Below are 126,783 nucleotides of genomic sequence, written 5' to 3' on the forward strand. Positions count from 1 at the left end.
CTAAATTACTTTACACATCCACATATTTTTCTTAATGTGTTATAACTTTCTTCTACTCATTGGGTTTGCCAAGTGCGCGATACCACACCACTAGTACTATACATGTTCATTAGTCATTAGGGATCGATCTAATTAATTTATTCAGCCGAAAGTTTAGGTCCACGATATCTTATGTTTAGAGATCAAAAGTGGACCTTTTCTAAGAAACCTAAGCTATGAAACTATTTTTATTCATGGCAAATCTTATGGACTATTTCCACCTAACGAACTTAAAATTAAGAAGAGCATGTTATTAGTATTACATAATAATTTCGCCGGCAGAGAAGTTTGAAAGCGTCGTACGATTTCAGGTAGTGATGCAGCAACCAGCAGATATATATACATACATATATGTGTGTATGCATGCATGTCAAAGGGTACTAATTAATACACTGGTAATTAATCAACGCAAGGGAAGTAATCTAATTCATATATATAGCTCCTTCCTGCAGGGCTACAGATGTTCATACCTGGGACACTGCCTGCTAGCTGCCTTCGTTTAACATATGCGAGTTCAAAGTTAGATATGCTTAATTAACCAGTGATTAATTATTAGCTAGAGGACTAGCTAGTACCAGGTTTACGTACCGGATGGTGCACGAAAGGAACAAGAAGCAGCTCAGAGAAATATTTATATATGTACCGCTCAATTTAGTACTAACTAGCTAGGCTGCATGCAGGTCAAACATTGCACACGTGAACGAGGAAGAGACGAAGTAGCGAGCCAGATATGTCCTGATTAAGAAAATCCTTTTGCTTATCGTGGTTGTTTAATGTTTAGTTGGTAGAGTAGCTCGGTTTTAATTAATACAGCCAGGGGGTTTTGCAGCCTTGCAGGGACAACGACCAACATGCGAACGACAAAGAGAGCTGGAGAGATGACGATTATTAATTTTTTGTACACGAAGAAATGACGATTTTGGAAGACATGGTCTATATAACTTTAGTGTCTTCGAGAATAGATAAATTCATTGTTTATTTCTACTTATAGATAACATCATATTTATTTTAAAATCACTTATTTATTTCTATTTATAGATAAAACATTTTATTTTATTCTTTTATAGATATAGCAGTTAGTTGGAAGCAACGTTTTGAAGGTCTAACAGAAAAAAAAAATCAAACTTGAACTACTTCCTCCGACCCATATTATTTGTCTCAAATTTGCCCAATATGGATGTGTCTATGTTTAAAAAGCGTCTAGATCATGTAATATTTCGACAAGTAATTCCGGCCGTAGGGAGTATTACATATTCCTCTAAATGACTACTCCCTCCGATCCATATTAATTGTCGAAATATTACATATATTTAAAGGCTTTTTAAGCATAAATACATTCATATTTGAGGAAATTTGAGACAATTAATATGGATCGGAAGGAGCAGATTCCATGGTTCTACCAACAATCGCAGCAAAAAAAAAAACTCAGAACAAGGTAGTGCTATTGAGCAAACGACAATGTCAATTGCACCCTGTAACAAAATGGAGCGTTTCTGATTGAATTTTTACTACTCCCTCCGTCTCATATTAAGTGACGATTTTTTTTTATCCGAACTACGACGGACGAAAGTCAGCCTGCACAATTTTATTTGAAACAACCGAGACTTTACAAGGAGAGTGAAGGGAGGAGAATGTTACATGTATGTAGACACTTTTTGGGTATGACACATTCATATTTGATCAAATTTTAACTCACTTAATATGAGATGGAGGGGGTACTTCTTAAAATCCAAATTAGTTATCGCAGTATATATTGTGTAGATACATGTGTACAAGTTTATTCAGCACAGATATGTGTACAGCAACGAGGAAATTAACCGTCCCAAGCACATGCCCATGTCAGGGCCGTCGCCGGCGGCACCATCAGCATCAGCGCCCTGATCGTCGTCACAGCAATCTACTGGTCCCTCCGATTCATTAATTGTCTCAAATTTGTCTAAATATGACTGCATCTATGCATAAAAACGTAGATACATGTAATATTTCGACAACTAATTATATGAATCGGAGTGAGTGTCAGAAATCACTCATCGTTTTGGTAACGAGCTATCCCCTGCCTCTGCCTGCAATGCAAAACAATCGCCAGAGTCACATTAAAAGCAACACCTACGGAGCAAATAACATTTGTTGATCGATACCTTGTTGTATGTAATGATATCCACCACAGCATCGGACAGTTCTTTACGATGCGCCGTGTAGCAGTGATCTGCTCCCTCGATGACACGGAGCTCGTGGGTCGGTATATGCTTGCCAAACTCGTATGCATCTTCCAGCGGAATGTCGACATCAGCTGAGCCGTGGACTGTGAAGAAGCTGAAGAAGGACAGTAAAAATTGCCTGAAAGTTTGATACTCGTAGAAAACATTCGCCCAGATGCACAAGATATTTACTGTTTAAAATACAGGACATGTCTAGGAATGACAATTCTAATGAAGGTACATGCGGCATGTGTTGTTTTCACGTTGCCCCTTGTTTCATTTTTTTTTTGAGAAAGGTGCCCCTTGTTTCAGTTGGTAGTTCAAATAAAAGGACAATGATTCCTGAGTTGATTTCCTGACCTGCATTCTTTGCTGATGGAGGCGCTTGCTGCACGCATATCAGTGTTCAGTCGTTCCATCAAACTCTCTTTTGTTACCCTGTATAAAACCTTTCCTACATTGACACCAGAGGATAGGTCATAATATGACCATGAAAGACAAGTAAGCTATGTATACAGCATACACAATTACTTAAGCAAGCAGCTTTGCAAACGTAAAACACTCATACACATATTGTTACCTGACTCGTCTGTGACTTCAATGTAACCTTCTTTATTTATTCTGTCAATAAATCCTTTCCCTAGGCGTTCTTCAACGCCTTTCTCCATGTAAAATCGGCCAGACAGGTTAAGAACCATGTGGACATCGTGATATAGCGAAGCATACAGAACGACGACATATCCTCCTGGACAAAAGGATGGGACCATGAGGAGTTATGTGTGCTCTGCAACCAGGTCTCCGAAACCATCGACCACCTTTGCAGAGCTTGTCCTTTCACGAGGAAGGTGTGGGATTCGGTGAGGCTCTGGTTTGGTGCGCCCCATTCTATGATCAGTACCGCTGCCTCCGTTGATGATTGGTGGAAATTGGACAGAGCTAGGCTCATTGGTGACAGAAAGCGGGACTTCGACGGTCTTATCAATTATATTTTTTGGAGTGTCTGGATGGGGAGGAATCGCCGGATTTTTCAGCACCAAGACAAGGATGAGGATGCTGTCACTTTTTCTTGTTATGAGGAGCATCGGGTGTTCAAGATGGCCACTAGGCCATCAGTTGTAGGCGCGCCGGATTTGAGGGGGATTTCTTTCTAGCTTTGACCCCTTTTTCCAAAGCTAGTTGTACTCTTTCTCTTCTTAATTGAACGGTAGAGCTCCTGCCATTTTCTAATTTGCGAGTTAAAAGTGTAATAAGATATGGTAACGCGTAGCATCATAGTATTTGCTAGTAATAGATATCCAAGCAAAGAAAAAGTAGGAACACAAGGAGAGAACGATATACTGGATGAGATATGTTGCGTGTGTTTGACAGGGCAGCAGTTTAGGATGCAGTAAAAGGAATAGGTTTTATATCTTAAACAGTTAAGACTTCAAGTTTATTTTACAGATAGTGGCAGCATCAGAAATCAATTTGAACCACAGAGTTGCCAGAACTAGATTTTGATGTTATGACCAAAGTACTAGTACATATACAGGCAAAAAATGCTCCAGTATTTTAGCTTTTGCACAAACTATGTGCAAGTTGTTGAAGGACTAAATAAACTCTTTCACCTTCTAAATTCTAATGATACATATTCAATGAAACAACTTAACAACCATAATAATAAACGACTACACAAACCAAACAAAGTATGTCACCCACCTTTACTATGACCAACAACAGCTTTCACATCATACTTCTCCTGATGAAGATACAAGACAACCGAATGCAAGTCGTCAGCCTCTTTCCTGTAGTTGGCGTACTGAAATTCGCCTCCACTTTCTCTGAAAAGAATACGATCAAAGGGCATTATATAAATGAGGTTATGAACCATGCATGTTTATTTAAAATAAATTAACATAGCTTAAAAACTATGTACCAAAAAACATATTCAATCATTAAATATGCAATTTAGTAAGAGCAAATAAAAAGAAATATCTGCAAAATTCTTTTGTCCAAGAATTGCAGGTTCAGTAAATAAGTGACATCTGAAACTCAAAGCAGTAACATATATGAACCTCATATTACTTAGTTGTAAGACTACTCTTTAGAAATGATAATTTAGAAGCCACATGGACAAATATAGCATTAACCACAGTAACTTTTGTGAACTTAATCTAACATCATATCCACAATTATATGAGCACCATTTCCACTGAAATCAAAGCGAAAGATGCCAATCCCTTGCTTTGTTAATGCATCTGCAAGATCAACAATCATGCTAACATTCTGAAAACAAGCAATAAAACTTCATTAGAGAGGTAAATACAAACTACTCTACCAACAGTTTAGTTTGCTATCTCACACAACAACAGGAATCTTGTGACCCAAATCTTGAGCAGGTCTAGACAAACTTTCTTCTGGCCACATCATAGTTATGTACCTTGGAGCCTGTAAAGCCATGGCATAAGACTACAATCTCGTTAGAACCCACGGGATTCAGCAGCCCCACAAGTTCCTCTCCATGCTTGTTGGTTATCACTACCCTGTGTTCTGTTTCTGCACCAGTTGTTTTCAGAAACCAGTAGTGTCAACAATTTGGACTCTGTGCGAAAAATATTAGCTGATGATAATCACAAGAAGTCATCCTTATTACTGAATAAGTTAATATTTCAAACCATTCGGATAAAGTAAGTAAATAATTTCCAAAATCCTTAGGTTTATGTGACATGTTGATGTGGGGATCCAATCCCTATTTAGAGTGAGATGGTTCTTTCTAGTGTTTTTGGCAACTCGCCGATAGTCTGAATTCCGTGTTCAGCTCCAGTTCTGAATAGGGGCTGCTCCTGTTTGTATCTTTCTTTCTTCTTAAATAAAAGTTGGGCCAAGTACCCTTGGATCAGGTTTATGTGACCATCTGAGAACATTCACAGCAGTCACACCAAGATCTACTGGAAGATTAGCTGTGCAGATTGTCAAGATCAAATTTATTTTTGAAGTATCAAGTATGGTCTAGTAGTCAGTCAACCTTCAGTCGCATACCCAAGAAGAGAACATACAGGAAGGTGAAATCGAGAAAGGCATCTACCGGAATTGGAAGCATCCTGGGAGGAGGAAGAGGAGAGCGGCTGCGCCATGGATGACGGATGAAGGCAACGGCGGCCTCACGCTGCCGGCTGCCGAGCAGGAGCAGGATAAAGAAAGGATTCGCCGTGCAAGTCCAGGAGGAGAGAGACAAGCAGCTAGCCAGACAATGTCCTGATTAAGAAAATCCTTTTGCCTATAGTGCGAGTAATAATGTTTAGTTGGTCGCTCGATTAAATCAATACAGAGGCTTCGCAGGCTTTGCAGGGACGCCACGCCAGCATGCGAAGTACAGAGAGCTGGAGAGTTGACGATTTTGGAAGACTTGATGTGCTAGACATTTAGTGTCTTCAATAAGGTCAGTTTGTTGATTTCAAACAAAAAATGAACACACCAGTCTGATTCAGGAGTAATAAATTTGTTGTCAGGAAAACTATTGTGCAACCGACAGTGTCAATTTGACCCTGTAACAAAATGGAGCGTTTCTAAATTAATAACAACAAAATTTACTGCTTATATTTGCAAGTTTATTCAGCACAGATATGTGTACAGCAACAAGGGATTAACCTTCCCAAACATATGCCCATTCTACAAAGCTCATACAGAAATGGCCTTGCTTGCACAAACTGAAACATTATCCAGTAAATTCAGCATGACAGCTCCACGTCAACATGAGTATAAAGAGAACTATAGAAGAAGACCCAAACGCAGCTACAAAACTGAAATTCCACCTTGATGATTGCTTGATGAAACTGACCTTGAAGAGCGATCAAACAGTGTCTCCAAGAGTAACAGCCTGAACCACCAATAAACTACAGATCACCCGCCGGGGTTTCCCTCCCGAGGTCTCAGGGCAACAAAACTCAGGCTGCCCAGAGAAAAAACTTACCAGCGATGAAACCAACTGACTATATGCTACATGTAAAACAATAAAATGTCCCTACAAGCAACCAAAAATGACTTGATTACCAACAGTTCATTGGTGATGGTCCGACCCTGTCCGGTCATGTCTGTCATGATTCATACTGCTCACCATCACAAGTTTAGCCTTTTCTTCTCACATGGAGAAGGCATAAGTCATAACCATGCCGACCTCTTGAAGAGTCAACACGTCAAGTTTATAACCTTATAGGTATGAAAGGTAGTAGAAACTAGAAACTCGATTCTTCAACTTATTTCCTCAGATCATCTCTGCTTGGGTCCGCCTGGTGTCATGGGTCCATTACCAGGTTGATGAGCAATCTGGGCGTTGTTGATGGGCACAGTTCGCTGCGCAAAATTGAGCAACTGCTTACGCTGATTCTCATTTGTGTGAGGAAGGCTGGCACGCAGAAGCTCTACTGGTATCTCTCTGCTTATCGCAGCCGCAGCAGAAGGTTGCATTTGCACTGTATGAACCACACTATCAAATCTACTCATGCAGTACTCTGTAAGCAGCCTGAAGAAGGCATCAAACGATGCCTGCCATAGGCCTCGGTTCTGCATACTGTAGGTAGAGGCCACATGCTGATCAGTGAGAAGCTCTGTTGCTCTCTCCAGTACAGATATTATGATGATGGAGGCCCCATCACCTGCAGCATGTCCAAGGGGTCGAAGAGGTGGCTGTAATGATGAACACACAGTTGCTGCAAGACAGGCACTTAGGCCACTCAACTCCATCTGACGAACACAGGTGGATACAGCACTCACAAGTTTAGTAGTTGTCCTAGCTGCACTGATATCTGAGGGAAAATTGCCAAATATAAATCTTTGGTGCCGAAAAACTGCCATGCAAGCAATCCTTGCAAGCTCGCTGCTTGGAGTCACAAGTTCAAGGTACCGAGAAAGTAGTTTCCGGCCCTTTGGCAGAGAGATTATGCGAAGAAACACCAGGTCGTCATTTGGCGATAGAGGTGCACCCTTATTAGGTCCAAGTGGATCAACTAACTGCAATGATTCACCCAGCTGCTCAAGGAGAGCCTGCCTTCTGTTTGTCAGTTGTAAACCACCGTCTTGCTGCTGGCTAAATTGTAGCAAGCGATTAATGTCATCTACATCAAGTAGATGACAGAGACCATCTTCTATTGTGATTCTAGCAGCAAGCATAGGCTCCTGATCAAGAGTTTTTGAAGCAGATTTTTCAGGAATGTTATCACTTGGAGTAGAGGCTTCAACATCAAGAAGTGGACGAGGCCTGCGGATGGAAGAAAATGGGAGCCTCCCAAGAGCATCAACCTGAAGATATGCATGTGGCTCATCCTTGCTGCGTGCACGAGAAGATGGATCTCTGATCAAGGTTGGACAGAAGTGGTGCTTCAGTCGTGCTCCTGCTGATTTTCTAGCCAAACAAGCTTGGTGATAGTAATCATCAATGTATGGATCATTGCTGTGAGTAGCGGCTTGCTGCATCCTTGCAATGTTCTCTATTTCTTCAGTGGACATGTATTTGGATCTGAACCGTGGCCACCCATTATCCATCCTCATATTGCCAGGCTCAAATCCTTGGGGAGGATAACGTTGGGCCTGCCAACCATGGTGCAACATTGATCTTGCTCTTGGATCACTCAAATCAGGCATCCCAAAATTTGCGTCAAACCTACCCCTCATTTGCGATGGAGGATGCTGAGGACTGAACATCTGCATGTTCTGTGGTGGAGAATGCCTGGGACCAAGCATATGGGCCTGTAGTTGTGAGAACTGTGGTGAAGACTGTTGAACTGGGCGCATTCCATGTTGTTGGCGCGGTGGTGGCATTTGAGGTGGAATCAATCCATTTGGACGCTCCATTAAAATCGGTGTAAACCTGTCACCATTCCCCTGAACTGGTACACTATTTACAACATGGTTTTGCTGCATAATGTTCGTTGATAAGCCTGGTGAACCCATATGAACCAAGTTCCGACCAAATGGTGGCCCTGGAGGTGTACCTCCATGATGGAAATGGGAAAAGGCTAGTTCATTTTGTGCAGGCATAGGCATATGGAATGCAGTGGGAGGAGATGGCATGTTCATGTGATGTGGCTCACCAGGTGAAGAATGAGATGCTGAAGCAGATGGAGGGTACGAAATGAAAGACGACTTAGGCACAGGAATTGGCTCGGTATGATTGTATTGGGGCTCTTGTTGGGGATATGACGACATTCTGTTCAAAGAAAATGGCCTTGGTCTGAGAATAGATTCACTAGGATTGTATTGTGCATCTTGGTGTGGAGACGAGGATGTCCTGTGCAGTCTGGAATCGGAAAAGTGGGCTAATTGAGGGGATTGGGATGGCCATTTCCTGTTATCCAGCCCTTGCTCAGTGTCCAATACAGGCTGCTTAGGCCAATATGAAGGTTCAGGCTCTTGCATCCAGTCTGCAGTAGAGGAACCTATAAATTGAAGCATAAGGATAGTAAGTTCAAAGAATTGAAACAGAGAAACCCAAGAGAAAAAAAAATACTAGTACTGTATTATTATTCAGTGGTAAACTTAAAATTCTGAAATTCACATTCTAGCAACGAAAGATTAGCAGATCATATATTCATCTCACTAGTCAGACATAATAGTGCCATTAGGAGTATCAAACGTTCTAGCAATGAAACATCAAAGTTTGGTATAAACAGTCACACAATTTACAAATTATTATTTAGTTTCATTTAGCAACATTCCTTGTTGAGACACTAAGTTTCATTTAGCAACATTCACACTAAATAAATTAAAGATCTACTTAAGTAGGTAGTCAAATGGACTGAAGAATCATACCAGCAGCAAGTAAATGATTCCAAAAATAACTGAGCAAAACCAAGCACTACTCACTTTGTCTAGAAACTGAACCCCCCTGACCAACTACTCCATGGTGTTTTGGCTCATTAACAATTCTGTTCAGCTGAAAGCAAAGATATATGTGTCACATCAAGTGATAACCATAATAGTCAAAATAGAGTAAATGTAACAGGCCATTAGACAAAAGATAAAAACTTTGTCAGCAATTTAGGTAAGACTGATAAGTGCAGTTCATGTTATAGCTGATAACTACAATCTACGATCTTCTAAAAAGTGAAGAGCTTCATGCGCTAGCCAACGCAACCAAAAGACCGATCTAATGGAAAGGGCTAGGCACTCCACTTATACACTTCAACAGAAAGAACATAAATGTATCCTGATAATGTTAAGTCGTACAAAGAGAAATCAAGAACCAAATGTAACACTTTCCTGCTCTTTTTTCATATGATACATGTGCAGGTGTACGCGGTTGCAATAATTTTTTTACAGCATACCTTTGAGAATGTTCCAGCAAGATCATCAACACCAGTAAATGAACCCACACCTTCATCCTGAAAAAGAAAAAGTTTGATCAATCAAGTAGCTCATTTCTTCAAGAGTAACATAAATAAGTGATGCTGCAGTTTGCAACTTTTCAAGGTTACTCCCCCCATCCCAAATTAGAGGTCGTTATAGTTTTCTTCCCACAAAAGAGGTTGTTTAAGGATGATTAAGTACCGCATGCATGTACTGGCTTATCGGATTCCAGGAGCGATTAATATGGATGAGCTGTAACAATTGGGTGTGGCTTGTGAGAAACAAGCCAGTAGCATGCAGCTTTGGCCCAACATGCACACGGAAGCCCATGCATGCATGCCATGCAGTGGACACACGCAGCTGCAGAAACAGCGTGGCTTGCTGGACTAAGGAGAGCAGCAGAATTCATGCCGATTTCGGCAAATCTTGGACAATGGGCGAAAGCCTGATCCAGCAATATTGCGTGAGTGAAGAAGGGCCCGCCAGGTTGGTTACCTGTCCATTCAGGGGTATATGGTGCCCAAGGACTCCGGTCTAAGGGCGGACTGAATCTGAACTGAAATAGGGGGCTTGCATGTAATTTACTTGGCATTCGGGATGATTCTAAAACAACCTCTAAATTGGGAAGGAGGGAGTACTTAGCAGCTTATCTCTATCATTACTCTCTTTGAACCACAAAGGTTCTTAATCTTGCAGGAACGTGAAGCAAACCAGAACCACAAGATAAAAACGTAAAAACCTAGGCAAATTATCAAGTGATATGTTAGAGGTAATAATTAGATCTCATTTCATCTTCATCACCAAGCCCAACAAAATCAGCAAGATCATCAACACCAGTAACACATTTAGGCTCCAACAGTAGGTGAAGCAAACTAGAACCACAAGATAAAAACGTAAAAACCTAGGACAGTGTGTCAGAGAAAACGCTTAATAATTTGTAATACTTCCTCTATGATGTCATATAAAGATAAAATCCCTTTACATATGCAAATGAGACTACCTCCAGTATAATGCATACTCATAACTTTCTACTTCTTCCAAGTAATGTAGACAGGGTTTGAATCATATTTGTCCGCAGAAATAATAAATAATTGCATGCCAGATAAGGCGAACCTTTTCAATTAGCAAGATGAAATTGTTGATGACAAAATTGGCAGAACTCTCTGCCGTTCATTCTGTATTCTACACTACAGTATACTGGTAGAAAGAAAAATGGCCGAAACAAAAAATAATGATAATTTCCAAGAGGCTATTTGGCAAATTATGTCGGCAAGACAGCGTCACAGCAACGTGGAGCTTATTCATTGCTCTCTTTGACAAATGAGATCTAATTATTACCTCTAACACATCACTTGTATAGGTGGAAGGGTATTCTTCATCACCAAGCCCAACAAAACCAGCATCGCCAGAACCATCATCATCATCATCCAATCCACCTAGCTCAACCTCTTCCATCACATTGTTCCCAAAGAAAGCGTATTGTGATGCATTGAATTTGGTATCGCCTGCAAAGGACATGTGAAAGAATCCAATAATCACACTCAGATGCTATTGTATTACCAAAGTAAAGAACAAAGTACTGATACAGCACGCTCAAGGAAACCGTGCAAGGCTGAAAAAGCTGCAAATGGAATCACAATAGAACATAGCAATAAAAAGTAGTTACAAATGGTATCGTCTGCAAAGAATATGTGAAATAATCCAATAATTTCACTCACGTGCTATATCGGTACATTGTTCTGATAATACAATAGCATGTGAGTATCGATACAGCAGAGCAAGGGTGAAACAGCTGCAAATGGAATCATGATGGAACATCGCAATAGAAATGTAACCACAAATGAATGCAAGTTGCAGTAAGCACAAGTTGGGGTTCGGCGAGGGGCAGTAAACTGCAACCATATGACTGCAACTATTAAGTGATAATCTTATAGATAAGCTCAACCCACCACAAAAATTTATTCACTACCAAATAACAATTACTATAGCCAGGCCCGGCCCCGCAGGAGTGGGGCCTGTTCTATGGAACAGGGCCCCAAATTTCCTACTATGCAGCACCAGGCCTAAGCTTTGGCAGCCCATTAGGCATTAGCCAGCCCACATATCAGGAGGCCGAGCCATCCAGCGCCAGCAGCGAGCGCTTCCCTCGTCTTCCTTTACGTAACTCCAGTCGTCAAGCGCCAGCAGCGAGCGCTTCCTCTGCTCGTCTATTTATCTTCTGTGGTGGGAGTTCGGGATTCAGGAATCAGCCAATCAGGATGTGAACTGTCCAGGGGCCGAGGCAGACGCGGTCTCCCTCGCCCGATCCCAATCGCCAATGCCTGTTTTCTTGTGATCTCATCTCGCCAGGAGCCCAGCCCCAGGAGCAGCAGTGCAGCAGCAGCAATTCGACCCGGACACTGCCACACAGGTTAGTGCTGCAATCTGCTTAATTGTCCACCAAATCAACTAATCAGTCAATAGATTGTTGATCCGTGTCCCTTTAATTATTCATCTTTTGTATCTAGTGTTTCAAGATCTGAGTCAGCCTAATCAATTTCCATGTAAGATATTATGACCGATGCGTTATTACAGTTCATTAGTTCTATTTTTCTAGTAAGGTGGGAGGCCCCATTTTACAGTTTGGCACAGGGCCTTGGATTTTGCAGGCTCGGCTCTGACTACAGCCCATGCATGGCATCCTGATGTGCCTTGAGCCTTGCTCCATGTACAGTTTTGTTAGGTAGATTTCTTGGCTTTTGTTTTTCCCTTTGTTTTGTTTTTGTTCTCCCTTTTCGGTTTCTGGTTGCTCCTTGGAGCTTTTTGTAAACTTTGCACTATCTTGGCATTCTTCTCATACACAATACAAAAAGACAGGCACTCGGAGGCGTGTTTGAAAAAAATAAAATTAATATAGCCCACTTAAACCACAGTCCCACGAGAAAACCACATCTGGTTAGCTCAAAGATCCTCTACCTCTGAACTAAAGTGGGTGATTCCAAACTTACAAATGCCACAATAAATCCAATTGTAAAATAATAATAAATTAATACAGAAGAATATGAGCTCAGAGCCTCAGACTAATGTAATACTAATAGAGAACTATAACAGGAATCCCAACAAACTAGAAGGATCTTGCCCAAGCTCCTGATTCCATGGTTTCGCAAAGTAATGAAACAATCACCACCCATAAAACCTGCAATCGTTCGAGCCATACATCTATCCTAAATTCACCATCATCCCTCACATAGTCACATGGTCTTTACCTACCTAGGGAAGGAACTAGGAAAACCACTGGGAATAAAACTTTAGACAGTTTCCTGACAGACATTTAGACGCACCAAAAATTCCTCAATCCAAATCACACAGAAACTAGTAACTACCACAGCTTATTGACAGGGAAAAACATTCCAAGGAAAAAACATATGTCTAGAGGACTTGCAGCATCACAAACAACTAAAAATTTAACCACAGAGAAACTAGGACGCACCTCGAGAGTCTTCTTCTGGATTTGAAGTGGCACCAGCAACTGCCGGGTTCGGTAGCATGCCCGCCATGGCTCGCCCAGCCTCCTCCCGCATGCCAAGCAAACCATACAACCGCTCATCATCCATGGTTCCCCAAGATCGGTTCCACCCTGCACACTACTCGATTTCAAGTTTTCAACCCGATTCCATCTCACGGACCTAGGGTTTAGAGAATCCAACCAGTCAATAAAAACCGGATAATACAGAGGGTTGGGCGCAGGGAATCGGATGGAGCGACCTTACCTCGCCAGCAAGTGCCGAGTCAGTCGCCGGATTTGGTCGCCGCCGCCGCTGGCCGGACTCGGGTCGCTCCTTTCTGGCGGCGTCGGGAGATAGAGAGAGAGAGAGAGGGAGAAAGAGAGTAGGGGTATCCACGTCGGTTTGTCGCATCCTACGTGGCAGCCGGAAGAAAGGCAGATTATCCGATCATCTCAGCCGTCCGATCTGGCGCGTATCGCGCGATGGCTTCGAGGCAGGTCTCTGCGGTCTGCGCCCACTGCCAAACGGGCCCGGCAGTTTCGAGGCGGCCCACATGTCAGAAGCACGAGCCCATCCCCGCCTCGGCCATCTCCGGCCATCTCGTCTCCTCCACCAATCCTCCTCCTCCGATCCAATCCTCGAACCTCCCCGCCGCCGCATGCCGCCGTCGCCGCCGTTCGCCTAGGCCTCCGCCGCCCCCCCATCGCGGGCGCGATGGGGAACACCTGCGCCGGCCCCAGCGCCGCCCCGGACCGCCATGGCTTCTTCGACAACGTGTCCGTCGCCATGCTCTGGCGCCCCGGCGGCGCCCGCGCCGAGCCGGTGGTCCCGCCGCCGCCGCCCGACTCGTGCTCTTCCATGTCGTCTTCAACCTCGTCCACGGCCCCCGATCCCGTGACCATCGCCGACTCCGACTACCGCCCGGGCTCCTCTAACCCTAACAAGCCCAGGGTGAAGCGCGTCCAGAGCGCCGGCCTGAGTGCCGAGTCCGTCCTCAAGCGCGACTCGGAGCGCATCAAGGACCTGTACACCCTAGGGAAGAAGCTGGGGCAGGGCCAGTTCGGCACCACCTACCAGTGCGTCGAGAAGGCCACGGGGAAGGAGTTCGCCTGCAAGTCCATCGCCAAGAGGAAGCTCGTCACCGAGGAGGACGTCGAGGACGTGCGCCGCGAGATCCAGATCATGCACCACCTTGCCGGCCACCCTAACGTGATCTCCATTGTCGGGGCGTATGAGGATGCCGTCGCCGTGCACCTTGTCATGGAGCTCTGCGCGGGAGGAGAGCTGTTCGACAGGATCATACAGCGGGGGCACTACTCTGAGAAGGCCGCCGCACAGCTGGCTAGGGTCATCATTTCGGTCGTCGAATCGTGCCATTCTCTTGGGGTCATGCACAGAGACCTCAAACCGGAGAATTTCTTGTTTGTGAACCAGAAAGAGGACTCGCTGCTCAAGGCCATCGATTTTGGCCTATCCATTTTCTTCAAGCCAGGTGTGGCCTTGATCCTTGCTGATGGTCATACTTTAGAACGTGCAATAGTTGGCCACTGCATATTTTAATGTTTTTCTCAATCATCATGAACGATGCTAGTTGACCTGCTGCTTTGCTGACTTAGCTAGGTAGGAATGGTGTATTGGTGCACGCACTGCTATTAGTTGACAACCTTTATTTAAGACAAACTGTTGAATGTTGTGCTAGGAAGATTTAAAGTATGATTGGTGGTCTTACATGCCTACTAACCTCTAGTTTCTTGCATCGAAACATAGTGTGACTACAGTAATCTGTAAGCCATGGATACTTTTGTACTTATGCGTCTTTTTAATTAACAAGTGCAACAACAAAAAATTTGCCAGGTAAGTTTATGAGCTGCAATTTGTCCCTATACTTGAGATGAGTGTAAAATTAGGCCCTTTGTCCATGTCCCAATGTCAAATTGCTGCTCAAGTTCATGTACTTACAAAGAAAGAAAGATATGACTGCATATTACTGTCTATGTATATATAGGATCATTGATTTCCTGCAAAATCACTAGACCTGTATCAGACTCCTGTGCAGATAATTGCGCATGATAAGTCCCTATACTATTTGCTTACTAATTGAACAAGCTCCCAGACTTTATCGCCACAGTACTGGTTTGGTTGCATATACATTTTAGATTGTTAAATTGACTAAGAATATTGTCTGTTAATGACTTAATATCCATGAAGGCTGTGTCAATTTATTCCTCAAATATATTTTAGATATTGCTTATTTTTCACACCAGCTATGATGGCCATGCCAAGTTAAATAATCTTATGGCTGTGTTAACTGATAGTACAAAGATTCGGGGATATTACCTATAACTATATCCAGGGACGGAGCCAGGAATTCGACATGACGGGGGCGAGTTGGGATTAGGGGTGCGAAATCAGATACTTCACCTATTTTTCAGTGATTTTTAATGAGCTGATTAGTAACTATTAGGCAAAATGAAATTTCATAGGGGGGCAAAGGCCCCCGGCGCCCCCCCCCCCCCCCTTCCCCTGTCTCCGTCCCTGACTATATCTTATGTGCATAGTGTGAGCACATTCAATGCAAACTTCAGAATTCATGTGCATTCTGTCATATGATTGTGATCCTGTTGTGGAAGTGCAAGCGGAATGAGTTAATGATTCCAACTTTTGGTTGCTAGTTAAGGCATGGTATGACAGAGCCTTAATATTCAAGATTAAATTGGAGATTGCAGATAGTTGCATCTGTGTTTTGTTCGAGAAAGATAGTCCTGAACTGCATAGATATGTGAAATCTGACCGCTGATCTGCTATTGTCCTTTCCCTTTAGAACACCATCTTACAGTAATTTGAAATGCCACTACAATACTTATTCCTGTGCATTATGCATTAACTTAACTTCTTTTACAGGTGAAATTTATTCGGATGTCGTTGGAAGTCCTTACTATGTCGCACCTGACGTTCTGATGAAGAGCTATGGCTGTGAAGTAGATGTTTGGAGTGCCGGTGTAATAATTTATATCTTGTTGAGTGGGGTCCCTCCATTTTGGGATGGTGAGGATGCATGTATCCTTGCTAAATTTCTTAACCTCGTCTGTTTACATAATGTTGACCGCTCCTCATTTCTATTTTCTTTTGGACGCTGGTCTGGTTTCACAGAATCTGAACAAGGGATATTTGAACAAGTTTTGAAAGGTGATCTTGATTTTTCATCGGAGCCCTGGCCCAGTATCTCAAAGAGTGCAAAGGATTTGGTCAGGAAAATGCTAAACCGTGATCCCAGGAAGAGATTGACTGCACATGAAGCTCTATGTGAGTACATAGACGCATAAATACCACTTCACCATGGAACTTCAGCTAGCCATCTAGCTTCATTTTCATGCAAGTCTTATGTAGTGACCTATCTTTATTTGGCAGGTCATCCTTGGGTTTGTGTTGATGGAGTTGCTCCTGACAAACCTCTTGATTCTGCTGTCTTAACTAGATTAAAACAATTTTCAGCAATGAACAAACTAAAAAAGATGGCCCTTAGGGTTAGTATTGCAGCAAATGTTCTCTTGTTTTCTACCAAGGATATTGATCAAGCTATGTTTGGTTTTGATGCTATCTTTAAACTGGGTGATGTGCATAGGTAATTGCCGAGAATCTGTCTGAAGATGAAATTGCAGGATTGAAAGAAATGTTCAAAATGCTGGACACTGACAATAGTGGTCAGATCACATTGGAGGAACTAAAAATTGGCTTGCACAGAGTCGGTGCTAACTTAAAGGAGTCAGAAATTGCAACTCTAATGGAAGCGGTAACTGTTCTAACATAATCATGACCCTTCTATTTTCTGCTCTATGTAATCGAGGAAAATATTTGTTTGTTCTTGACCCTGCAAGTTCAAGAAAACTCGCCCATGGGTTCTTGAGACATCTAACTCAGATGACTAGATGTTTGAAAGTGTGTATAGTTTTCTTCCAGATTTCTTGATATTGGTACTAGTATTTGTAAAATCTAAAAAGCAATCATATTTCTTCAAAACTTCTGTGGATCTGAAGAAAGAATTATTGGTATGTGAGAGTAGCACTTTCATGTTCTTACAAAGAAACTGTATCATGAAGAGAATTAGCTGGTACAACTAGATATGAGACATTTTTTTTGGCCCTTGCTACAATGAAGATATATGTTGTGCAATTTCAGGCGGATATTGATAACAGTGGTTCAATTGATTATGGGGAGTTCCTTGCTGCAACTTTGCATCTGAACAAGGTGGAGAGAGAAGATAATCTCTTTGCAGCATTCTCATACTTCGATAAGGATGGCAGTGGGTACATTACTCAAGATGAACTGGAAAAAGCCTGTGAAGAGTTTGGTATAGGAGACGCACATCTTGATGATATTATCCGAGACATTGATCAGGACAATGTAAGTAGATTTGTTCTCATAGTGAGATCTATTATAGAAACTAAAGATCAAGAACCCTTCCTTCAAAAAAGATCAAGAACCCATTCTATTTTGTGTGTGTTGTATGTCTGCAGGATGGCCGGATCGACTACAATGAATTTGTAACAATGATGCAGAAGGGAAATAATCCACTAGGGAAAAAGGGACAGGGGCAAATGAGCTTTGGTCTTAGGGAAGCATTGAAGATTGGCTAATGGTAACTGCTGTGCCCCCTCTCCCACTTTTCTCGTTTTGTGTTAGATGGTTTATGAGGTTATCTTTCTTTTCATGACGGACCATTTTTCGCTCTCGGTAGCACGGTCATTTGCTGCGCTAGTGATAGCGTGCCCGAGGGGCCCTCACCTACAATCTCGACAATTGTTGTTCCAGCTAACCAAGGCAGGGTAGGAATACTAAATGCTCGAGTCAACCAAAGAAGAAATTCTCTCATGGAGTGAACGAGCAAAGAAGATGCTAGATGGCTCTGCTCTTTTCGGCCAGAAGGGATCAGCCTGCTTGTAGACTGCATGTATGTAGCTTTTGCATTTCAAGTGGAGTGAGCAGCTTGAATTTCGGGAGCTGTGTGGGCATGAATTAGGGTACCCCCAATGTTCTGTTCAGTGACAGAAAAAAAAATCTGTATAGGAAAGATAGTTAGTCAAGCTCTTTGTATGTCCATCGATCACACGGATGCAATCATGCAAATTTGTACTTACTGAATCTGAGTGATAGATAGAAGATGGTAGTTTTGTCTATTGCTTACTCGGCCTTGCCCTGCAATATTTGTTCTTGCTCTATTTATAGCACATCTGTCGCAAAAGGGTGTAAAAGAACCACATGGGTGGAGAACATTTGTAACGTCCAGTGAACACTATCAACCAAAATACTACACAGTACATGAGCTTCGGTTTAGTAAATCTCAGTCGACTCAATATCTGTAGCATCAAGCGTCAATTCAGTTGACGTGCAATTTGATGAAAATTCTACTGCAATTTTACTTTAGGTTCAATGTAATCTATTTCCTGTTCTTTTGGTTTGTACTTCTTCCGTTTCATAATTCTTGTCAAAATATTACATGTATCTCACGTTTTTTAAGAATAGATACATTCATTTTTGGACAAATTTGAGACAGGAATTAAGAAACGGAGGGAGTATTTTATAAGGGTTCACTAAAATTAAACTACTCCCTTCGTCTCATATTAAGTGACTCAAATTTGACCAAATATGAATGTATCTACTTTCAAAAAGCGTTTAGATAGATGTAATATTTTGTCACTTAATATGAGACGGAGGACGTAATAATTGTGTATTTAAAAAATGTTATTATAGTATTATTATGGTTTTAGATTAGATTTTATTATTGTCCAATCGGTGGGAGCTAATCGGCGGAGGTCCACCAGGTTCCCTTCCGGCGGACGATTCCGAGTAGGTTTGGTCCGGCGCTCGTCCTGGTTCATCTCTTCCTCTTTTTCCTTTTTGTCCCATCCGCGTTCAGCCTGGTTCCTTCCTTCCGTTCGGCCTCGCACGGGCTCGCTTTCTGCTTGGTCCGTGCTGGGCCTCGTGTTAGAGCCCAACAACAACAAGCCCAATCCAGTCTTTTCCTCTTTTCCCATTTTGTCTTTTTTTTTACTACAGAAAAGTGATGTTGTTGGGCTTTTTTTTTCATCTTTTCCCTTTCTGGGACAGTAGTTTTCAGGAAATTAAAACGGGTGGGCAATATCACTTTCAACCAAAAATAGTAGACGCTTTCAAATCATACATGCAAGATTGTAAAAAACCTATAAGAAGCTTTTTATGCCCATTTTTATGTCTTTCTTGACAGATATTCAAACTTTTAAAATCCTGACACAAAACTTTCGAAATTAGTAGATCTGGCTGTCATGATCTAGATATTCAAACTTTTATGATCATTACATAAAACTTCCTAATTTAAATTCTATGCGAAGTTTGTGAAAAGGGAGCTTGTGTTGAGGAATCTCAAATCATATATCGAAAAAGTCGATTACACTCCTGCTCTCAAAACAATTAAAACCTTATCTGATGCCAAGGAGAACCACCTAGAAGAAGAAGAAAAAACCTTTCTAAAGCTTGTATGAAAAATTCATTGGAAGTACAGAACACAACATCTACCGTATAAAAATTTAAAAGCTCATATGCGAGAAAAAATAAAACCACCGGATTCTCTAGCCATCCTCTTGAACAAAAATCTAAAAAGTTGAACCCTCAAATTTGGAAAAGATTGTATTGGAAACTTATTGAAATTCCGGAGACAAAAAGATTCTATGAAAAACTAAAAAGCTCATTATAAGAAATTTAAGATTGTATCACGCGCCATGGGTTCATTAAAAAGCTCATCTAGAAAATAGATTAGAAAAAACCTAGGAAAAATAATTGAAAGCGGATCTAAAGGATTTTTGAAAAAGATTGAAAGCAAATGATGCGTCCGTTAAAAGCTCATCATGGGATCCTTAAAAGCACATGATTGGAATGCTAAAATGTACATGATGGTTTGTTAAAAAGCTCGTTATGGGATCAACAAAAGCTTGTTCTAGGATCATTAAAAGCTCATCATAAGATTGTTAAAAAGCTCGCCATTAGAATTTTAAAAAACTTACAGATATTTGAAAAAAAAAATCAAAGTACATGAAGAAATTGTTAAAAAGCTCGTTGTGGGATAGTTAACAAGCTCGTCGTGGAATCATTAAAAAGCTCACGCAAAATAGAGAGAAACATTGACCTAGAATAATAATCGAAATCACGCCTCAAGGATTTTTTAAAAAAATGTACAAGACTTGTTCATTAAAAAATCATCATGGGATCATAAAAAAAGCTCATCATGGGGTTGTTAAAAAGCTCGATGGTTTAAGCTCATGATGAGATGGTGGAAATTCATGATGAGATCATTAAAAGCTCATGATGCGATCGTTAAAAGATCATGACGAGATTGTTCAAAGCTCATCATGAACTTAGGAAAATAATTATACGAAAAATGCATGATACTTTTTCTAGAAATATTGACTAATGGAAGTTCGAGAAGTTTAACCCATAAGAAAGCGCTTTATGTGGAAATTAAAAGCACATGATGCGTTTGTTAAAGAGCTCATGATGGTATCCTTAAAAGCTCATCGTTAGATAATAAAAAGCTCAAGGATTAAAAAAAATCATAGTACATGATGGGATCATTAAAAAAATCATTGTTAAAATGCTAAAAAGCTCATCATAAAGATCGTTAAAAGCTTATGTAGTATACACGAGGAAAAATGTCATTAGAAAAAAAAATTGAAAGCACATCTAACGATGTTTGAAAATCAAAAAGTACATGACGAAATTGTTAAAAATCTCATCATGATATCGTTAAAAGCTCATGTAGAATGGACTAGAAAAAATGAGCCTACAAGAATAATTGAAAGCATGTCTCAAGGAGTTTTGAAAAAAATAAAAGCACGTGATACGTTCGTTAAAAGCTCAGGATCCTTAAAATCCCATATATAATTAGAAAATTAAAAGCTCATCATGGGGTCGTTAAAAAGCTCAATGGTTTTTGGAAAAATTAAAAGCTCATGATGAGATCGTTCAAATCTCTTGATGAGATCGTCAAAAAGCTCATGATAAGATCATCAAAAGCTCACGATGCGATCGTTAAAAGCTCATCATGAACTTGGAAAAGTAATTGAAAGCATGTCTCAGGGGTTTTTGAAAATTAAAAGCACATGATGCGTTCGTTAAAAAGATCATCACGGGATCCTTAAAAGCTCACTGTTGGAATGCTTAAAGCTCATCGCTAGATCATGAAAAGCTCAAGGATTTTTTAAAACATCATAGTACATGAGCCTGCACGATATATAAGAGAAATTATCACGCATTAATCAACCTAGATTTAGTTGTGCTAAAGGGCATTTGTTCCATTCAGCATGCACAATAGATCAGCATGTAGTATTTCTGAGAAAGATGTTCTCAGTTACACCATTCAAGCTATTTTGAATTGAGATGATCAATACTGAAAATCCACCTTCTCAGGAATGACGAGCTGAAAATCCAGTCGGATCTTTTATTATCAATCTTGAATTTAATTTATCATACACAAATGCTTTCGTTAAACATTCAGAGGACCACATAAATAATTGTGAGGTGACACAACTGTACAGAAATTCTTGATAAATCTAGGCCCAGTTTTAATATTCAGAGCACCACAAAATGTAAGCCATCTCTTGTCTACACCATCACCCGAACTCACAAAACAATCTCATCCCCAATAACAGTTTTGTAGTACTGAAAAATGGCAGCAGGTACTAACCCTTTGTATGATCAGATTAGACTAATTCCACCCAAATAACCTGATTCAATAACAAATCAGCTCACAAATCTAACCATGTGCCTCCAATCCAGCCAAAAAAGCGCTACGATCCCTGAAGTTGATGCACAAAAAACAATGGAATCGGAACAGGAACAGGTGAAGCAAATGCTCAAAACAACTGGTACACTATTAACATGGAGGTGGTGGAGGTGTGTGTGTGTGTGTGTGGGGGGGGGGGGGGGGGGGGGGGGGAGGAGCACAGACCTGTCGTTGAGCTTTCAACCTCGAGGCTGCAACTTATAGGTCCGGTGGGGCTGCGCGGAAGCCAGACACCGACGTCTCGCGTCGCCGCGGCCAACCTCTCGGTGCTGCTGGGAGGCCCGACGCCAGGGTCTCTCACCACCACGGAGGTCTCGTGCTGTAGCCAGAGGATCACGGCGAAACGCCGGGGGATCTCGACGGAAGGGAGAACCGAAGGAAGAGGAGGATTTTGGGAAGGATGCCGAGATGGAGAGATTTAGGGATGCAGAGGGGTCTGGAGGAGGCGGAAGGGACCTTGAGAAATAAAAAAACTGAAAAAAGAAAGGGAAAAGGTGTGGCCAGGACAGGAAAGGACGCCGGACGCGAAAAAGGAAAGAGGAAGCGCACGCGTGGTCAGATTCGTCCGCAGCGCTAAAGAGTTCTTGTCCAATCTAACACCCGAGAGCACCAACTGAAGTTTAACTCAAATCTTGTTTGACTGAGAAACTACAAAACTAGCCGTCTTCCAGGACTGAACCGTGGACCCCACCCTGGTCCACGGTCCACGCCACCTGGCCACCAGGCGCCAGTGAGCCGCTCGTCCACCCAACCAAAAATACCCAACCCAACTACCTCTCGCTATCCGATTTCCGAGACCAAGCCCATCCAGAATTAACGGCCCAACCCACGGAACCATCCTCGTTCTTCACCTGCATTCGGATTTAGTCCCCGAATCCCTTTTGCACACGCCCTCCTCCTCTCTGCTCACCCCCAAACCAAACCCATCAATAAATTCCCAACAGATTTCTTTGCAGATCAACCACCGCAGAGAAGCAGATACGCACAGACGAGCGAGAGCTGATTCAGTAGCGGTAGATCCCCAAATCAGCGTCAGCGAGCTGCCCGACTCGATCCCATCGGCGGCGGCGGCAGCGGGGATCAGCTCTGCCATGATGGATCCGGAGATGATGCGGCTGGCGCAGGAGCAGATGCGCCGCATGTCCCCCGACGACCTCGCCAGGATGCAGCAGCAGGTTTCCTCTCTTCCCCACCTGACCTCACCCGATCCGTCCGCAACCCCGCCGCCGCGGATTCTGATCCCTGCGTCCGGCCTTGCCGTTTTGATCTGGGCTGATTCTACTGAGCACACGCACACACCCGCCCGTTTTGGTGTATTTATCCGTAGATCGGGAGGAGATCCCGCTCAATTCGTCCGCCTCTCTCTTTCTTTTTGGGATGTTGTTTAGAGCGAATCGTGTCGGGGTTCACGTAATCTAGGTTGCCTGTCTAGTTGAATCGGTATTGTATCACTGCTCAAGTCAATATTGGTGTCACTCCTTAAGTTCGTTGTGGAAAAAAAATTGTAGCTTGTGTGGTCTCCAGGTCGGGCTGGGTTTAATCTGACATGGTCTGGTTGCTTGATCGGTGACTCCAATGGAATGCTAGGTACAGCTGTTATAAACAACTGCGGGCTTGTGTAAACTATCTGCAGTACGAGGGCTGTTGCTCGGTCTTTTGCTGCAGAGTTTATGTTCCAGTGCTTAAACTATATGCATTAGGGTCACTATTTTTGGATAGACACATTTCTGTTCTTCTGCTGGTGGTGTCTGATTATGCTAACTTGTCATCATTTCATGCCTCGCACAGCTTGGTTCATGCTATTTTCGGTGTTCAGGCGGCATTTTCTTTTGTTTCTCAAAATGTTGTTTGCTACTGAGGTTGCAACTGACAATGTGCTATTTTGATATTTGTAGATGATGGCCAATCCTGACCTGATAAAGTTAGCATCCGAGAGTATGAAAAACATGAGAACTGAGGACTTCAAACGAGCTGCTCAGCAGCTGAATCAAACCAGGCCAGAAGAAATGCTTAATATGACTGAAAAAATTGCCAATGCTAAGCCTGAGGAATTTGCTGCCATGAAGGCCCAAGCAGATGCTCAAATGTCATATGCCATATCTGGTGCCAAGATGTTAAAGCAGCAGGTATGTTTAAGGTCCAGCATGGCCTTTTCTTTAACCAGAGAATGACCTTTTCCTACTCCTAGTTGGAAATTTGGGCATAAAGCTCCAAAATTATTTGTATAAAATACCCTTTTGTTTTTAAATAGTAGCACATCTACGTTTTTTCTAACTCAACTTTATGGAATAATATACCAAAGATTTACAACACCAAATTAGTTTCATTCTATTCATCAACCATCAAGAAATATACGTCTGTACTGTATTTATTTGGTATATTTTGTAGATGTTGATATATTTTTATATTAACCTAGTCAAACAGTCAAACATCCATAAGTTTGACTTAGGACAAACGTAAATATACTACTGTTTAGAAACAGAGTGAGTATGCTAATAGGCTCACACAGGCACAATTTTGGATCACTCTGAATGAATCAGTGAAAACTGGAAATGCATCACCTTCACATGGCTGTTATTTATAAAACGCTTTTACCAAGAGTTTCATTGAGAGAATCCTCAGATAGTTCAATGTTTTTGATAGTTCTGGTTTTGTATAAGAAACTACCACATCTCGTCATTTGTTTATTATATTAGTTATATTAGGTATTGAACTTTCCATGTTACGGATTTTCATCATATCACCCTTATTTGTTTGTTTTCTTTTGTTCCAGGGAAATGAACTTCATAGCCGTGGGCAGTACAGTGATGCCGCTGCCAAGTACAAGCTTGTGAGTTTTGAATCTGATACCTTCTTTTGAAAAATTGACATGCTTTTGGAAGACCCGCCAGTTTAATTTATATGTTCTTTTCTTGACCAGGCCAAGGATAATATGAAGAACGTACCATCGGCAGCTGGGCAAAATCTGCAGTTGTTGTGTGCCCTTAATTTAATGTCCTGTTATCTAAAATCAGGGAAGTTTGTGGAATGCATAAATGAAGGTTCGGAGGTTCTAACTTACGACTCGAATAATGTGAAAGCATTCTACCGAAGGGGTCAAGCATACAAAGAGCTAGGAAACTTGGAAGTAAGCTTTCTTATACTTTTTTGGGTGTATTTCTTTTTTCTTACTGCAACTATCTTTTATCCTTTTCCCCAACTATAATTGACTCAAACATGCATTCAGGCTGCTGTAGCTGACTTGAGTAAGGCCCATGAAATTTCTCCAGAGGATGAAACAATTGCTGAGGTTCTGAGGTATGGTTTGCCTTTGCCATCTAAGTGACAATTTTTTTTCTTGGTGGTTTTCTACTGATAAATTACATTCCTGATGCAGAGACACTGAAGAAAAACTTGCAACGGAAGGGGGAGTAGCGAACCTGCCAAAAGGTAGCTTCACTGATATTTAATGTTCTAGAACTAAATTATGCTGGTCTTTATATTTCATGCTATTTTTACACCAGACGCACATTCCTGTAGTTCAAGTGCATGTGGATGAAATCTCTGTGGTTGAAGGACTTAATTTTAGGTGTATTTATGATATTAGTGTGGTGCCTTTATTTGTGTTTCTGATGGATCTTGGGGGGAAATCATCTTAATGTAAGAATCATACTAAAGCAAGTAGGTGTGCCATGGACTTGATATAGCCAAACTATGATAGGAGTATAGAATTTGGTTTATGTAGAATATAAAATTCTACATTGATTGGATGCTGTTCTGATAGTGTTTGGGTTTGGTATTACTTAATTTGGCTTATCAAATCTTTTTTGGTGTTTTTGATTTGTTTTGAAGGAGTTGTAATTGAAGAAGTTGTAGAAGAAGATGCTTCAGAGCTGTCATGCACTCAAAGGAGTTTGTCTAGTGGGTATACTGTTTCACAGCCACATGAAGGAGCAGAAAACCCGAGGCAATCTGAGTCTTCAGAAAGTTTAAGAAATGATCCAGCTACCATCAGGTAACATAGGCCTTAACTCCTGATCCGTGTTTCTTTCATCTTATTTGATTGCATATCGGCATATTCAGAGTCGAGCACTTACATGTATTAACATGCAATGTTCTTGCATACCGTATCATTTATCTTGTTCTTAAAAAATGGGCCCACAGCAATAGATGTTCTTAGCTGCAATTCCTCCCTTATTTCTTCTCATTCTCATGTCATGTTTTGTGCTTTTTTTTATGGATCTGTCCATGCGGTCTATACTGATATCCTTATGCATGATGCAAATGTTAACAATTGATGATCCATTCAGCCATGGGAAATTATCATATATTGTCGTGCATGTATGTCATATGTATGCACCATGTAGGGTTCACATTCCAATGTAATTTTGTATCTGATTGCAAAAGTTTCAAGTTTTATGGACCCTTTACTTTTATCTGGTGTTACATTAGTAAAATGCATTAATTTATTCACAGTGCACTCCCTTCATTGTGCTTTTTTACAAAAAAGATGCATAACGTTCTTGTTGCTGGTCAATTTATCAGGTCCTTCCAAAATTATGTGTCAAATAGTGACGCTGATGGCTTATCACAGTTAGGCATGCAAGGAATGTCACCTGAGCTACTTAAATCCGCAACGGATATGATTGGCACTATGAAACCAGAAGAACTACAAAAGATGTTTCAGGTTGCTTCTTCTTTAAATGGAACAAACCCTGTTGCTCCAAATTTGGGATCTAATATGCCAGAAATGTCACCTGACATGGTAAATATGGCATCTAACATGATTGGAAAGATGTCCCCTGATGAACTGCAAAACATGCTGGATTTTGCTTCTAAAATTGGTGCACCTAGTAGTGCCCCCCTGAGACCAGGGAATAATTTGCGATCTTCATCAAGGGCCACAGCGAGTACGGATAACCTCCAACCTTCATCTTCGCAAAATGTTGTGGAGAATCTTGATGATGTAGTAAACAGCCAAAGGATGGACCAGCCATCATCCAGTTCTCCACCTTCTACAGCGGATATGCAAGAAACCATGAGAAATTCTATGAAAGACCCTGCCATGCGGCAGGTAAAAATATTTAACCCAAGTAATTATGTTTTCATGAAGTTTTTGCCTGTCACGATGCCAGGAAAAATGTAAGATTTGTGTCTGAACATCTTGATCTTTTTTGAATTAACAGATGCTTGCATCCATGATGAAGAACATGAGTCCAGATACGATGGCCAACATGAGTGAGCAGTTTGGTATGAAGCTGTCGAAGGAGGATGCTGCCAAAGCCCAACAAGCTATGTCTTCGTTATCCCTGGAGGATTTAGACAGAATGGTGAGAAGTCAATTACAAAAAAAATCCTCCCTTAATTTTCCATCTCTATGTGTGCAGACCACTTTCTTTATTTTTTTGAATACTAGCTGAAATGCCCGTGCGTTGGAACGGAACAACGACATAAAATTAGACGCTCGAAGACATGCATTAAAAAAATTCTTTGCATTTTTTGACGACCACCAAACATCCCTTTTAGATAGGTTTTTCAAAGATTTTGTCTATACTCTGATCTCTTAGAAGACAACATTAATTCCATTCTAAAAATTGTGTACTCCCTCCGTCTCATATTAAGTGCCAAAATATTACATGTATCTAGACGTATTTTAGTATATAGATACGCCCATTGTTAGGGAGGGAGTACAAAATTCTCCATAAATCATCTACAAACAAAATCGTGAAATCCTAAACTGAGGCCCTGTTGCGCCGCTCCACTCATATTTTCAGCAATTTTTCACAAGTTTGAACAGATAGTTTTTCGCCCATGCATTACTACATCAATAAAACACAGCACATGTTTAACATTGCCCTAATGACCTCTAGATTATCTCCAATCTTAACATTCAGTAATGAACAACCTAATTATTGCCCTTGAAGCGCACGCACACAAGCAGCAGCGCCCATTCCCTTTTTCCTCAGCATGAGCAGCAGCAGTGTCCATCCTCCTGTCTCTCAGCACGAGCAGCAGCAGCACCCGATCCCCTCATTCCTCAGCATGACTACACGAGCAGCAGCGGCTCTGCGCCATCCCCTTGTTTCTCAGCACAAGCAGCAACAACCCTTCCCTCATCCAAATCTCCCATCGGCGGCATCATGACCTCATCTTCCTAGTGCGCCGACGCCTCCCCATGTGGTGGCCCGACCTCCTCAATTTGGCGACCAGCGGTGGCCGAAACCGCGCGGTGCAGGCGTGCGGCAGCGGCAGAAGCGGGGCGACAGCGGCAGAGGCGGTGCGGGGTAGGCGGCAGTGCACAGGAGGGGCGGCTGGGCAGAGGTCGTGCAGCTGCTGGACCTGGGCCACGACGACGGGAGGGGCAGGGACCGGCGGGCCCAGCGAGCTCCGTCAGGAGGGGTTTCCTTTTTTTTCGCTCGGAGGCGTTGGGCCGACGAAAGTTTGACAGGCGACGAAACCGCGTGGTGGAGGGAACAGTACGTATTTTTTAGATAGGTATAGATATAGATATAGATACTGTGCTTTCTAGTAGTTGTCAGTATTCACTTAACAACAACACTTACACAGTTAGCTTGCCACAGACCACCTTATTAGTTTACACAATGTCAAGGTAGAATTTTACTGGTAGAATTATATTAACCTTTGCTTATTTTTCTCATTCAGATGAAATGGATGGAGAGAGCACAGCAAGGAGTAGAAGTAGCAAAGAAGACAAAGAACTGGCTATTAGGCAAGAAAGGCTTGATCCTTGCTATTGTTATGCTGGTCGTGGCCTTCATCCTCCAGCGTCTTGGATTAATCGGTAGGTGATGGCCCAAACATTCATGTTTACCAATGGCGGCGTGCATCCAAAGATCGGCTTCATCGTGCGAATAATTGTTCGGCATCCATGCCGTGCTAAACTGCCATGGAAAGGGCCAAAGAACTAGTTGGATCTGCGCCCTTTTACCATTTTGTTTATTCTTTCGTCGTCTGTGTTCATAAGCTGTAAGAGTCCTGTATTCCACAGTCAAAACGGAGAATAGAAGGAATTGGTGCGTTACTGTTATTAAGATAATAGGCTGACATGTAATGTTATGTGGATTGACATTATGTTATTCTGCATCTAAGGATTTGCAACTTTTTAGCTGCCCAACATGTTCATGGATAACAAACCAGAAGTTGTGGACCAAACTTTTTGGGGGCATTTCCTTTTCTTGGTGAGTACTACCAATTTCCATTATTAGCAGATAAAGGAAATATATGTTGTTTCCCTACAGTTGTGAGTTGGTTGTTTCAGGTATGATATAAATTAAACTCTCTGAGGGTTCGGAGGAAAATTTGAGGGGTTTTGCTCGTGGACAGGCAAGTTGAACATTAGTACTTCCTCTGTCCAACAAAAGATGTCTCAACTTTGATTAAATTTGAATGCATCTATACGTTAAGTCATGTCTAGATACATCCAAATTTTGACAAATTTAAGACATCTTTTGTTGGATGGAGGAAGTAATTGTTTGGTTGAAAGTTTGTACCTAGAAATTTGGTTGCCTCTTTTTCTATTGCTGCATCGTGATTGATGAAACGATGAATGATTTCTTATCGATTCAACGACCGCATACAGGAAACGGGGCTGCGTTATTTTCACGACAGCCTCCGGCCACCTTTATTATCAGGGAAGTCGGGCCAGGCAACTTGCCTTTAATGTTTAGAGTGATGGCGTCGCAGCGATTTTTGCAAGGATATGTTGATTCGTTGCTAGCAATCAAGCAGTCTCCATATGCTGATCATATATCTAGTTTCCCGTAAAAAATCTTACGGTTTCGCTCCTTCCAAATCCCCCACTAAGCATTGATCATGCAGCCTTTCATTTTGCATTTGTCCTTCTTTGGGAGGCCGAGGATGAGGGTTTCCTAGTTATCATTGATGGATCTGGACGTGGTGGCTTGACTCCATCTCTGATCATTGATGGATCTGGATGTGGTGTCGATGACTGGCGTGGCTTGACTCTTAACTCTGAATGAATCCCAGCACCTTGTAAGTGAAGCTGCAATCTCGGTCGAGATGAAGGATGGTTTCCGGATGAATCCTGCAAAGTTGCAGATCGTGTTGTGAGACCATCCCCGGATTGCCAAGTTGAGTCTGCATTTGGGCTCCACCTGTGCCTTCCAGATCTTGGCAACCGAAAACATGGGGAAGGAGTGCCAGAAGGAAGGATGAAAGATGGAAAGTTCCAATCGATCAAGGAATCAACCCCCGGTAAACCGACGCCGCCATGTAGGTGCCCGAAGGGGTCCACCGCCAGGAGATATTGTCGTTTTGAGTGGTTATGGGATTGCATCCATATATGGCTAGAATACTCTACTCTCTGGCCTCCCATGGCCACATATGGTGCGAACCCGAAGAAACGAACTTTGGAAAAGGAGAGTATTTGCACCATATGTGGCCATGCTGAGGAGGATTCTTATCATGATACTCTTTGTGCTTGTCCTCATGCTCGTGCCCTTTGGCTGGCCATGCAGGCTGTGTTTGGAATATGCCCGGCGTTCATGAGCTGGCTGGGGCAGGTCCGGATATGGTGAAAGCTACGCCAAAGATCTTTGCTACTGCTCACACTTTGGAGGGTGTGGGACGTCCATGTCATGTGTGCCATGGCAGAAGCCGGAAGCAGGCTGGGTGAAGCTTAATTTTGATGGGAGCTTCGTTGCGGCGACAGGCTCTCACCGGGTGCTTGCTGATATGATTTTGCATCATCATTCGGGTGCAGTGTTGTTTAGCGCTGTATGTCGTCTCCGCTCGTGCTAGGACGCCATGGAGGCTGAGCCTTCCGCATATATGGAGGACTGGCCATCGCCCTCCAGCACTCAGTTTTACCGGCCAATTCATGTTGAAAGAGACAGCACTCAGGTGATTGCTCTCCTTCGTGCCTAGAGGCCGGGATCGTTCCCGTTACAGTAGTTTGGTTCAAGAAGTGAAACAACTCTCAGTTTGATCACCAAGGGAGATTAAATTCGGCCACAGAGTAAATTCAGTCCCTGATTGGGAACATTCTCCAAGATATTCGCCATATTTGTTCTGGTTGTAGGAGTGTGGTTTTTCTCCTGTAAGTAGGAAGTGTAATAAGGTATCTCATGAACTAGCTCAGGTAGCTAAGAGGGGTGTAGCGGCGACAATTTTGTGCCTTGAGACACCCCGGATTGTGGACGAGCTCCTCGCGGTTGATTGTAATGGTTTACTGATCATCAATAAAACTCCCTGTTCCCTCTAAAAAAAACTCTCGGTTTGATCACCAAGGGACATTAAATTCAGCCATCCAGTAAAGTTCATAAATCTTAAAATAGGGTCAGTCACCACTTAGGGGGCTATACAAGGTCGAGTCAACGTAGGGCTTGTTGGTTGTGGTATAATCTGCTTAATGAATCTTCCTTTTTGCAAAAATAAAAGTGGTCAATCCACTGTACTAAAATAGTGATTTATTATTTTTCTTTTTTCACTCCAGATGATTTGAGATTAATTTTGAAGGCTAATCTAGCCAGGTGTATATGATGCACCTGGTCTTTCAAGAAAACAGGTCTCTTGGGATTATTTTCTGGTTTGACGTGTGACTGGGGGGTGAGCATAAAAACCGATGACCAAAACCGAAAAGACCGGTTAGATATTTGGGTGAAAAAATTTATAAACCGAATTTTACTCATTCGGGTAAGGCGAATAAGACCAACTTCATAAAAAACAACCCATTCTCCTGACCCAACACTAGTACAAAACAGGCTATATGCGACCTCTATCAGTGGCGGGTCTCTAAAACCACTGATGACCACCCATCAGTGGCGGGTCGAAAAAACCCACCACTGATGGCTCACACATGAAATCCAAAAAACCAAAAAACAACCCATCAGTGGCAGGGTTTATATGGGTTTTATAAACCCCGCCACTGATAGCACCCTATCAGTGGCCATGCTACCAGTGGCGGGTTTTAGTCCAAAACCCGCCACTGATGACCCCCCTATCAATGGTGGTTTTTAGAGAAACTTGCCACTGATGACCCCCCCCAGGAGACAACTGAAATTTAAAAAATTTATAACTAATTCATAAAAAAGAGACAAAATTGATTCTTTTTTGGTGAAGTTACATATTGACATGCAAAACAATATTTCTCAATATCATTACACATTTTCGGTTTAAATAAGTGATTTTCCATTTTCTAATGCAAAAATTGGAATATTTTGTGAAGCAAGCACCATTTTTGTGGTGCAAAATGACATCTATCCAATTTTCACACGCAGCTAAGCATATTTCATTACTATCGTCCAGATATTTTTAATTTTAAAGATTTATAGCTACTTTTCCCATTTGAAAGAATTTCTAGAAATTTCCTAAAAGTAATTCAAATTTGAACTACAAGTGTGTGATACTTTGTTCCAAAAAAGTTCCAAAAAACATTTTAAGGTACACAATTAAGTGTTATGTACGATTCAAAGAGGGTGCTGAAATATTCAACACCTTGCTATGATAAGATGTGCCGATAATTTTCACTCCATCTTCAGAAAAGTCAAACAATATTAAGAAAACATAAAAAAAAGTCAATTCTTTGGCATGGAGTCCTTACATGTGTACTAGTTGCCATGAAAAATGGTAAACTTAAATTTTGATAGTTGTTCAAACAAATCTTTCACAAAATAGCTTATCAGGTATAAAGGTTTATCACTTTCAAGCCAAATGTCCAAAGTCCTAGTAATTTCTATGTCATAGTTTATAATAATGTACTCATCTTTTGCACAGAGGTGCATCTTGCAATGCCAAACAATGTTGCCAAATAGTTTTACAACTTTTCTTGTTAATTACATGTTGTAAGACGGTAAAACAAAATTTTGGACCCGTCAGTGGCGGTTCTGCAATTTGACCCGCCACTGATGAGTGTAAATAGAAAAACACATAGAATCTGCGTGCTTCAATGTGATTGGTGGAGCATCACGCTCGTGGATCGATGACGTGTATCTCGTAGTGCCGTTGATATTTCTCTGTGCCTCCATCTCAGGCCCGAGCGGCCATCTCTCCCTCATCTCTCTCTGCTCCTTTATTCATCCCGAGCGGCCAACTCTCCCCCGTCTCTCTCTTTTCCTCCTCCCTGACTTGGCCGGATCCGCCCTCCTCCCTGCCTCGTCGACGACGGCAACAACCGGATCCGCCCTGCGCGTCGGTCCCAGATCCCCCGCCGCGCGCCCCCGGATCCTCCGACGCCAGCAACCGCGACCCTCGGCCCCGCGCGCTGCCCGGCTGCCCTCGGCCCCTCCCGTCGCCAAGGGATCCGCCCTCGGTCGAGCCACCGCCGGATCCGCCCGCCCGTGTCCTGGCCGTCGCACGGCTCCCTCTCACAGGTTCTCTTCTCTCTCAGTTCCTCTTCCTTTCTTGCTTTCCCTCTCTGATTTTCTCACTTCCTCTCTCACAGGTGAATGGCTCCGATCTCCACCGGCTGCTGCCACGTGTGTCTGCAAGGGGTGCGGGCTGATCCGGCCTCCCCCTGTCTCAGGTGTGTACTCTTCCCCCTCCTCTCTCTCTCTCTCTCTCTCAGTTTCTCACGGTCTTTCTGTCTCTCACGGTCTCTCTCTCACTCCTGCAGAGCCGACGACGAGCAGCTCCGTCGGCGGCACCGGCGTCCCCTGATGTGGGTTTGGGGCGGGTTCGTGGGTGGCCCGTGTTTTTTTTATTTTCACTGAAATCCTATCAGTGTCGGCTCTGTGCATGCACGACACTGATGGGTGCCCCTATCAGTGTCAGTTTGGGCACACGACACTCATGAACCGCATCAGTGGCCAACCGTTAGTGGCAGCCGAATGACACGCCACTGATCCGTCTTTTTGCCCGCCACAGATGGCCCTTTTTTTACTAGTGCAATCTAGACGCCAAACCACTCCTATGCAAAAATCACGGCACAACAAAGGCAATCAACTGTTTCACTTTCAAAATCCTCGGTGCCCATGTTGATATGAAAATTCTGTCAGAAATATAAGCAAAACTTGTTAAAATTTGGACTCATCCATCTTTGTGAATTTCGGTCACGACCGAATTAAAGTCCAAAATTCCGGGTAGCAAAGTTTCTCAATAAAGTTCTGGCATAATACTTTAATACTTTAGAGACTGAATCGAAAAATTAAAACTCGAAATACATGAACCAACTTCCGACCGAATGCCCACCCCTAGCGTGACACCTTGATGACTCACTCATCTGGCAGAAACTGAAGAGAAAAACGTCTCCTCGCACGTCTATATAAACTCGTAAACTGAGAAACTATGGGCACGCCGCGTACGTTCGCCGGCCTGCCTGTGGTCGGTAATACTACTCGTTGCCGCCGTCTCGTGCCTCGCCGTCGTCTTCTTCCTGCGAAAAAGCATTACCCCGCGCGCCCTTGCGCCGGCACAAGGGATCATCGAGATCGGCGACGCCGCCGTGGCCCGCCGCGCGCTGGTTCACGGCGCGACCAACAACACCGGCTGGTCGGACCGCCCTCCGGCGCTCTTCCGCGTGGCGCTGGTCACGGGGCCCCGGCGCCGGCGCAGCGACAACATAAACTCGGCGCCCCACGGCCCGCTCTGGCGCGCCCTGCGGCGCAACCTCACGGCCCACGCCATCCACCCGGCCCGCCTCGCCTCCCTCGCCCCGCTCCGCCGGGCGCCGTCGACGCCGCCGTGAACGACCTTCTGCTGCGGCACTGCTCGGCCAACAAGGGCGAGGCCGTCGTCGTCCGCGAGTGCCTGTTCGGCGCCGTGTTCTCGCTGGCCGCGTGCATGTGCTTCGGCGACGTGGACGATGCCCAGGTGCGTGCGATGGCGCGCTTGGTACATGACTTCGTGCTCCTCATGGGCGGCTCCTCCTCCGTCTCCGGCACCGGGCACTGGGCTAAGTTTAAGCTGCTGGACAAACTCCTACAATGGAGGCTGCCGCGGCAGCTGGGCGACCCTTCAACCCTCCGCCGGCGGCAGGCCGAGTTATTCCTGCCTCTCATCGACGCGCGGCGCCAGTCCTCTTCGTCGGCTCGAACTTGCAAAGACCGAGTCCGTCCGTACATCGATTCGCTCATCGATCTACGCGTCCCCAACGACCACGACGACGAAGACAACGGATCCAAGTCCAAGGTGGCCGTCGGGCTCGGGCGGCGAGCGCTGACGGACGACGAGATGGTGAGCCTGGTGTCGGAGTTCCTCGGCGCCGGCACGGAGACCGTGGCGGCTTGCGTCGAGTGGACGCTCGCCCACCTCGTCGCGTCGCCCACCCGGAGATCCAGAACACTCTCCGCCGCGAGCTCATCTCCAACGACAACAGGCCGCCACCGGGCCGCGGCGGCGGCATGCCGTACCTGCACGCCGTGGTGCTGGAGAGCCTCCGGATGCACCCGCCGGTGCCGTTCGCCATGCGCCACGTCCAAGCCCGACACTTGCACGAGCTCCTTGCCCAAGACGATCTACGAGCTACTCCGGTGCGGGTGCACTTCGTGTTGGGTGACATCGGGAGGGACCCGAAGGCGTGGGCGGCTCCCGGCGAGTTCCGGCCGGAGCGGTTCCTCCCCGGCGGCGAGGCGGAGGGCGTCGGGCCGCTGCCGGGGCCCAATAACAGGGAGATCAGGATGATGCCGTTCGGCGCCGGGCCGAGGTACTGCCCCGGGATGGGCCTCGCCATGCTGCACGTCAAGTGCTTCCTGTCGGCGCTGGTGCGTGAGTTCCGCTGGGCGCCACCGTCGTCGTCGTCATCGTCCGCCGCCGTCGTCGACCTCACGGAGCTCGACGGGATGTTCAAAGTCATGAAGACGCCGCTTCGTGCTCGTGTCACGCCACACGTACACTAGGGCATGTATGTGTATGTGCTAATATGTGCATGAATAATTTTCATGGTGCATGCGTCATTGCGTGTATCGTGTACTATATATTTCCACTTCACATGATACCAAGCATTTTCTAATTGATAAACTTGAAGTACATTGTCGGAACAATATTGCATTGGGATAATACTCAAGGCATGCTAATACATGATCTTTAATTTTTGCAAACGGGGTAGAGAGATTCAAAAATCTTAACAGATTTAAAGGGCCCAACCGGGTTCGAACCGGTGACCTATTGATCTGCAGTCAATTGCTCTACCACTGAGCTATGGACCCTTTGTTGCAATGTTTTTGTACCTAACATACAAGTACAAACATAGTTGTTCGACGGAACCTGGCATTCTTCCGGAGTTCCAGGTATCATCATACGATAAAATGTTTTTTTAATTCCATTTATGATTGCTCGTCAACAGTGAATTAATGGGTGAGGTTCCTTAATTTACTTAATGAAGATGGAACATACAATCATGCATCGCTTTAATTTGTAGACCTGTTTAGAATTACCCAGTTTGACTATAAAGTAGGCAAGAAATTGTGGTACACCGAACTCAACATTTGGTATGTTTAGTAATCAAATCATCAAAAATTTCAGGATAGAATATATTACGAGACGGATGCATAAGGCTATAGATACGGCAGAAGATCGATGCAACCAATACGCATATAGGATTTTGAAAAAATTAAGATGTCATGAAAGATTGTTTACACAATGCTAATGCAACTCATACCCTGAGCTAATATACTCGATAATATCATGAACAGGAGAGTTCAATTTTAAAAAATGCCACCTCATGCAAGAGATATGAGTCAAACTGTCATCGGGTTATATCAGATCATCAAACTACATATTCACCTACAGGCTACAGCCAAGTACCAGTTCTCAACAACACACTTGTAAGTAAAGAAAACCCTCCATTAAACATTGTCATCATCAAGTTCAGCAATGGTTGTTCACATCAAAGAATAGGTTTGTAAGCTTTCAGGAAAGCCTCAATACGAAATTGCCGCGGAACCTAACCAAATATATATTTAGGTTTAGCATTGCAAACATATGTCAAAACGAAATAGACTATGCGTCCCCACCATCCACTAAACCGTGTGTATCTCCCGCCGTTGTTGCCGACTGAACCAAAACGTTAAACTTGACTCGAGTGACCTAGGGATGAGAACAATGGGCATCTCCTACAGACCCAAATAATGTCACGAAAGAAAGAAGGAACCACATAGGTGAATAAATAACAGATAGGAACTGCTAAAATAATTTTTAAAAAAGCTACTAAAAAGCGTCCAGATTTTGCAAGGAAAAAGATATAATAGACAACAAGGTAATTATAGGGCCCAACCGGGTTCGAACCGGTGACCTATTGATCTGCAGTCAATTGCTCTACCACTGAGCTATGGACCCCTTGCTATTGTTTAGTAGAGTGAAATTTACTCATTATTTGTACAGCAGAAGTATCCCAACCATTGACTATAGCTCAATCGTGTTTCCCTTCCGAGCGATTCACCGGACAGCAGCGATGGTCATGACCCTTGTTCTGGTGGCCATTATCTGTCTCTTGTTGATCACGAAATGATATTTCCAAAGCACACATTCTTGCACAAACTTGTTGGTGCCCCCACCAGTGCATGTTCGTTGCGGTGCGTGGGCGCCGCCGACAAGATGCGGCTTGAGCAATTTTGCGGTTTAAGTGGGGTTTGTGTTGTGCGCCTAGATTTCCCGGGCTGGCCGCGGCATGCCTTGAGGCGCCGCTCTGAGCGCTTGGTGGTGTTGTGGCATATGTCGCGAGTCGAGCTATGTGGCAAGCTGCTTGCTAACCACGCAGTAGTGGACCCAGCCGGGTGCCCGATAACTTTCATAATTTCTTTCATTGGCAGATATAAATTACGATAAGAGAATAAAAAAAGTAGAGCTAAGTTTGTGCAGCCAACGTTAAAAACCCAGGTTCCATCGGACGTTTTCTTATCTAGTGAGATGAGATGAGACAGTGAAAAGAGTTTCTTGACAAAAATTAGGGAGAAATAACTACTCGCATGCACTTGCTCTGGTTCTACTAAGACGCCAAGAATTACGGAGGAGTGTACAAATCAACAAATCCATAGCCGTTTTTCCTGACCGTCACGTCGGCAAGAAAGAAAAAGGAAGTCGTGGCACAGTGGCACACAATGACACAAAGCAAAACAAAACCGACACCATGGAGACCAGTGCATAAATTCCTCCTCATGTTCAAGAATCAAGAATTGTAAGGCTTAAAATCCTTATCCTCCTTTGGAGGCGTTGTCTTTGAAGCCCTCGTATGGTGGCGGTGGACGTGTTGCAGTGACACTGGCTGGGACTTGGCCAGGAATCGCGGTTTCGAGTAGCGCAGACTCGCTGATTTATAAACCTGTTGGGACGACCTATTCTTTGCTTCAGTTACCAAAAAGCCTTGCTCTGTCTACCTTCTCCTGGCGTTTAGGAGCTGCTCCCTGTTCGGTGTCGTTGAGGCAGGCTGCGGTTTGCTTTTGCGGTTGTGGCTTGTTTGTCAATTTTGCTTTTGTAATGCTCGGTGTTTTCATGCGGTCTTTTGGCTCGGTTTTCCTTATTAACTAAGCCACTTTATTTTTCTTATTTTCTTATTGAATTGGAATAACCTCTGCACTCTGGACGAGATTCCGTCAAAACAAAATTATTATCCAATCACTATACTTGACTACACCACCGGAGGGCCGAGGATGACGACGATGACGGTCAAACCAGGGGAGGAGAAGCTTGACCCGCACCAACCACATGACTGCCCCGCATGTCAGAGACCGGAGCCCCACGGCCGACGACGGGCCCACCAATATTAGCGGCCCCAAAATGGGTCCCACCCGTCATTGTCGCGAGACGGAAGCAGGACACGCGGAGAGAGAGAGAGGGAGGAGTTAAAGCGGAGAGCGGCCATTTCTTCGTCGACCCCGTCGTCTCCTCGCGGTCGTGCGCCGTCGTCCTTGTCGTCCTCGTCGTAGCCGTCCAAAGAAGAAGGATTCCACGCGGGGTTCCTCGTTTTTATCCGAGACACCCGGGACGGACGGATACTTCGGTCAGAAGCGCTCGGTCTCCTCTCCCTCGCTCGCTTTCTCGATCGATCCTCGGACGGCGCCCCGACTCGCTGGATAAGGTGCGATTTTGGTTTTGGGAGGGGATTTTTTTTTTGTTCCTCGAATTGGTCGTGCCATTTTCGTTTTGGTTGGGTTTGGGCGAGCCGTGTTCTTCTAGGGCGGTCGAATCGCTGGGATTGGCTCGATTTGTCGGATTTACGCGCGAAGATTCTGTCGTAATCTTGCGTTTGCGTTGCAGGGATTGTTCGTGGAGGGCGGCGGCGCGCGAGTCTTGTTTGGTAGGCTCGGTGGTTGATTGATTCGGTTGGCGTAGAGAGGGTTTAGGAGGGAGCGATGGAGGAGAAGGCGGCGAAGATGGAGAAGCTCTCGTCGGCGGCGGCGTTCGTGGAGGGCGGCGTGCAGGACGCCTGCGACGACGCCTGCAGCATCTGCCTCGAGGCCTTCTGCGACAGCGAACCCTCCACGGTACCTGGGCGGCTCGCTTGCAGGAAATCCTGGGATTGTGTGTCTGGGGGGACGTCTCTGATGGTGTTCTTGTTTCTTGTTTGGATTTCCGCAGGTGACAGGCTGCAAGCATGAGTTCCATCTCCAATGCATCCTTGAGTGGTGAGGACCATGCTATCTTGTTCAGGACCATTGCTATTTTGTTACTTTTCCCACAGTTCTTTAACTATTCAGTCAAATTGTGATATATTTGTTGTTTGGATTAGAAATTTAAAATGACATGTCCTGAAAGGCTGAAACTATCGTAGTTCTGCCTGAAGCTCATAGCTTCTGATGTACTATTTGCAACTATGTGCTGCAGGTGCCAGAGAAGCTCCCAATGTCCCATGTGTTGGCAGGCAATCAGCATGAAGGACCCTCTGAGGTATAAACAGTTATGCTTTATTTATACTAGGACTGAAAATCCATTTTAGATTTATGGCTGGGTCTCACTTACAGTCCTGAATTCGTATTGCAGCCAAGAGCTGCTTGAAGCTATTGAACAAGAGAGGAATGTGCAAGAAAATCGCTCACGCGCGACAGCCGTTTTTCGTCATCCAATGCTCGGACATTTTGAGGTGTCATTTCGTATTTCAAGTCCCCTTCCAGCCATTTTCCAGCTTCCATGTTTCAATCTACAACGAATGCCTGCACTGCTGCTGATGCTGCTATTTCTACCAGGTACCAGTTGGTACAGATGATGCTGAGCTTGAAGAACGTATCATGCAACACCTGGCTGCTGCTGCTGTGGCGCGTAGGTCGCAGCGCCATGGTAGAAGAGAAGGGCACCGCAGCAGATCAGGAGCACATGGTCGCACACAAATTGTAGTATATTCGACAGCCGAGACTACCTCTAGTGACCCTGTGCCTTCAGATTCCCAGCAAGAAGTGGGCAGTGAGCATTCTCCTGCTATAATCTCTGCTCATCGCTCTGCTCCTGTCGTTGCTGTCAATGACATGGAAGAAGCATCTGCTGACACATCTGTGCATGCCAATACTTCTGGCAACCATCCTGACGGATCAAATTACAGGTGATTCCTAATTTCCTATGATGGGATAGGGGCCTAATTCTGTGTTTTATTCTCATTTAAACTGGTTTAACGCTTGCTACATGATGATCTTGATCAGAATTTCTGGCAATGGATCATCACTGGCCAACGAAGATGGAGCTGGGCCATCTGACTTGCAGTCGTTCCCGGACACGCTCAAGACTCGCTTGCAATCGGTTTCAATGAAGTGATACTCTGACTCCTTTAACTGTTGGAATCGGAAAATCAGCATCGATGACTAACTTATATTGTGTTCTCCCTTGTTGACAATGCCAGGTACAAGGACTCGATAACGAAGAACACGCGCGGATGGAAGGAACGATGGCTCTCAAGGAGCGACACGATATCGAACATTGGTTCCGACGTGAGGAGGGAGGTCAACGCCGGGCTCGCCGCCGTGTCCCGCATGATGGAGCGGCTAGAAACTAGGGACGACAATGGCACTGGACCCTCGTCGGCTGCTTCAAGCAATGCTCCTTCTGCTTCAGATACAGATGACCGCCGGGCCGCATCTTCCAGCCCCGGTGCTGACGATGCGTCATCTTCGGCAACTTGTGCGTCAACCAGATCTGGTCCACAATGAACCCTCCTATACCTTCGCAAAAGGAACTTGTTTTCAGGTTCATGATTAGCCTGGCATCGCGTACCAACAAAACAATGGCATGTGTTTGATATGTGCAACCAAAGATGCAGTTGTAAAGAACTGGTAGCAAGGATGTACACGAGGGGGTGGTGCAACAGCCATCACACAGCAGCCCTTGTTTGTTTCTGTCTCCCCTGAGGCCATCTGATGAGTAAAGGAACATCACAACGACCACACAAGTGAGCTGAGATCCATGTCTGCATAGACTCTTGTAATAGTAATAGAGCCAAAGAATAAATAGCAACTGCACAGAGAATTTGCTGTATACATATATTTTTTATAAAAGTTTTCTGCAATGAATTCGCCGTTCCATCAGAATTTAGCTTTGATTTGTGAAGCCAGTACTGCCTGACTGGAGCCATCGACTTGTTTGGTTGCTGCCTGGGGCGTCACGTATACCTCCTTGCGTCATTAGCCGGAGTCAGGCCTCCGAATTCTCACGCCTGAGCTCAGGCCGGCCAACCAAATTGTACCAATTTGGTCTAAACTACTATTGCACAGTGCTCACTTTTATTGTTGTCACGTTTTCCAATGCTCAGGCTCCGGCCAAACAAGAAAAGGTGAAGTAAGCCTCGTCAGGCATAAAACATCATATTCATCTCAGGCATGTAGTTTTCTCACGCACATGTCTCAGGTCACCAACCAAACAGGCCTACATGACCCAATGCCATTCAGATTCCTCCGGCATGTTGCTGTGTGAAATGTCCAGGATCTCTACGGACTGTCTTCCTCAAATAGCCCCCGAAACTGAACTGCTCAAACAACCAACCCCAGGATTCTGAATTCCTGACGCATCATTCCACGGCGGCGGCGTAGAGATGCGCCGGCAGCCGGGGCACCGGGACGGCGACGAGCGGCACCTTCCGCCTCGTCGACAACCCAACGAACTCCTCCATGCTCAAATCCCCCGGCGCCACCCCGTCCGGCAGCCGCCACGCGAACCCCTGCAGCAGGGTCGCCAACCCTCCGGCCACAACCTTCATCGCGAGCCCCACCGCCGGGCACATCCGCCGCCCGGCCCCGAACGGCAGCAGCTGGAAGTGCTGCCCTCGCACGTCCACGTCCACGTCCAGCAGCCGGAACCGCTCGGGCCGGAACTCGTCGGGCCGGTCGGGCCACGAGGCCGGGTCGCGGCCCACGGCCCACGCGTTCACCAGCACCCGCGCGCCGGCGGGGACCTCGTAGCCCCCGGCGACCACCGTGCGCTCCCGGGCCATGTGCGGGACCAGCAGCGGGCCCACCGGGTGCAGCCGCATCGTCTCCTTCACCACGGCGTCGAGGTAAGGGAGTTCGGGCAGATCGCTCTCGGCCACCCAACGGGCCCGGCCCACTAGGCGGTCCAGTTCTTCGGTGGCCGCCGCCATGGATTCCGGCCGCCGCAGCAGCTCCGCTATCGCCCACTCCACCGTCACCGCCGAGCTCTCCGTGCCCCCGGCTATGATGTCCTGCACGAACGCCTTCACCCCCTCCCGCGTCAGCCCTTCTTCCTCCTCATCCGCGAGCCGCAGCAGCACGTCCACCAAGTCCCTGGGCGCGGCCTCGCGCGGCCGCCGGTCGTGTTCCTGTTCGTGGTCGTCGAGGATCTTCTCGAGGAAGCGGTCGAACCGCTCGCTGAGCCGCTTCATGCTCCGGACGTGTCCCTGCAAGTCGAGCCGCCCGAGCCAGGGGATCCACTCGCCGACGCTGTTCACGGCGCCGGTCACCGCGAACGCCTCGTCCAGCGCGCGCCGGAACTCGACCCCTTCCGCGCTGCCATAGCACGCGGACCACTTCTCCCCGACCGCCATGCGCAGCGCGTTCCGCATCGTCAAGCCCGCCACGTGCTCCCTGACAGCCACGGGGACGCCGCCATCGCCATGGCCGGCGCCGAGCCCGAGCTCGTAGAGGACGCGCGCGAGGGCGCGGAGCTCCTGGGCACGGACGGGCTCGAAGGAGGCGACGCGGCGCGGGGAGAAGAGCTCGGTGGCGCAGAGGCGGCGCGCCATGCGCCAGTAGGCGCCGTAGGGGGTGTGCACGATGCCGCGGTACCCGTAAGCGGCGTGCTGGCCCGCGGCGGTGCGGGGACGGTCCGCGAAGCTCAGGTCGTGCGTCTTGAGGACGAGTCGGGCGGCGTCGGCGGTGGAGGCGACGATGGTCGGGAAGGAGCCCAGGCGAAGGTGCATCAGTGGGCCGTGCCGCGCGGCTAGGGACGCCAGAGCGCGGTGCGGCGGGAGCGGGCCGGCGAGCAAGGGCAGGCTGCCGATCACCGGCCACCCACGCGGCCCTGGAGGGAGGTTCAGGGGCTTATAGCTGCTGAATCTCTGGGAGAAGATGTAGGTGACGACGAGGAAGACGATGATGGGGAGCAAGGCCATGGCCGTTGGTGTCGGCTCCATTACAGTTACAGCCTGCAGGAACTAAGGAGCAGGTTTATCAACTTCTTGGCCTTTAGTTTTCAACCAAATATATATAGGCAACATTGTCATCAACATTCTGAGCGTAGTTTAGGATGAAAAGCCGTAGCATGCATGTCATCTGCTAGGTGATTGGCTGCGACAGATTCTTCAATCCAAGCATGAGAAAAATGAGCAGATGAGTTTGTGTGTTCATGGTGAGACTACTGGTCATTTTCAGGAGGCAGGCAAAGCTGCCACAAAAATGTATTAGTTGCCTTGTAGGAGTACTTCTCTTTTCAAATGACAATGATATCCTGGACAGATGGATCAACTTCTCTATCCTTCACACTGGTGATATTGAGAGAACTAGCTGAATGTAGATTTATGCTGTGGTCTTGTGAAATTATATACGTGATTTATGTTGTGCATTATATCTTAGGTACACATTTTTTTTTGGTAGAAAAGCTTCTAGGGCCTGCAAGGTTTTCCAACAAAATGCATCAGCCTCAATCTTATCATACAGGAAGAAAAAAGAAATTAATGCCAATTTTCTGTTGTGCGAAGTGTAAGTAAATCAAACAAATAACCAAATCTTGCAGGCTAGAAGCACATGAGAAAATGACTTGCGGACACAGAGATTGTACACTAAATTTACAGAGGATAATTTTGCTAGAGTGATGAACAACTAATGAAGAATGCCGTAGTTTGAACACAATCAACAGTGACCCAAGTTATTGTCCCTCCAATTTCAGGACCATGAAGTACTTTGACTCTATGGACAGCATTCGTGTACACTGCCATGGTGGACTATCCAACCTCTGCCAATTTCTTGATGAATCTGCCAGCCTACGCAGTCAAGGAGGTTTTGTTACTTGTAACCTCTTCTTATCTGCATTTATCAGTATAGCAAGTACATTGCACAGATATTTCAGTAAGAAGGCGCACGCACAATTGTTTTCACGGAAAAGGAAAAGAAAAATACTTGGCTCAATGCAAAATACATGGCCATTATCTTTATTTTACAGGGTGATAGACACAAAAGATTAAGATACGACATACAAGAACTTCTGTCACTCAACCTCGAAAATTGTCAGCCATACGCAAATCACAAATGCAAAGTTCTCTTCGCCTACTTTTGACTACTGAACTGCTGAATGAACATTGAATTTAGGGAAAAACCTGTGTTTACCCTGCAGAAAAATAGTGCATGGATTTACCCTAGATTTGTTCAAAGAAAACTTAGCAGGGCATCTCAGGACAAAACAAGAAGCATTGCACATATAACAAGTAAATGAAGCACACCATTTCAGATGATTCATAAAAAACATTTCTTGATGACTTAAACCATACATGGAAACTGGTTCCACCTCACATATATAACACAACCTTGTTTCAAAAGATAACCACCAAGTTTAAAGATAACGCTGATGTAAAATAAAACTCTAAGACACATTCTAACTGTCCTGTTGCAATTAGCACAAACTTTGCACATACAGTGTGCAAGAACAATGGATCGATCAGCAGAAACATCTCTCAGTTAGTTAGAGGCTAACGAACTGACCAGAACCAGTCTCCATTAAGGAAAGCATCATCTTCAGTGAAATTCTGAAGGAGATCATCATCTTCAATGGAATTCTACAGTGAGAACAGATACTTGAATTAGATAGATCTGAACTGCTCAGCAAATTAATATGTACAGCCTGAAAATTCTAGAGACAATGTCAAGAGCAAGTAGACTTTCAAGATGCCTTATGTTCAAGATTATATGCATGGACGAACACAGTAAAGTGATAATGTAGTTTCTAATAAGTACATTATGTAAATTCCTTTATGACATCTCTCATGGAGTACTTGTTACCTGGGATAAAATTCATTGATGACGTGATAAAAAAACACCATAAAGCAGGCATAGTAAAAATAATGGGCATTGTGCCGTAAAAGAATGAGAAAAGTTCTTACTTGCTGGTCAGGCATGCTGAAAATATCATCCATGCAAATTCATTGTTGTCATTTAGTTGAAAATCAAGAGCTTGCTGGTCAGCCGTGCCTTCTTGTACAGGGAGAACGCCAACAACATTCCCTCCATTAAGCATCTGAGTCGGCGCGACAATACTGTCTGCTTCAATGTTAGGCAGTGTAGAATTGTTGCTTAGATCATTTACCATCTGAGTGAGCGTGACAGAATTGCCTTTCTGAAGGCTAGGCAAACTCATGGTTGAAGTGCTACCAGGTGAAAAGTTGTCATTCAACATCTCAACCTGCAGGCTTGTGTTGTTTGCTTTGTTGAATGGCGCCATCTGCTGATTGAAGCCTGCCACTTGTGCGGTGTTACCGATAAATGCTGCCATTGGATTATGCGGTTCATTTAGAACCATCTGTATCTGGCCAGATGAGGTTCCTTCAAAACTAGCCAGTTGGTTGATCTTGGGGATATTCGCCTTCGCCTTCGATGAGCCTAGATATGATCCATCTTTATGAAGAATATCAGGAAACTTCGACGATACCGAAGCCTGCCAGAAGGAGTTGTTATAGTTCCCAACAAGGTATGGAAACTTGGAAGTATCGCCAAGTGCACCAACCAAATTTGTAGCAGGTGAATTTTCTTTTTGAAAGAAAGCAGGTGCATTCATCAGAACAGAAGAGTGGCTGGCCAACTGTGGAGGCTGCACCGGGAACTGATTTACTGGCTCCAACATCTCTTCACCTGGTATGTTTTCAAAGTAGTAGTCAAGATGGGAAGAAGCCGTGCCTTGGTTTGTCTCCAATATAATGCCAGCCAAGGCTTTTATAGAATCTTTGGATTTGTGATTTGCACCCGGCAGCAGTGGCAAAACATCCTCGAGTGTCCTCTTGTCCAAGTCAGTCCTCAGCTCAATTGACTGGGATGTGAAAGTATTGTTTGAGCTTTCAGCAGGCCATATCTGATGCTTATGATAATTTCTGAAACTTTCAGGGTTACTCATGTTCTTGTAGTAGGAGGTGGTCCATCTTTCAGCTGCAAGAGCTTTTGGATTGGAAAGCTTTTTAAGGTGAGTCCGGTACTTCTGGAAAAAAAAAGGGCAAGAACATATATGAGATGCACACTCATGGGAAAAAATTAACATATGTGTGAAACAAAAAGAGCATCATGCATGGTTTGAAGAACTCAAGAAAATGTAGGCCGTTCATTATATCTGATGCATCTCACATTGTATAGACACAAAATAATCAGTAAAAGTTCCCTGAACACAACTAGTTAACGACGGACGCATTACAAAAATGTAGACTTATATATTTGTATGAAAAAATATTAGATAGAACAGGAACTCAAATATACAAATTAAGCATAAGGGTAGAGATCAAACCTGCAGATGGCTTCCAATACTCCGTATACTGATGTAATCCACGTCCATCATTTCAAATATTCTCGTCGGAATAACTTCTACATCTACAGAATCAAATGTTTTGTTACTGAAAACGAATGAAAAATAAATAAGCTTTATTTTGAGAATAAGCGATCAAATGTGAGATCTTACGATCCGTAACGAGCCGATTTATAGCTTCCACAAACTTGCCGTGCAGCTCTTTCGTCCATCTCAACCTTGGCTTCTTACTCGAGTTCTCTTCGTTCTCGCCAAAGCCATCTCCATCATTTTTCTTCCTCCTTGAGTTCTTCCTTGTGCTTTTCGCACCCTGCTCAGCCTCCGGAATCCCTGATTGCACCCTCTGATCAGCATTAGCATTACCACTGCTCTTGTGACTCCTTGCTTCGTTCTTTCTCCTTAAAACGTGCTGCCAAATGTTCTTGAGCTGCTCAGCGCACACTGGTTTCTCCAAATAGCGACACGCCCCTAAACTTAACACCTTCTTCACAGTCTTCGTGTCCGCATTCGGAGATAGCACTGCATTGCATATGATCACTGACTCAGTTTTGGAATGCAAAAAATCAAAAATAACTAAATCAGAGTTACCAGACACCATTAACTGCCCCTATTGATCCTGACCACCAGGAGCAGTATTTTTTCTGGTGTGACATATATTTTAGAAAATTTCTCATAAAAGGATATTGTTCACCATGTGGATATGAATCAGCATTAATGCTGACAGAAGTTTCTAAAAAATAATGCTGACAGAAGTAACCGTAACACAATATCCAATAGGTCGTCACATATTTAAGCTTTTGTAATGTAAGTGGCAAGCGCTTCCTAAGGTGCACCCTGTTAACTTTTGACTTTTCAGGAAGCCACAGATGATCATTTTCTTGTATTGACTTGAGGCCCGATGGGCTATATATACTACAAGTGAAGCCAGTGTCCTAAACTAAGTGTGGAATACCACAAACACCTCTAAGACACAAGGCCTCCAACCGGGACTGGCACAAGGCATTTATCTGGCTGCCGTGTCGTCTCCACTCACTGTGTGGAGACGGGAAGGGGCTCGCCAATGCCATGCGGGCTTCTCCTGGTGGTGGGAGGGAGTGGGGGCGGCTACAGGATAGATGATTGGACTAATTAAGTTAGGGCATGTTAATCTTTCCCACTGTTCCGATCGAAGGGTTTATAAAATTGCTCTAAAAACTAGTGCCGAGAGAAGCTATATATCATTAAGGTGTCCTATCATTAATGCCAATAATGAGCAATAATATGCTTCAACACCGAGGAATAAACAAACCATGGGCATTCAGGGGGAATATGTGTCAAGCAAACAAACAAAAACAAGTAAAACGGGGAAGATTTGGGTTTACCGATGACGGGTACACCCATCTCGATAGAGATATGCCGGAGGAGCTTGAAGCTGTCCGTGCCCGGCATGTGCACCTCGCTGATCACCAGATCGAACCCAAATGTGTATTCCACTAAGTGTGGATACCACAAACACCTCTAAGACACTAGGCCTCCAGCCGGACCGGCACAAGGCCTTTATCTGACCGCCGCGTCGTCTCCACTCACTTGCGTGAAGAGCGGCGAAGGGGCCCACCAACGCCGTGTATTGGACTAAGTTAGGGCCCGTTAATCATTCCCCTATTCCAATCGAAGGGTGGTATAAAATTGCTCTAAAACTAGTTTTGAAGCTATATATCATTAAGGTGTCATATATATCATTAATGCTAATAATATGCTTTAACACCGAGGCATAAAAGAACCACGGGCATGCGTGGGGAATATGTGTCATGCATGTCAGGCAAACAATAAAAAACTAGTAAAACGGGGAATTGGAGTTGCGTTTGGGTTTACCGACGATGGGTATACCATCTTGACGGCGATATGCCGGAGGAGCTTGAAGCCGTCCGTGCCCGGCACGTGCACCTCGCTGATCACCAGATCGAACGGATCCTTGGCCTTCCCCAGCGCCCGCAGCGCCGTCTTCTCGTCCGTCACCGGTGTCACTGCATGCAACAGACAAGGATATATCAAAGATCTACCAATCACGGATGACTACAAACGAGACCTGCTTGGATCCTGGGGATCGAGAGTACTAGCTAGAGGCATCTGCAAGAGCTGCTCACCGTCGTAGTTGTACAGGCACAGGGTGAACTCCAGGATCTTGAGGCAGACGCGGTCCTCGTCGATGGCCAGCACGCGCGTCCCCGCCCAGAACTCGTTCGCGGTGGCCATAGCTTCCCGGTACTCGAGATCTTCCCAGCCCCCCTGCCAGCAAACCAGAAACGATCCATCAAACAAAACACAAAGAAACTCTCCAATAACGTAAATCCACGAGAAAACCTGAAGGAAACCACACTGAAAGATTGCTTCTTTCTCACCTTAGTTCTCTCCTGACAATGGCGGCGTCCCTCTCGGAGAGGAGGCTCGCTGATCAAGCTCAGGAAAGGAAAAGCCAATGTTTATCGCTCAGTGGGGTGCTCTGCAGTGACAAGATGAGACGAAGCCAATTTATAGAGGCTCGCACGAGTGTGAGTCCTTAATTCCTGCGTCCGTGGCAGTTTCAAGTCCATGAGGATGGTCAAACCTGTCAATGGCCCATTGGTTCTACATAAAACACCTCTGGTTTCCCTGGTTTTGTATTTTTGTATTTTTTTTCCCAGCATATCTTTTAGATCGATGAAATCGTCTAGAATTATTATTGCTGCTCGGGTGCATTTATGGAATACGCATTAATCCTCTCACCGCCATACTATGGTTTTTCTAGTGGCCGTGAGCGGTCAACATATAAGTCGACAAAAATGAGTCATCATGTGGGGACTCCTATGGCTAGGTTGTTGCTTTGGGCTATGGGTGCATTTAGAGAGTTTTGGCTTCGTGTGGCCATACATCAACCTATAAGCCAAAAGGAAGGAGACCATCCTTGAAATTCCTATGGAGGTGTGTCAGATCTGTATATCTTTTGAATCATCTGAATAATTGTGTTATGTGATGTAGACTAATAGATGATTTGTCAAATGTTTTTGAAGCGAAAGTGGAAACATGCCAAGATTTTCGAATCATCTGAATAATTGCATTATGTGATGTAGGATAGATATGACCCGCCGAATCTTTTTGATGTAAAAATGGAAACATCACACTGCTTTCAATATATTTCCTGGGAATTAGAGATTATGCATGGAGTGAGCGCATCTCCCCTCTTTTGTCTCGATCCCGAGTTACTCACCTTGGGATGATCTAGGAGCCTAACCGTCGATTGATGGGGGTCGTTCCCAGGTGCTCCCCCCCCCCCCCCCCCCCCAGCTCCCCCACCAATGGTCTTTCCTATGGAGAAGCAAGTAGACAAGATGCTCTGTCAAATCTTTTAGAAGCGAAAACGGAAATATGCTGATGTTTACAATTTTATAGATAATAAATGACTATAAATGGGGTTGACGCGTCACGTGAAGGAGAAATCACGAGGAGTTTGGATTTAAAGCGCCGCATTAGTTAGCGATATTACAATATGGCAGATGTAGCTCCTAGAACATTCTCATAAAAAAAAGAGTCTAACTCACCTCCAGTTACTTGCAGATTTCACGTCTAGTGTCATGTTCTTTTATGCAAATCTTAGCGTCCACTGTCTCAAAACTATATTTTTAGAATACCACTATAAGATTTTTTTTTAAAAATTAAGCAAAAACGGAAACACGCTAACGCTTACTATTTTCTAGAAAATAAATGATTATACATGAATCAATGAACAAGGAAAAAGATGCATGGATCGATAAGGAGATAATGGATTTAAAGCGTTTAATTAGTAGGAGATGGTTAGGGCATCTCCAATGGTCACTAGTCAAATGGACATGCCATCCGTCCGTTTGTCCATTGTCCGGACGATTTGGCAAGTATTTATTTACCACATCACACAATGGACACAAGCTAAATGTCCGACTTCCAAATTGTCCACGCCTAATTCCTCAACATCTATCATCACAAGATCAAATTCTAGCCCAAATTCTCAAAAAATCAATCCAAATTAATTGAAAATGGTATGGTCCAAATATCTCGACTGACTAATTTCAAATATCTCAAATGACATAGTACCTATATAAACACAAATCATGACATAGTGCAAAAATAATCACAAATCATGCGGTGCATCATCACAAAAAATTTGTCTCGAAGATTTTCATGCCACACTTTGTCTCGGCAAGGCCTTCTAAAGGCAAATTGATGATGTGGCATGTGTCCGCAGAAAATGTCCGGCTTGCCAAACCCAAGCAAATTAAATTTGGCTAGCATTTGATTTGTCCGCGGACAAACGGACGGATGGCTAGCATTTGGCAAGTCCCATTGGATGACTATTTTTTTTCCGCGGACAAAAACGGACAAATGGCTAGCATTTGGCAAGTGCCCTTGGAGATGCCCTTACACAAGTGCCTTTACGACTTAAAACACATTCTCGTAAACAAATTAAAGTCTATTGCAGCTACAATTATTTGCAAGAATTCATGTTTAGTGTCATGTTCTTTTCTGCAAATCTTGGAGAGGATGATATTCTGCGAGTTTACATGGAGCTCTGATCGTTGGTTGTATGAACCGACGCTTGCATCATCCAATCCAAGATTTCAAATAATGCTCAAGAAATATCATGTTATGTGAGATACCGAATCTTTTCAAATATAAACTAAAAACACGACAAGAACTATGAAACAAAGGGAGTATAACTTTGGTCTCTGGCCTTAGAATCATGTCCAAACATCAAAATCTGAAATAGTTTCCAATATTTTGGTTGGTATCAAAATTTTGTCCAAAACCAAATTTTGAACCTTGGTCAATTAATGAGACTCGATCGGGCGAGCGCATGCAAACAAGGATCGGAGCATATAGAGCGCGCGTGTGGCATGCTTCATCGATCGATCCTAGCTTGCATAATTCTTGCCACGCAATATAGGTGTTTGAGCCATGTGCATGGCGTGGGTGTCCATGTAATATATGAGAGTGGTACATACATGTGTGCATGCATGCCTCTAGAGAACGGAGCTGGGTTCCTTGCCACGCGATCAGTTGCCAAACTTGGTGGCGCTATGCCGTCATGATGAATTCTGAGAAATATTATGGTCTTTTCTAGAAAAGTTTCCTTTAAATCTATTAGGTTGTAATTTAAGGACTTTTTTTGAACTAAAATTTTTTGTGGGACCCACGCATGCGTTTCATGATTTTGCATGGTTTGTTTCAGATGTAGCTCTCTAGACTGTATAGAGCTTGCTATGCCATTTCCGTGTGGGATACTTGGGAATTATATATCGTTTGCTTCTCCGTGGGTCCCAGCGGTGTCATCTGGTCTTAAGCTAAGAGAAGGACGCTTAGAGCCGGCCCCACCTGCCAGTTTTGCACATTTTGCAGTTACACCCCTCCGGTTCGGTTCTGGCGAATTGCTCCAGTCCGCACGGTCTGGATGAGCAAAGCTTCGTTCACGTGGTCGCTTTTGTGTTTGAAATCGTTCGTGAGCTCGGTATGAGCCATTCATATTCCGCTGTTCGATTTCGGGTAGTTGCTTATTAGAGAATGTTTGAAATGTCGGAGACGTGGAGACGTGTCATAGGCTTCGCTTCCTTCAGGTTGATGCGAGGTTTTTTGAGTTCATCTTCCGCTGGGTCAATTTGGGGGTATTGTCGGCTGTGCACAATTGGGTGGAGGTGACGGCCACTAGGAACTAGCTCCCAGTTCCTAGAACATCTCGTATCGACGTATCCATTTAGTTTCTGACGAGTTGACGGCGATTTTTGTGTGTGTTCATATTCTGCTGTTCGATTTCGGGGCTGTTGATTAGAGAAGAGTATGTTTGAGTTGTAGGAGATGTAGCGGAGTCGTGACTATCTCCCAAAGCACATGAAACAGTTTTTGTTCTTGTCTGATGCGTGACTCGTTCTTTGTTTCAGCATGCGTTTCATGATTTTGCCTGGTTTGTTTCAGATGTAGCTCTCTAGACTGTATAGAGCTTGCTATGCCATTTCCGTGTGGGATACTTGGGAATTATATATCGTTTGAACTCAGAACTGAAGGCTTTTCATGTTTATAGAAGCCGCATGCATGTTTTATCCCTTTCTTGACACCACAACAGATACTTCTATCATTGTGAAAAATCATTGACCCTTATAGGAGAAACGGAGTAATCTCTAGTTGATTCTTCATGTTTATTTGTGACGGCACCCTCCTTCATGTTTATGGTTGCTGACTCGGAAATTGCTGATACGTCCTTTGTATTATGTCATCATGTTACTGTTAATTGTTCCAAAGTGGGATCGTCTCCTTATAAATGGTGAGCAGAGGTGATGGTTTGGTACAAGTCTGTTCTGTGACACTCTATTACACTTGGGCACTTGGCAACTTGATCGTTTTTGGTAGATTTCTGCGGTTCTGTCTGCCTACTCTAGTCTGGTCTTGCTTCAATGGTTTTCTGGCGTCGTTGAGAACTTACAACTCACTGTAGCTGGCTAACTGCCATTGAACTAGGCCACAAGGAGATCTGGGCTGGGAGGGTTGGGGTATCGCCGTGCTAGCAAAACTACAATGCTCTTATCTCTTTGGTGATTGTTCATGCATATGGCATTAAACCTTCTTCCATATCAGGCTTATAAACCATCAAGTCTCATAGTTTTGAGACCCTGCAGGTTATGTTGATGAAAATATCACGTTCTGTGTTTGGAGCTGGAAAGTTTTGTCGTCCATTTCTAGGAGCTGCTAGGGAGAATATACTCGAGAGTGTTGGGCTGCATGTATCTGATCGTTTGTCTGCAGCATGGACCAGCAGCTGTGGCGAGTCGATAAAGCCTACAACTTTCAGTCAAATCAAGGTATTGATCATTATTCATTCGTTCATATATCAATCCATTCTCTACTCAATGATGATCTGAACACTTGGTCGGTATCGAACAGGCGGAACAGCCAAGGTTTACTCCCCTGCCATCAGTGTTTGCTGTGTTAAGCATGCACCGCCCATACTCCTCAGATGCTGGAGTCAATTCTGATGTTCCACAGATCATCGCACAAGACTCTACTACATCTACAGAAATCTCCAAGTTCAGTGCTGCTGCTGATGTGGCTACAGACATGGTTGATTATATCACACTTACGCACCCTGCTCTTCTTACATATGCAATCAAAGCTGGTGTGCTACTTGTTCTTGCAAAGTACGTTTTCCCCACTGTTATAAAGAAGCTTCATAGGAATTTCCAGGCCGAAACATATGTTGTGTATGAAAAATGTCTCACTGAAGCTATGATGGACACTCCTACGCCGTTTGCAGTATATTTTCCAATATCAGCTATATCTATAGTTGGTTTTGCAGAACTGCAAGTATTTTAACCTTCCCATGATCCTAAAATTTCATTTTGCAATAGCAGTATTTTTAACCCGTTATGTTTTTATTAGGACTGGAGTTGTGGCACCAAATATGGGAGTTTACATCCCAATAGCTTGGCACAGTGTGACAACCTTGTCACTACTCTGGTTTTTGCATACATTTAAAAGGAACTTCATATGTATAGCTGGGAAAGAGGGCAACTTAATTGGTAAAGAATGGATATCACTGTTGATAAGATTTTTTCAATTGGACTCATGGCTCTTGGACTGTTTGGTGGCTGAGGCTGCAGGAGTATCTGTTGAATCATTATTGACTGTTAGTGGAGCGGGAGGTAATAGACTGGAACAGCTAGACATTTATATGCACTATTCTACTCAGTATGAGAACTTTTAATACTGTTTTACTATGGTAGTTAGTACTTGCAAAGTTGTAGTATAACTGGAATCCTTTCCTGTGCAGGCGTTGTTACAGCTTTTGCTGCTAGAGACGTTCTTGGCAATATGCTTTGTGGATTCTCCTTACAACTTTCTGGGATGTTCTCAGTTGAAGAATACATAAAGGTGCCTCCTCAGTTCTAATATACGTGATCACTTTTTTTTTTCTGGAAACATATTTGCTGGTAGATGTTGACACTAATGGCAAATGCTCGCTGTATGATAGATGCAAGTTAGTGCCACCAAATTATTTCTGGAAACATATTTGCTGGTAGATGTTGACACTAATGGCAAATGCTCGCTGTATGATAGATGCAAGTTAGTGCCACCAAATTATTAGCAGTTTGTTATCAAACAAATGCTCGTAGTGTACTTTTCAAAATTCTCAAGTAAAAGATTTTTTTTTGTAGGCTGGCGTAGTCGAAGGCATGGCGCTGAACATTGGACTAACTTCCACTTCATTGATGAGTCGAGTAACACTTCCGATCACAGTACCTAACTCCTCCTCAAATCAGGTATTAATCATCATGGCTTTCATTAGTGCTTTTTGGATTGCACGAATTATACACTATAATTGGATGGAGACATATGTATTGTATAGTCATACTAATGTACATTTTGCATTGTTGGAACCATTGTATATGCAAGATTCCATTGTGTGGGACATAAACACCCTTGGTGTTACCGAATGCAACAAGCACCGGGTACACCAAACAAATATTTGGAATGCCTACGAAATGTGATAACCAGATAAAATGGAAACTTCCAGCGCAGGGATATTATCTAATAGCTTAAATTATTTGCAGATCATTACAAACATATCTCGAGCTCAGTCCCGGGCATGTATAATAAAGATACCTATCAGAACTGAGGACATTGTGAAGATTCATGCATTATCAGATGCCATAAAAAATGTTCTAAGGTCCATTCCAGACATTCTCCTGAAAACAGATAGTCCATATTGCTACATTTCAAGACTGGGTAATTCATATGGAGAGCTCATCATAGGATGCGACATCCGAACGCTGGTATGTTAGCTTATCAATTTCATATTTAGTGTTGTGCTCTAGTGGCCATTAGTGTCCACATGGACTAATGACTACCATGCTTGTGCTGTCAGCACCTCATGGTACTAAAGATGTTTCCTGAATGAGCAATTTTTTTTATCAGTTTTCAGTATAGTTAAGGTTGATAGTTGAGGAAAAAAAATACACATTGTATCTTGTTGAAAATGTACATCACATTGTATCTTTAGAATAACATTGTCCTCTATTTCTTTTTAGTTTTGATACAATCTTTTGCATATTTACAGGGAAATGATAACTTCTTGTTAATTGAAAAGTATATTCTATTGAAAGCTGCAACTGTGATCAAGTCCCATGGAATTGCATTAGGAGACCCTTTACCGTGTGCTGATTTGAAGATTATTCTAGAAGCTACAAATCGTTTATTTTGATGCCGTCGAAAACTCGTAAGTATGGTTTTTGTTTGTCAGGACAGTTCGAAGTGTTAGCGTACACGCATGCTTGTTTAATTGTTGTTTTCTTGAGAACACAACAGTCGGTTCCCACGATTCGATTAGAAGAAAGAATTGACCCCGATGGCTGATTCTTTCTGGCTGTAAACTGAGTCACGTGCACAGTTGCTCTCTCGTGACTGTGCAATATCTATGGGTATATCTGAACAGCACTCGTAGCCTCATACTGCAGTAATACTAATGAAAATTGGAAGGTGTAAGCCCTTTTAAAACTTCTGTTTCTTGGTTTGATGTGAATTCCTGTGACAAGTACATTTTCTGTTGACAGTTTGGCTGGAATCCTTACTTATCTTCTTGTTCCTTACCAAGTTCTACTCAGTTATAGGAAGAGCTCTGTGAATTAACTACTCAGTTGAGCCAAAATCAAAATGAGTACAGAAACCTATGATCCCTTTATGGCATGATTTGTGAGTTCATGAGTGCTTCCTGTCAGATATCTCTAGTAACTCAGTTACGCTTTGTAGATTCTATAATAGGTATATGTATTGCTGTTCAGACTGTTGGATTGACTAAAACTTCTTAGGCAGGTTTTGAATTCTGTTAACGTAAACTAGTTAATTCTGTTGGGGAACGCGGTATGCTACGCTAACACAAAATAAAATTTTCTACCGCTTCCGCTCGAATCAATGCTGTAGATAATGAATCACGAGATTACCACTAGACGCGCAGACCCGTAGCGGAAGTAGAGTCGATGTAGCGCGTCGATGCCGAGTAGTCGAACAGCCTGCTCCTCCTCGCCGATCCCACGAACAGTTCGTCCAAGCGCCGCAGGTGCAGCGCCTCCGAGGTATCCACACGTACAGGGAGGAACTCCGTGCGGCGGACTGCTAGATCCGATTGCAAGGCTTTGGGCGTGGAGGTGCAACGGCCGAGTCTAACTCACGTCTGAACTGGGGTTCACACTAGACGGGTTGGTCTCCTCCACTTATATAGACGTCCCTAGTGGGCTCAACACTTGAGGCCCATTAGGAGTCCAAGCCAGATACGAGTTGGATCCGATCCAACTCGGTTCCCACCCCTTAAGCGTGTGACCCTTCAGGTTCGCGGTCAGTCGGCCACGACTACGAGCTCGGACCGCGGGCCCGAGTAACACCTTACTCGTCCACTGGCACCGACTCAAGTCGATAGTTGGTAGCGGCGCCTAGCAGCACGTGCCAACTCCCGAGTAACCACAAGGTATATTGACGAACCATACAATGTGTCATATGCAACATTCCTTTTGCCTCGCGATATGTGTGTCGAGCTCAAGGCGAGTGCGTGTCATCCTTGTGGATAGCTCGAGTCTCTTCTCGTTCCTGTGATACAGATTCCCGAACGGGTTAACACTTAACCCAAGTCACATAGCCATGCTTTCCGAATCTGATCACTCGAGAGGGCCCAGAGATATCTCTCCGAACAGGAGGGGTAAATCCCATCTTGATCAACCATGACTCGCAGCATGTTTCTCAGCAAACCCGAAAGCTACCTTTATAACCACCCAGTTACGGAGTAGCGTTTGGCAACCCCTAAGTAGGCCGATTCACATCCCAAGCTCATACGATGAGCTCAGGTCTAGGACTGGCATATACATCGTACTTGAGACTAACAAATGACAATCATCTCGTTGTGTCTCAGTGCGGGTCTGTCCGACTCAACAATCTCATTGTCGAGTCCATGCTATCAGTCGGCAACACCTTGCCCTATGACTTGTGAAACATAGTCATCATACTAATTCACATTGCTAGTCTAGATTATGTGTCCGCATAACCTCAATGACTAGGGACCATTAGAACAACATCATAGAATACATAGTCTCACAAACAAATCACGTATTTATTGATACATATCAGTGATGATGTTCAAGGACAATAACAATAACTCATGAATACATAGGAAATAACATCATCACATGATTGACTCTAGGGCATATCTCCAACAAATTCATCTCTAGGAATATTGCTGTTTATGTTCTAGTTGGCATGGTAGTTGAAAGGTGCATTTAACTCCCCAGCTTTTCGGTTTTGCTGACTTCAAGAAGAGGTGTTTTCATGATAATGAAGTTCTAAAATATGACTTTGGTACCTTTGGGACTTGGGAGAAGCTTGTTTCATTGTGGGCCAAAGCAAACATTATATTAATACATACTGGATCGAACTTGTATTGCAAGCCTTCAATAGAGTCTAACTGCTTATAATAGTTTTGCTGTAAGTTAGTGCTGTAAATTATTTGATGAGGAAATTTCATACACTGCAGGTAAATACTGCTAGTCTACACAGGTATATACATCATGGTTAGGATTTTGCTTGGTGGCGCAAAAGGAGAATTGTTCTGATTGGTGGCTCAAGTGTTTTGCTTGGTGGTGTCAATAGAAACTTCTACGGTTGATAGTTTGTCTACAACTTTTTTACTTGCTGGTGGAGATGGCAAAAGGTTTTGCTCGGTGATGTCAAGAGCAACTTCTGTGACTGGTGGTTAGGCTAGAATCTTTGCTTGCTGGTCCAGAGAAAAAGTTTTGCTTGTGGTGGCTTAGGAGTTCTGCTAGGTTGTTGTCAAGAGTTCAACTTCTAATACTGGAGTATCGGTGGTTTAGGCGATTTTTGCTTGCTGGTGGACATGAAACAATTTTGCTTGGTAGTGTCAAGAATTCCACTTCTGCTACTGATGGCTAGTAATTTTCCAGTACTTGTACAGATCGTACTTGATGGCGATTCTGGATTGTTTTGACGTTCAGATTTCGTGTTCAGCGCCTCGCCTAGTGAGAGCGGGTATAAACATTGAATATCTATTGGAATTACTGAAAAATTGAAAATCCTCGTGAAGTGAAAAGAGTGTAGAGTCATGTTAATATTCTCATCCAATCATTTTACGCCATCTCTAATGATTTTTTTGGTGTTTATTTGGCTTAGTGGGGGTTCGGCCGGCGCTTTTGTTTGTATTTTTTTCAGCGATGGACCTGCTGGATATGTGCTCCCAAAATGTATCTTCGTTTTTTGGGTATCTGGAACCACATTGTTAGACTCTCTCTTCGCTCCTCTCTTTCTTCTTTCTCTGCATGTATTTGTCTTTCTATGTGCCGATGCTTCAGCTTTATAATTTCATTACATCCATGTTCTTATCTTGAAGCGCCGTCAAAACATAACCCTCCGCTAATTACAAGTCTAACTATAGCTCTACTCGAACACATAATCAACACATATCTCAACAATAGTTGTAAAAAAAAACTAGAACATGAAACATGGTGTGTCAAGAAGCATTCTTCCACGATACTTCTTTTCATTTGTAGTTCCCTCGGTTGGTCCAATAATTTAAGGTCAAAATATCATCAACTAGCTAGGTAAAAGCCATTGCAGCATGGCAGGAAGCAACGGACTTCTCAGCTAGCTAGCGTTTGTAAGTTAAATCCATCTTATTATGCGTTTGCAGGATATTATTTTTTCATTACTTTCCTTCATTGCGTCGATGTTATTAGTAGAAGACAAGAGAGAATTATACAGAAACAGCACTGTTTGGGCATTCAATAAAAATCACATGTGGACACATGAAGGCAAACCCTGCCCTATATGACAAAGGATCACTTCGTAGAGCAGAAAATCTAGGCACGATGTAATATATGATGATGTTATCAATCAGAATCGAAACATCTTGCGAAACCAGAAGCGTTCTTCCTCGATACTTCTTTCTATTTTTGTTCTCTTGGTTGGAACAATGATTTAAGGCCAAAATATATATTATCAACTGGTAGAGAGCCATGGCGGCAAGCAATGGACTTATCAGGTAGCTAGCATTTCTAAGTTGCATCCATCTCATCGTGCATTATTAATTGTTCACCATTCTTCGTAAATACACACAATTGTTATATTGGTTTCATTTTTGTGATTTTCCGGTAGTTCATCCAAAAAGAAAACCATTGGCCGGGAAATCTAGTACGCATGCATATGTGTATGTTTAAATTGTACAAAAGAAATGATGTACTAAGTGATAATTTGATGTGATATGACAACACAAAAGGAGTACAAAATGATAAGTATTGGGTCACAAGTTTTCTATTCCTATTGCAAAATGGAAATAAAAGACAAGGGAGAATTAGACAGAAGCAACACCATATGGACATTTTGATATAAATGGCGCTGTATAGATACCTCTTGCCTAGAAGCAACAGCAAGAAAATCACTTTATAGACATGGAATGCATGCCAGAGAGAACCTACGACGACGTCACACAAAATTTCTATGAAAAATGCTCTCAAATCTCATATCAAAGCATTTATATATACTTAACAAGGACGAGTCAACATTTCCGGTAGCATGATTAATTAATAGCGATGCGGTGCACTGGCTATATGACCTCAGCTCTCTATATTTGTATTTCCATGACGATCTGCTAAGCATAAGTCTGATTGTTACGGCAGTACGTGGAGAGACATGCATATATGATTCGTCCCATGCTGAGTAAATTTGACAAAATCAAGTATTTTAGGGTAAAGATTTCACGGAAACACAGTTGACGCTAATTTTTTCACAGACCGCAGTTTTTAGGTTCTGCTTTTTTAGAGAACCAAAATCTCTCGATGTGGTGTGTTTAACCGCCACATGTAAGTTTACATCGTGGCATAGAAGCTTTTACACACGTTGAGGTTTGCAACGCAACGACCGAGAGCGAGCAATTGCCCCCTCCATCACTCCCTATATCCACCGCCCGATCACCATCTGACGGCTGCGGTTCATTTTGGATCCCACATGGGCAGCTATTTAAACACCAGCGTAGCAGAGCAGCAGCTTCACTTCATCATCTTCCTTCCACCCACGAGCTTCACAGCAGCTCGCTTCGCTTAGCCTGCCTCGACCTCATAGTGTTAACCGGAGTTAAAGCAGAATCCGTGATCCAATCCAAGAGAAATGGTTCAATTTTTGCGCTGGCTATAGTGCTGCCTGTGCTCCTACTGAACGTACTGATCAAAACCTTTGATGTTTGATTTATTTATTTTCGAGGCTGTAGGGAAGAAGTGGGTCGATGATGGGTACCAAGGATGCAGCCACTGTCCTCTGCTCCTTGCTTCTTCTTCTGTCGTTGAGCTGCGAGTACTCCCAGGCGGCAGAGTCGGACTACCTGCAGGCTCAGAACACCGCTCTGCTAGAGGTCGATGCGTCATGGAAGGTCGCCAGAAAGATCCCTCAAACCCTCTTTGGGTTATTCTTTGAGGTGCACTACATCTTTTCCTTTTTGTTAACACTTAATTTCCTTTGGATTTCCATTGCTTAATCATTGTAATCTTGGTACGAACATTCAATGTAGGAAATTAACCATGCCGGGGCTGGCGGAATATGGGCAGAGCTTGTTAGCAACAGAGGTACTGCTATCGCATACTTTCCCCGGCCCTATGGAAAATGTTGTGACAGGGGAACATGTAAATACTTCCAAATGCCAGGAAATGACTTCCCTGTTAGTGATTCACCTGGTGGCATTTTGTATTAAAAAAATGTAAATTTTGCAGGGACATGTGTCCAAATTTCCCTTATAATTTTTGTCAAAAAAAGGGAACCCTTTATTGATACATGTAGGTTGGGTGGTCAATTGGTCAGGGTGCGAAAAATAAAAGATCACAGTTCCCTTTTTGTGGATCTGATGTACTCATTTCGTCCAACAAAAGATTTCTCAAGTTTGTTAAAATTTGAACATATTTAGACATGACTTAGTGTATAAATGCATTCAAATTTAGTCAAAGTTGAGACATCTTTTATTGGACGGAGGAATATGCAAGTTCTCTTAAGATGAATAAAAACAGAGCAATTTTCTGTCACAGTTATATTTATTAAAGTTTCATAGTTACCAATTCTTCATGATGACTCTGTTCTGTTACAAAGGCAGTTCTACAATCACTGCCGAATTAAAAATAAAATTCATTGTTGATTACAGCGACGTAACAACGGGAGAAAAACATCTGCCCTTAATTTGTAACTTGTTTAAACATTTTGATGTTCGGCTTTACTGATCCTTGCAGAAATTTATTCAATAGGGTTTGAAGCTGGAGGGCAAAATACTCCTTCAAACATAGATCCCTGGTCCATTATTGGCGACGAGTCCTCCATATACGTGACGACTGAAAGAGCATCCCGCTTCAGTAAAAATATCATTGCTCTTAGGATGGAGGTTCTTTGTGATCACTGTCCAGGCGGCAGTGTTGGCATTTACAACCCAGGATTCTGGGGCATGGTATGAATTGTTTTAAATATATAAGTGGACTGGCACATCTACATGAAAATATAAATCATGATAAAGACCGTTTTCAGCCAACAGTTTACACACTACAGTATTGGTACTCAAAGTATTTATACCAAATGTTCTTTTTATCCTTTCTAAAACGAAACATAATGTTGTATGGTTGCAATCAATATTAATTGTTTCCTTAGGTAATTTTAGGCTTAGATTTCCATTTAATGTATGCTCTTCGCTTCCGTGGAGCTACTACATAATTTTTCTCCGAAGCTTTTCCACATTTTCCTTCTGATTTTGTGCTAAACCTGACCATTTCAACTTCCAGAACATTGAAGAAGGGAAGGCCTATAATCTTGTCATGCATATCAGATCATTGGAACATGTGGAGATGACAGCTTCACTCACATGCTATGATGGATCACAAAATATAGCATCAACTTCTATAGTGTACGTATCTTCAGGGACAATTAGATAAGAATTTTTTTTTCAACCTGTATTTTTCCTTCACTAACTACATAAGAGTTTGCAGACATGATGGTGTGCAAGAGTGGTTGAAGATAGAGTTGCAATTAGTAGCTCAAGGAACATGCAGAACTTCAAGACTTGAATTGACAACTTCCAAAAGGGGAGTCATATGGTTTGATCAAGTGTCGCTCATGCCTTCAGGCACATACAAGGTGTTTTGCATTTATTTTTTATCGTTTGTCTTCTACTTGTCGACTGACAACCACAAAGTCATGATAAGATCTAGGAAACAGCTCATAAAATTCAACAAGGAAGTATATTACCTCAATTATTAAAAATATAGATGTGAGGCTTGCTTTTTTTAACTAGCAATAATATATGCAAACGAAAGCCAATCATCATAAAATTAAAATTTATTCTATCATAAAAATAAAGTCAAACATCACCAAAATGTTGGTCCAACAGTTCTCACTGCCGGTTAATAATATTAAAACAAATAATACCTCATATAATTCTATATAAAATTAAAATAACCTTCTTTTCTACTGCCAAAATATGCTTAATATGAGTTCGCAAGAGATATTAATCGCCATTTGTTCTACTACACATATAGGGACATGGCTTTCGCAAGGAACTGGTACACATGCTTTTGGATTTAAGACCACAGTTCCTACGATTTCCTGGTATATATGTCAATCTTGTTTATGAAGAATAACTAATAAAGGTTGCACTCATGTATCTGAACATGTAGCATGTCTTTGAAAACATGGATTATATCCAATGATTTCTTGCTAACTTCTATTATGTGTTCCTTAAACAACTGAATTCAGACCTCAACGTGCCTAGAATGAAATCATAAACTTCAAGTCTGCAAAAGAAATACTAATTGCTGCAGCACGGTACAGTATAAGTACATTGTATTCTCGGTTAAATAGCAATGCTTATGTTCAAAACCAGTTCAGTTGGTTTCAGATTTATTTCATCTAGTAGAATGCAAATATTCTGATGGTTGCTAAATTGACTAAAAACTCATATTTCAACAATTCTCCAATGGCACAAAAATTGATATTTTAATGGGCATTTTTTATAGGTGGTTGCTTTGTTGAAGGAAATCAAACAAAAAATGCTTTCAGATGGAGGGAAAGTATTGGTCCATGGGAAGAGAGACCTGGGCACTATGGAGATGTTTGGAAATACTGGACCGATGATGGCCTTGGGTATTATGAGTTTCTCCAGGTGTGTATTGATTAATCTCATATGACTTTTCGCTCTTTTCATGTAACCATGTTGTCATACATTCAATTCAAAATGTTCGTAATAGCTTGCCGAAGACCTGGGCGCTGCCCCAATTTGGGTTTTCAATGCTGGTAAATACTATTTTCCTCATTGCTTCATTAATTATATTTTAAGACATATTTAATCACCACTTGTATAACCAATAATTTCATTGATTTTTCTCTTGTAATTTAGGGATCAGCCACACCGATGCAGTTGATACCTCTGTCATCGCACCTTTTGTAAGGGTATGCTTTCGATGCCTTAGATCTTTCACTGTATGGATTGGTCCTTAGTGCAATAGAGTTCAATTTTCTTGGCTGTGTGTACAGAATAAATAAATCAGATGTCCTTTATTTTCTAGAACATATTTATGGACATATGATGCTTAAGGTAAGCAGCTAGGTGGACTTTTTAAAATAAAACCTACAGAGACTTGTCTATGGATATGGGATAACGACAAAACCACTGAACTGCATATAGTGTGTATGCCGGATTGCATATAGTGGGCATGCTCCATTGGGCCCAAAGGGAAAAATGATAATTTGCATAAAAAGAAGCCAAACACCGTCCGCAATAAATCTTCAAACGAGAAAAAACCCGTCCAGGCAAGAACTAGGTAGCAGCCTAGTGTTTCACCCTATGTTGTCACTGTCAATGTTCTTAAGGATTAATTGTTAATTCCTCTGCTTCCTCCCCTCAAAAGAGATGCCATTATACCGAAACAAGAATTCAGAAATATGCATTTCTCATTGTTTTAACATAATTGCATTGTCTTGCTATAGGATGCACTGGATAGTATTGAGTTCGCAAGGGGAAGTGCAAAATCAACATGGGGCTCTGTTAGAGCTTCAATGGGACATCCTGAACGGTTTCCGCTGAAGTATGTCACAGTTGGGAATGAAGATTGTGATAAGATAAATTACAAGGGTAATTTTTTGTTAATTAATATGTTTAAAAATTATGGTCCTATTTGTTATTGATGCCATAGTAATTATTTCTTATAGGTTTCATTTACTTAAGGATTCTAAGGACTTAGTGATATATTGGCAAATTTGGTTGAAAAGAATCATTTTTTCTGTTCAGCATACCTAAAACCACAATTTTCTTCCCATTTCCCTTTTTTGACATCATTACATTGCCAAGTCAAATTGGGTCATAGCAATATATGTTTGCATCCCAATAAATCGCAGTAAACGACATTTGCCAGAAGAAATGAAAAGGGAAATGGTACAAAGATTGGGCCATCCACTTCAGCAGTTTAAGGTCCACTAGACTACTAACATTGATTTTGCACATCAATTAACCTACTTTCATGATGGCTAAGAATTTCCTAGTCCGTGCATGATGTTCTTCAATTCTATTCGACAGGAAATTATCTCAAATTTTATAATGCCATAAGAGAGGCCTATCCAGATATTCAAATAATCTCGAATTGTGATGGATCATCTAGGCCACTTGACCATCCAGCTGATTTATATGATTTCCATGTGAGTTTCTTGCCTGGCGATTTAGTTTGTACTTTCTCCAAATTTTAAAAAAAAATCACCAGATTTTTGTGTTATTGTTTTATCAATAGGTTTCTCAAAAATCTACCTTATTTTCTATAGGTTTATACAAATCCCAATGATCTTTTTCTCTCAAAAGATAAGTTTAGAAGGACATCACGTAGTGGACCTAAGGTATGCCTTAGTTCTTACAGGTCCATGCAGAAGGTATATTTATAAATTATAACTATACTACAATCTTATTCCAGGTATTTGTTAGTGAGTATGCCGTTAATGTTGATGCCGGTAATGGGAACCTTCTTGCTTCGTTGGCAGAGTCTGCATTCCTTATTGGACTAGAGGAGAATAGGTGATCTCTCTCACTCCTTTTTTCTGGGGTCTGTGAAACAATGCTCATGCATAGGGTTGTCTTATTTTTCTACCAGGCATGAGTTTTCCTGGGTGTAAATCGAGATTGTATTTGATATATATACATATGGTTCAGAAACTATGAGATGCACATACACTGAAAATGGGTATCTTTTAAATATTCTTCGCAAAAAGGGGTATCTTTTAAATATTGACATTAACTAACAATAATTCTTACTATGAGTCAATGAGATGGTTCTGTTTAATTCTCCTTTGCAGCGATGTCGTCCAGATGGCGAGTTATGCGTCACTCTTCGCAAATGACAATGATCGCAAGTTAGTACCAATGACATTTTGCTCTGTTTTCATACTAGCTAGCATTCCTCTTGATGCTAATTGCAGCGATTATGTCTGAATACAATGATCAGCTGGAACCCAGATGCTATCGTCTTTAATTCGTGGCAACAATATGGTACTCCTAGTTACTGGATCCAGACAATTTTCCGTGAATCAAGTGGTGCTGTGATTCATCCAGTTAGACTCAGCTCCAGCTATTCTGGTTCATTGGCAGCATCTGCAATCACTTGGCAAGATAATGAGCATACATTCCTGAGAGTGAAGGTAAACTTAACTGTTTCAATCTCCTCACATCATGCATGCATTAGTCAAGTTAATCAGGTAAAGGGTAAACTTGCCTTCATGGCTTCTGCAGATTGTGAACATTGGGTCAAACACTTTGAACCTCACAATAGATGTAGCTGGACTTCAAGCTGGTGTCGATAGGAAAAGATCGGCTATTACTGTTCTCACATCCAACAATCCGTCAGATGAAAACTCTTTCAGTGACCCAAATAAGGTACTAAGAAGCAGAGAAGACGTCTGCTTCAGTTTCAGACCTGTTCTTTACATTACAAACTGGATTTTTGAACAACATTTAAACTGTACGCGCAGGTCGTGCCGGTTAAAAAGGATCTACCCAATGCTGCAGAAGAGATGCAGGTCTCTCTGGTTCCTCACTCGCTCACTTCATTTGATCTGGCTCTGGATCAGTACGGCAAGCTCGTCGCTGACATGTGAAGCAAATGGTCTACATGGAATACATGGAACACTAGCAGGATGCAAACTGCATTATCAGGCTATATTCAGGCCTCATTTGATCCTGCTTGTCCATAATGTTGTTGATGTTTCTTGTTGACCTGCTGCAAAGCATATATCAAATTAATGGAAACAGTACTAGCTTTGATGTTGTGGAGAATTGTATGGTTCCATAGAAGTTACTCTGTGGGGGACATCGCAGCTAGTTTGCCTCTGTACCGGTTCTTAAATCGAGTCCTCAAATCGCATCCCTCCGGCGCCGTCGACGGCGAACTCACTCGCCTGCCTGCCTCCCCGCGTGTCCCCGTCGCCGTTGAGGCCAGGATCGACGCAGGGCTCAACCGCCCAGCCGGTTGCCGTCCTCTCGCGGGTTGTGCGTGTGCGTCGCGCGACCCTTGGGTCCTCGTGGTGGCCGTCGGGTTCCCCTCGGCCTGAGCATGCGTGTGCGGGGCATCCTGCTGGCTCTGCTCCTGTCCTCCCGTCCTGCTTTCTAGGGCGCGCCCTTGGCGACCCTCCGACCGGTGGAGCTCGGTCTATCCACCGCGAGCACATCCTGTTCGACGAAATGCCTAGCTAGCAAGCATTTCTCCGAGCGCAAACTTGGTAATGGAACTAACGGGTATTTTGTCGTGAGTTCACTTTGTCGGTGTTGGAGCTAACGATTACCTTAATTCCTTCCCTTGCAGCTTGAACTAGTCGGCATTGCTCCTTTACAGTACAGAACCTTTTTTTGCTTCTCAACGGAGTGCTCTAAGCAACGATTAGGTTGCTAACTGATACACAAGTGAGATGGCATCTAAGATATTTGGTCCAAGAAATCTGCATGTGTTTTCCCCAAGGTGGCACATGTTGGATGAAGCGTTTTGTTATGGCCCGTTTAATCGTAGTATTCAAAGAAGGTGGAAGAAGCCGGTGGATTCGGCGCGGACTCGTCTGGAGGGAAGAACAAGGGACCACAGGCTTGACAAGCTGATGATTCAGCTCAGGAACTTGAGGCTGGCTTTGGATTTACATGAGGTGATATCTCAGCAGAGGAACCACTACGCGTCATTCCAACTCCTCTTGAGGTGGAGACATGAGATTGGGCTGAACATTGAGATTGGCTCTTTCCTCAAGAAATATCCCCACATTTTCGAGATTTATGTGCACCCTGTCAAAAGGAATCATTGCTGTAGGATCACCCAGAAGATGGCTGATTTGGTTGCAGAAGAAGATGCTGTCATCAGGGAAAATGAGCCTGGCGTTGCTGAGCGGCTCAAGAAACTTCTCATGATGTCTATGAACGGAACTTTGAATATGCATGCCTTGTGGCTCATAAGGAAGGAACTTGGTCTGCCTGATGACTACAGGTCTTCTATGCTGCCGAACCATCAATCTGATTTTTCTCTTGAAACCCCTGATACTCTGACGTTGATCTCGAGGGATGAGAATCTTGCGGTAGCTAATGTTGAAGAATGGAGGGAGAAGGAGTACACAGAAAAATGGTTGGCAGAATATGAGACGAAGTATGCTTTTCCAATAAACTTTCCTACTGGCTTCAAGATTGAGAAAGGTTTTAGGGAAAAGCTTAAGAATTGGCAAAGGCTCCCCTATACCAAACCTTATGAGAAGACTGATTTGCATCCTATCAGCAACGTCGAGCGGCTTGAGAAACGTATTGTCGGTATTCTTCATGAACTTTTAAGCTCGACGGTAGAAAAGAAGATACCACTTGAGAGGTTGTCACACTTCAGGAGACCTTTTTCTATCGAAGTAAACTTGCGGGAACTTCTTCTTAAGCACCCTGGCATTTTCTACATCTCGACCAAAGGAAGCACACAAACAGTGATCCTTAGGGATAGTTACAATAAAGGATGTCTGGTTGAGCCTAACCCCGTTTATAGTGTGCGAAGGAAAATGCTAGACCTTATTTTGTCTGGATGTCGTAACATTGGTGAAACTGAGAAGGCAATTTGTCTTGCCGAGGAGCATAACCAAGGAAGCAGTCATGGGTCACAGAATCACACATTCCAGGTAGATGACATGAATTCCAAGTTGCAATTTGAAAGTGACTTCTGTGGAGAGAGTCATTTTCATGAGGAGTCTTTCAGTGACTAGCGAATTAAAGATTGAATGACACAATGCAATAACAGGAGAACTTAAGCGTTTAGCAGACAAAAAAGCAGAGCTGTTGGTGTTCTCTGAAGCACAAATAGTAAAACAGGAGATACTAAATTTGATATTGAGGAAACTCCATCAGGTTTTTCTTTTTGAGTCTACATTATGTTGTATGGATCATATTATGGCTTTCGAGTGGGAGAATACGTTATTTCCTCTGAAGTTTCTTTCTTTGGGAGTTGAGACTATTCAGCTAAGTTGCTTACTGCTCATGGAAAAGCACATTAACTGGACTGCTTAATTTTATTTTTTTGACAACCTGGACTACTTAATTTCTTATAGAGTTTCTGTTGAAAATTTAGACGTCACATATACTAAAAAAGCTGGAGAACTAAAGTTTTGTCAGTGGCTACATTTTCATTGCCTTTTCTTTTTTTCTTCTGCTGAGCTTATTATAAATGTCTTTGGTAATGCAGTCAAATGGATTTTGCTTTCTGCAAGATATAGTTTAGTTAAATCTATTATTTATTTGGTAGAGCCCTAGTTTAAAGACATTCAAAAACTATAATGTGGTCATGGCAATCAAGACAAAAAGAAGAAAGCAGATTATCTTCCTATATTCCTTAATTTCGCAATTGATCAGACTAGCCTTAGTGTAAATTCTCTGGCATTAGGCAGCTGCTCTGGATTGCCTGGAACAATGTAACCTGTACAAAAAATGTTGCATCTTCAGCAGATGAACAGGGTAAATTACACTAAAAGCTCAAAGTGAAACATGTCGATTTGTATTTTAACCAGCGTAGGTAACCCCTTTGGCCAGTTTGTTGCTGCATTTCACCGTAAGAGCATACTGCTTCTTCAAACCGACTGATCTGGGCTTTCTGCTTGTGTGTAAATTTGTCACAGATGCTGTGGATGTTTGCTTCTCTTGCCGTCCTAGCAGCAGGTTCTGCTGAAGCTCAGGTTAACTAGACCTGGTGCCGCTGTGCACCGCAGCATCTCTTGTGTCTTAACAGTCTTCCGCTGCTCTTGGACAAGAGGAGATGGCTGAAAATACTAGCAGGCAGAATATACATTACTCCACCTTCAGCACTTCGTCATCCTGCTGTTAATACCTTCTGCAAAACTTGTATGCTCTTGATACTCAGCATTCATGGATTCGCTTATTTATAATTGAATATTGCAAGTGCTGTGGCTGACCTTGGTGTATCATGTGACTGTGAGACGAACAACATATATTGCATCTGACCATCTGTGGACCACTAATCACTAGGGTTTCTGAACATGCTAGACTAGGATATGCTGTCATTAAATTTTGGATGTGCTGTTAGGCAGGTTTTGTTGTTGCTGATATTTATGGATTATATATGCAACGTACTACCCTTTGCTAGGCCAAAGCACCCTTAAGATCCATTTTGTCAATGTTCACCAATAAGGAGAGAGTTTCCCTACTTCAATACTTTATCAACTGTGTGTCTGTGTCGAAATTTAGCACCTCAGGCAGAGTTTTTTTTTTTCTGACGAGGTTAGTGAGCAGGGTACCCACTACAAGGGGTTTGAACGCAGCTGACCTGATCCTCACATTGGTATCTTCCTCTGCCAAAGAAGGCGTGGGCTCTAGTCTAAACTGCTCTTTGGACTTCTTTTTTTCTTAGCTGAACTGATCTTTGGACTATGGCCCTGAGCCTCGTGTCAAAAGCTGCATCTTCACAAAACAGAAACGAAAATAACTGCACATCTCTAATCAACGAACCGTCTGAGAGATCCATCCATGGCGCCGATGTGGTTAGGATTCCAAAAGCAGATGCTTTTCACCGGTGAGTTCGACTATTCCCCTCCCTCCAGTCGTCTACGAGGCAACGGAGCCAGGGGGAATCTCAAATCTATCTCTGGTGCGTAGGAAGAGGTTGGCCTATTGCAGGGAAAATTTGTGTTGTGCATTGGCAATTCCGAGCTGGCAGCACTAAGGACATCTCCAACAAGTTAAGTCAGTCGTTACTAAAACATGACATGGCAACACATTTTGATGATGTGGATGAAAAAAGAGCAAAGAGAAATATGGTTTCTCAAACTGGTACTACACGGACACCAATGTGTAAATAACCACTAAATCACTATTGAGTTGTTACTTAGCATTATGTTTGGGTGGGACCAACCATACTAAACTATAAATATTTCCTGATTCTTAGTAAGAAGGTGAAAAAACCACTTGTTGGAGAGGTTGTGTACTATCATTGAGTTTACTTATTTTATAAAGTATCAGCCTTAGCTTTTTTTTTTAATGGAAAGATACCAGGATTTGAACCCTGGTGGATGGAGTCATGCACCCACAAGTCCGCCACCACACCAAGAGATGTATCTCCATCCTTAGCTTGTTGAAGATGCCCTAACGACCAATGTCAGAACGGTTCTGCAGCCAGTCGGTGCTTACGATCGGTTGCCAAGTGGGCCCTGCCAAAGCGCTACAGAGAATTGTATGCTCCGACCAATTTGCATCGGCATTGTCAGGTGATTGCGGTTCGTCACCCTGCTGAGTGTGAATTGTAAAGGGCTGGTAAAATAGGTCGAGCTCATCCACGTCGATAATGCTAACGACATCAACACTACCGACGGTCATCGTGTTCGCCCGCCAAAAGTGCTTGGAATTTTGTTTTTGCCAAGCCTCTCCCACATAGGCGTATGATCCAAACATCAAGAAACAAATATCTTGTCTTTCTACTTGCTTTTTTTCTAAGGGTGTGCCTATTTCTCAGGCAACTGTTTTTTTAATAAAGGTCTTAAATCTAAATTGACGAGTCAGATTCATTGGATTAGTATCTAAATGTCATTTTACTTTTCTTTTCCATCGTTCATTTTGAATCTCAAAGCAAAAATCATATCCAATGGCCGAAGAATCAACTTATTTTGAACTAAATATCAGGCAATTTAAATATAGCAACACCGTATTTCTTAACTTTTGCAAGTATATGGCTTCATGTTTCCTCGTGCTAGAATTGCCTTACACACACACACCAAGCGTGTGCTTGTGCAAGCTGTTTTGCTTTTCCGAAATTTGTGCACTTGTATTCTCTTAACATTTGTTTGCAATGTCACGCCGCAACATTACTCAATCCATGTCATTCATCTTGAAATCGAAAATCAACGATACTACTCCATCCGACTCGTAACAAGTGTCGCTGATTTATTACAATTTTGTAGTTGTTGAACTATAAGTGGATTGCCTGATCATTTCCATCGTATCGGTTTTTTGGTTGCGTGCACATGAAACTCTTCATGGTATCAGAGTTGGCACAATTAAATCGCAACCCACTTTCAGACCACGTTTAGGCCTGAGGGAGTCACACAGATCTTTTTCATCAAATGGGTCTTTTGGTTGCGTTGGCTAGCGCATGAAACTTTTCAGTACTAAATCAACGACACTTCTTATAGATCGGAGTGAGCACTAAATTTGTTGGTCCTAAAATTTGCTACTCCAATATTTTTTTTTAGTATCAATGAAAAAAAACATAAAGCTCTCAAGGTTTTTTATGTCCACGATGATGGTATGCTGGTGTTCCTTACTCAGCATTTCGTGGGTTCACTAAATTGGTTGGACGCTGATGTGATGCGGCGTTAACAAAGCAGCACGAACCCGGGGACCCACCAGTCGGAAGGACCGACGAACGCCGCACGATCGGCTCATTTAATGGAATCGACCGTGATCGACCGACCGACCGATGCGGCCAAGCTAACGCGGATCTGAAATTCCGAATTCTGAACCTCCGGCTGGAGGAGTTCTTTAACAACAGATAAATCAGTGCATGCATTTGCACCTCCTGGGATCGTGTTTTCTTCCCGATCGATGGCATATTTTTCATGATCTGCCACGACGCAGCGTCGACCATATCATTGCCGCTAATTGGTTACGAAGGTACCTAAACAAATTTGGTGCTGCATTTGTTTGGGAACAGTTTTCTGCGGTCCAGCTAGCAGAAACACACACGCAGGCGCACGACACGAAGCCAACAACCACGGGAACCGACTAAATATTCGTTTGTTAATCAATCAAGAAGAGATCAGGTTCGCGTGTTAATCATGTAGTAGTACGTACAGATGGCATGGTGTGTGGTCGCCGACGCCGGGTGAGCGATCATGCAATGTGGCCAGTCCTGCCGATCGGGCCTTTGACTAATCCGCAGGTCCCAACAAAGGACGTAAGTAAAACACATGGAACCAAAGGTGCAGAAGGAATTAATGGCAGATCGGTTCGCCTGCCAGCATCTCCCCCCGGCTTGGCCGCGCTTGTGGCAGTTCCAAGACACGCATCGTATCGTGTCGGCCCAGCATATTGCTAATTTGCAATTTTTGCATCTTTTTCTAGCTTGTCAGTATGAAAATGAGAAGTGCGTACATATTCCGCCTTTTACCTACTGGATGCCGAATGGAAAGGTAATAAAAATGACGTACAAGTCAAGTCCAGAGCGTACATTGTCGTAGGATTGTCGCAGATACGCTTTAATCCTTTTACTACCACCTCCCTGGACCCTGTTGCCCTGCTATCGGGGCAGGAAAAAAGTTGCACGCCTGTGAATGCGACGGTGTACATGACAAAAAATGACAGTACTACGAGTGAACCTAAAGCAAGGTCAAACGCCACGCGAGCTAAAAAAAAAAGCCAAAAAAGAAAAAGAAAGAAAGAAAGAAAGAAAAAAAAAAGGCCGGGCAAAAGGTGTTGCTTCACGCTGGCGACCTGACCCGTGTGAGCCGCGCGAAAACAAAAATTTCGAAAAAACAAAATAAAGGCAGGATCACGAGCCACGAGCCGCCAACGGCGAAGAAGCCTCTGCGTCGCTGCCCACCGTGAAGCGCCGCACAACCGACGGACTGACACCCTGGGCCCCACCTGCCAGCCTGCCACCCACCACGCGGTTCCCTTGACTTATAAACAAACAACAAACCCCTTCTCTCTCTCTCCCCCCCAGCAGTAAACCCCACCCACCTCGCCACCACCAGATCCTTCCTCCACCACGGCAAACACAAGCAGCACCTCAATCCAAACCACCCAGAAGAATCCCTCCGCCGCCGCGATGGGCGCGCCGCTCTACGGCGCCGTGCTCCTCCTCTCCCTCTTCCTCGCCGCCTCCGCCGCGGTCCCGCAACCGCAGAAGCCCACCACATTGCCCTCCTCCTCCTCCACCACCGCGGCGGCGGCCGGGAGCACTACTACTACTACTACTACTACTTCGTCGTCGTCGGCGGCGGGGGTGAACTCGAACTCGGTGCTGGTGGCGCTGCTGGACTCGCGCTACACGGAGCTCTCCGAGCTCGTCGAGAAGGCCCTCCTCCTGCAGCAGCTGGAGGACGCCGTGGGCCGGGGCAACGTGACCATCTTCGCGCCCCGTAACGAGGCCCTGGAGCGGGATCTCGACCCGGAGTTCCGCGCCTTCCTCCTCCAGCCCCGCAACCTGCGCTCCCTCCAGCGGCTCCTCCTCTTCCACGTCCTCCCCTCCCGCCTCAGCTCCTCCCAATGGCGCTCCGCCGCAAGCCTCACCCTCTCCGGCGAGCACCTCGAGCTCTCCCTCTCCGACTCCTCCACCACCGCCATGCTCGCGGGCTCCGCCGCCGTGACCCACCCCGACGCCGTGGTGCGTCCCGACGGCGTCATCCACGGGATCGAGAAGCTTCTAATCCCGCGGTCAGTCCAGGAGGATTTCAACCGGCGGCGCAGCCTTGCCGCCATCTCCGCCGTGCTCCCGACGGGCGCTCCCGAGGTGGACCCGCGCACGCACCGGCTAAAAAAACCCGCGCCGCCCGTCCTCCCCGGCGCTCCCCCGGTCCTCCCGGTCTGGGACGCCATGGCGCCAGGCCCCTCCATCGCCCCCGCCCCCGCCCCGGGCCCCAACTCCGGGAAGCTCCACTTCGACGGGCACAGCCAGGTCAAAGACTTCATCCAGACCCTCGTCCTCTACGGCGGCTACAACGAGCTCGCCGACATCCTCGTCAACCTCACCTCGCTCGCCACCGAGATGGGGCGGCTGGTCTCCGAGGGGTACGTGCTCACCGTCCTCGCCCCCAACGACGAGGCCATGGCGAGGCTCACCACGGACCAGCTCAGCGAGCCGGGGTCGCCGGAGAACATCCTGTACTACCACATGGTGCCCGAGTACCAGACGGAGGAGAGCATGTATAATGCTGTCAGGAGGTTCGGGACCGTCAGGTACGACACGCTCCGGCTGCCGCAGAAGGTCACCGCCAGGGAGGCTGATGGGTCTGTCAAGTTCGGCCATGGCGAAGGGAGCGCGTACTTGTTTGACCCGGATATCTACACCGATGGGAGGATTTCTGTGCAGGGCATTGATGCCGTGCTGTTCCCGCCTGTGGATGGTGATGCGGCTGCTGCGGGGAAGAACGCCGGTGCCGCGCCTGCTAGGGCCAGGAAGGCCCCCGCCGTCACCGGCTCCGCCAAGCCCAAGCTCCGACGAGGTCAGTACACTAACTCACTAAGTAACACTATTTTAATGTTCTTATAAGTACATTACTCCGTAAATTAGAGTAGATTAGATTGAACTGGTACAAATCGGACGCGGTAAATTTGGAAATCGCGCAAGCATAGTAGTGTGGGCGTGTCGGTGGTGGGTCGCCGTCCTCGCCATTGCCGCGAATCCAAGCAAAGTCGCCATCACCAACAACATTTTCGTGGTGTTAACTAACCCCTTAATTAGTTAATTTCCTCGGAAGTGTTAGCTTAAGCTTTACTCGCCAAACGACGAGCGAGAGAGAGAGAGACAGAGGCCTCCAGTGGGCCCTCGATTTCCTGGGTCCCGGTCGTAAGGGTGAGCTGTTACCGTGGGGTAGCGTATCGACGGCGTACTGAATGCGGCAGAAGTAAACGGGATTAAAAGTTGGCGTGGATCTTTTACCCCAACTCCCCAAGCACGTCATTCGGTTCGGTGGAGAACTATTGCGTGGCACGGCTGGTAAATAAACAACCGAAGCGAGGTGAGTGGGGGTAAAGAAACCGCGTGCGGCGTGCACGGTGCACCGCACCGGGTTGTACGGGGGAGACAGCGAGCGCTGAGCTGTGTGCTTCGAGCCTTTGACATCGATGGCTCAACTCCCGACGCTGAGCTAGTGAGCTGGCCCCGAGCTGTCAGTGTTCGGCCATCGACGCCGCCCGTGAAGGCCTGGTGACACGTGGGGTCGGCCCGTCGGTGGCCTCTGCCAGACTGCCACTGGGGCCCCTCCAGTCGGTGCCCTGGCAGGTTGTGCGTGTCTTTTCCACGAGAAGCAAAGGCGAGAGGGATCTTGAGAAAGTATCTTAATAATTATTTTATCAGCGACCTTGGAATATCGCAGCGTCAATCAGCCAATAATGCATGTTCCATCTGGAATGTGTGCGAATTTGGTATACAAAATTAAGAACAACGAAAATAAAGGAAGTAGTAGCACTGCCTTAAACAAATGCAGCATGTGGGCATAGAGATGCATGGAGGATGTTTGGTGTGCACTCCTTGTCTTCAACCATCACCAGATCATTTGGCACCCGATGCTTTGCTGATGCGACAGGGTACCTACAAACCTGACGCGATACACACGACTACTCTAGCACCAGCACCTAGAAGCCATAAACATGACTTTGCATCTCATTTATCAGTCTTGTTAATGTACCTTTGGCATCCTTTCTGGTGCCAGTGGTTCTCGGATTTTTATTGTTTATGCTCCATCTAGTGCTCTGTGTCTTACGATCTGTTCTTCTCTCTGTTTGGTGTTCCAGGGAAGTTGATGGAAGGGGCGTGCAAGGTGATTGCCATGTTCGGCCAGCGATCACGCTACACGAGCTGCCAATAGACCATATACGGTTCACAGATCGGCAGATGTGGACAACAATCTGCCTGCTGCTGCTTTGCCTGCCTCACGAGGCTGAAAGATGAACCGAATTAGAAAACGAGGGGTGGTGGTCTGGTGGATGCAGGGAGCGACATGTTTTTGATCAATAATAAGGGGATGGCAGAGTTTCTGGTTGTTGGGCCGTCAGGAACTAGAAAGGAGGAACTGATGGATGGGGATTTGTTTATACGGAGATCGACGTCGGTGTATAGCAAATAATTTTCTTCTTCTTTTTTCTCTTTTTTATTTGTTTGATTTGTTGTTTATGATGTCACATACTTTTTGATATAGAGGAATTCCCAAAAAATTGGGAAAACACTTATGGACCATCCATCGTTTTCATCTATGCTATTTATTCTGCACGTTTGACCTTTCGTGGCTTTCATATAACGAAGTATATTAGCACCCGGCAAGAACTTGCTTGCTGAATCAATCACCGTTAAATACAAGAGGTCTGACAAAATGCTGTGTAACTACGGGAATTTTCATCCAAGGTCAAATTAACTCGGGGCATACTATCAAATTTATTTATACTATATAATGGCAATCATAGAAAAATAATGAAGCGAGAATGGAGCTCCAGAGAAAGCACTCTACAGATGGTAATATTTCCCTGAGACCCAAAGGATGACTCATGGAGTATGGTTTGTCTCTCTTCTGGCATTCCCAAGCTTGCATAAGAACATGCTCAACCGACAAAACAGTGTTTGCCTTATGGAAAATATTATACTCCGTATATTTGATTCACAATGCACATGCAAAGTAATAATTAGTCTAAAGCAGCATAGCTAACAGAAAAAAATGGTTCCCACACATTTTTCACCATAGACAGGCTGCTAGGTTCTAGATTGTTCACAATGATAGGATACCAGCTACATCTGTCAAGACAGCACTTCAGCTGCAAGAGAATGCCAGCCCATGATAACAACCAGAAACAGGTAGTTTGAACGTGGGCCATCAAATAATTGGTGCTCATGGACTTCAAAGCTATGAAGCCTTGAGGTGGTCCTACAGCCTACATGAATAACATGTGTTCAGGGATTCAGTTAACAAGTACCACTACTCTGTTGGTTTCCCCCAATTAGTCTAGCAAACTGAAGCGCATGATCGCAATGAACTGAAGGTCACGAGCATGGTTCCACAGCCTTGGATCATCATGCATTCATGCTCTCCTGGAATTCAGTAGCGTGGCTTCGTGTTGCCGTCGGATGATCAAAGACTGCTGGTAAAGGTTCAGGTCAAGACCGTCAACGTTCCTGCCTACGCGCGCTTGTAGAATCGCCTGCGAAGATGGAATGGATCAAGCTGATGTATAGCTATTCCTGTGGTACATACAAGCCGAATCATGGACTCTTGAGAAGGATAAATATATATTCACAACAGGAAAGGGGAAAGATGTACATCATTGTCTGGTCGGATCAGGAGTTCGCCGATGAACTGGTACGTCGAATTAGTGCGGAAACTGATGTCCCTCAGGTGTTGAGTGTCAACCTTCAGGCTTGCGCTGCCATCTTGAATAACAGCAATCGCAGATTCGACATCGTATGACTGAAGGCTATAGAAACAAGAAGGTCAGCACAGTTGAAACGTTGGAATGTTCAGAAGGGAGTCACAGTGAGGATCCTGCACATACTTTCCTGTTACACGCAGGGATGCCCCTTGCTTGAACACATCTGAGGAGGGCTCTAGCTCTCGCAATGTAATAGGCACACCTGGTTTTAGAGTTGAAGATGCCATCTAACACCGAGAACTGATAAAATACAAATAGAGAGTTATTTCTGGCCTCTGGTGACTGCCATATTGATAGTATTCACATCACAAGATATAGTACAATAGAACAACTAACGATCCACTACCAGTAGTACTGGAATGCACAGTTGGGGCTAGTTACTCACAGAAGCATTGTCGGCATCAATTGTTTGCTTGGTGTTTTATGGTCTTACAAATCCACATTACATCTTAGGACTCAACAGACCTTGGTTACACTCGTACCAGATAGAATTATTTACCCCAATGCTCAACATTTTATTTCTTCAGATGCATGAAGACTGCCATGCATACTGTACTGATCTCCCAATACATCATTTCCTTGAGTTATTGGAAAATAAATGAAAAAGATTTTGAACTATACATAAATAATATTGCATCCCAACAAACCAAACTATTCTAGAATTGCAAAAATCCCATTATCACATAATCTTCTCAAAAGAAAAATCAGAATAGGTAATCATGACTAACTATGCGGTACCAATACAAATGCAAGTATCGGTATCAGGCCGATACGGATACAGAAATACATTTTAATATTTTGAAAAAACTTAACATAAATTATGTGTCTTAGTGGCAACTGCAGATTACCTTGTTGTTTGCTATTTTCTTAAGCATAAGAAGCACCTCCGATACATTCTTTGGCTTTGAATTTGCTAATGCATTTTTAGCCCCTGCTACCTTATTTCTAAGCTGATTAAGACTGATTAAGGCCATGTCCACCGGGCACCGCAGGGGATCAGGATAAGGTCATTTTTCCTGGGCTCTTTCTGGGCTGGGACGTAACCGCCATGTATCAGGTAACCAGGTAAGGTATCCAAAACGTACCCAAGAATTAAAATCAGTTATTTTTATTGCTTTATAATCTGATACTCTTCTGATATGTATCTGTGATGTATCCGATACGGATGACTAGCAGACCAGGCTCTCAGCACCAGCTGTTTGCTAATGTCAAGAACACATAGTGCTGTTGCTACAAGTTTTCATCAGACTTGTGCAACTTGACAAAGCTAGCAGAAATGAAATTGAAACGTTCCAACATTGTCCATACCAATCCCAGAACAAGAAAGCAGTATGTCACACATTTCAGAATAAAAACATCTGAGCTGTGATGGCATAAATTAAGAAAGTGTAGAAATTTTCTTGGAGATGTTGTCACTGTACGTGCACATGTACATGATATTTTTTTCATATCTAAGCATGAGTGAAAAGACGAAGGAGTGATATCAATGGTAGAAAACCCAGATCGACAGTATCAGATTAATGATTTCCCATAAGATTCTTACTTCCTAGTAATGCATTACGGAGTCTTCTACAGGAATCATGTTAGAATACAAATCTTATATGACATAAAGCAGCTATCACTTCAGGAAAAATGTGTTCTGTACTAAGTACTCCGTCCCATATTGCTATCACATAAAACTGCTATCACTTAATATGGGATGGAGGGAGTACTAACCTAGCATTTTAGTTTTGCTTATTTTTCCTTTACAACGATGCAGGTGATTCATTGCATTGGAAGAAGCAAAATGTATCAACTATCATGAAAGGTCTTCAAAATCAGTAACATACATAGGACAGCTCAGCTCAAATGTTTAGTTTCTTCGTAACTAAACATTCTGTTTCTACTTAGTGAATCGATAAAATTCCCTTTACGCCTAAAAAAAGCTGCTAGCACTGCAGGAAAAACTATATTTCAGTGTATGAAGAAACTGTATCAAACTATCAGGAAAGGGGTGGGCCATTTTACAATACCTGTGAGCAACACCCATAAACAGAGGCAAGGATTGACCATCGAAGCTGCACAAGGCAAGATAGGGGAGGAACAAATGAAGAGGAAAAGCATATGTACTTTCAATTCTATACAGCACATCATAGTAGCAACACAGCATGAAATCCTAAGAGACCTCAAATCCTATTCTAGAGCTTAACAATTCTCCATTTTTGCTTCCAAAAGCAAAACCTAGTGGGCACGAGCCAGAAGGGACCTGATAAAATCCTCAACCCTGGCAGCAATTGCCTCTGCGCCGACCATCGGGTCTGTCGTATCCACGACGATCCTCGGCACATCCCCAATGTCATAGTCTGTGCAACCTCGGTAGCCTTCCACTAGCCTTTCCAGCTCGTCCCAAGTCTTGGGCTTGTGCCACCCATCACCATCGGCCAACAAGTCCCCACGCTCCTCCAGCCTCCGGCGCCATTCATCTTCATCACCTGGCCGGCATTCCACGACAACGACAAGCGCGGCGGGCAGCCGGGCCAGCTCGTCAAGATGCGCGCGGCGTGACAGAGGGGAGTCGACAACGACGGACAGGCCGAGCCTGAGCTGCTTCTCGGCGACCCTCCAGAGCACGGCGTAGGACAGCTCGTTGAGCATGCCGCTATCGCCGGCGGCGGCGCGCTCGAGGCGCAGCGTGCAGTCCCGCACGTCGTCCTTGTCCAGGAGGGGGCAGCGGAGCGCGGCGGCGATGGCGTGCGCCGCCGTGGACTTGCCGGACCCCGGGTGTCCCTTCATCGCCACCACCACCCTCTCCACTGCCGCCGGCGGACCCGATTGCTCCTCCCCGGCCATGGCCACGCCCCCTCCCCAAAGCCCAAACAAATTTCAACAACCCCAGTGCGCTGCCGGTGGTTCCTAGGCTCGCTCCCCTCTGACGCGCTCATGGATTCTTTCTCCGTTGGCTCCATCCAATTAACGAGGCCACGGGAGCAAGCAAACAGTGCGATCTTATCCCTAATTTAGCAAGAAGACAGGAACCTCGCAATCTATCTAAGGACCAGAAGCATCTAGCGCCGGATCCGACAATCCGTGCGGGGTCGCGAGAGATAGGCAGGACACCTGTGAGGGGAGAAAGTGTCGGTACCTGGCTGGCTGGCTGCCGGTGGTGTATCGTCGACGGCGATGGCGACCGCCGCGGTCCAGGACAAGGAAGCGGCGGACGCACGCGCTGGTCGTCGGGTGGGCCTTGCGTGCAGGTTGCACGCACATGCCTGGATGATTGCTTTCTCTTCTTGAGCGGGCTTTCATGGATCAGAAGTTTTAGGCCCATTTTAATGGGCTGCTAAATGTAGGTCCAGAAGTAGAGCGTATGGACAAGCCCAATGTATATCCTTTTTATTTTGCGAGACAAACCCAATATATATCCGCTAGATATTGGGGACGAATTACCAGGCACGCACCCTGCTAGAGGCCTGGATCTAGCTTTCGTCAGAGTCGCTAAAAAAAAGCTTTCGTCAGAGAATTAGTTAATAATGTCTTTTTTTTCCCCATTCAAGCGTAGATCTTTGCATTTTTTTTTCCTTCTTCTTCCGCTGTTAATTCGTTCCTTTCTGAATTTCTTTTATTTTTAAACAGAAGGACCCTTCGCCATCCTTAATATATATCCGTTGATGCACACTCATCCTTTATATTATCACTTTGTTGCTTTCCTCACCTTTCTTTTCATTTCTTACACCCTTATACTATGCAAACAAAGGCAGTAGACAACTATCGAGTACGTAAATGTAGTACTAGACAACTGATAGAAAATACTGATTGTTCAAGAGAAATGAAGCCAATAGGTGCACATGTGCGTGGATATATTTTGATCAAATCTGTAAGTATTTTGGTCCAAGTTTACATTTGATGGGGGGGAGATCCCCGATCAATGGATATTGGTATCACATACATAAGGGTCGGCTGGAAGCGACAGAGAATAAACAAGACATATTCGATCTAAAAAAAAACAAGACATCGATGACACGTCCGGGCGGTACAGAACTCGATCTAGATGGAGCTGGCTGAGATGCCTGACTCGCATCAGTTGTCCACGTAGGAAACAACGATAGTTTGTACTAAAACAGCGACAACTATTTAGAAATGAATGGAGTATCATCGACCACATGTGCAGGATGGATCGATCTATGTGAAAACTATAAACCCAATCCACAAACACCCAACTTCAATCACAAATCTAGCCGATTGAGGAGAGCCGGTTATGGGTCTAGGAGGACTTGCATTGCAGTCACCGAAGGGCCAGACACCTCTGATGAATGGCAAGTGTTCACCGGTGGTCTATGCATGTCGTCTCTAGACTAGAAGAAACCTCGTGGTCCATGAAGTTCACCAATTGTCATGGACATTGGTGAAGATATCATAGATTGGCATCTGTGACGTTTTTCTCTCCGGCCTCTGCATCGATCGATGCATACAGCCATATATTATTAAAATCATCCATCATCCAAAATCATCCAAAGAACAAGTAGCCGGATACCAAAGAAAAATTACATAGAAAAAACATCAAAATCCTTCCAGCTTAAGAACTGTACGCCATCCAAACCGGCTGAATAACTCCCGTGCGACCATCTCCAAACGGTTGCACCCAAAATCCATACATTTCTGAGCCTCCGTCCGAAATAGTAGGGGCCACATACGGAACCAATGGGACGTCCGAAGAACGACCTGCAAGAAGTTAGCCACTCTCTTGTTATGAAAAACCAAATCATTTCTGCAATTCCATATAGACCAACATATCGCACACGTCCCTACAAGGATGAGCGAGGCAAAAAATTTCTCAACACCCCTAAGCCACCGCGCAAACATATTAGTAACGCAAGACGGCGGTGGTAAATTAAATGTCACAAAGACGGTTCGCCACACCAAACGCGCCATCGGACACTGGAAAAAAAGATGTTGAATGGTCTCATCTTGATCACAGAAAACACACTTCTTGCTACCATGCCAATTCCTTTTGGCCAAATTATCCTTAGTAAGCACCACCCCTCGACATAAGTACCAAGCAAAATTTTTTATTTTCAGAGGAACTTTAAGTTTCCAAATAACCTTATGACGAAATTGGCAATCATTATCAATAAGCGAGTTGTATAGCGACTTCACCGAATATGACCCAGAAGAATTTAGTCTCCAGGTAAAAGAATCCGCTTGATTCACAAGATTTACAAACTCGAGTTTATGACACAACTCCAACCAATCCACCAGACGATCCCCAACAATTGCTCTACGAAATGCAATATTAGGAGGATCCGCCCCCAACACTTCAGCAACCGAAGCCTTATGGTTAAGAGCAATCCTATAAACAGATGGAAACTGACGTCTAAGAGGAGAGTCACCAAACCATGTATCTTCCAAAAACAAACATTGGCTCCACAATTAACCGAAAAAGAAATATGAGGAAAGAAAAACTGACGAATCCGCAGCAACCCCTTCCAAAAAGATGAATCATAAGCCCTCATTCGAACTTGGGACAAAGAGCTTGCGTAGAGATATTTATTCCGCAATAACTCCACCCACAACTCCTCACCCGAAAGAATCTTATCTAGCCACTTACTCAGCAAACAAATATTTTTAATCTCGAAATTCTCAATCCCCAAACCTCCTTGATCACGAGGCCGGCATAGGATATCCCACTTAGCCAATCTGTATTTTCTTTTTTGTTCATCGCATTGCCAAAAGAATCTCGAACGATAGAAATCCAATCTTTTAACGACCCCTTTTGGAATTTCAAAGAAGGACATCATGAACATAGGCAAACTAGTTAAGACCGAATTAATAAGCGTAAGACGGCCACCACTAGACAAAAGCCTTCCTTTCCAACAGCTTAGCTTCTTCTCAAAACGATCCTCGACACCTTTCCATTCTTTATTCATCAACTTACGGTAATGGATCGGAATTCCTAGATAACGAAAAGGAAACGAACCCACCCCGCACCCAAATAATTGAGTATATTGGTCCTCACACTCCTTCGCTTGGCCAAAACAAAATAATTCGCTTTTATGAAAATTAATCTTAAGCCCCGACAGCTGCTCAAAAACGCATAAGAGCAACTTTAAAAAATTTAGCTTGTTGGAGATCATGCTCAAGAAAGATCACTGTATCATCAGCGTACTGGAGTATCGACACACCTCCATCTACAAGATGCGGAATAACTTCATTTAAACGACCAATACCCTTAGCCCTCTCTACCAGCACTGCCAACATATCCGCCACAATGTTAAAAAGCACTGGAGACAACGGATCCCCCTGCCTAATGCCCTTCATAGTCTGAAAATAATGCCCAATCTTGTCATTCACTTTGACACCAACACTCCCTCCCTTCACAAAATCATCAATCCAAGCACACCACTGCTCATCAAAACCTTTCATCCTAAGAGCCTGTTGAAGAAAGGACCATCTAACCTTATCGTAAGTCTTTTCAAAATCAATTTTTAAAATCAACCCATCTAATTTTCTGGTATGCAACTCATGAACCGTTTCATGTAACACGACCACACCCTCCAAAATGTGCCGCTCAGACATGAAGGCAGACTGCGTAGGTTTAATAACTGAACTAGCCACAACATTAATTCGGTTAGTACAAACTTTCGTGAAAATTTTATAGCAAACATTCAACAGACAGATAGGCCTATATTGCTGAATCTAAGAAGCATCCTCTTTCTTAGGCAACAAAGTGATTATCCCAAAATTTAAACGAAAAATTGGGAGAGATCCAGCATGGAAGTTTTCTACGGTGAACAAAATAAACGTCATGAACCACACCCCAAAAATTCTCATCATCCATGAGTTTCATGTACGTGTTTTCCATTGCCACTCTAGGTTTTGGATGTGGCGAATGAGACATCTAGTACTAGTAAGTTTTTTCTAGCTTGGCTAAACAAATGTTGTCTATAGACAACATTTGTTGTCCCCACTAGAAAACAAGATTGTAATTCAAATATTTGTGGCATTTGAACATGATCGAGTGCAGAGGTGAAGATAAGCTAGGTGCCAGGCGGGACTGGCACAGGGGCATGAGCTCATTTCATATATAATCGGATGTGTTTATACATATGATTATGTGTTATTCTTTTGTATATAGCAGAATTTTTCTTGCATATATATGCGTTACCATAACCCCTCTTTGCGTCTTTGCCTTCTTTGGTGTCCCTCGTCTCTAATTCCAGGCTATCGTAGAAGTTCAAAATGTACTCCGGCAACTAACTTCTTTCAACTATTGTTAATTAACTTCTGATCCTAGGTCTATATATATAGAAAACATGCAATCAAAACCTTTTTGAACTAGGCTATCTCTATATACAATATATATAGATTGATCAAACAACTAAATTGACTTTATCAAATTCTATGAAATAAAAATCTCTATAATCTATTTTTTATTAACAAGCCAGTATAAAAATAACCAACAAATTCCATCATGTAGGTGTAGACTGTCTCCATATGTAATTTAAAAGGCTTAGAAGTCAAAATGCATGAGCTAGCTTTTGATCGCAACATTCATGACCATTACCTTTAGATAAAATTGTCCTAGGCACGTACAGCTCCGTATATATATGATAAGAATAAATCATCAATAGATAAGCAACACAGTTATGTATCCATTTATTTAGCATATAATCTAAGCGCAGGATCGACAGGTGCAATAATACTCCAAGAGAAATCGATGACGACATGATCATAGTAATTAAAACTTAATTAGCTAGGCACACGTGCGGGGTAATTTAAAACGGAGCTAGCATGCGTGTGTGTACACACACTGCACGCATACGACTGAAGAGATCGATGGACGACGTGGATATGCCACCAGCCGTCGATATATATATCGCAAGGTATATCCATCGTCTCCAATCGCCATATGGATGCATGGTCTTGATCGAGCTATTAATTGCCGCCACCACCACCCCCGCCGTCGACGACGCTGAGGCCGAAGTGGAGCCGGGGAAGATGGGCCCACTACATACAAACAAATCATAAATTACTGGCCATGAGATCATGATAATGCACATAGATCATATAAGTTGGACTCGTCATCCTCGGTGCACTCACGCGCACACATACAAAGATCAAGATTAAGCTAACATGCACGTCCGACAATCATTATTGAAGGCTTTGCCCAGGAGTTAATTATTTTCTTTTTGTTTGTTTCGGACTTACGAGTGGGTTAGTGGTAGTCTGGTGAAGTCCTTGTGGCGAGTCATGTGGCCTCTTTTTTCCTGATTTCAATAATCAATATATATGGTTGTATGCATCAATCCAGAGCGGGCCGGGGTTATCTTCCTTTTCAAAAAAAAAACTATCTAGGCTGGCCCACAATTAAGGTCTAGCTAAAATTATGAAGATAAGCGTACAACTAATTATTAATGATTAGCTAGATCAAACTAATTAACCAAGAAAAATCAGCGGTGCTAATTCACCAACAGAGAGCTAGCATACTAAAAAACGCTGTCAAGTAATTGTACCCAACAGAGAGCTATATATCTAATTAAGAGTACCTTTTGCGCAAAAATAATAATCAAGAGGGCTTACGTTCTTTGCAGCAGCACTGAAAGCCTCTCTGTGGCTGATCTCAGGATTGCTTGATTTTAACCTTTGTATCTCCTCCCTGCATATTGAAGGCATACGCAGCACAATTAATTAGTGAAATATCTGCAAATGTATTAGCTAGTACGGAGTAATTCAATATATCACGTCGTCTGTATCGTCCTTTGTCAATTTTTCTAGAATCATGTACTTGGGGGATTTATGGTCTCATATTTATACATGCAAAAATATGAAATAAATAAATAAAAGGCGATATCATCAAAAGACATATAGATTAACTACATATCACCTTGGCTTTCACATAGATTAACTACTCCTGTCGATTTCACAATGTAAGTCATTTTAGGGTGACTAATGAAGCTACCTCATTCACAAATAGACCATGCATGTCGGACAAACAATGTGTGCAATAAGTAGCCAGTCTGTTCCAATTTCGAGCACTATTGTATATTAATAATATTTACACTAGTCAAAATAATTCTGATAGATCTTTGGTAAAAAAATGATTCTAAATTAATCATCACTAGTCAGTTTAGTTGTATTTGTTTTATTATTTCATTTAATTTTTTCTATACAATTGGTAATGTTCATTGTTCCTAGTTTATAGTTTATGGAACCACATTCTTTAAAAGAACTTTTTAGTCGAACCATGTACCCTTTTGGGACCTTTTTCTAATGCAATCAAATAACAGTCTGAATTCATATTAATATTGAAGTGGTGTTCTTGTGGTATTGAGTTTTTATGAAATAGAGTAAGACAGTATTAATGAAATACATTGAATAGGAATATTAGTAACAAAAAAATATAACAAGAACCATTCGTTTTTATTAGGAAAAATAATAAAATATTTACATTCTATTTATGAAATAAAAAGGAAACTGAATTAATCTTATTGTTTGAACATTTATTGCCTCCAAAAGTATGTATTATTTGCAATTCTAAGACCAAAGAAATAAACAAAACAAGTGACTGAAATGATTTTTAAACAACATGTGAAACTATCATCCAAACATGCATCTATGAATTGATTAAAAACAACCATTGACTACTTTTATAATTAGAATGCGACATAAGCTTCTTCTTGTAGTAATATAATAACCAGCGCTGAACTGTTGAAAGCAACACTACTTCTTTTCCAAGACACATTAGCAAGGCCGCACAATGATTAATTTCGCAATCATGTGACTCGTTTCAGTTAACCATCTTTACTGTATGCTTAGCATATAGTAGTAGGATCGACCTGTTTATTCTGGGAAGGTTCAAATCAACAAAAAGTAGTTCAATTAGCTTATTAATTTTATTGGAGAAGCGACGGCATGGAACATTTTTTTGCCGGTACATGACGGGAAATTTATTTCAAAAACTAATAAACTTCATTTATCATTATGTACTCAACACATTATATATAATATTTGGTGTGGAAGACTATGTCAGAGATAGATATGTATGGCCTGCAATCTCACTTGATGAATCTGTTGTACGCAGATGGAACACGCTGTCTCTTCTCTGGAGCTGGAGAAACACAAAAAAATATTTGATCATTCAAAGTAATTATACAATGCTAAATTAGATAAATTAACTGGTCATATGCAAGTTCATCACAGTTTTTTATAATGCATATATATAAACAGAATTAACATGGAAGGAAGAGGGAATTAAAGGAAAAGCTATGCGGTCACAGTTCATTCTTAATTAGGTCAACATTGCGGCTATTTGAACATGAAGTATCATGGAATATATGCTTTTTAGATCAAGTCAATTAGCTAGGTTATTAGCATATCATGTTTGAAAGCACGCATAGGTATAGAAAAACTAAAATTACATAGATACAGTGAAAATATCTGTATCATATATATTTCAAGAAAAGGAAACTGAAAACCATCAAAAGACCCAACGTACGGCGTATTGGTGACACTTGCTGCTGATTGTTCAACATCGGGTACATGGCCATTGTCCGCTGGTTCCTCGAACTAGGCTCATAACTTCCACAATTATTTGCTGGAACTCCTCTGTTTGGGACCTAAATAAATAAACTCGTTGGTAAGTACGAGACCACTAATTGAAATATCAATGAAATATTTTGTACAAAATATATGTAAGAATTCATTATTTTGATATAACTACAGTAGGTAATTTTGATGTATGCCACAATGCATGATCGAGAACCATATATATAAAAATTAGATTAGTTTTCTCATGGTCGCACCATCCGAAAAGATCAACATCCATATATGTCCACAGTAAGAGGATATTTTAGATAATGTGTATTATAATTTAAACAATTTATTATTAATTAAGAGAGCATACAAAAATGTACACAAATCTGGACAAATATATGAAAGTTAATTAGTAGCTTCAATTTCGGACCAGATTTTCTTGAGCAGTGCGTGCTTGGTGGAAAGGGCCAAGATCCATAGAGAGCACCATTGTGCAATGCCCACATCTAACAGTCACAATGTTGTAGGAGCAATTGTTTGGCACATTCACCTGCATATCATGGATGGATTGCTGAGTTAATGGCCAAACCAAAATTCATTTTGAAACATTAGTAAGAGGGACTGTAGCCTTACTATTTTATTTGCCTCTGCATGAACAGTAGGATCAAGATACACATAAGAAAAACCAAAGAAACAAGAATGGGGGATTTCAAGGCTCCACATAATATATGGCACTGTTGAACTATATATAAATACTCTCTCCACATGCATAGTAGATCTCTTGAATAGTTATGTCCGGTATTCATAATAATATATATAAATCACTTAGCTAGGTTAGGTAGATTCAGAACAATACCACACGAACAAGTTACTGCAGCCTTGAATTAAATGCCTGTTATGAGATTGGCATCTCCCTAGCTTGCAAGTACTTCAACAGTCAACAAGCTAGTTATGTGCAACAGTGTTTAGACTTCAGAGTCAGAGAGGGGGGGGGGGGGGGGGGGGGGTGGGAGGGAGGGAGGGAAATGATGGATGCTAGAAAAGGTACAGAGCTCTATAGGAGATACCTAAGAGAAGAAGATTGCACTGGTCAATATGTCGTGCCAATTAGTATAGTAGGAAGTAAGAATGCATGCATGGTAAAAGTTGCACCATGTCTAATATATTGCCTCCAGGTGGCAGGCAGACATGACATCTATCTCTCTCTCTCTCTCTCTCCTCGTGGAGAGAAAAAGTACGGGCAAACAACATGGGAGAGTATCTAGCAAGAGAGCACGCATGATGAAAACCGTGAAATTAAAAGAGTCGGCAACTTTATACAGGTGAAAGTTCATGTCACCCCTCCTAGCTCGATCCAGCCTCGATCTCTTCTTTCAGCACAACACACACACACACATGCATGCTCAGACCCCCACCTGCCCAAACATCGAGAAAAGGGGAAAATGACGTGACAAGCAGATCCACTTCCCGGCTGGCCGGCCTCTAGTCTGCACATGTGCAGAATGAGAGAGAGTTGGAGGGAGAGAGGACGCAAGGTTGTGGCTGCTCAATTAAACTTTTGATATTACTCTGTTAATTGAAGTAATAGCTCCAATTAAGCTCCACACACTAGCTCAATTTGGATTTTCCTTCAAATTAAGCTAGCGTGCGTGCAGCTAGCAGAAGTGTTCATGGAGTAATATCACATGAAGAAATCTAAAGTATGGTCATAGTTAAAGATGCTAGCTTTAATCAGCTGCATGCATGCATTTAAAGCTAGCTTTGACCTGATAATATTGTATTTAATTTAGAAAACTATGAAGACATGTTGTCAGTTTACTCCCAGGAATGAAATTCTATATTCCATGCAGTGGGTGTTTTTCCAAGAATACCTGTCATTCTTGATCTAAAGATCAGATCACCTCAATTATGCAAGGAAACCTTCCATGTCGCAACAGATCTCTGTTAAAACTTTTATCGAGATAATATATACGAACTCAATTGAGATCTGTTACGTACTAGTGCCATTGCATCAAATACTGTTAGATCTGAGTTACGCGAACTGAAAGTAAACAAATATTTTAAATTAACTAGATAATTGAAAGGTTCAGTGAGAACTAGTTTTAATTCCTTGTTACAGGAAACAAGGGTACACCACGTAGTGAAAAACATATTTTCTCGCAAACAGGGAAAGGATTATCAATGCAATAATCTTTGTGTTGCTGATGGAATATGTGCATAATATTTTTCAAATCGTTGAAATTCGTATGCAAGATGCCAAAATTTTGGTGCGTGTGTGTTATCTCATGCATGCAATTAACTAGAAATTTATCGAAAGACCGAATGCCCAAATTCAAGTAAGTGGACAACCCTTCTGAAAAATACAATACAAAATTATAGTTTGACCAAAAAAAATTCTAGTAAGAGGAGTATGTAGTGCAGGTCTGTCCCCCCAAACAATATGAGCTGTACTAAAAAAAACTACTATGATGTTGTCCCCTTCAAAAAATCAAGCTATCCATGCATGGATCCAAAATTAAATAGAACACGAGAGGGAACCTCAGATTAGGGAGGGAAGTGAGGTGTAGAGATAGATATACCACAAGAATGGTGTTGCAATAGTTGCAGTTGACGTAGCAAACATGCTCCGAGTTGAACTGGACCGGCGACGACATTTCCCCGGCGATCGATCTCAAAGTGAGCCTACTCAGCGGTAGAGAGGGAGAACAAGGAAGGAAGAAGCAAACCAAGTGATATGTGTGAACAGAACAACACCTCCTGTACCCTATATATGGAGGATCTGGGAGAACATGGCCGAATTATTTCCTCTGTCCTTTTGATTTGTAGAGGAAGATAGAAAGAGAAAGAGGTTTGTGAAGGAAGCTGGCTAGAGAGAGAGAGAGAGAGAGAGGATAATAGGCTGAGTGGGGGCAGAAGCAAGGGAGGAGAAAAGGTGTTTGGTGGGGAGGCTAGCTAGGACAGTGCGGCCGAGAGAGAGAGAGAGTGGTAGTGCAAGAGAAGTTGGAAAGATCAAGCAAGCAGGAAATGGGATACAGCAGCTAGCCAATTAGCTAGGTAGCAAGTATGCTGTTGTGAGTGACAAACTTGCTACTACCAAGCTGGCTGGCCGGCTGCTGACTATGTGAAGTGAATTACTTTGTTTTCTACTCCAAAAATATATTTTAAATTTGCTGTGTTACCATTACTTACTCTTGCCGTCTTACGAGGGAACTATCATGCATCTTTTGTTTATGTACTTTTACCTCGATCTCAAGCTAGGTCGTTGTCTTCGTTCCTCTTGGACGACAAGAGGTATGTTTTGGTCTTTTGATCAGAAGTACCATGTTAGATGATCAACATCCTAAAAAAGGTTACTTAGAAAATACAGTGGTTTCCTAACAATTAGAAAATAGAGTAAATAACTGGGAATAAAAAGAAAATGCAATACTTTTTTTCCTTTATCAGTGTCATTATAACAGTACATATTACTTTCTCACTTAATATGGGACGGAGGGTGTATATTAATTTATGGACGGTTTGTACCTCTTGTAGCTCTCAAGGATATATCACGCGACCTCACACCACTTATTGTCCTACTCTCTATCATAAAAAGTACAATTAAATTTTATAAAACAAATATACATGTTAATTCGCCTGTGTGGTCCTCAAAGCCGTACCCTGGATGGAGGCAGAGTAGTATCACGAATAGGCAGCTAGTGCCTTACAGAGTCGGGTAGGGGCCTAGAAAAATTCCACTGTTGAACAAATTAATACCCTGAACAGTATTAGTGAATTACAATTTGTAATAATTATAGTGTTAAGACAGATACGGAGGCTAATTCAATTGTGTATCTGAAAGAAAAAATGTGAAAGAGACTGTAAATAACTCTACTATAGAAACGTTGTGCACTTTAAGTTTCTTGATGTTGTACATCTAAGTTGTGCACTTTATCGGGTCAAAAAAAAACAAGTTTTGCACTTTAAGTTTCTTGATGTTGTAATGACAGACATATCAAGAGGAGATATTGCACTGTCCAGGGGAGGGGGGAAAGCTTTCATATTGCTCAATCGATTGCTTGACTGTACCAAAATGTTCATGGGTGTAAAAACGAAAAGCGTTCATGATGTCAAAAAAGAATGTGTACACAACTTCACGCAATAAATAGTGTTCTGTACATTCAATAAAAAAAATTAGTGGAGGTCAGATCAAATGCTCATGTAACTTAGGAAAAGATGTTCAGGTTACTTGTAAAAAATGTTCCAGCTATTGGCCAGATTCAATGGTTCTCAGTGTTGACTGCGTAGATGAATGTAAGGACCCCATACTGCTGTTATAGTGTTTACACCGTACGTCCTTCAACCCTATATTTAATTCTATGTATTGCCATCACTTTACTGTGCAAATTCATTCATATATAGTGAAAAGTGTAAATAAATTTCATTTCGTACTTGACATGAAAAAAGGTCTTTAAAGCATTGCACACTGAAAATGCATCACCTCCATGTGCCTGCACGGTTTGATATATATAGGTGGATATGTAAAATCATTTTAACTGTACCTATGCTTGTAACTGATTGCAAATGAAGTTTACTAACGTCTGTGTATATATATATGTAGGATGTGGCAAATTGATTGGTTGATCGGCAATAATCATTGAACCAAACAACAGTTAAGTGGAGCGTATATGCCTAGCTATGTTCCTCCTAATAAGCCTGTATATGATTAGCATTTCTTGTGGTTCTGTTCAGTATCATAGTACTGAAAAATTACTCCGTCTGTTTCAATACACATGACATTGTTTCTTCGCAAAAAAACATACACATGACATTGTTTTACTTAATTTGCATAGATATATCCCAATATGTAGTTTTGACCATTGTCTTTTTGTACGAGTATGTTAACTAAAATATTGTAAGTGACTGTATACGGCTCCCTTGGTTGGGTGAATGGATGTACAACCATGTGTCTACCACCTGACTTCAAATTTAGGGATGTAATATCACATAATATAACTAAAAATATTTGATCTGAGAGCTATTTCACATACTCATGTTGATCAGTGATCAATCAATATATAGTACTAATTAGAACATATCTTGCTCATAGTTTATATTTCACGTTCCAATCATTCATGTTGAGTGATATAGCGGTGCAAGTACATTTTGCAGAAAAAAGGAAAGTGCCTTCAATGAAACAGCTGGTTGGTCCAATTTTAATAATTCCACGATGGGGTGGACTTCTACTCATTCATACAACTTTGCTCTCCCCCGAAAATAATATCTCAACACAAGTAATTAAATGTTAAATGTTGGGTGAACACACATTTTTGGTTCACTCATGTGTGAGTGAAGCATTTTAATCATCTGCTGATAGAACAGGCAAGATCACCATACAATGTGCCGGCTAGTGATTGGATGGATGCCTCTATTCAGGAAGTGTCACCTCAGTTGGACAGATTGGATCTCATCCTCACCCGCAGTCTGACTGACAAGATGCTTGCCTAACCAACACTAGCTCTCAGTTAGTTACCTGCTGAATTTCTCTCTCCGGAAGCATGAACAGTTTCTTTTGCTGATCATTATATTCATATAATTTTTACTTGAAGAAGCTAAATATTCAAAGGTTATCTCAACTGAAAGAGAAAAAAAAAGTCGGACACATGGTAATTAGGTATTGCAAACTTCTAGCTAGTGTACTGCACACGTGCACATGTACATAACCAAAGAAGCACATGGATACTTAATTTTAATTAGCTAAGCCGAGATTTTTTTTTCCAAATATTCAAATGTAAGGCGACATTCATTTCACATGGACCTTGCTACACCTAGCTACAGGGAAACATCTTTGTTTGTCTGCAGTACACACTATACTTAGCTAGCTAGTAGTGTACTCCTACCACATACCATCTATAAAAAAACTAGTGTACCACACGGCAGATCATAATTAGTTCTCCTAAGCGAAATACTAGTATTAAACAATAACAGAATTTTTTTCTTGGCCTACGAGATCTAGCGATGCATGCCTATGGATGAACTCTGTGTCTTTCACTCTGGTCAGATTATTTGTTGGAAAAAAAAATCCTATTTAATGTCTATTTGTAGAGGAGTACTATTTCTTGGTAAAAAGTTCTGGTATTTAATTTATTTAAAATTTACCAAAAAAACATCATTCTTCCAAACAGCTCCGTACGTATTACTACGACTCAAAGGATGTGTGCTAGCTAGCAGCTAGCTTAGAAAGAATTATGTGGCAATTCTACCATGACACAAGGAGTTCTCATCTTGATTTGGAGGGAGGCACTTGGTGGAGAACTCATGCTACGTTTATTTTATATTCCTTTGAGGTTGTGCTTACAGAATCCATTGTTGATTTCATCAAAGTTCCCAAGTCTGATCAGCTCCAAGGACGTACTGCGCTGCGCATTAGATAGGATAATGTGTATAATTAATAATAATGACAATGCATAAACATTAATTACTTTCGTTGTAGCACTGGTAGCATTGTGGTCTCTTTTGGCCTTTTTCCCCCATTGTCTCTCACTCACTCCTATCATCCCCTATGACATGGCATGGCATGTGGACAAGCTAGGAAAAGATGGCATTGTCTTTTGGGAGAAAGAAACAAGTGCCGTGGATCTTGACTGGTAGCCTGCAGGAGCAAGCTAGGACTGGCTAGCCAGCAGGAGCCAGCAGCAACAACTGTCCTGCTGCGCTAGCTAGCTCTCCGGTCGATCTGGAGGAGAGATAGAGAAGACAGGGGACAGGCTAGCAGAGCATGTGCCCGGCGCGAGAATGGATTGGCAGCTTTCTCAGTTCTCACTGTATACACAGTACTACAGTATACACACCCGGCCTGCCTATTGCCTGTCGCTACTCTACCGCTCTACCGCATGCTCCGTGCATGGCTAGCGCTGAGTGGCTCCGTCCCCTGGCCCCGGCCGGGTACACACGGCAGCTGATCAGTAACTGGCCTCTGTGTCGTTTGAGCCAAATTTATTACTCTACCAAAAATTTGGTTTGTTAAAATATTGGTCAATGTTTTGTCGTCTCTGTGGAGTAATTTTTAGCCAATGACTTGGTCATAGCAACGATTTATTAATAATCATCAATAATAATACGAAGAGTTCTAAAATAAATAAAAATTACAAATAGATCATTTGACCATCTAGCCACAACCACAAGCGCACTGGAGAGAGCAGAAGGCGCGCCGCCGTCCTCCCCCCTCCATCACCTGAAACCGGGCAAAACTTGCCAAAGTAGAGCTTGTTGTAGTAGAAGGTTGGAAAGTCATCATGTTAAGGTCCTAAAGGACTAACGCATCAGAGCAATAACCCTCGAAAAAAGATAAGAACCATAGATCGGAAGCTGAGCCAGACTTGAAATCAGACCAACGAACACAAAAGTTGGCCGGATGCCCGAATCCCCCGGGATTTGTCGGAAACCTGAAAACCGACCAGATCCCAAGGGATTCCGGACACACAACTCCATGCGTCCTCTTCGCCAGCGCTAGGTGCACCATCGGGGTGAGGACAGGGTGGAGAGGACCTTATTCTGACGCAAATGTCGCCGCCGCCACACCACCTTGAAGAGGACACGGAAAAACCTAAAACAACAAATGAGATGTCCTTCCGCCGGCGGGTGACCGCGATCTGCCGCACCTCTGCGGCCAGGAAAGCCATTGGAGGCAGACGGGCTGGCGGCGGCGCAGCCGAAGGGATGGCAACCCTAACCATCGCCCGTGTCTCTTGCTCGTACCGCTTCAGGAAAGGGTTTCTATCACACAAGTCACATGCTAATGGAGTACTACATGTTCTAAATTTGACTTATATGTGTTTATAAATTAGTAAAAATCATATGTCATTCGACTATTAATTTTACAAGACAAATACGATGATGTTATTCTCGCATGTTGAGTCCATATACATTCATTTGCTGTATGGTATAGTGGCCAAAATTTTGACCGCACTCATATACTCACGGTAGAAATTAGTGTCGAAAAAAATTACTCATGGTAGAAATCAACGGCGGATGTTAATTACCGTCGTAGATCGTACGTACGGCACGCCGTGCCATACATCCCCGTCGTCGTCGACATGTCTGTCAGAGGAGGACTGTAGAGACTGACGGGCTGTACGCGTACATGGGAGCAGGTACGTACGTAGGTACGCGTGGGGGTGGGGGGCCTGGCTGGGCCTGGGCCCGGACAGGCCGGCGTCAGTGAGCAAATGCATGCTTGGGTCGCCCATCGCGACAGGACAGCCCGGGCCCGTTGCCTCACCTGAATCAGCTAGGTATCCAATCCAATCAATCAATCCGTCTGTCTGAGTCTGACCCATCACAGCCATTCATTCATTCTGTGTGGTCTCTCGCCTTTACACGGACGTAGTACGTACCTTCCGTCTCTCCATCATCAACGACCCGACACGGGGTGGTTGTGGCTCAATCCAATTAACCACCATATATCAAAATCCAAGTTTTATATGTATGAAAATTTTAGAACAGATTTAAAACATTCAAGTTTGTCGACTTCTGTGTCTCATTAAAAATGGATACTTATCTTAGGGCGTACCAGTCGACAGCAGCGAGGAGTTTATCATGACCTACAACTGTCAATCATGAAGCTCGACTCAGCGTAATACGAGCTGAAGAAACACCACGACAAAGACTTGACCATCTGAGCTCCTATCGAACTCGAGTTTCATTCCAGCCCTAGGGAGTAGGGAGCTGCACAATCAATACATTCTGTCGTTTTTATATATTAATCCTTAGATACTAGATAGGTATGGACCAGCCCAGAAATTAAGATTGTGATATTCCACAACAACCCAACTAAATTATTTGATTTAGTGGATATCATCACCACCAGAAGCATTAAAGATGCCATTCAGAACAGTTTCTAAAGACACCTAGCACATAGAGATGTGGTGCATATCCTACCTGGTCTGCTGGTCCCATGACATGTCAGCCAGATAAGATGTTTTTAAGCTGGGCCAGAATATTTGTGCTAGCACAGGCAACAAGCAAGCAGCACTGACCACAGCATTCATCTTCTGTTATTTGTCAAATAGTCTAGTTGAGGAGACAGGTCAGAGTCCAGGGTGATCATGGACATCTCTCTTGTTGAAAAGCAAGAGACAGGACGAATTTTCGATACATCACTGATCAATGCCAGTGTCTTTCTGACTATGAAAAGTTTTCAATTTGCAGTTCATGGATGGAGCTACACAGGAGAGTGGCTGTGGCGTCAACCTCGCGACAAGAACAGATCACACGAGTTAATTTACAGAGCTGTTACATCATTTCACACGCTTGGCAAAAAGAATTTGGTAAGGAAAAAAAAAAGAATATTGCTGGTCCTTTTTGCTGATCAACACTAGAAGCTATTACAATGTGTACCCAAACCATGTACGAAAGAATATTGTGGGTTGGTTGGAAAAATAAAGAATATTGCATTAGCTAGGTCTTCTGTTCTGTTGGCAAATGAATCTGTACATGCTGTTGTATGGGGTTAGTGACGAGAGAGATTCAAGTGCCAATGTGTCGTCTGGAAATCAAACAAGAGGTAGCTGAATATGCTGGGGAAAATCCAGTCTTGCCAAAACTCCAGCAAAAAATGGTTTTCTACTGCTCTTGTATCCTCACTCTCGTCTGTAGAACAGAACGTAAGCAGCTGGTGTTTTTATGCTGTCCTCCCTTATAGGTGTTACACATTCATCATCAAATTTGTACCATCCCTTCCCTTCTTGCTACATAAAGATCAGACATGTGAGTGAGACACTTCGTTAAGAAACTTTAAGCAAGAGAAAAATTCACAAGCATAACAGGTGCAGGAACTCACGTAGATGCTTGCTGTGTAATGTCCACCTCCCATATTTCCATAGTGGTTGCTAATGGCGTACAAGTGATAATGGCTGTTTGGCTGTTCATGCTTGGCGGCGATATATGGTGACAAGTCCAAATCACTAATGGGGAAATCTACAGATGTCTCAAGCTTGTTTCTTGTGAACTGGGTGTATGAGAACCTTTTCAGATGGATGACCAGAACTTCAGGCAGCCTCCAGAGATCTAATTTCTTCATCGCTTGCTGATGCTTTTTGCAGCAAGGGCAGTACCTGAAAAGCAAAACAGATAATAAAGTGGGCCTTAGTTATGAACCCAAGAGAAAACTTACAAATAAGAATCATTAAGCAAACTGGGTTTGAAGGTGAGTTTGCATTGGAAATTAATTCATTTGCAAATCTGCCATCAGTGCAAGAGTTGCAAAATCATTTTGAAAAAAGAAAAAGAAAAGAGGATTGACAAAATGCAATTTGCAAATGGTTGCGAAAAGTAATAGAGTTGTTCCTCAGGTACACTCACCACATGTCCTCTGGCCCCAATGGTTCCTCTTTTAGAAAGGCTTCTAGACAACCATGTAGTGCAACAGAATCTTCGGTTCCTTTTGGGATAAGCTCAAGCTTATGTATCTCGGGTAGATTGTTCAGCATTGAGGTATTATATTGTCTTGCCACACTATGTTGCCAATGGACATCGACATGCAACCGGCTTGGTGTTGTCTCAAGTAAATTCAGATCATTCATTTCCATCCTCTTGTGTTGGACATCATCCCTTCCATTTGTTAGATAAAATTCAAACTGTTCCCTGTGTGCCTCCTTATCAGAAATAGCTGTTCCTCCACAATTTGACTCACTAGGTTCTTCCATCACTTCAGATTCATTAGCATCGCAGTGGCTTCTTTCAGGGCCATCTTCCGACTGGGCACTCTGACAATTACCATCTGAATCCGAAGGTGTTGCATCCATCAAGTCAGCAGCACAGTCACCAGTTGCATCCATCAGGTCAACAGCACAGTCACCATTGCAACTCCCACAACCAGTGATCGAACTAATGCTCTTGGAAAATCGAAGCGGGTACAACAATTTCAGATAGATACTCTCAAGAGTCAATCCACTGACTATCTCAGGAAGTGATGCCAAAAGCGGAGCCTCAAATTCCTTGATTTGTGGAGCAACGTTACTAACACCAGAATGCCTGGATTCAATGGTACCCACAAAAAATGGTAAGAGAATAATAAAGACCATGAAAACCACATTATTAGTTACAGTTATCACACATAAGTTAAACAAAGATTCAATAAGATATGTATCTGGTGGTGCTTACTCAGCAACGTATTTGTGTGTAAAAACCACAAGTGAGGATTTTTCATATTGCTTTGGTAGCCGGTATGCTGCCAATTTATCTCCATCTCTCAGCAACGAAATTGAATCTGAAGGCTCCTCCAGGTATCGGATAATGCGATTATTATAGACCTGTATAGTCAATTCCAGTAAGTGGAAGACCTATTGAACTTGTATTGCCTAACTAGTCTAGAAAGTTTGATGCACTGAAATGGCGACAAGGGAGAAAGAAAGCATGCCTCTGTTACGAGCAGGGTCTCATCATCTCGAAGTGAACAAGCAGCACTTAAAACCTGAACAAGATCACTAAGAGTGCCAAATTTTGGCACCCTGACGTCATATGAGAATGGCTCTCTGCTACCATCAGTGCTGAAAACAGTCACAGTCATTGCCCTCTTTGCCATGGAAGGTACAGGCAAAGATAAGTACATAAATGGGTCAAAGGTAACAGATGTTTTACTACAAGTAGGACAAGTTAATGTAGACTTGTATTGTCCCTGCAAATAGATAATCAGAAGAAAATTAACAACAGAAATTAAGCACATATACTTGAGATCTTGCCATATAGAATAGCTCAGCTTGCAATGTATAACAATAAAAGATAAACAGAAAATGATTATTTAATGAGGGGCGCCTCTATGCTTTTCCGAAAGAAAACTGTGCAGATCATAGAGCAGCTGCTGGTATGTTTCTTATTAAATTCATAAGGATCGACTGGAGTGTTTTCAAGTCAATCTCCTGGGCCTTATTGGTTTTTCTTTTGCAGACATATATGAGCACTTGAACCATTATCTACTACAAGGTTGTTTTTCTGTCTATGAAGTATAAGGTGGAAAATTAAACTTACATGGCAGGTATCAACTATTACAGAGTCATTTCGAGCTAAATGGTTGCTCCAATACTCATCTGCTACTTCTTCGTCTGGACGGCCACTTGCATCCTTAGCTTCTTCATATGGTTTGCATTTCACGTGATTAAGATCTTCATGGAGACCATCCAATAAGAAAGCAAGAAGCTCTTGTGAATCATGCTGATTAAAGCCACTGAACTGAGGAGCAAAGCAGGCAATTTTTGCCTTAAAATGATGTGGTGCCACTTGTTTTCGATCGTTAGTCCATAAACTCCTCAACAATTCTCCAAATGCCAAAGCAAGTTCCCCCTAGTTAATGGAAATGTCAGTAAACAGTTAGCTCATTGACTAAAAAAATTAAGAGCTCGTGAAAAACTCTGCATACATTCAGTCCTAGTGGATTTGTTCGATTTATATCTCTGTCGTAATCTCCAAGGAAATAATCAACAAGCTTTGTTGTGTGAGCCAAACATTGGATTGAACTGTTCATAAAGCAAGTATTCCCAAGATTTTCCAATCCAATTAACCCCATAGAGCCAGCTCTTCCAATGCTCCCATATGACATATCAACATTCATGTTGGTCCCGCCAATCTTGAATGTTAAGGAATCGGACATTGCATAGACTTGAACTTCTAGAAGATTCTGTGCATGTGAAAGATAAGAAAAGGATAAGAAAGAAGATCTACAGGACATCTTATGCCAGGGTTATGAAATCAGTGTAAGGTTGTTGACCGATGATCAATATTAAAATGCTGTAATATGAAAAGAACTATATCAACAAAGGTGGGAAGGGAGCATCACGCATAGTCAGCTAATTCTACCTCTTGCTCTGAATGGCAATAGTCTTGATGTGATCTATTCCATTCATTCATTAATATTAGGTTTGTCTGCCCTGAAAAATCCCAAACATGAACCTGGATACAGAAACATTAAGTAAACCGCACTAATAGAAGTGTATTTCCAAACTTGGAAATGCAATAAGCAGCAACATACTGGTTGAGAATCAATGTTAAACATCTTGTTTGCCCGCTTATAGTTATCAACTGGATTGTCCTGAAAGAGAATGGAAGTTGTAAGGATGGTCAAAACAGGAAATTTGATCAGTCACATATTTCTTCTCAGAAAATGTATTACCTTTTTGCTGATCTTAATAGTCAAAATGTTTGTTTCACGCACAGATATTCTAAGCACCAAAGGATAAGCACCAGCACTATCTCCAGCAAACGAATGTTTATTATGCAATGCCAAACTAGAGTTCTGCCTGATGGAGAAAAGAGAGATGAAGTTAGGGGCTATGGACGTGGTGAGGTGAAGCTATAAGCTAAGCACAATAAGCAGACACAGTAGATAAACAAGATAACACGATTATGTCAAAATAATAGTATTGGTCTGTCCCGTCAGAGACACCAAAAAAAAAGTACTAGTTCTACTTAAGGGTCAACTTTGGCATCCGAGTATACAAACAATTCATAAATGATAAGTACTCCCTCCGTCCCATATCAAGTGTCGCAACTTTGTCTACATACGCATATACCTACACACTAAAACGCATCTAGATACATGCGTATCTAGACAAAGTCGTGACACTTAATATGGGACGGAGGGAGTATTACAGAAGAACTGCAGCACTGCAGAACACAAATGTAAGCACCCCGTACTTAAATTAGGAAAAGTATGTACGTATTACGACGTAATGATAGGTATATGTGATGACATCCTATTCACTAAGACACCAATCATGTAAAATGCAGATTTGTCAATGAAAAGGGAACATTTAGCGTCCTAGTCTCAAAACATATCTAAGAGGACCCAACTAGAGTATAATACTATCATGATTTATATTCTTATATTTTACAGCCAAATATGACATATTCAGAACACCCGTGGTTGTTCTTAATTTTTACTGATTTCCACATAAACCATAGGATATGTCATATGTCAAATGCAAAAGGGTTGAAAGTTCTATATTTTTACATGCCAAATTGTTGCCATATTTGTAGGAAGTTGGGCAGATAAGATTTATTTTTTCGATCAAAGGAGATTTAGTTCCAATTTCATTGCTGAAATTGGGTGTTTTAGGGTACGTCAGTGCAAAAGAACAGATAACAAGTTTGGCATACACCTCACTGAAGCTTGTTGCTTACTACCCTAATTCATTGCTCTATTGTCACCGGGCAGATGAGAACTGTTCCAACGAAAGTTTGGCATCAAGATGGCATCAAAAATTGATAAAACAGATTGATGGATTAAACAGCACAGAATAGAACATGTGTCCGGACTCACTAAGATGACAGATTGGCGTATCATGCAATGCGAGAAAATGTATGCAACAGAGTAAAGGAGTTAGTCCAGGCCAACACCCCAACCTAGACACCCTCCCCATGGCATCGTTTTGCAGCTTCACTGGGAGTAGATCTGTAACCCAGGCCTTACACCCCCGGGCATTGACACATTCTCATGTGAAGTACCGAAAGGCCGTCTATGAAATAGATTTTCATTGAGCTCACAAACCTAGAGAAGACTAGCCAAAATGTACCCAAACTTCAGACATTGCTAGGAACACTTGCCCTAAGTAAAAAGAAAAAAACTTAAGCTTTTCGTCTCAAGTCAAAATCACCAGCGCATGAAACTTGGTCACTTATCACAATTATGACCACATTACTAACTAGAGCTGAATCTACCAGATGAAACACCATCTGGCCCATGCGATCGATTGCATCATCATCCTAGATGCAGCGCACTACAGCACCAAAGCATGCGACGACTGCGCCCGGTAACACCAGCATCCAAATTATGACACAATTGCAGAATCATGAGGACCAAAGCATCCGAACTATGAGGACACAGGGCGTAAAGAGATCCAGCGGCGAGGGCGACAGGCTCACCTGGCGAGCGCGCGGGAGAGCTCGTCGGCCGGGACGAGCGCGTAGCTACGTCCCCCGCCTCCTCCGGCGGCGCGGCACTCCCCGCGGTCGAGGCGCAGGACGAGATCCGGCTGCAGGAAGCTGTGCAGGAGCCTGAGGCCGTAGTAGGAGGGCGAGGCCGCCGGGGTGGCGGCGTACCGCACTCCGCCCTCCTCCGCCGCCTCCTCCCTCACCCCCGCCCACCACCTGAAGCAGCTCCGCATTATTATCACCACCAAAATCCATACGCGCCTATGGGGGTTGAGCGCGTTACGTACCTGAAGGGGACGAGGCAGACGGCGGAGGGGGCGGCGGCGGGGGCGTCGCGGCCGGAGGTGGAGGCGGAGGCGGAGGCGGAGGCCGGGGCGGCGGCGGTGGCGGCGGTGGCCATGGTCGCGCGTGCGCGAGATGGGATCTCTGATCTCGGGGGAGGCGAGATGGGGAAGCGTGTGGGAGTGAGCTGGTGCCTGGTGGCTGGCTGGCTGCTGGTAGCTTTGCTCGCTAGCTAGCTCGCGCGAGGCAGCACAGCTGCAGAGTGCAGACTCTGCTGCTGCTTTTGTTTTTTGTTTTGCGGTGGAGGTGGATTCGATCTGGTTTTTACTGCATTTGTAAAATTGCTTGCTTGGCTGGCGCTTTGGAGAAGACACGGTACAAGAGGAGGGGATCGAAGCTGCGTCAATGGCGGCGTTTGACCAAATACAATAGTGGCTACTAGCCAATTAGCCATCTGGTTGACAGTTGGCTGACCAAAATCGTGGCAGCAGGAAATGGGAGGAAATACGCTGCCCAAATTTCACACGATTTTAATTTAGCTCCGGCCCTGCTGCCTCCTGATCAGGTTGTAGTGAAGCCACTTTGTAAGCCACGGTGTTTGTTGGCGGGTTAAGCCCGAAAGTAAAGTTGCGGTAATCTGGTTTGGTGTTTGACTCGACGAGGTGTGTGCGTGTACGTGTACGGGAAAATGAGTTTCTTTCTAACATCTTCGCCATTGTTGTGTCTATGGTTCCGTCACGTCCACATGATTTTGATGTCGTGTCCTTGATGCTCCAGTCACGGCCTCCAACTTGTGTGGTCTTCACATCACCTCATTGACCACCCCGCCACCGCACGTCTCCACGCGATCTTGGCGTTGCCTCATTAGTGCTCTAGTAGCTGCCTACATCTCGCATGGTCTTCACGCCACCCGAACGTCACCTTGGCACGTTCACAGCGTCACCTCCGTGGCATGTCCTCCGGTTGTTGCATCCATCTCGCCTGGTCTTCATGCCGCGCGGTCCCTCACATCGCCTATACGTTGCGTGGTCCTTGTGTCAACTCCTCGACAAGAAGAGGCAAGGGGATGAGAGCTCCCAAGTGGGTATATTTCTACGGTTTTGGGAGGTGGAAGATTACATCATTGCCCCTAGGCATTTTACGCGACCCAAATTTTGCCCTGTTTTAATTTAGCTCCATCCCTGCAGCCTCCTGATCAGGTTGTGGTGAAGCCACTTTGTAGGCATCACGTCTGTTGGCGGGTTAAGCCTGAAAAGTAAAGTTGCGGTGACCCGGTTTGGCGTTTAGCTCGAAAAGGTGTGTGCGTACTGGAAAATTAGTTTTTTTTTGTAACATCTTGGCCTTTATAGCGTCTGTGGTTCCGTCGCGTCCAAGTAATGTTGATGCCGTGTCCTTGACGCTCTGGCTACTGCTTCCATCTTTGTGTGGTCTTCACGTCGCCTCATTGGTGATCCTGACACCGCACTTCTACACCTATTCTGGCCTTCACGTCGCCTCGATGACGCCTCTGTGTGATCTTGGCGTCACCTCATTTGTGCTCCAGTAGCTGCCTACATCTCTCATGGTCTTCACGTCAACACCCCCCCCCCCAACCGCAACGTCACTTTCGTATGTTCTTGGTGTCACCTCTGTGGCTCTCTGGTTGTTCCATCCACCTCGTGTGGTCCCTCATATCGCCTATACCTCGCGTGGTCCTCGTGGCAGCTCCTCGACACCAAGAAGAGGCAAGGGGATGAGAGATCCCAACAAGGTTTATTTCTACGGTTTGCGACGCGGAAGATTACATCGTTGACCCTAGCTAGGCATTTTACGGTCATGCCCGAATTAATATGCGCTCCTATACAATACCATTAGAAACACCTCTTGGTGTGGTGGTGGAGTTGTGTGTGCATGACTCCACCCATCGGGGTTAAAATCCTGGTGCTCACAATTATGATGCCTGAATATGGCAACCCCTAAGACTATTTCAAGCTATAGTAGACGACAATAAGCTACTTCTAAAAGAGGATATATCCTACCAATCCGAGGGGATATTCGTTTATTTAGCATTGAACCCCTCTACAGGACTCATTCAATTTATTAAGTTTTTCGATGATTCCTTTGGGATAAGATTTTGTTTTTGCTGATCTTAGTATTTTTTTTATGGATTATCATTTCAAGAATTGCTACTATTTGTCTACTTATGGCAGGATCTAGCTCAAGCAAATAACTAAATATTTTTTTTGGCCGATCTACGAGCTTCTACTCAATCAAACTCATGGCCGGGGGCAATTCTATCATTTCCATCCTACCTTGGGAAGTAGGGAAATATTCCAAGGTATCTTAGGGATGAGTAAGCTTGGAACTAAATGAAAGTACATATTTGCCCTTTCTATAATTACGAGTTCTACCACTTGAGTTGGGATGTATCACATTGTGGCATGGCTAGATCATGGTGATGTACAAAGCCAGACAGAGATGCATGGCACGTCCTGGCTCAACAAGGTCGGACTCGGCAAGGTATGGAGCCAGGTGCCAAAGGTGTGGGGCATGACAGGACGCGACGAGGCCTTGGATAGCAGGGTGCATCGAGGTATGGAGCCGGGCACCAAGGTAGGACATGGTGGCAGATAGAGGGGACGATACGGGGCTAGGGTAGGGTAAGGGGAAGAGAAGTGTGTTGGTTTCAGCGCCTACAACAGCAAGAAACTGCACCAGAATCATTGCACAGACAAGATAAACTTGACGAGAAACAATCTGTGTTTAGAGACGGGATTTGACCACCGTAGCAACTTGCTATGGCCCTGACCCTTTCATTGCTTTATATAGAAGGCTTACAAGATTAAGACCGCGCCCAACACGAATCCTAATTGGAATCCAACACGACGCCACCCGTCATCTGTTTATAACATTACATAATCCGGTTTAAACACTAATTCAATCTATAACATGATCTGACTCTTACAAGCTAGGCTTGTCTAACTTGAGGACTCTTTTATCTAAAGAAAACTGACGACCATACTTGACTACAACTAGGTTAACATCAACAATCACCTTCTTAACCTGGTTGTTTATCCTCCATTGCTTGCATTCCAACCTTCCTCCTCATCTCAATGAACTTGAGTCGCCCGAGGGACTTGGTAAGAATGTCGGCAAGCTGATCATCAGTGCTCACATGCTGCACCTCAATCTGGCCGTCTTCAATGCACTCCCAAATATAGTGAAATCGAGTATCAATGTGCTTGCTTCTCTCGTGACAAACAGGATTCTTGCACAAAGAAATTGCAGCTTGGTTATCCATCTTGATCAACACTTTCTGCACCTCCTTATTGGTAAGATCAGCTAAGAGACGCCTCAACCACACACCTTGACAAGCTACTGTGCTCGCCGATATGTACTCTGCCTCACACGAAGACAAAGCAACAACCTTCTGTTTTTGAGAGTTCCAGCTGATCGGATTCGATCCTAAATAAAAGATCATCCCTGATGTGCTCTTCCTGTCATCAATATCACCCGGCATGTCACTGTCCGAGTAGCCATGAAGCTTTAAAACTTCACTTCCCTTCTTGTACATGCAGCCGAGATTCGCCGTTCCCTTCACATAGCGTAGAATCTGCTTGACCGCTGCCATATGCTCGGTCGTTGGATTCTCCATGAATCTGCTTACCATGCCAACTGAATAAGCAAGGTCGGGACATGTGTGAATTAGATATCTCAGGCTGCCAACTATGCTTCTGTATTCGGTCGTGTCTACCGGTGGATCGGAGCTAACTTTGCTCAATTTGAAACGTTCGTCCATAGGCACTTGCGTCGGATTGCACTCTGCCATCCTGCACTTGTCCAACAACTTGACCACGTACGCTGTTTGGCAAAGAGAGATGACACCGGAATCTTGCTGCACTTCAATACCCAAGTAGTATCTTAGCAATCCAAGATCGCTCATGCTGAACTTCTTCTTCATCTGGGACTTGAAAATCTCAATCTCCTGTGCACTATTTCCGGTAATAATTAAGTCATCAACATAAATTCCAACTAGTAAAACTGAGCCTTGCACATCCCTTGTATATACAGCATGCTCGAGTGGGTATCGTCTGAAACCCAGGGAAACCATAGATTGGTCCAGCTTTGCATTCCAAGCTCTCAGCGCTTGTTTCAGACCATAGAGCGCTTTCTTGAGCTTGTATACCTTGCCTTCGCTGCCTTTCTTTTCAAATCCGAGGGGCTGCTCCACATACACTTCTTCAGTGAGATCACCGTTCAGGAAAGCGGACTTGACGTCCATATGATGTACTTTCCACTCCTCATGTGCTGCCATGGCGAGCAGCAGCCTGAAGCGATCCCCCTTCACCAAGGGTTCGATCTCTGTGCTTACTGTGCTAGTCCCTGGATCGACTCGCTAGCACACACAGTTTCACGATGTAATATCAAGATACAAAGGTCAAAAGTATATTACATCGCATTGATCCAGAATTTAGTAGTAACTTACATATTGCATAACCTCATGGGTTATCTCAAAAGAAAATAAAATCTTGCAGCGGAAGGCAGAAGATACAGGAGTCCCATAACAACTCCACAGTCGAAACATGTTGGAATGTAAACTCGCAACCCTAACAATTCGTACCTCACTCTTCACCTGGTTCACCTGCAGCATTTAAACGTTGCAGCCACTAGGGGGTCAATACATTGAATGTATTGGCAAGTTCACCAAAGGGTTATAACAGAATCTATCAAGTACATGCAATATTTGGCAAGGTGGGGTTTTGGCTATTTGCATAAAAGCATCATTGTTCAATCATATCATTTTTAAACAAATAGTTTTAATTCTATTGGACACGGGGTAGAAACACCCATGCTCCTATTAACCTAGGCACATTGAGTAGAAACATCAATGCTCCTACCCAGTTCAAACCATTCATTTTATTAGGAAATTGGAATGAGTGAGACTTTTCTTACAGCTCCAATATCTAGTTGCTCATAATTGTCCGTAACCGGGGACACGGCTAAGTACTTAGTTTGACACTCTCGAGAGGTGGTACACTTTACCCACAAGAAAGCGACGTGTTAATCCCTTGCTGTCCTCAGGGTAGAGTAGCAACGGCATCGATTACAGGAATTTTCAGAACATATTCCCCCAAACCACCTGAGGGACGCGTTCCAACCTACACTGCTACATACCGATGTCACCTCGGATCCAGGTTCATATTTCTTACATCCATCCTGGCAGAGCCCATAATACCATGTGGTTGTACTGGAAGCTACTAAACAGTAAACTAGTCCAGTCTCTGGTTACCCCGGGTGGCATCCCACATTGTGACGCAGGCGCTCCCCGAATCGCACGGGGAGACGACCATGGACGCTCCCGAATCACACGGAGAGACGACTCAGCGGGCCCCATAGAAATGGACCTAACGTCACGACATCCGAAAACTCAAAGCAGCCCACCCAGGACGATTCATTGAATTACTTGTTTTGCCATAAACTAGGAAAATCATATTGTAATTCAATAGTATCACATTGTAATAATACCGCCCTCGTTTATTATCATAGCATAGCAATTTACTACTACGATGGCAATCGGTGGTTAGGAAATGGCAAGGGTGTCCTATGCTACTAGGAGAATCATAGCATAGCATAGATACAATAATAATCCTAACAATGCAATTAATAAAAACTAGTGCATAATAAAGTAATACGATGATGGTCAAAGTGAACTTGCCTGATTAGTGTCTTTGTATTCTTCTTCTTTTCGATACTCACAGTTAGCGCACTCCGTATAATCTATCGCGAAGAACGAAAAGCAATAATAAATGACTATTCGAGAACTTCAAATCATAACTCCAAATAAAGAACCAAAATAATACGAAGTTTAAATTAAACAGTACCTAACTACTGTTAGGCTATCCTAGGCATAGATCTAAGAGGTAGGAACAAGGCTTGGGTTCTATCAGAGTTGAAACGGTGAAGTCAATGTTTGCTAACAGATACAATTTTCTAGGGGTCATGGGTTACTGTAAATTAACTTTGGAAGGTGTACAAAGTGGTCCAGAAATTAGAATTCGGTGTACTCTAGTCACTACAGAAAGAATGAACTAGTTTGGAAATATGGATCAACATGTATGGGCTTTGAAACATTGCTAATCAATAAGATAGTGTTAACAGATACAAAGTTTGGTTGGGCATGGACTAATGTGGCTAAGTCTGGAATTTAAGTCTATAGGAACTGTTATAACTTAGATACTTTGGCTGTTTGGCAAATGGTGCTAAATGACAGAACATGAGATGAAAAGTATACTACTGTATAGTATTAAGATTGCACTTGCTAACCCAACAAGTCTCATCCCAAAAGGATCTACAGAGAAATACCTACTGGCTTGCAAAGCTGGCTAGTCTGATTCTGACAGATTAAAGATACTAACTTCTACTGAAAATGTACTGGTGCTAATGGCTTCAAAATACAAAGGACCAATGGGATAAATTAAACTAGATCTAACAATCTTTAAAAAGACACTGGTTTAACCTAAATAGGTGTTGTGAGTCAAAAGATACAGGCTTACAAAACAGGCTAATCTATAACAAAGTTTCTGTAACTAAAGGCTTAGAATTGGCCAAGTGTGGAAAACTGCTGGAGGTACTATTTTGCAACGACGATGCACTAGTGTGGATGAACTTGGAAAGTTGTTAAAATAGGTCTAGGATTTATATTTGGATTTGATCTTGACATGAAAGAAAGAATCATCTAATTTCAAGTAATGGATCACAAGATATAGGCTCTGGAAAACAGCTAACTGATGTGACAGTGTTAACAGATACGACTTTTGATTGAAGATGCACTTAAATAGATGAATCCTAACTTGTGCAAAAAATACACTAATGTGTATAACATGATCTAGTTGATGATCTACAGAAGGCTTGAAACCAAACGGATCAATGAAGCAATTTATATGAATTTCGAAAGGTGGCTAATCCAGAAACAGCATACTGTGAATAGCAATTTCCAACGAAGATGCCGTACTGAAGATCATGGAGACGGGGTATAAAATCTAGTCTGGTATAGAGAGGTGGACGTGCTCTAACTACAACAGAAAGATTCGGACAAAAATGATACACTGATCAAAAGATATGGGCTTGTAAACATGGCTAATCAAAACTGCTGCGGCTGAAAAGTTGCTCACCGGAAAAGACACGGAGTTCGCCGGAGTTGAAGAAGGACGGCGATGATGTTGACCTAGGGTTCGGTGGGGCGGTGTAAGACGTTGAGGCAGACACCGTGACGCGGCTTGCACGGTCGTAGCATCTCCGGATGGCGACGGGCGGAGCTCCGGGCGCGGCTTTGGCATGAGGTCGGGGACGGCGCGGCCAACGGCATCAAGAGGTCACAAAACCTTGTCACAAAGGTAGGTAACGGTCACATGAGTCTACCGGTGAAAAGAATCGGAGAACGGAGGTTCGGGGTGATCTCACCGGCAACAATTGTGGCGGTGACCGGCGGAGGAAGACGTCAACATAGCCGGCTGTACAGAGGTTTTGAGGCCAAACTTTCTACATGGGAATGGAAGAGGAGAGGCAAAGGCTCAAAGTGACGCGCGTGGAATCCTTTTATAGTGGCCGAGGAGGGAGATCGGGCGTGGATGTCGACGGCCGACATTCGGGGCACCTATTTTGGAAACTGCGATAATTAGAGGAAACTTCAAATTGATTTCCTGAATGGATTCCCGGGATGGTGAGGATTGATGGGGTGGTTTCCTTTTGGAGAGAGACCTGCGGAAAGGAAAGAAATTGAAGAAAGAAAATATGGAAAGAAAGGATTTCTTAAGTGCAGAGGAGGAAGCACGAGCTCGTGCTCGTGGCTGGCTGGGGCGTTCGGTGGAGATGGGCCGGCCCAGTTGGGTCGGTCCATTCTTTTTTTTTTCTTTTTTTTTCCATTTCTTTTTTTTATTAATAACTTTTGATTCCTAACTCCAAATAAGTCCAAATAAATTTCAGAAAATTTATAAATTTAAATTCTCCAAAGTGTGAGCTTTTGGGACTTGAATCCTTTCAAAAATAAAATAATTAAAAATACTTTTGCTTATATAAATGTCATTAGAGCTTTATAAGTAATACGTAAAATAGGTTTTGAAATCTATTATGAAACCTTTGTTTCATAAATTAGTTTAAACTCCAATAAACATATTGGGTTGGCATATTTTGCACTAAAATCCTTCTTTAGCTAAATACCCCATTGGGTTGAACTCCAAAGAAGATCTCATAATAATTATACGGTTCAATAAAATTCCCTAATAGCTTTATAACACCAAATCTCAAATCATGTAAACCATCGCAGATATTTCCAACTATATATATATTTGGGAAGTCACATTATCCCACTCTCAACGACGGAATAAATGTTGGAATAACATTTGCACACAAGGATGTCACGTTATCCTCTTCTCGAATATTTGATAGTTTCTTCTCGAAAACAAAATGAACACGCCAAAGCAAATATCGAGAGAAACATAGGTGAATCATTATATATGTTTTCCAATCATATACTTGGGAAAGTCACATTATTCCCTCTCTTTATCATTTAGATAAATGTTGGAGAACATTTCTAATCGATTTAAATATTCCAACGATGCTCTCAAATGGTCATGGCATCCAAATTGGAATCTTAGTGTGTTAATAAATCCTTCAGAAAGAAAATAGGATTTACTAGATGCGAAGAATAGTTCGGCTAGAATCATAATATGCAAATGATTCCAAATAGAATACTTTGAACTTATGTAAATGTCCCAACCATGTTGTATAATTTGGATAGTCAAATTAATCCACTCTTTTGTTGATTATTCAAACATGGTGTGGAAAAATTTAAATAAGTCCTAAAAATTTCAAATTCTTCGGAAATTCACAACCAAAATATTTCCGAAGCCAATATTTTCATTAAAATAATTATTTTATTTAACATTCTAGAATTGGAAAATTCTGGGATGTTACACAGCCTAACAGTCTTGATCCGAGCAACAGGAGCAAACACCTCCTCGTAGTCGATTCCTTGTCGCTGCACATATCCTTTTACGACGAGTCTCTCCTTGTACTTCACAATAGCTCCCTTTGTGTCCTTTCTTAACTTGTAAACCCACTTCAAACCGATTGGTTTTTGGTTCACTGGTGGTGTTACTAAGGACCATGTGCCATTGCTCTCAGTCGCCTTCATTTCCTCTTCCATGGCATGCTGCCAATTTTCGTTGTCTCTAGCTTCTGAAAAATTTGCCGGCTCCTCGACTCCCAGCATGCATACCTCGGTGAGATTCAGATGTGACTTTCTTGTGCGCGGCTTCCTTGTATCGATCCTCTTCGTCTCCTTGTAGATCTCCTTGAGCGGTCGTTCCCTAAGTGCCTCAGGTGACTCGGGGAAGAGCTGTGTGGCGAGCGGCCTTGTATCCCTATAAATTGCATTAACAGGGCGTGTACGGAGTGGGGCGTTTGGTTTTGTACTGCTTGCTGTAGCTTGTGGCGAAGGGGTCAGTGCTTGACTAGGTGTTGAGGCTGCCGGAGAAGCGTGCAGAGATAGGGGTGTGGCACACCCCGGGTGCTGCTCCGAACCGGCACTGGTGTCATCAACAGTGGCGTCGTCATCAGCATCGGTGTCCTCTTCTTGACCATGACCACAACTGAAGTGGTCGTTGTCATCAGACGCCTCATGGTGATTGTGATCGTGATCACCAGGAGCATGGTGATCGGCATTGTCGAAGTCGTTGCCGTCGTCACCGTGCGTGTCGTGCACCCCGCTGCCAGTGCCCTCACCATCGTGGTCATGGTCATCATGACCATCGTCATTACCACGATCTGGCCGTGTACCGCCTGCTTGATTGACTCCACCTACATTGTCAAGATCGGAATACTCAATAGTAAATATAGTAGTGGATTGATCCTGCTGCACTGCGCCCCAATTCCATGCTCGCTTCTCCTCGAAGACGACGTCGCGGCTTATGCACAGCCGCTTAGTCCGAGGATCATACATGCGATACGCCTTGGTGCCATTGCTTGATCCGTAGCCAATGAACACCATCTCCTTGCTGCAATCTGCAAGCTTCGAGAGGTGGGGTGCTACTGTCTTCACATGGGCCACACACCCAAACATGCGAAGGTGCAACACGTTCGGCTTTCGACCTTAGAGAGCCTCATACGGTGTCTTGCCAGCAACTGCCTTCGTCGGAGCTCGATTGAGAAGGTACACGGCAGTTGCTACAGCTTCACCCAAAAGGACCCCGGCATGTTCTTGCTCTTTAGTAGGCTCCTTGCCATGCCTACGACCGTTTGATTTCGCCTTTCAACGACACCATTATGCTGTGGAGAGTAGGGAGCTGTGAGGAATCGTTTGATCCCAATCTCTGCACAACAGTCATTGAATTCATTTGAGGTAAATTCCCCACCACGATCTGTCCGAATAGCATGGACCTTGAGCTTCAACTCCACCTCCATTGAAGATTTGATCCTCTTGAATGCTTCGAAAGCTTCATCTTTGGACCGCAGCAGCACGACCCACATGTATCTTGAGTAATCATCCACAACAAGGAAAAAGTATTTCTTTCCGGCATGAGTTGCTGATGTGATAGGGCCACAAAGGTCCCCGTGCAGCAGCTCCAATGCCATGTCTGCTCGGTAGGTGGATTGCGCGGGAAACGGGGCACGATGGTGCTTTCCTACCAAGCATCCATCGCAAATTTGATCTACATGATCGATCAGTGGCATACCTCTCACCATCTCCATCTTGGACATCTTCTTGAGTGCATAGAAGTTGACGTGTCTAAACCTTGCATGCTATAGCCATGACTCATCATCACATCTTACGAGCCAGCACTCTGGGCGTGATTGATCAATGTTGAGGATGTACAATCTGTTCTTCGAACGTTTGATACGAGTCAATAAATGTTGAAGCCTGTCGTAGACTGTCATGATGCCGTCCTCGATGACCACTTTGCAGCCGTTCTCGTCTAGCTACCCCACGCTTATTATGTTGCTTCTCAACCATGGGATATAGTATACTTGTGTAAGTATACGATGATCGCCTGTGCCACATTCAAACAAGAATGATCCTTGGCCACATATTTCAACTGTAGATCCATCTCCAAACTTGACTGAACCATTGACAGTAAGGTCTAAATCTAGAAACTTATCTTTGCAACCCGTCATATGGTTGCTTGCTCCGTGTCTAAGTACCATGACACGTTCTGGGTCCCGGACAGCTTTGGAGTCACCTTCTTTTCATGAAGTAAGACCCTCCTGCTTGTGTCTATGGGCACTGTCTGAACTAGCTCGCAAAAAGCCATAAGAAGTGTTGGGTCATCATCTTCTTTCTTTGCTAATTTGCCTTGAGTTCACGCTTGTTTGGCATGGGGCATTGCTTTGCATAGTTTCAATAGTCATTACAATTAAAACACTTGTCTTTTGAGATGTCAAAGGTACTCCTGGACTTGTTGCGATCTGATTTGCCTCTCCCGCTTTGCGTTTTTCCACGTCCACGGCCTCTTCCACCCTGACCGCCACACTGCGAGCTGTTTGAGGCTTCACCATCATGCTTGGCCTTGCTGCTTGGAGCTTCCCAATCGGCACGCGCGTACAGGAGCTGGTCGCCTCCTGTTTTTCCTTTGCGGCACCCACGGGCGTTCTCCTCCCAAGTTCTCAAGCGTTCGATGGCCTCCGTGATCGACATGTCTTCGATGTCCGTGAGCTGCTCCAGCGTGCCAATGATGAACGTGAACTTGTCAGTCACGGATCTGAACAGCTTCTCGACGACCTCGACATCGTCAAGTTTTCCACCAAGCGATCTGATCTCTCCCACCAACATGGTTAGACGCATGGCGTAGGTGTTCACAGTCTCTGTTTCCTCCATCTGCAGCTTGTGGAGTTGGCGCTTCAACGCTGCGGCCCTAGCTTCCGTGACACGATCTTCGCCCATCCTCATCTCCTTGAGAGCATCCCAGGCTTCCTTTGCCGTTTCGTACTCCGCGAGCATCATCATCACGGAATCCGGCACTGACTAGGTGATGGCAGCCATGGCACCTTGGTCATGATCTTCATCGACCTCGTCGTCCGTGATTGCCTTCCATACTCCCAAAGATCTCATGATGAACTTCATCTTCACGGCCCACACGCCATAGTTTGTGTCGGTAAGCATCAGGAAATGTACGGGTACATTGCGATGCGACAGTATGTTGGCGCCGCTCGCTTCTTTGCCCCACTTGGCGACCTTGTCGACGTCGACCTCGCCGTCAGAATTCACCATCTCCTCTCTTGCTGCAAGATCGAGCCCTCTAGATCTTCCTTAACGCAGCTCTGATACCAATTGTTGGTTTCAGCACCTACAGCAGCAAGAAACTGCACCAGAATCATTGCACAGACAAGATAAACTTGACGAGAAACAATCTGTGTTTAGAGACAGGATTTGACCACCGTAGCAACTTGCTACGGCCCTGACCCTTTCATTGCTTTATATAGAAGGCTTACAAGATTAAGACCGCGCCCAACACGAATCCTAATTGGAATCCAACACGACGCCACCCGTCATCTGTTTATAACATTACAGAATCCGGTTTGAACACTAATTCAATCTATAACTTGATCTGACTCTTACAAGCTAGGCTTGTCTAACTTGAGGACTCTTTTATCTGAGGAAAACTGACGACCATACTTGACTACAACTAGGTTAACATCAACAAAGTGGGCGGGGTGGCCGGCCACGGTTTCAATTTCAGGGAACCGTTGTCCAAGCATAAATGCAGGTAGTTAGACAACCGCGAGAAAGACATTTCCCGGCCATCAAACAGCTGGCAATGTGGGCCAATCCTAACAGGTGGACGTCCATGATTGTCTTTCATATTCCGGCTTACGTGTGCCCTATAAGCTGGGCCATGGGGTAGTACCACTTACGACCTAAATTTGTCAAAGATTAAATGTTTCCAGTGCGATTAGGACACTACAAAATTACCAACATTGTGGTTGTTAGTGTATTCGAACCCTAGACAGTTTGTTTAAACACCGAAAAGTGTTTAAATTTTGAAAAAAAACTTCCATTGATGGCAAAATGAACGTATATAGGAATTACATACACTTTTTTTTAATATGGGACCATGGGACTATGGGAGTGAACTTTCCACTGAATAGGACCAACACATGGGTTGGAGTATTTCGAATTTGGCTGCGTCAGCCCTTGTCACAGGCACTTAGACTAAGTGTATACATGATAGTTTGAACTCAGTAAAAAAGCTATTTACATTTCCCATTAATTAAGGCCTTGTTTGGAACACAGAAATAGGAAAAAAACAGTGTAATATATAGGAAAAGAATGCATGTGGAAATCAAAAGAATGTAAAACACATGAAATATTTGTACCGGTTCATTCGGAATGCAGGAATCAAAGAAAACAAGATAATTGAGATTATGTAGCTTTGGGGAAAACATCGATCTGCTTAAATAAACAGATGCTTAGTATTCATAGTGGCCATAATTGATTAATATGATAACTTGCTTAGCCTTGATCTTGTCCGCTAGCTCCAACACAAGGGCTAGCCGTCCAAGCCGGAGATGAGATCACGTGCACGGTGCACTGTTATGCCGATTTGCAATTTATATGATCGATTGCATCTTTGATGCTAAACATGCTTAAGTAACGTAGAAGCAGCCCCCAGGCTTGATTTGCATTGTTCCTTCGCACATGATTGTGAAAAAGTCAGAGTCAATGTTTCTTTTGATGTGATTTTTTCATGGAATCGAAAGCAAAGGGAAAGTTCCTACACTTTTCCCACAACGTCTTCCTGCATTTCAAATGCCTCTGCAGTGTGCCAATTCCTATAGAAAATGGAATCATATATACTTTTCCTATGAAAAACCTTCGAACCAAACTGGGCCTAGATGTATGCATAAAGGGGTCGTGTGTTCAAGAAATTAAATTCGAATTCAGAGATTCTTAACAATATCATAAAAACAACATGTAATTCTTTTTAAAATATTTTGGAAGGCTAATCGGTGCTCCCAATGATTATCACATGAACATTTTACCAACCCAAACATCATTCAAGAAGTAAGCGCATCACATCCTCATCATCTCCAAATTTATTTTAATTGACAACTAGTTCACATATGACAGAGTCTATATCTGAATAGATAGCAAGTAAATAGATGAACCAGAAATACTTGAACCAAATGGAAAGCCTTGTTCATGCAATCTTTGAAACAAACTACTAATGAAGTCGATAGTTAATTTTATTGCGAACCACAAATCTCAAACTCTAAATGGTGCATCAGGCAGGGACAACAACTTCGGCTTGGACGGCAGACTTGATCTTGTTGACGGCATGGTAGAGCAGGCTTGAGATATTGTTGACGGTATCTAGGGTGAGGTTCTGTGGTGATGCGCTGCTAGGAAGTATCTGGTACATAGCCGAGACAATGGCACCGGAGGAGGACCAGGGAGACGTTTGCTGGTTGAGGCCATCAGGGATGACGGCGAACCCGGAGGGTGGGGTGGAGAAGGAGGCACAGCCGCCACCGTTCATGGAGGCATCCTTCATGGATTGCTCATCAACTGGAACATACACCACCAACATGCACGACGTGTCGGTGTACGCCTCTTGCAGGATCAGCTTGTTGTTATTGTTGGTTCCATCAGAAGCCTGTGAGAATTGGATCAACAAAGTGACGACAATTAGAGATTTTGGGACAGGAACACCACCATCTAATCAACAATGTTAATTTTAATATGCCACAAATTATACATTCATTGTAGGATAATGATGAAATTGTTGTAGCAACAAAAAAAATGTGCTCGGAGCAAAGGAGATCAGTAGCTGCCAGACTTACAATGGCACGGAAGATAGAGACGTGGTTGCCATAGAATTGGCCCGTCGTAATACGGACCTCCTCCTGCATGGGTTCACCGTTTGCAACAAGGCTGTCCCATTCCCAACGGCGATTCCCATCGTAGAGGTAGTTGAACACTCTCTCTGCCGGTATCCCGGGGAGCCACACCGTTGTCATGGCGCTCAGAATCAGCTGGGTGCCGGTCTGTATATCCCCATTATAGATTGCAGCAAGGGAAGTCACAAAGCGCACGGCCAAGTGGAGCTTCTCAGCGCCAACACCACAGTCACCAGCCCACTCATCCACGGTGCTCCATGACCTGCCCGCCGAGTCACACATGGCCTTGTAGAAGTTCATCTTCATCTGCTGTGATGACTCCAAGACACTCTTCCTCACCTCCGGCAGCATAGCAGCCACTGCACATTTCAAGTCCAAGGATTATTAGTTACATATATATATATATATAACAGTTTGGGATTTTGGATCCCATGAATGCATGTGTCTTGGTTTTTATTTATTGACTCACCAGGGTTTGTGAGAGGGTGTGGGTCGGAGTGCAGGAAGGCAAGGTATTCACATTGTCTCTTGAGAGAATTGAGCCAGCGGCACGCGCCGAGTGCCTGGCCGCCTGTGTCGAGCAGGGAAAGGTGCAACTGTGGTATCTTGGACATGTCGTACCCAGCGTGCACCATCCATGTGATCTGGAATATAATGCACCGGGCGTGTGAAATTATGATGTGATTTAAGATCTTATATGCATTAGGAACTCATAGTTCAAACATATATAACTTTGCAGATCATGCAAATTCAATAATTGATGGTGATATATAACTAAAACGAAACTAGTAGTATCAGTTTTAAAGGACAGAATACTTGTGTAAAATATAGAGATCACCTTAGCAACGAAGGATTGATTAGTTTGACTGAATGCTTTGAAAAGGCGGTCTATTGCGGAACATAGTTAAGTTCTACTTCCATGTGATGCATGAACAATATATACATCATCGAGGAACATGCATGACACCTAAAGAATTTGATGATCAAAACCTTTTATGGTCGCTAGAGGGTGGACACTCACACAACTATATCACAACCATTTAACAAACTAGAATGGAATCAACTGTTCATGCTTTTTCCTTTTCATTATTATACTCATTAATTTGCTAATGATGTATATTTGTGTTGAGATGATGCATGTATGTTGATAAAGTATGTGGCAATATAGTACCTTGCAGTAGCCATCTTTCAGTTCCTCAATAAGGCAGCCACTCGGCAGCATCCTACATGCTGTGTATGTTGTGGGGAAGCTGTCTCCGTTGCTCTCAGATATGTCTACAGGAATTCCATCGACAGACACATCCACCACGGCCCATACATTAGGCTGCACCTGCAGGCATTGCCTGGCGAACTTCACCTTGACAAGCGGCACTCGCGGCACCAGAACCCTGAGCTCTGCATTCATCTGCAACCACACATTTGGTAATGGAACCCATCACCAGTGATCAACGGGGTAAATACCAAAACTGGTACATGATGTATTGAATCAGCCATTAAAGAGCTATAGTTGCAAGAACTCACCAGCTGAATCAGTTCATGGGGCGAAGCGTTGGGATTGACAATCTGGCTTGAAGTTACACTTGCCACAATGCCCGGGAACATTTTGGACCAGTGTGCCTGCAAAACATATATACAGAAGCACAATATGATGATATTGATTGTATGAAATTTTTTCACAAGTATATATATTAGCAAAAACTGGAAAGGATGGAAGGCTGGGTCAAGTGTGTAGTACCGGGTCCATAAGGATTCTAACGAGGTTGTCAGCCTTGACCATTACCATGGCAGTCTTCCTAGTGCCATCCATAGCAAACCCCATCTGATCAGGCCTGAACATAACGTTGTATGTCTGCTTGTTGAGCACCTCACCATCTACGGTCAGCAGCCACATAGGCTCACCCAAGGTGCTCACAGCAAGTGACATGAATTCTTCTGAAGCACGGGACAGTACATGGTCAAGAAGCATGGTGGGGCTGCTGCCACTATCACCACCACTGGTTGCACATTGGCTCTTGAGCTGGCCGCCGTAGGGGCTAAATGGCTTGGGGATCGGCGTCCCAGCTCTTGCCCTTCCTCCGGAAACCACGTTGAGTAAGGAGAAGGCCTGCAGGAGCTCCTCCTTGAGCTTCGCGTTCTCGGCGAGCAAGCGGCGCTTCTCCGGGGTGTCCCCATTGTATGCTTTCGGCCCCCAGCCTCTGCATCTGAGGCATCTCTTGTCCTTACCGTGTATCACCGCGTTGATCTTGCGTTTCTGGTCCTCTAGCATCTCCTTCTCTTCGCGCAGAAACTCGCTCTCCCGCTGCATCATCTTGTTCTGCGCGATATATTCATTCGACCATTCGAGTTGTTAATCGGAGTTAACGACAACAAGGAATGTACGTGGTACACTCTAAGATGGAAAAAAAGATGGAAAAAAATTCTGGTACCTTAAGTACCATGTATTAAATTTAACTATAAAGCTATATATGATCAGTGCATATATATTGTGACCCACTTGGTCAGATCTGATGCAATCTAGCATAGCACCCTGGAAAGAAAGATGGTATACACCCTTTTCAAAGGAAAAAAACCGTGGAAAGGAAGGGCCGTATCTTCGTACCTTCAGTGCAGCACGTCGATTTTGGAACCAGGCCTTGACCTGCATCTGTGTCATGCCAAGACTCATGCTAAGGTTCAGCTGGAGTATCTCATCTGGGAAGGGACATTCCTGAAACACACTGCAGAAAACTAGAACATATTAGTTCACGTCTTCTTAAAAAAAAATGCAGACTGATGATATATAAATTGTGTAATTTACGCTTCAAGTTGTTCGATTTGTTCTCTGCGATGACGCTTGGAAACCCTCGTCTGGTTAATCATCCCATTGTTGTTTTGGCCTGGAGCAGCTGCGTCAACACCATCAATGTTGGTGTAATTAGGTTCAACCGACGACATGCCATCCATCTGATCATAACCAAGTGTGCCAAACTTCAAGAGCTGTTCGAAATCCAGGAAATCGCAGTTGTGTTGTTGCCCTTCTCCGTCGTCCATGGTGATCTGTTAACATAGATATCACGGCTAATAGCATCAGGAAACAGCATTTGGCAAAACCTGTCCACAAGTTCCCAAAATTTGTATATTGTACACATATATGTCCTTGTGTACAGCGAAAGTAGCAGCGAAAAAGGAAATAAGCACAGATGAAAAGCCTGTAAAAAACTTATACAATTCCAGATATATACATTTCAATATAGAGAACGGCTGATACAATGTTGTGATTCTGCGGATGAAAGAGATTTTATCATCAGAAAGTAACAGGATTGGATCAGGGCGGTGAAGATCTAAGTGGTTCAAATTGCTAAATAATGATTTACTTTATAAACAGATCCACACCAATTGTACTTGTATGGATAATTAAATCCGCTGATTACCTCATTAGTAGAAAACTACATTCCCTACAAACTAAAGAAATACTACTCTCTCCGTTCCAAAAAGATTGGCACGGTTTTGAAGTAGAGCTAGTTCAAAGTCACGCAATCTTTATGGAACGGAGAGAGTACTAGTTATCCCTCTCATTGCATTCTTGCTAGTTGATTTGAAAAATGTTCCCGCAAAAAAAAATCCTCAATTTTCCTGTATATGTTGAGATCCATCTTCTGAGCGTGCCTCAGATCCCACCGTGTGATGTTAAATTATAAGGTGTAAAATAAAACAAAACCAAGATCACACAGTACCAAAACATAAACATGATACTATGAAGCAATATCTTCTCATACAGGGGCACAAAAATTCCAGTCCCCACGATATGTGTAAGAATACCGTTAGATCTGTGAGATCTACCATGTTCCACAGGTGGGAAGTATTCAAGTATACATAGATTTTATCACACGAGCCTACTTATCTCTCGAACAACATCTGGAACACTACTGCCACACCCGAGTTGGACCTTTTACCATTCTAAATCTATCAAAATTTACGAGGGCACGTGGGACGCTAGTTGTTCCACTTTCAGCCTTCAATTTTGGTTGTTAGTGATCCATGAATAGCAAATAGTAGATGATTTGTTTCAGAGAAATACCTTTGACTTCAACTGTGGTCTTCCGTGCAAGAACGCGGTAGGCGACAAAATCTGCAAGAATATGTTGTTCAAATTGAGGCCTCAAATTCTTGCAGCGAAAAATAGGGGGTGGCCTTGGCATTTTAAAGCCACGGGTCCAAGCGAATTTACAAATTTGCCCAAGGCTTTTTTATGTAAAATAGTAATTGGCTCATAAATATTATAAGCGTTTCACATCTAACACTATCTCAGGATAAGGACTACAATGTATGAGCATTAATTAGCACCCGAGGAAGAACATTTATGTAGCAATCTTTTTTATTAATAAATGATATTTTAAATTAATATACATTTAATATTCCGTGAAATGTAATCTTCATGCAGATTATATCTGGATGCATTAATGTGTTTTATATTTAACATTATTTGGTATATTGGGCGCAGCGGTACAGCTGTTGCCTTGTGACCATGAGGTCACGGGTTCGAGTCCTGGAAACAGCCTCTTGCAGAAATGCAGGGAAAGGCTGCGTACAAAAGACCCAAAGTGGTCGGACCCTTCCCCGGACCCTGCGCAAGCGGGAGCTACATGCACCGGACTGCCCTTTTTTGGTATATTGGGTTGCTTGTTTACATTGCTGTGTATATTAAATGCTCCTTATTAATTTCCTATATTAATGTAAATTCTTTCCTATATTGTATTGGTATTCGGTAAAAAAATGTATTGTTATTGAAAACGTCACCCATATATATTTTTATATAAGGGGTCTCTCATGTAGAGCAATTAGTTGGCTACTCTTTAATTAGATAACCATGTGCATTACTCCCTTCCTTCCTAAATATAAGGTGTATCAAATTTGACCAAGTCTATAGTAAAACCATCAATATTTAGAGCGCCAAAGTAAGATCACTCGATCTATCATGCATGCAATATATTTTAATAATGTATTCATTTGAAATAGCAGATGTTAATATCTTTTGTTATAAACTTGGTCAAAGTCTAGAAAGTTTGGCCAGTCAATAAAAAGTATGTGGCTTATATTTTGGAACGGAGGTGGTATTACTCTTGCCTGTGTAGGATGCTCCTCCTTTTGGGCATCCAAGATTGCAGCAGTTTTCTGTTGCATTGTCCGCCCTGGAATCTATCCACTCCTAGGGGTTGGAGACAAGGGGGGTGAGAAGGGCTTGGCTACCCCTAAAAATTCAATTCTAGCTAATACATGATTTAGTAGTATTTAATGGCGGCGTATCTGGTGAAAACCTTCATTCGGTGCAAATTATACAAACTTCATAAAAATCATGTTTAAAAGTTTCAAAAAAATTCTACAAAAATACCATATGTTGGGAGTGTGATATCCTATAAACCTGCAAAATTTCAAGTTGAAAGTCAAAATCATTTGGAAGAAATTAAAAAGAGAAATTTACGAGGAATAGTGTCAAACATTGAAAGATCACTATTCATGCAGAATTTGTTTTTTTCGCTGCTACCAAATGCCATTGAGTTTGGACTTGAAATTTTTCACATATATAAAACATCACTTTTCTAACATCTGTAATTTTTTTGAGAATTTTTTGAACCTTTTTTGATGGAGTTTTCACAGTTTACACCGTATGGGTGGTTTTCACCTGATATTTTGCCGTATTTAATTAAGAGTATAAATGATGAAACTGCTTGTATTTGTGCCCATCCCCTGGATAGTCCTCTCTAGTCTCTAAGAGGTGAAGGGGGGATGGTGACATGGGAGAAAAAAGCTAGCAGTCAGTTACACCGCCAACCTCCTGAGAATTTGTTTTACCCCAAAATAAGGGAGGCCCCTTCCTATCCATGTCAGTTAATTTGGGACAGAGTGAGTATTTCTTTTTTTGCCAAAACAGAGACACAAAAAATATCATTTTTCATTTACAGAGCAGGAGTAAACAAAAAAAATACAACATGGGAGGGAAGTGCCGTTCACAGCAGTGTCTGTGGAAAATTGACAAACTGCCGAGCACCATCCAAACAACACCTAGCATACAGAGCATGCCCGCTGAAGACCACCCCACAGTAGAGAAACAACACCGAAAAGTGTGGTTTCAGGTTTGGCACTTTCGATTTATGGTTCTCATCTTTGACGAAGGTTGCTGCGCTGGTCCTCTAGGGCCTTAATTAGCACGACGACTTCCGCATGGTCTACTACAACAAGATCTCCTTTGGCAAGCTTTGCTTGGCTCGGGTGATGGAGGGGTGAGGACGGTGGCCTGTCTTCGGCTCGTCCAAGTGCTTGTTGCCATGCATCCTAGGTGGTCCAATGACCTATTTGTAATTTTTATTGCTTTTTAGGGCTTTTTGTACTGTTGTGATGATTATTAATAGATCGGTGTAACTTTTCATTAATAAAAAGAAACAAACGAGATGAAGCTGGCTGGCCTCGAGGAACAACAAAAACAGAAGCATTGCAACACCTTTAGGGAAGAAACATCGCAACACCTTATGTTGTTGCCAAGGGTGTCCCTGCCACGCTTTGGCTACCCCACCCAAGTTTTTTTTTAAATAACCAACCACCTTGCGTAACTGTGTTAGTCCCAAATGAATGGATAAGGAGGATGGCCATGGAACTCCAAAAATATTGAAAAGATATGGCAAGATCAAGGCCGGTTTTTTAGTATTGTGCTTTGAGTCATAGAAATGTCATACTATTAAGGGGGCTCGTCCTAACAGTTTGGGAAAATATTCAAGGTTTTGTGCCCGAGGAAACTCAATTTTTCACTTCAGGTCTTTTCTATGTTTGCTTTTCGGTGCCTCCGAGTGGAAACCACTAATGTTGAAATGAAGCCCGGAATCTCAGGCTACAATGAAGGTGGAAACCCAGAAAATCATGAAGGTGGAAATGAAGCAAAACACAAGGAGATGCTCAAAACACAAAAGAAGGCGTGGCACAGGGAGCTGCTGAAGAGAAAATGGAACAGGAGAATCTTGAAGCTATCATGCATATCAATCTATGTGGTCAGTTAAAAGCACCTCTTTCTCTGATAGTTCCGTTTATTGTAAAATTACTTTAATGCATGTTCATATTTAGGCACAGCATAATACATGCTTTGTTTACAATATGAAATGTAATTTCCTGATCAGCTGATTTCCTCTGTATGTCGACTGTCGCATGTTTGGCACAGGCAGATGGCTATTAGTATCCAGTAGCTCCGGCAATCTAGCTTTGGAATTACCACAAATGATGGTGCGTCATAGAACTGAATGTCTGATATGATTGTATTTACAGCCAACAGATTTTTGTTTTGTTTGTGTATGCTCTCTGTCAGATATTGTAGAGGTTTGTTAATGCAATGGTAAATATAAAAGCCGTGTTATAGTTTAAACATAGATGAGGTAGATTGTTTCAGAATCAAATTTGTAATCTGGTTGTTGCAACTTCCTACTTCCTCCGGTGGTCGATGTGGGCCATATAAATAAATCATGCAGGCTCGAGAAGAGGCGACAACGCTTCCTACCTCGTACATTTTACACTCTCGAGCCCAAGTGCTTTTAACATACCAGATGTTTGATTTTAAACCATTCTGATGCCCATTCAAATTCACTTTAAGGCATCAGGTAGCCATATGGTTTGCGTGTTATTTGGTGCAGAATATACTAACATAGGACAGCCCCTGACAATTACATAGCTATATCTAGTTTCAGCTCATGAGAATTTCTTTTCTTGTGGGCTTTAGCTGCATGCTCTACGTCCAACTTTTGTCAGATAATGATGGTCACTATGTTTAGTTTGCTCACTTAACCAACTGGAATTTAATTTCCTGTCTAAGAGAAACAATTCTTCTTCAGGTTCCTTGAATTTGAGCAGGAA

The 126,783-nt window shown here is 43.3% G+C and overlaps 15 protein-coding genes, 3 long non-coding RNA genes, 3 other non-coding genes and 1 pseudogene across 27 annotated transcripts; 9 read left to right on the plus strand and 13 right to left on the minus strand.

Moving 5' to 3' along the window:
- Positions 1–1,481: 1,481 nt before the first annotated feature.
- On the minus strand, positions 1,482–5,486 carry LOC100835568. Of its 2 annotated transcripts, XM_024457263.1 has the most exons (8): positions 5,302–5,486; positions 4,657–4,772; positions 4,421–4,502; positions 3,936–4,058; positions 2,818–2,982; positions 2,598–2,691; positions 2,178–2,352; positions 1,482–2,102 (listed from the first exon to the last, which is right to left on the minus strand). In XM_024457263.1, the coding sequence occupies exons 1-8, from the start codon at positions 5,348–5,350 to the stop codon at positions 2,067–2,069; spliced, it is 840 nt and encodes a 279-aa protein (XP_024313031.1). In that variant the 5' UTR covers positions 5,351–5,486; the 3' UTR covers positions 1,482–2,066. The 2 variants fall into 2 exon arrangements, with proteins under 2 accessions (XP_024313031.1, XP_014752170.1); XM_014896684.2 differs by lacking the exon at positions 2,818–2,982.
- A 278-nt stretch (positions 5,487–5,764) lies between these two features.
- LOC100835878 (protein PAT1 homolog) lies at positions 5,765–13,467 on the minus strand. Of its 2 annotated transcripts, none has more exons than XM_010230063.3 (6): positions 13,307–13,467; positions 13,027–13,222; positions 10,896–11,062; positions 9,536–9,592; positions 9,075–9,144; positions 5,765–8,647 (listed from the first exon to the last, which is right to left on the minus strand). In XM_010230063.3, exons 2-6 carry the CDS (start codon positions 13,148–13,150, stop codon positions 6,483–6,485), a joined length of 2,583 nt encoding a protein of 860 aa, XP_010228365.1. In that variant the 5' UTR covers positions 13,151–13,222; positions 13,307–13,467; the 3' UTR covers positions 5,765–6,482. The 2 variants fall into 2 exon arrangements, with proteins under 2 accessions (XP_010228365.1, XP_010228364.3); XM_010230062.3 differs by having other exon boundaries at positions 13,027–13,180; positions 13,307–13,461.
- Positions 9,303–9,403, minus strand: MIR5066 (microRNA MIR5066). The gene has a single exon (NR_126850.1). It is a non-coding gene; the product is annotated as a microRNA MIR5066 (primary transcript).
- A 163-nt stretch (positions 13,468–13,630) lies between the features above and the next one.
- Positions 13,631–18,378, plus strand: LOC100836186 (calcium-dependent protein kinase 17). Of its 2 annotated transcripts, none has more exons than XM_010230065.3 (8): positions 13,631–14,534; positions 15,944–16,087; positions 16,193–16,345; positions 16,451–16,566; positions 16,665–16,832; positions 17,219–17,443; positions 17,557–17,678; positions 17,778–18,378. In XM_010230065.3, the coding sequence occupies exons 1-7, from the start codon at positions 13,757–13,759 to the stop codon at positions 17,674–17,676; spliced, it is 1,704 nt and encodes a 567-aa protein (XP_010228367.1). In that variant the 5' UTR covers positions 13,631–13,756; the 3' UTR covers positions 17,677–17,678; positions 17,778–18,378. The 2 variants fall into 2 exon arrangements, with proteins under 2 accessions (XP_010228367.1, XP_010228368.1); XM_010230066.3 differs by having other exon boundaries at positions 13,757–14,534; positions 17,852–18,086.
- Positions 18,379–21,481: 3,103 nt separating this feature from the next.
- On the minus strand, positions 21,482–22,439 carry LOC104581719. Its single transcript, XR_729831.3, has 2 exons — positions 22,020–22,439; positions 21,482–21,867 (listed from the first exon to the last, which is right to left on the minus strand). It is a non-coding gene; the product is annotated as an uncharacterized LOC104581719 (long non-coding RNA).
- A 231-nt stretch (positions 22,440–22,670) lies between these two features.
- On the plus strand, positions 22,671–29,019 carry LOC104581720 (outer envelope protein 61). The gene is made up of 10 exons (XM_010230067.3): positions 22,671–23,029; positions 23,750–23,980; positions 24,628–24,684; positions 24,775–24,981; positions 25,081–25,151; positions 25,231–25,283; positions 25,686–25,848; positions 26,379–26,907; positions 27,020–27,163; positions 28,497–29,019. The coding sequence occupies exons 1-10, from the start codon at positions 22,946–22,948 to the stop codon at positions 28,641–28,643; spliced, it is 1,686 nt and encodes a 561-aa protein (XP_010228369.1). The 5' UTR covers positions 22,671–22,945; the 3' UTR covers positions 28,644–29,019.
- A 3,738-nt stretch (positions 29,020–32,757) lies between these two features.
- LOC112269977 lies at positions 32,758–33,813 on the plus strand. Its single transcript, XR_002962252.1, has 3 exons — positions 32,758–33,184; positions 33,256–33,336; positions 33,427–33,813. It is a non-coding gene; the product is annotated as an uncharacterized LOC112269977 (long non-coding RNA).
- Positions 33,814–33,993: 180 nt separating this feature from the next.
- LOC100834676 lies at positions 33,994–35,777 on the plus strand (annotated as a pseudogene).
- A 107-nt stretch (positions 35,778–35,884) lies between these two features.
- TRNAC-GCA lies at positions 35,885–35,956 on the minus strand. The gene has a single exon. It is a non-coding gene; the product is annotated as a tRNA-Cys (tRNA).
- A 1,057-nt stretch (positions 35,957–37,013) lies between these two features.
- On the minus strand, positions 37,014–37,085 carry TRNAC-GCA. The gene has a single exon. It is a non-coding gene; the product is annotated as a tRNA-Cys (tRNA).
- A 1,504-nt stretch (positions 37,086–38,589) lies between these two features.
- On the plus strand, positions 38,590–41,239 carry LOC100836678 (E3 ubiquitin-protein ligase RHF2A). Its single transcript, XM_003557525.4, has 8 exons — positions 38,590–38,823; positions 39,003–39,229; positions 39,324–39,370; positions 39,570–39,632; positions 39,726–39,825; positions 39,929–40,278; positions 40,376–40,483; positions 40,573–41,239. Exons 2-8 carry the CDS (start codon positions 39,098–39,100, stop codon positions 40,877–40,879), a joined length of 1,107 nt encoding a protein of 368 aa, XP_003557573.1. The 5' UTR covers positions 38,590–38,823; positions 39,003–39,097; the 3' UTR covers positions 40,880–41,239.
- Positions 41,240–41,445: 206 nt separating this feature from the next.
- On the minus strand, positions 41,446–43,407 carry LOC100834983 (flavonoid 3'-monooxygenase). The gene has a single exon (XM_003561361.4). It carries the CDS (start codon positions 43,312–43,314, stop codon positions 41,734–41,736), a length of 1,581 nt encoding a protein of 526 aa, XP_003561409.2. The 5' UTR covers positions 43,315–43,407; the 3' UTR covers positions 41,446–41,733.
- Positions 43,209–58,799, plus strand: LOC106865811 (mechanosensitive ion channel protein 1, mitochondrial). The gene is made up of 10 exons (XM_014896632.2): positions 43,209–43,346; positions 44,067–44,176; positions 53,330–53,512; positions 53,595–53,848; positions 54,090–54,352; positions 54,481–54,581; positions 54,866–54,970; positions 55,262–55,483; positions 55,768–55,926; positions 58,225–58,799. Exons 2-9 carry the CDS (start codon positions 44,114–44,116, stop codon positions 55,909–55,911), a joined length of 1,335 nt encoding a protein of 444 aa, XP_014752118.2. The 5' UTR covers positions 43,209–43,346; positions 44,067–44,113; the 3' UTR covers positions 55,912–55,926; positions 58,225–58,799.
- A 1,982-nt stretch (positions 58,800–60,781) lies between these two features.
- LOC100835600 (alpha-L-arabinofuranosidase 1) lies at positions 60,782–67,027 on the plus strand. Its single transcript, XM_024458030.1, has 18 exons — positions 60,782–60,869; positions 60,967–61,170; positions 61,264–61,318; positions 61,970–62,181; positions 62,510–62,631; positions 62,714–62,861; positions 63,263–63,332; positions 63,740–63,885; positions 63,971–64,016; positions 64,120–64,172; positions 64,710–64,854; positions 65,296–65,414; positions 65,535–65,606; positions 65,681–65,781; positions 66,060–66,116; positions 66,209–66,401; positions 66,493–66,636; positions 66,732–67,027. Exons 1-18 carry the CDS (start codon positions 60,867–60,869, stop codon positions 66,855–66,857), a joined length of 2,016 nt encoding a protein of 671 aa, XP_024313798.1. The 5' UTR covers positions 60,782–60,866; the 3' UTR covers positions 66,858–67,027.
- LOC112270179 lies at positions 66,647–67,192 on the minus strand. The gene is made up of 2 exons (XR_002962564.1): positions 67,059–67,192; positions 66,647–66,979 (listed from the first exon to the last, which is right to left on the minus strand). It is a non-coding gene; the product is annotated as an uncharacterized LOC112270179 (long non-coding RNA).
- LOC100836990 (protein ROOT PRIMORDIUM DEFECTIVE 1) lies at positions 67,090–70,360 on the plus strand. 2 transcript variants are annotated; one of them, XM_003557526.3, is made up of 3 exons: positions 67,090–67,478; positions 67,562–68,888; positions 69,879–70,360. In XM_003557526.3, exons 2-3 carry the CDS (start codon positions 67,665–67,667, stop codon positions 69,942–69,944), a joined length of 1,290 nt encoding a protein of 429 aa, XP_003557574.1. In that variant the 5' UTR covers positions 67,090–67,478; positions 67,562–67,664; the 3' UTR covers positions 69,945–70,360. The 2 variants fall into 2 exon arrangements, 1 of the variants encoding a protein (XP_003557574.1); XR_001405653.2 differs by having other exon boundaries at positions 67,092–67,478; positions 67,562–69,114.
- Positions 70,361–73,900: 3,540 nt separating this feature from the next.
- LOC100837295 (fasciclin-like arabinogalactan protein 15) lies at positions 73,901–77,200 on the plus strand. Its single transcript, XM_003557527.4, has 2 exons — positions 73,901–75,434; positions 76,726–77,200. The coding sequence occupies exons 1-2, from the start codon at positions 74,039–74,041 to the stop codon at positions 76,797–76,799; spliced, it is 1,470 nt and encodes a 489-aa protein (XP_003557575.1). The 5' UTR covers positions 73,901–74,038; the 3' UTR covers positions 76,800–77,200.
- A 350-nt stretch (positions 77,201–77,550) lies between these two features.
- On the minus strand, positions 77,551–81,604 carry LOC104581721 (uncharacterized). Of its 3 annotated transcripts, none has more exons than XM_010230072.3 (4): positions 81,470–81,604; positions 78,472–78,588; positions 78,240–78,393; positions 77,551–78,120 (listed from the first exon to the last, which is right to left on the minus strand). In XM_010230072.3, the coding sequence occupies exons 2-4, from the start codon at positions 78,573–78,575 to the stop codon at positions 78,001–78,003; spliced, it is 378 nt and encodes a 125-aa protein (XP_010228374.1). In that variant the 5' UTR covers positions 78,576–78,588; positions 81,470–81,604; the 3' UTR covers positions 77,551–78,000. The 3 variants fall into 3 exon arrangements, with proteins under 3 accessions (XP_010228374.1, XP_010228373.1, NP_001289802.1); XM_010230071.3 differs by lacking the exon at positions 81,470–81,604 and adding an exon at positions 80,361–80,549 and having other exon boundaries at positions 77,577–78,120; NM_001302873.1 differs by lacking the exon at positions 81,470–81,604 and having other exon boundaries at positions 78,001–78,120; positions 78,472–78,575.
- LOC100835907 lies at positions 80,278–81,453 on the minus strand. Its single transcript, XM_003561364.4, has one exon. The coding sequence runs from the start codon at positions 81,175–81,177 to the stop codon at positions 80,569–80,571; it is 609 nt and encodes a 202-aa protein (XP_003561412.1). The 5' UTR covers positions 81,178–81,453; the 3' UTR covers positions 80,278–80,568.
- Positions 81,605–85,952: 4,348 nt separating the features above from the next.
- Positions 85,953–91,861, minus strand: LOC100837815 (protein YABBY 1). The gene is made up of 6 exons (XM_003557528.4): positions 91,437–91,861; positions 89,288–89,407; positions 88,820–88,940; positions 88,384–88,432; positions 86,905–86,980; positions 85,953–86,331 (listed from the first exon to the last, which is right to left on the minus strand). The coding sequence occupies exons 1-6, from the start codon at positions 91,509–91,511 to the stop codon at positions 86,260–86,262; spliced, it is 513 nt and encodes a 170-aa protein (XP_003557576.1). The 5' UTR covers positions 91,512–91,861; the 3' UTR covers positions 85,953–86,259.
- Positions 91,862–97,980: 6,119 nt separating this feature from the next.
- On the minus strand, positions 97,981–104,361 carry LOC100838119 (ubiquitin carboxyl-terminal hydrolase 8). The gene is made up of 12 exons (XM_003557529.4): positions 104,046–104,361; positions 103,750–103,974; positions 101,999–102,125; positions 101,858–101,917; positions 101,686–101,778; positions 101,249–101,506; positions 100,861–101,172; positions 100,253–100,510; positions 99,997–100,145; positions 99,196–99,867; positions 98,675–98,948; positions 97,981–98,582 (listed from the first exon to the last, which is right to left on the minus strand). Exons 1-12 carry the CDS (start codon positions 104,156–104,158, stop codon positions 98,475–98,477), a joined length of 2,649 nt encoding a protein of 882 aa, XP_003557577.1. The 5' UTR covers positions 104,159–104,361; the 3' UTR covers positions 97,981–98,474.
- A 13,937-nt stretch (positions 104,362–118,298) lies between these two features.
- Positions 118,299–121,944, minus strand: LOC112270653 (homeobox-leucine zipper protein ROC6-like). Its single transcript, XM_024458574.1, has 8 exons — positions 121,756–121,944; positions 121,514–121,621; positions 120,650–121,228; positions 120,436–120,531; positions 120,086–120,319; positions 119,384–119,558; positions 118,858–119,273; positions 118,299–118,670 (listed from the first exon to the last, which is right to left on the minus strand). Exons 1-8 carry the CDS (start codon positions 121,942–121,944, stop codon positions 118,299–118,301), a joined length of 2,169 nt encoding a protein of 722 aa, XP_024314342.1.
- Between the last annotated feature and the right edge of the window lie 4,839 nt (positions 121,945–126,783).

Source organism: Brachypodium distachyon, chromosome 1, assembly GCF_000005505.3.
Source record: "Brachypodium distachyon strain Bd21 chromosome 1, Brachypodium_distachyon_v3.0, whole genome shotgun sequence".
NCBI classification, from domain to species: domain Eukaryota; kingdom Viridiplantae; phylum Streptophyta; class Magnoliopsida; order Poales; family Poaceae; genus Brachypodium; species Brachypodium distachyon.

What these genes read in the sequence shown, in the direction of transcription:
- LOC100835568 (XM_024457263.1), bottom strand. Translation starts at nt 5,350, where the DNA reads ATGGCGCAGCCGCTCTCCTCTTCCTCCTCCCAGGATGCTTCCAATTCC. An exon ending in CTTTGATTTCAGTGGAAATG is followed by an intron (nt 4,059 to 4,420) that starts GTGCTCATATAA and finishes GTATTCTTTTCA; the next exon opens with GAGAAAGTGGAGGCGAATTT. An exon ending in TGTTGTTGGTCATAGTAAAG is followed by an intron (nt 2,983 to 3,935) that starts GTGGGTGACATA and finishes CCTTTTGTCCAG; the next exon opens with GAGGATATGTCGTCGTTCTG.
- LOC100835878 (XM_010230062.3), bottom strand. Translation starts at nt 13,453, where the DNA reads ATGCGACAAACCGACGTGGATACCCCTACTCTCTTTCTCCCTCTCTCT. An exon ending in ACTCGGCACTTGCTGGCGAG is followed by an intron (nt 13,181 to 13,306) that starts GTAAGGTCGCTC and finishes GAAATCGAGTAG; the next exon opens with TGTGCAGGGTGGAACCGATC. An exon ending in TCCAGAAGAAGACTCTCGAG is followed by an intron (nt 11,063 to 13,026) that starts GTGCGTCCTAGT and finishes TGTCCTTTGCAG; the next exon opens with GCGATACCAAATTCAATGCA.
- LOC100836186 (XM_010230065.3), top strand. Translation starts at nt 13,757, where the DNA reads ATGGGGAACACCTGCGCCGGCCCCAGCGCCGCCCCGGACCGCCATGGC. An exon ending in GGTCCCTCCATTTTGGGATG is followed by an intron (nt 16,088 to 16,192) that starts GTGAGGATGCAT and finishes CTGGTTTCACAG; the next exon opens with AATCTGAACAAGGGATATTT. An exon ending in TAAAAAAGATGGCCCTTAGG is followed by an intron (nt 16,567 to 16,664) that starts GTTAGTATTGCA and finishes TGATGTGCATAG; the next exon opens with GTAATTGCCGAGAATCTGTC.
- LOC104581720 (XM_010230067.3), top strand. Translation starts at nt 22,946, where the DNA reads ATGATGGATCCGGAGATGATGCGGCTGGCGCAGGAGCAGATGCGCCGC. An exon ending in CCGCTGCCAAGTACAAGCTT is followed by an intron (nt 24,685 to 24,774) that starts GTGAGTTTTGAA and finishes TTTCTTGACCAG; the next exon opens with GCCAAGGATAATATGAAGAA. An exon ending in ACAATTGCTGAGGTTCTGAG is followed by an intron (nt 25,152 to 25,230) that starts GTATGGTTTGCC and finishes TTCCTGATGCAG; the next exon opens with AGACACTGAAGAAAAACTTG.
- LOC100836678 (XM_003557525.4), top strand. Translation starts at nt 39,098, where the DNA reads ATGGAGGAGAAGGCGGCGAAGATGGAGAAGCTCTCGTCGGCGGCGGCG. An exon ending in GCGACAGCGAACCCTCCACG is followed by an intron (nt 39,230 to 39,323) that starts GTACCTGGGCGG and finishes GGATTTCCGCAG; the next exon opens with GTGACAGGCTGCAAGCATGA. An exon ending in CCTGACGGATCAAATTACAG is followed by an intron (nt 40,279 to 40,375) that starts GTGATTCCTAAT and finishes GATCTTGATCAG; the next exon opens with AATTTCTGGCAATGGATCAT.
- LOC100834983 (XM_003561361.4), bottom strand. Translation starts at nt 43,314, where the DNA reads ATGGAGCCGACACCAACGGCCATGGCCTTGCTCCCCATCATCGTCTTC.
- LOC106865811 (XM_014896632.2), top strand. Translation starts at nt 44,114, where the DNA reads ATGGTGGACTATCCAACCTCTGCCAATTTCTTGATGAATCTGCCAGCC. An exon ending in GTGCTACTTGTTCTTGCAAA is followed by an intron (nt 53,849 to 54,089) that starts GTACGTTTTCCC and finishes TGTTTTTATTAG; the next exon opens with GACTGGAGTTGTGGCACCAA. An exon ending in GACTGTTAGTGGAGCGGGAG is followed by an intron (nt 54,353 to 54,480) that starts GTAATAGACTGG and finishes TTTCCTGTGCAG; the next exon opens with GCGTTGTTACAGCTTTTGCT.
- LOC100835600 (XM_024458030.1), top strand. An exon ending in CATCACGTAGTGGACCTAAG is followed by an intron (nt 65,607 to 65,680) that starts GTATGCCTTAGT and finishes ATCTTATTCCAG; the next exon opens with GTATTTGTTAGTGAGTATGC. An exon ending in ATTGGACTAGAGGAGAATAG is followed by an intron (nt 65,782 to 66,059) that starts GTGATCTCTCTC and finishes TCTCCTTTGCAG; the next exon opens with CGATGTCGTCCAGATGGCGA.
- LOC100836990 (XM_003557526.3), top strand. Translation starts at nt 67,665, where the DNA reads ATGGCATCTAAGATATTTGGTCCAAGAAATCTGCATGTGTTTTCCCCA. An exon ending in CACAGAATCACACATTCCAG is followed by an intron (nt 68,889 to 69,878) that starts GTAGATGACATG and finishes AATTTGTCACAG; the next exon opens with ATGCTGTGGATGTTTGCTTC.
- LOC100837295 (XM_003557527.4), top strand. Translation starts at nt 74,039, where the DNA reads ATGGGCGCGCCGCTCTACGGCGCCGTGCTCCTCCTCTCCCTCTTCCTC. An exon ending in CAAGCCCAAGCTCCGACGAG is followed by an intron (nt 75,435 to 76,725) that starts GTCAGTACACTA and finishes TTGGTGTTCCAG; the next exon opens with GGAAGTTGATGGAAGGGGCG.
- LOC104581721 (XM_010230072.3), bottom strand. Translation starts at nt 78,575, where the DNA reads ATGGCATCTTCAACTCTAAAACCAGGTGTGCCTATTACATTGCGAGAG. An exon ending in TCCCTGCGTGTAACAGGAAA is followed by an intron (nt 78,394 to 78,471) that starts GTATGTGCAGGA and finishes TTGTTTCTATAG; the next exon opens with CCTTCAGTCATACGATGTCG. An exon ending in TGATCCGACCAGACAATGAT is followed by an intron (nt 78,121 to 78,239) that starts GTACATCTTTCC and finishes CCATCTTCGCAG; the next exon opens with GCGATTCTACAAGCGCGCGT.
- LOC100835907 (XM_003561364.4), bottom strand. Translation starts at nt 81,177, where the DNA reads ATGGCCGGGGAGGAGCAATCGGGTCCGCCGGCGGCAGTGGAGAGGGTG.
- LOC100837815 (XM_003557528.4), bottom strand. Translation starts at nt 91,511, where the DNA reads ATGTCGTCGCCGGTCCAGTTCAACTCGGAGCATGTTTGCTACGTCAAC. An exon ending in GCACTGCTCAAGAAAATCTG is followed by an intron (nt 88,941 to 89,287) that starts GTCCGAAATTGA and finishes TTATTTATTTAG; the next exon opens with GTCCCAAACAGAGGAGTTCC. An exon ending in GCAAGTGTCACCAATACGCC is followed by an intron (nt 88,433 to 88,819) that starts GTACGTTGGGTC and finishes GTGTTTCTCCAG; the next exon opens with CTCCAGAGAAGAGACAGCGT.
- LOC100838119 (XM_003557529.4), bottom strand. Translation starts at nt 104,158, where the DNA reads ATGGCCACCGCCGCCACCGCCGCCGCCCCGGCCTCCGCCTCCGCCTCC. An exon ending in GTCTGCCTCGTCCCCTTCAG is followed by an intron (nt 103,975 to 104,045) that starts GTACGTAACGCG and finishes GAGCTGCTTCAG; the next exon opens with GTGGTGGGCGGGGGTGAGGG. An exon ending in ATTACACAGCAAGCATCTAC is followed by an intron (nt 98,583 to 98,674) that starts GTGAGTTCCTGC and finishes ATCTTTATGTAG; the next exon opens with CAAGAAGGGAAGGGATGGTA.
- LOC112270653 (XM_024458574.1), bottom strand. Translation starts at nt 121,944, where the DNA reads ATGGACGACGGAGAAGGGCAACAACACAACTGCGATTTCCTGGATTTC. An exon ending in TTAGAATCCTTATGGACCCG is followed by an intron (nt 120,532 to 120,649) that starts GTACTACACACT and finishes TATGTTTTGCAG; the next exon opens with GCACACTGGTCCAAAATGTT. An exon ending in CCCATGAACTGATTCAGCTG is followed by an intron (nt 120,320 to 120,435) that starts GTGAGTTCTTGC and finishes GTGTGGTTGCAG; the next exon opens with ATGAATGCAGAGCTCAGGGT.